This window comes from Thunnus maccoyii, chromosome 17 (genome assembly GCF_910596095.1).
Source record: "Thunnus maccoyii chromosome 17, fThuMac1.1, whole genome shotgun sequence".
In the NCBI taxonomy this organism is placed as follows: domain Eukaryota; kingdom Metazoa; phylum Chordata; class Actinopteri; order Scombriformes; family Scombridae; genus Thunnus; species Thunnus maccoyii.
In genome coordinates, this window is record NC_056549.1 from 21,015,290 (window position 1) to 21,159,468 (window position 144,179).

A 144,179-nucleotide genomic window follows, 5' to 3' on the forward strand; every position below is an offset into this window, starting at 1 on the left:
AGAGGTTAAAGTGTCAGATCACATAAATTATGACAGAACATATTTTTGCTCTTACTGTACTACTGATGGTATCTAGCCAGTCATGGACCTCACTGTTAACTGTTTTCTTAAGGTGAGTTCAGACAGGGCGTGAGTCGAATTTTACAGTGTATGCAGGGAAAATGCAGAAAAAGTCATTAAAGATGTCAGTGGAGGGGGGGGGTAGACGCAAATTCACCTGGGGCGGCACAAATTGAGGCGAAGGCGCATCTGCGCAGGTTGAAAATGTCTCATTTAGAGCGAAAAATATGCGCTTATCCCGAGGCTTTATGAATCTACCTTATAAACATGCAGGGACACGAGGAAAAAGGAGGCGAGAGGAAAACAATAGAGAGAAGAGTTCCTGTTGAGTTTTGAGATCGAGAAGAGTCTGAGCAGAGCTGCTGCAGCAAACTGATGTTTGTATGGCTCTCTGAACTTTACAAGCATCTACTGAGGACCGATATCAATTACCACAGCTGATATAACAGATTAGCACAATTTTAAAGATATGGGGGGAGTAGGCTAATACCACATGCTCGCAAAGACATCTATCAAGCACAAATCAAATGAATGGAAATGGAAGTGGCAACTTCAAAGTTGTTACAGCGGATATTTCACAACACAAACACTACATAAAGTAAAAATCAATGAAAAGGTAATTCTGCACTGCTCACTGCAGGCACTGCCATATTGCTGTGACGTCAGCTGTGTTTCTGTTGGTGAACTCGGGCTGGATGGATCTTGCCCAAATTTCCGACTTGGAATTCTAACTTTAATGACTGTTAATTGCATTTTTCCATGTCAGAGGTCATTTTTTTTCCAAGGTCCAAGTACAATGGTTTGTAGCATACTTTAAATGCACTATGTTTACCAGCTAATTGCTAACTGTGTCTGTTCAGGTCTGTTTGCAATTTAGTGCTAAGAAGGTAGTGTACAGCAAGCTTTTAGAGCTTTTTCTCTGAAACCATTGACTACTGTAGCCGAAAACAATGCTATGAGAGCGCCAAGAGTGAACCAAAACAGTTGCAGTCTGGACAGCTAACCATGAGCTGAAGCTCACTATAAAGCTCAGTAAAGCCAGGGGGAGCTGCACTGTTGGGTGATAATTCTCAGTAGGTCCATCAGTATCAATCAATCAATCAATCAATTTTTATTTCTATAGAGCCAAATCACAACAAAAGTCATCTCAGGGCACTTTTCACATAGAGCAGGTCTATGATGAATGTGAGCTTTAAGTATCCATTTCTTCATCAGAATGGGCTTGAAAGAAAACTGTGTAGTTTACGCATTATCCATAGTAATGAGGATATTATCTCTGTAGAGATACATTGATGTTGAATTTTTTACATCCAAAACAGCATCAACGGCATTAATATCCATTATGTCAGTATGGATGCAGAAATTGTACAGAAAAATCCCAAAACATGGACAACTGCCCCACCCAAAGGTGTTTGCAACATGCTGTTTGTTATACTCACACTCATTACTGATACTCCACTGTGTGCCCCTTTGGCTTGGTGACATTAGAGTTATGTCATATTGCATGGAAACTGACAGCGTTAGAATCAGCTTCTCAGTCAGTAACCTGTGATTAGCCGGGAGCTTGTATGCTTTGGGGTACTGCGGATATGTTATGGATGTTAAGTAAATTGGCAAACATCTGGGATGATATGAATAACTTGAATTTTCCACTAAACTTGGGAAATGAAACCCCCCCTCCCACTGTGCGGCTGATGAACAGCGTGCTCAGGCAGCCTAATAAATACTTGCTCATAATTTCAACCCGCTCTCATGCTGAGAGAGGCCGACAGGGGTGGCTGGCAGGGCCTCATCGCTATCAATGGGGGCATGAGAATAAAAACACCATGAACACCATGTGTGAGTGTTGGGTTAATTTAATGTCTGTGTACTCAATTCAAAACACAAACTGAAACTGCAGCTAACAAAGTAATAATGTTGAATGTTTAATTAATTGATAGAACATTTTCTTTTGAACGTTTTGATTTACGGGGAAAGACACAGCTGAAATGTGATTTGACCCCAACTGTAATGGGTGTCAATAGTGAAATTGCAGCACTTCCACCCATATTACACCACAGCGAGAAGAAAACAGAAAGTTATAAGAAGCTGTATGCCCTTTCAACTGTTTCCACAAAGGGAGCAACGGCACCCATCGATCTTGAAATCATTGTCATCAAGGCCAGTGTGAAATACGAGCCCACAATCCACAGGACTAACAATAGTCAACTTGGAAGGGATCAGGCGGGCAATTTCCAGGTCATCAAAGAAGAATAAAAACCCACAAATGTGTATGAGAGCTCAGCCATGTGTTAACATGTGCACCTGCATGCTTCCCAGCAGATGTATCTGTCCTTACACATGTATAGACCAACACACACACACACACACACACACACACATACACACACACACACACACACACACACACACTGTAGCCAGCAGCCTTCCCAAGATGACAGTGGCTAGGATCACAGTGAAGCAGGTAAGTGTGAGGTCAAGGGTAAGGCCATCATCACAGGGAGACTGGAGCTTGAGGCAGTAATCTAACAGCATGTCTAATCGAAGTTTCAGACTCCATGACCTCACCCATCTGCATCAGGGGAAAAAAATATAACTCCACTCGGAATTATAAAACCTTCACCGGGCCAATCTTCAAAAGCCAGAGCTACATGCTCATGTCATTCAGGAGAACCTTCCTTATAAACCCACTTTAGAGACATGGAGAGGCTGGAGACAAGACAGAAGATTGTGCTTAAAAAGATAACAAAACAGGTTCAGATATGTTTTTTTTTTTTTTATCTGCTAAAATCAAAGGGTTACATCCTGTAAATGAGCTAAAAGCACTCTCTTTTAATCCCCTCCAAAAAAGAGAAACAAAACTAAATGATGGAGAAAATATCCTCTGTAGAATTACTCTGATGACTAACATGGATGGGAACATTAGGGCTTATTCATAATAAGGCTTATAGGTAATACCTTTCATCCAAGGCCCCTTAAACACCTGCTTCGTCTAATATTAACTGGATAATTGGGAGGTGATGTCAGATACATGTGCCTGAATTAACATATGATTAAACTATGCATAATCAAACTGACATTGAAACCTTTTTTTGGGGGGGGGGGATTTCAGGCCAGTTAAGATTTTTGGGGTCTATTAAAAAAACCCTGGCAGTGAATTTATCATAGCTGGAGAAATTAATGAATAAGTCTTCGGCTGGTTGGGTGCCAACTGGCAAAAGTGGCTAATTTTCTATTGAAATGCCACAAGCACAGTCCATCACTTCCTTGGTGTTAATGGAAGACGTTTCTTCAGAGCACTTCAGTTATCGTGCTCCATGCTGTGCAATTAGGAATTTGCTACTCTGCATTATTCGTTTGAGACAGAGACTAATGTACAGTGGATGTGATGAGAGGCAGCCAAAATAAGCACAAGCAGGGATGGACACACTAGCCTAGGCTGCTGCAGAGACTAAAGCTGCTACCTTTTTAGCTACAGTAGCAGCCTTGCTCAGAGACAGAAATGTGGCTTTGTTGGGATATTGGTCCACCATTTTGGTCCAGACTGAAATATCTCAACAAATATTGAATGTATGCCATGAATTTTGTTTAGACGTCCATGCTCTCCAGAAGATGAATCCTCATGACTTTGATGTTCCCATGACTTTTCCTCTAGCGCCACCATGAGGTTTACATTTTTGTTTTTTGGTGAAATGTCTCAAACACTATTGGATGGAATGCCATGAAATTTAGTCAGAGGATAATACTAGCTTTGCTGATTTCCTCCTTTTCTGACTTTTCCTCCAGCTCCACCATGATGGTTGACATTTGTGGTTTTGAATTGAAACATCTAGACAACTATTTAATGGAGTGCTATGAAATTTGGTACAGACATTTATGTCTCCCACAGGATGAATTGTAATATGTGATCCCTTAACTCAAGTGAAGCCAAGATGGAAAAGTGGCTAATGATATGCCAATCTTGTTCTGAGTAATGTTGATTTGTGGTATGCCGCTGCCGTTCTACTGGCTTGTGGCATATCACTGTCATGTTCCACTGTCATATACCACTTCTCACCAGAATATACTGATTCTTGATGAGATATGACACTTGATCTCTGCACTATTGCTTAACTTTTCATCTACTGTCATTATCCAGTCAAAATTTGTCCATTACTTTGGTTTATAGCCTGCAAACCATCAGCCTCAGCTTTACTTTGTGTCAACTGCTAATTAGCAAATGTTAACATGCTAACACATTAAACTAAGATGGTGAATGTGGTAAACATTACACCTGCCAAACACCAGCATGTTAGCATTGTCATTGTTAGCCTGAAGTTGTTAGCATTTACCTCAAAGCACTGCTGTGTCTAAGTACAGCCTCAGAGCTGTTAGCATGGTTGTTAGTCTTGTTGCTACACAATGGGTTTTCTAACTACTAAGCCACCCTGGCACCAATCCAGCCTGATACAAGGGTCAAATGGACTTGAAGGAGGCCTTTCAACTCTACTGATTTAGTCCTCACAGAGATGACAGTATTTTCCTTGCCCCAGTTCTGCCAATGGCGACATGCACTCAAGACTTGGGCTATAATCTACCATCACAAGGAATTTATATATAACTTGTGCAATACAGTAAATTGCATAGACGCTTGTGCATGATCATCAGTTTTTGAGGGGACAAAGGCTAAAGGGAGGGGAGGGCAAATGGAGGACAGACAGGTAGAAGATAGGAGGGAAAGAGAAAGGAAAGAGTTGGACATAGAGAAGAAAGGCAGATGGAAAGATAGAACAAGAGCCAACTCCTCTCTGAGTGTATGTCCAGACACAAGAGAACCTTCTGTCCTTTAGTTGCTGCCGAGGCTATTCTGCTGTCACAAAATGACACCATAATTACAGAGCAGGGACCAAAGGAAGACAGTCACTGCCCACTTCCACAGTAGGAAAATCAGCAAGCATGGGACAATTATACTACTCCTGCTTGACAAGTGAATTTAACTGCTTCTGTCTTTACATCCAATCTCCTCTGGATCTTCAGCATGTTTTCCTTAAGATAACAGGCATTTTTCTCTCATGCCCTGAAGATAGCTGATATTTCCTCTCTCATATGCACATCCACGGAGGATGAAGTAATCCCTTTCCCTGCTGGAGGCTGCCCAATATGTTATAGCATAAAGATTTAATCACCAGTCTATAGACATGCCAAAGCCTCGTGAGCCAATCAGCAAAAATTATATTTCTGCCATTGTCGTTGTTCTGCTCAGAGGTAGAAAGCCCTCAACAACATATAATGCTTTTTTCTGTTGAAGAGTGATAACATCTCCAAAGCCTTTATTGGTGCACCTACTGTGATTAGTGTTTGGCACTGTGCATGAATGGTTGATGTACTGCAGCCCTAGGCGATTATTATCCCCACCACATTCATCTCACCAAGACCATTGATTTGCAATTAGTCCAGGGGTGATATTACACACTCAGGTCTCTCTTTTACAACCAGGTACAGTATCTTTTGTGTGCTGCGCTCAGCTATTGTTGTTCAGTCCCACTGTGTCGCCCCGGGCTCTAAGTCAGCGTGGATAAAGTATTCAGCCAGCGTGGTGTTGTCGACTTCCACCGTGCCGCCCTGATCCTCTGAATTGCTGTGTATAAGTATGCAGGCGGAGTGGCGGTGTGTGTCTCCTCAGTCTCCCACTCCTCCCCCTTCGTGAGGTACGCAGGCGGTTTTATCAAACCCTGACTGGGAAGACAGATGGCTTTGAATAGGGGAGCCTAATGTAAAAGTGTGTGGAGTATGGCGGAGGGGGAGATAAGCAGCAGCCGGCCATTTCTCTCTGGCAGTGTTGGGGTACAGGGCCTTAAATCACCTGTTATCTCCTGCAGCCTCAGCCAGACGCTAATGGTCATCACAGCGGGCTGAACCCCGCAGGCAGCAGCAGGGGTAGGCAGGGTGGGGGCTGAAGCTGTGGACTCTCTGCCACTGCTGCAGCAGGCTTCACACGGACACGCTGAGTGATAGTAGATGTTTCAATGGGAACATTAATCTTTGTGCTGTACAGTAGAGCGGATGTGCCATTGACACACAGACCATTAGGTTACTGTAAAGTGTGACATCACTATCCATGCAGAATAATTTTTAAAAAAGGCTATATTTAAAAGGGATATTCTGATTTATTACAACATGGGTCTTATTTTTGTTGTTTTTGGCTGTTATTTCAATTGGTTATGATAACATTGTAGTCACTAAAGGAACTGCTGATATCAGGGAAGACAGCTACATCACAAAAGCAAAATCCAATGGGGCAAGAAACACAAGACCATCATAAAGTTGTAAACATTCCCAGAGTTAAGCCACATTATCTAATCCGGGGGGTGGCGTCGGCAAATCTTGGAACCCATCGGCTATCTGCCTGAAGATGATTTAGCCTTTGGGGGGAATGGCCAATATTTCAGGGGTTCAGGTGTAGCCAGCGGATATCCGGATAAAGGTTTAAGGATATCTGGGCCCAGTGTGATTAGCAACTTTTTTGTTGGTGTTTTAGGTCCAGACGAATTTTCAGCTAATTTCTATGAACAGATATCTGCATATGAATGCAGATGAATTTTAAAAAAGCTAATAACAAGCTAAATCATCATCAGAAAATAGCCGATGGTTTCCAAGATTGCATTTCTGCTGTTGCGTTCCACCTCTTTTGTTCTCCACACAGACTGTTTACTTGCATGCAACCAAAGCCCGTTCAGACATGATTGGTCAGTACAACTTGGACTACAAACGGAAATCAGAACGCTTTCAATACCAAAATCTTGTCCTGTTGTCTACAGATTTTGCATTCATATGCAGATATCTGTATATAGAGATTAGGCAGCAGCTAATTGTGGAGTATAATTGTTCACTAGAGGATAAAGTTTAAAAAGGGGGTTTCTCATTTGTCTGTTTGAGGGGTCTGGGTTTGCATGTATGTTCACAAATCATGTAAATTTTGGTTCAGGTTCAAACCAAAAACCAAATGTTGCTAACAAGTCCTCATTTCACCAGAAAGCTGTGCACATACAACTGGTAAGTACAGTACATCAAAGTTGAACCATAAGCCCCTCTGTAAACTGTGATGGATGTTTAAATGGACTGTTTGGGTCATAATTTCACAGTTTGCCTTTATTCTCTCCTCCCAGTGAAGCTTTCAGTGCAAGTTCAGGCAGGAAGACTGTCAGCTTATTCGTCATCACACAGAACTCTGCCTCTCAACTATTATCCAATTATTTCACTGGGCTCTGCACACAGGCTTTTCTATCATCCAATGTTCATCTTAGCCAAAGAATATTTAAACCACCTTACCTGTTGTGTCTCTCTCTGCTGTCATTGCAGTCTATGCTGCATTGCCGCTTCACCCCTCCACCACCACCAGTATCAAGGCCCTGTCTATGGCTCCCCTGGGTGGATCTCCGATTGGTTGCTATTTATAGGGCTCCATCCCTATATATCCATTTAATCGACAGGGTCACTGCCAAAGACTATCAAATAAAGCCTTTGAATTTAACTTGTGTCTTCCCTGATTGAAATAACTTTGGCTAACTAGGAGGTTTCATCCATGTGTCCCCTTTCAGCAGATGAATGTGAAAACAGCCTTCTAGTGTCAAACTCTGCACAGTGGAGCTCAAACATCCAAGTTATGTTGGAAAAATACATTTTTGAGTGGTAGGGGGCTTTAACTTGATGACTGATAACGTACTTGGTCTTCATCAGGTTGATAATACAAAGCGCTTAGTCTGTTGCACAACAAAGGAAGCTACAGAGAGCTGAATGACTGCAGCTCCATTATCAGTGTGACATCACAGACCTCCCAGATCAGCTGTGTTCTTCATAAAACTGTCAACAAGTGCACTGTGGGTACAAATCATGAAACTCTTATCATTAGTGCATAGTGGGTGTTTTTGAAAATAGTCAGCCCACTACTCTCAACATTAATTCATTATTTACATGTGACTTTTAGGTGCTTTAAATATGTTTAAAACCTGCAGTATAAACCATGTAAGAAAATATACTGTACATTCCTCATTTCATTTTTGATGATAGGTATGTTGGTGGCAGAATGTTTTTACAGAGTTTGTAGAGGCATCTGCATTCAAATAATATAGTCCTCCTGTGTGTCAGCACTCTATTAAAGACACTGATTTACTGTCTTCCCAGCAGGAACCACTGTGCCAAACCCAATGCCTTAGTTCCTCTGAGTGACGATGTACTTCTCACCAGCTTAAGTTGGCCCTACTCTGAGCCAAGAATCAGGTTTATAGAATCAGGTTTACAGTCAAGAGCGATAACAGGTGGGATTAAAAATACTGAGCTAATAAAAGCCAAGCTGTGGCCCGATCTCTGAGTTGATTGCCTTGTGAAAACCTGACAGTTTCTCGTCAAGAGTTCCTCCTCTAAGCTTTGATATGGGCCAGGTACCGTAGGGCAGACTTCACTTGTTACTGCTGCGCTAACAGAGTAGTGATTGGAGATGGCCAGAACTACAATAATCATTTCCATTTTCTCTCCTTTTTTCATGAGTCAGTCAGAATTAATTCAGTTGCCCTTTACAAGATTAGAATTCCACAAGGCGATGGTGTACCCATTTATCTCTATATAATATGAATTCTATCAGAGTTATATGGCCACATTGAAGTCTTGGTCTGTGTTCTTGGAGCATTTAAGGATAAGTTCACACTTTTCGTCAGTCTGTCTTAAAACAATACTCTTACCTATATGTGTACTGAAAGAGTTATTGCTCAGTAATCATTCCTCCTCTCCATACTGGCCAGGAGAGATACATTCCTAATGCACTTTCAAAGTTACAGTGTTTTTGGTATTAATTCTGTTTGTGTTACTATACCTCCACTGATGTTATGTAGAGGGATAGTAACACAATAGCAGTTTCATCTTATTATGAAAAAAAGAAAGACTTTTGTAGAGCTCTAACAACTAATCAATTAGTCAAAAAATTAGTCATATACAAATCTGATTATTGATTGACCTTTCATGTCTCTATGAAGAAAAAAAAATCCACATTCACTGGTTCCAGCGTCTGAAATGTGAGGATTTGCTGCTTGGATCTATTTGTCTTTGGATTTCAAACTTTTGTTTGCAAAAAAAAAAAAAGCAAAAAAAAAAAAAGCAATACAACACTTTAAGCTTTAGGAATTCATGATGGCTTAGCAAAAGGCTAATTGGCAGATTAATGGATTAAAATATTGTTAGTTATAGCCCTTGAATTTTGTATGAAAAACTATAACTTTGGAAGATACCCACCCCATTTCAGAACAAGGATGGTAGGATTGTAGTGACCTTAGAAGGGATCTCTTCAGGGCCAGTAGGAAGGATGATTACAGCAACCAATAATTCTTTCAATGTATACTATTTTTTCAAGTCCGTCTTAAAGAAAATACTCATGTGCCCATACATGAGTATTTTGTCCTTTAAAAGCAAGGCTGTGGGAAAGAAAAGCATTAGTTTGGAACAAAATTTAACCTGTTGACACCTGTGTTTGGAAATGGATCAGGCACTCAGATGGGACAGTTTTTCTTTCAAGTCACAAATTTAAATGTGCGACCTGCAGTTGGCCCCTCTTTGTTCTGCACACAACCGCTGCAACAATTAGACCACAAATGCAAAAAAAAGAATCCGCCTTCTAAAAATCTGACTGCACTCTATCAGGAGCAGTGGCCAATTAACAGAATAATTAACCCAACTAATGTCTCTCTTAAACGACTGTTACAGGACACTGTGACAGCAACAAGTGTATTTTAATTAAAGTGTCCTCCAGTTAGTGTGTGCATTTATAAAGCCCACAAAGGACTCTTTCCCAGAGAAAAGAGATGTTCAATGAACTGCTGTATGCTGCATGTGCATTGTGAACACTTTGTCAACGTGGGCTAAATTGGATGTGGATTGTTGTCAGGCAGGGAAGCAATAAAACTATTATTCTCCCTTGCACACACCAAAAAAGCTCATCTCCGCATCCAGTGCTGTGGCTTTCCTTATGGGTGTCCAATGAAGCATGCAGATCAGCGTTGAAATTAAAGAGCGATCTGTAATGAAACTCCCAGAGCCCCCTGAGTAAGAAAGTAACAAGACAGCCCATAAATAAGACACAGAGAAACAAGATCATAAACGATTTAGACATGCAGGAAGTAGGGCACTAGACACGAGCAGGAAGTATACTGATGCTTTGCTGCCATACCTGCGTTTTGGCTCCATGTGGAGCAAATGTTTGGTATTTAGGGCAGATATGTCATGTAGCTGTCACACAGCATATTTAAATGGCGGATGGTAACATCTCTGTTAAAGCTACTGATCTTGGTCCTCAGTTTGAAATGTAAATCAAAAGAAAGATTGAGTTTTTTGCTCCGAAATGATGAAAATTGATTCACAGCCTGACTGAATGATGTATAAAACAAACTACTGGTGCTTTTTTGAAGGCAGGAGGTAGCTCCAATCACGGAATGCCAAAATGATATCAATTTTAGAAACAGGGTCCTCCTTTTTATGGAGATATCAAAAGATGAACTTGAGGTAATGACTTTTACGCTTCAAAAATAAATAAGATACCCTTTAGGAAATGAACTCTTCAAAAAAAAAAAAAAGCAAAAAAAAAAAGCCTTGATTCTCAGTTTGTGATGTGTGTGATGCAGTTGAAGCATGTTCAGCCTGATTGAACGAGCAGGTGTCGCCAGGTAAAAGACGAGGAGCAGATGGTGAAACAGAATCAGACTGCAGGGAAAAATGCTGTGTTGGTTTCTCAAGTTTATTCGATCTGTGGTTATCAAAGACAATGCCCAAGAACATAAGTTATGAAAAAAAGCCTTCATGATGGGGACTCTGAGTCTGATATAGCATTATCATTTTTAAACATAGGCATATTTTTCCTCATTTATTTTAAAACAGCAATGTTAAAAGTAAAAAAAAAAAAAAAAAAAGAAAAAAAAAAAAAGAACAAACAAACAAACAGATGGACTTAAGAGACAGCAGAGATGCCGAAAGAGGACATTATCTCAGTGGAGTGCTTCTTTTGGTGAGCCTCGGGACGGCTCCTGTGTGTGTGTGTGTGTGTGTGTGTGTGTATGTGTGTGTGTGTGTGTGTGTGTTTGTGTGTGTGTGTGCACCATGAGTTCACCATACTCCACATAATCTTACCATTGTTCACTAGAGGTCACCAGCGGAGTGACTAGGGTTCACCATTGTTCCAAGTGCTGGGGGTACGAGGACAGTCCCCACTGTCACCGCCAGTCTCCCGCTGGGCACACAAACACTATTCAGTCGGGAGGAAAGCCAGAAAAAAAAAAAAAAAAAAGAAAAAAAAAAAAAAAACACACACTGCTCACCAATAACAGGCACCAGGTCATGACATGGCCCCTTAGACTTTAAACAGCACACACAGGCACACTTGATCAGTCACGCATCCGTCTTTGCACTCGCACACACACACTGTACAGTATACAATGCACAAGCCCCATACGCACAAAATTAAGACCGTTAAAAACACTTGATAAAAGCACAATATGGTATTATAAAATTAATTGCACATGTAGAGACAAGATGGAGGAAGCACAGTGAGTGGAACTGGAGGAGGAAAGGGGGGCGGGGGTGGGGGCGGTGATGAGCATGGCAAGAAGAGGATACAGTACATTCAGTAAACAAACAAAAAAAAAAAAAGAACAGGGGAAAAAGAAAAAAAAGGCAAGATTAGAATCAAAACCACTGAAAAGAATTAAATAAAAATCAAAACACTTTTTTCCAGTTTGTCTTTTTTTTTTTTTTTTCAGTCATTGATTCAAAGCTCACTCTAGGGTGCGCCAGTCTTACAGTAGTCCAAGTCTTGTCTCGGGAGAGCGAGCTCGGTCATTTTCTGTAGATTTTAATTGTTTTCTTGCTTTATTTAAAATCAATGTTCACGTCTACATCTCTACAGACCCGACTTGAGAGCATCGGGCGGGGGAGTAGTGGTAGGGTGCAAGTCTTCCATGACCTGACATATGCACAGGCATTTACACAAGTGCACACACGTTCACACATACATACACACACGCGCACACACACACACACCCGCTCTCTCACATAAACACACAGAGTGCATTCTCATTCCTATCACCCCTGGGTTCAGGCGTTTTCTCTTTTCTTCTCAGCTTAGCGCACTCTGTACGCCTCTTTCTTCTGTACAAAAAAAAGCAGCCTCCTTCCCTGGAATCGGAGTCTGCGTATTTCTCCTCACTCCTTCTCTTCCTTTATTTTTTTCATTTCTTCTTTTACTTCTTTTGAGAGTTGAGCAGTTTGTCTGCCTCGGGGTACATGGGATACTTCACGGTCTCAATTTTCTCTTTGACCTTGTAGGAAGGGTAGAGGCCGGTGCGGCCCAGTTTGCGGTTGATGCCTTTTGAGTATCCGTCCCAGTGGTTGCCGGCTACGCCGATCACGTCGCCGGGCTCCAGGGGAATGTCCTCGCTGTTGCGCGGCTGGTGGGGGTAGATGGCGATCTGGTTGTGGGCGTTTTGACCTCCAAAGTAATAGATGTCATCCAAGGAGTAGAAGAAGGAGGAGGCGTCTGGATGTAGCGTCTGCATAATCTCATAGGCCACACGGCAGACCTGAGACAGAAACAGAAGCAGGGATTAATTCCATACTTAGATCTATAAATGTGGAGGAATTTGTCTTGATGACAAAGCCGTAGAGGCATGTGAACACTGGTACAGAGACAGAATGATGTCTGACTGTAAGACATACGTTTCATTTAAGTCCTGGTAAAAGAGGGATGAACTACGCTAAGCAACAGATCCTTGAAGTGGACTAATAAGCCAACAGTGAACAGGAATTATGTGGCTCACACATTATTTTTAGGTTTGGCAGGAAGCTCTTTCACTCCACGTTACAACTCATAAAACTGCACTTTAGAAGCTGTGAATCATCAGAATAATGGATGACAGGGGCCTTTTTAACGTCAAAGTCCCAGTAAATGTGGTTACCGTTGTCATGCTTTGCAACATGTGAGTGAAAATGGGACGTTGAGGTTGTTGACAATCACATGATTGTCATTATATAAAGAAGTAGTTCTGGTTTGCCTTGTGACAAACATCAACTGACAGTTGTCTTCCCCACAGATTTCATTAACTCTCTCACACAAAAAGTTTTATCAGTTTGACCTGGTTTTGTTCTTGTTTCGTTTTTTCACGGCCCTGTTCATGATTTATATGACAGCTTTTTGATCACATCTTAAAGATTTTTACTTGTAAATGTTTACTTGTTGATCTCTGTTACTTATTCTTTGTTTATTTTTTTACTGCAATTTAATTCTTTGACTTAAAATAAAATTAAAAAACAATAATGTGAAGCTTGGCAGTCCATTATTTACCTTGGATCCAGTAGTTGGACAAAAATTCTAAGCAGGTCTACTTACTGGAAATTTTTTAAGCCCAACTTTTGGCCTTCATCAGTGGAGTTTGCTCAGTTGTCATGGAAATGGATAAACTGCTTTCACATGACCGAGGTGTGGAATTTTGGTCACATGACAACAGGTGGTCACATTTAGATCACTTGACAACAACTGAGCCATTTCAATGACAAGTTGGCAAACTCTATCCACTGAGGAAGGCCATGAGATGTGGCTGAAAGCTCCAGATTATTTTACAATAAGCTATGGTTTAAACATTTTTTTTGTTAAATTAATAATTTATTTCTAACTGTAATGTATGTGTATTCAGCAGCATGTTAAGGGAGTCATGAGAATCATTACATACTAATGTAAATCTGCTTAACGACATACTATAAGCCCTGATGTTACAAGAAATGTGTTTTGCTGTATGGATATAAAAATCATATTCATTTTATGCCACTTCTTTGCTTACTGACTATTAGAAAGCACACATCAATATTCCTGTCAACTCTTGATATTAGTTTGGACTGCTTTCACACCGACATCAGTAAACTTCAATTTCAAGTAAAGACACATGAAATTAAAGTCCTTCCTAAAATAACATTTTATGTTTGATATAAAATGTGAACTGGGGAGAGCGGACTGACCTGTGAGGAGAAGGTGCAGACCAGGAAGTCGGTCTGGGACAGGAAGTGGATGTCCAGGATGACGCCCCTCAGTGAGTTCTCAGTGTAGCGGTTGTGAAGTCCTGCCGACCACGAGATGGAGTTATCACTGATGAACTCATAGTCTGGATACCTGATGAGGACAACAAGGCAGGCAGGGAAAAGTAAAACAAAAAAGTCACACTAGACGTAAAAAGTTGAAAATAAACATGGACACAAACATACTCTTGCATACAGACTGACAGCTGACATCAACACACACACTCTCACACACAGCACATACACACTCCAGGACACTGACTTAGTCTTGGCTTCCTGCAGCAGGGAGGGGTCGTCGGTGGCAAGGTAAACTCGTTTCTTGTCGATGTGGACACGTCTGGCCAGATGTTGGAACTGCTCCTCCACATGTAGCATGTACTCCTCTATGGGGTGGAAGGCCGCCTCCGTCCCCACTTTGTCTGTCCTCCTCACATGGACTCTGCAGACAAACAGGGACACAGACAGTGTTACGAACTAGTGTTGTATCTTACAACATCTGTAAACGAGAAGCTTTTCACTGTATTTTTACTGCTTTTTTTGTTCGCTTTCTTATCAGTTTTGAGTTTTGGGCATTTACACTCCAAGCTAGTGGGTGGCAATAGCATGGTTATGGTGGTGGCCCCACAATATGATGTAATATAATGCAGCTGTGCTGGGATAGCAGGAGCAACAAAGGTTCTTACAAACTCAAACAAGATTTCAAGACAAACTAAATTCACAAACTGCAGGAGTTTGCTACACGTCAAACTTCTAGACGTCTGTGCTAGTTGGCTAGCTGAGCTGAGACTTTTGGAATTTGTTGGCAATTTAGCATAAAAAAAAAACATAATCCTCATAAGGAAACCTTGGTAAAATTACCACAAACAAATTGAACCGCTGCTGGTAGCTTCTGACTCACACATAGGGTACTATTACTGCCAGCTTTTCTAAAGTTAAGAGATAATTTCCTTTAAACATTTTTCCATCCCGATGGACTTCGGCTGTACATTTGTTCCACTTTCTGCCTGCCATTCATGCTGCCTGAGCTTCTTGTTTTGCACCACACAACAATGTTTATGTGTGCAAACAATAGTGCGTAAGCTGCCCTTCTGCTATGGCATACACATTTTTTTTTACAGAAACACATAAAGACCAAGCATAAAGTATGATATCAAGTAGAAAACAGCATCTTCTATACATTCAAGAAAGAGTGCTGGCCAAGCACTAAGTAAATGCTTGCACTGTACTATTGTAATGTGTGCAACAGGAATATGAAAAAGAAGTAGTGTAGGTCTGAAGTAATGTATCAAGGATGACTTACAAATGACGAATAATTGAGGGAAACAAGGTGAGGGAACATCACTGAATGGTGGTAAATCAATAACAACACTACGGGCCATGCTTCTAAAAAAAAACCTTAAAGTGCATGAAAAAGAGTTGCATTGATTCATGTTTTGTATGTGCTGTATTTGGTAAGTTTGTGTTATTGAAAGAACAGTTTGAAGTCCGCATGTATTGTAGCGCAGTGATATTTTAAATTAGAATTTTTTTATGTGTTCAATACTAATTCATTTCCTGACAAAGGCACTTCAACTTGAATGGCATATTTTGGGATGATTTTGATTGTTGGTGTGAACACAAACAAAGAAGTGCTGGGACAAAAGGTGAAAAAAAAAAAAGACAAAAGGAAAAAAAAAAAACAGCAAATAGTGACAGAGGGAGAAAGAGATGGACAGAAAGAGAAATAACCAACACAACTGTATTTCTTTTTCTTTTTTTTTTTGCAGCGTCCCTGTCACCACTTCCAGTAAGCAAGGACAAAGAGAGAGTGCTGTCACCGGCTGTATATATCAGAGGAAAAGAGCACAGCTTGAAAACAGAACAAAGGATGGTCGAGAGTAGAAACATTTCCTCTCCTGACACAGAAGCATCCCTCAAACTGATGGACGCTAAACACAATTTTTATTCCATCCAGAACTATTAAATTACAAAACTACCCAGCCACATCTGCAATGTGACTTCTGGCCTCGAGGAGCAAAGAAAATTTCTAAATCTAAGAGGAAAAAAAAAAAAAAACATACTTCAACCTTCACTTATTGAGGGAAAATTGACTGGACTTGTGCACTTTCCCCCCCCCACAGCACATTGCTCCATATTCATAAAGCTCCATCTGGGAGCTGCCCAGTACAACCAGCTGTCTACTGCTGGCCAAGGAGCAGCTCCACTGGAACATCTGGGGTCAGGAGCCTTTTTAAGGGCACCTCTGGGAAGAATATAAGTCTTCCAATTCCCCCGTTCAGGATTTCCCTGTTGCTTTAGGGATTCAAACAGCTTCTCTAACCTCAAGGCTGCCTCTGCCACTTTTGTGAGAATGAGGTAGAACTAAAAGAAGTGTTCGGAGTCAAGGGTTCACAGAAAGAGAATAAACAGGCTGTAGCTAATTTCAGCCACTGGCCAGAGATCAATCAGTTAGTATTGGGGACGCTCACTGGAGAAATAGACTCTTTATTTACGCGGCAAATAAAAGAATGGAGGCGAGAACAGGAGTGTGAGTGGGTGGCGGGGGCGTCAGTCTTTCATTTGGTCTCTGTCTCTCTGATCGGACAGAGGTCTTGACTCCAGGCTTTCCCATTCTTTGTCAGGGTCTCTCTCGCCTGCTTCTTTGCTTCTTTCATGTCTGCTGTTTTTTTGTTCCTGTGAACTCTCTTTGTCTTGCCCCTTTTTTTTTCTCTCTGTCAGAGCAGCAGAGGCCGCACTAAGGCGTTGCTTAGCTCTTAGCTTTCTCTCTCCCTCCCTCGGCACCCAGCACTCTCCCACACTACCGCCACAATAATTCAATTCATTTCTCTCTATTCATACAATACTGGCAAAGGAAAGGCAATCCTCACGGTGGGCGTAAAAGCATACATTAAAGGCATCATACACACCCACACTAGACACCAGCAAGTGCTGATTCTAGCAGTTTGTGACAATAACATATAGATCAAATAAATAATTTATCTGGATGTGACATCAGTGCTCTGCTGCCTATCAGATAGAAGAAAACAGCAACACTCAGCTACCTGTCTTTCTAGCTGCCAGGAACCTCTAGCAGACAGGTCATACCATCTTATATCTACAGTATACATGCAATCGCTGCTACGCACAAGTGTGCTTTATTGTATCACAGCACACGGTATTAAGGTTGACATATAAAACCAACATAAAGTATCTTAGTAATAGGGCCACCACAAAAACAGCTTTCTTTGCACAGATTCTCTAAGTTTGTAAAGTCTAAGCACTGTAGCATGAACGCCATTCTTCAAAAGGATATGTTTTATGTTATGTTTTAATGATAGTGGTCGAGAGTGCTGTCTAAATACACAATCACCTGTTCAACTGAGCTGAAATCTGGTGGCTGTGAAGGCCATAGCATATGATTCACATTATATCCATACTCGAACCATTCAGTGAGCCTGTATGCTCTGTACGGAAGAACCTGCATTGGTTTTATATCTATACTCTGTATAGATATAAAACCATATATCTTACTTATTGCAGGCATATATGTAAAGTAATAGATGGCATGTAAATTAAATTAAGTGTACGTAAATAATTGCGGTCAACTGTAAACTTTACAACAGCTTTTTGCAACTTTTATTACTAAGATATTGCTTTGTGTTTTGTTTTTACTCATTTGACCAAAAAATACCTGGTTCCTTTTTTTTTCTTCCCCTAAATAGCCAATCATGATCTGGTCGTTTCCTCATGCACTTAAATTTGTTACGTTTTGTGCTGCATGAAGATAACTTTACTGGAACTTCTCTTGCAACAAGCACAGCTCATAGCAAATTAAAACACAGAGAAAGCGCTAATGAGCTTCTAATTAGTCCCTGTAAGAAAAAAAACCCCCCAAACAAACAACAAATAAATCAGTTTGTGCTGAAAATTATGTTTCAAATATGATTTTTTCCCCCAGATATATATCTCTTCTATTTTAAATGTATCTTTTTCCAATTTTTAATATTCAAACTATCAAATAGTCACTGAGAGATTTGGTGATTAGCAAAAAAAAACAAAAAAAACACTGAATATAATAAGCACTAATTGAATAGAACAGCACTGGCACAAGATATTATAAAACATGTATACAGTCAGTTCACCTCTTGGCGAGCACATTGCCATGGCGATACAGCTGCTGTAGTATCAGCGGTAGATTAAGTAGCCCTACTTTCTCTTTCTCTCTGACTACACTTGCTACCATTAGGCAACATTAAATGCTGGCAGGAGGGAGCGGCACTGATAGCTGCTTTTAGTCGGTGGCTTCCAGCCTCCTTGCAGCTCACATCCTAAGGGAGCAGCAGGGAAAGAGAGTGGTGGTGGTGACTGAGGGGAGTGGAGGTCAGTTGGCGGTTGTTGGGTGCTCTGGGGACAAGCTGGCTTTCTATCCATCTCGGTACTCTCTCCATCAACCCCTGCACCTCCCACCGCTGCCGCTCTCTCGCTTTTCTCCTGCACCGACACTATGGATCTCTTTCAACCCCACTTTTACATCTCACATTCGACTCCCCTTCTGACTTCCCCATACACACACATAGCCCTCCCCCCACAGTGCTGATAGAAGCGCACAGGCATTTTGTTGCAACATCAGTGCAGAGTGGAGTGGATGTATCAAGACCTGAGGAGGGAAGGGAAAAAAAAAGTGATAAAACTTTGTTCTACCCAGCACTTCATTTCAATAACCCTTTCCCCAGTGGTAGACAGGAAGAAAAGGGTGGGATATATGTGCATAGAGGAGGGGAGGAGTGGGAAACACAAAGAACAATGATAGAGATGTGTGGAAAACTAGGAGAGCAAGAGCAACTGTGGGTAGGGATGTGCGCCTGGGGAACGTGAGGGAGAAGTGTGAAATATAAAAATTTGAAAAATCTTGAAGCGGGATGAACAAATGAAGACAGAGGAACGATCACAAATAAGAGGATGTGCGAGGACAGGGAGATTGAAAAAGTTGAGATGAGTCACAGAAAAATAAAAAAAAATAGAAAATTAAAAACGAGAAAAAGGGGGAGGAGAGTCAAAGAGGGCTGTGAGAGACGGTAGCTGCCGCGGTGATGAAAGGCAGGGAGGTAAAAACCAAAGAGAGAGAGAAAGAGAGTGAGAGCATAACAAGAGGGAGTGAGAACTATGTCGAACAAGACAGGGAAAGCGAGGAAGATCAGCAGCGATTGCTTGCAGCGAAATGTAAAGAAGGTGAGAAAAATAAAAGTTATGTAGGGTGAGTAGCTGGCACAGAGTATAAATATATGGATGTGAAAGGTATGATGCGGGTGACAGAACAAAACCAGACTGACTATTAGAAAATAACTGTTAGCATTTGTTTTAAACTACTTCCTTTCCCAGCCGGGTGGAGCCAGCCTCATGGGACGCTGCACGAACTTAAGACAATCTCAACGAAGTACCTAAAACTCATTGCATATACTACTTTCCCATGACTGACAGTTTACCAGTCATTATGTGCATTGTCCTTACATGGTAAATCTCCCATCTGGTAGACCAAGTAGGTTAAAACAACTGCTACCAATTATCTGCACAGTCCTATTTGATCCAGGGTTTGAAGTGCTGCTCAAAGATAGGTGGAATTATTTAAGAGTAAAGAAAGGCTGGTAGACAGCACGTGAATGTTTACTGACTGAACACCTGACAGGGATACAGGAAAAAATAAATAAACAGCTGTCCAACCCCTTTCTTAGAAGCTATTATTAAAAGTGGCTTACAGTATTGTTGCTGCACACATCCCCACAAGGGGTGCGTTTCAAACAGTGAGAGCAACATCTCTGGAGATGGCAAAGCACCAAACATTCAGAATCAAAGCCAAGCTGATATCAAAAAACTCAGTCAGACCTCTCTTTAGCACCATTTATTGAAAGTTTCATGAAAAATAATATCTAGGCTTACAGTAGTGATGTAGATATTAGAGCCGTTAGATGCATTGTTAATGGCACCCTTAAAGGATGGTGTTATTTGATATTTTTCTTATTGTCAACAAATACTGTGAAAAGACAAAAATAAAACATGTGTTTATCCATCTCTCAATACTTTTTGGCTTCCTTACCCTGTGTCTCAGTCACTCACCCTCTACACAATTCATTCCTACCAATAGCAAGACGTAAATCTTTAAAAACAGATCACAAATATATAGTTTCGTTTTTTACGAAAGACCAAATAATTTCCTGAAACGGATGGGCACTGTAGCTTTTTTGCCAACAGGAGTGAACATGAGTAAACAGCGTATTTCTGGTGGTCTATTTTTAGTGGTGGATTAATACACATTTAGTGCACTACTGAATATTAGAGAACCAGGACAGTTTATATGGGATTAATTCAAAATAAACTACAGTGCCCATGTTTATCATAATGAAGGAATATGTCACCCTGTATAATGATGCAGCTTAATTATGTTGTTTATAGTTTTTAGAGAACAATATAGCACTACGGCACAGAGGAATAAGCGTTATCAGGCTTTGACTACACAGACAATACTTGTTTGTAGGATCAGTTCATTGTTGTTTTTGGTCTTTTAGTGGGATTTGTTGACAGTAAGTGAAATATAGAATACCATCTGCCTTATCCTTTAATTGACAAAGACTACTGAAGATAAATGAAAAGCAGCCAGGCTATTTATTTTTAATACGGTCATTAAATGTGTTATAAGCCTCTTATTTCTAGTCTGGTTTGGTTTTACTGATTTTAAAATTAGCCAATTATGTTTTTAGCATGTAGTTATTTTACCTGCCTTATAAATAAAGACAAATACATCAGATCAGGGTTTGGTATCAAAAGATCCTCAGTATTAAGTACCTTGGACTGGAGACAAATGGGGACTACAAAAAAAAGGAACCCAATTGAATCACCCCAACATGTCTTTACTTGATTTGACACTTGTCACTAATACTGACATATTAAGGCTGGTGTTTTGTCAGACTGCTTCAGTAAACACTCAGTTATTTACTGTGTATGGAAGATTAAAATTCCAAAATCGCCATCAAAATTAATTAAAATTAGACAACATAAGAAAATGAATGTAGACCTATTTATTAATGATCTAATGTCTATTAATTGGGATAGGTACCAATTAATACCCATGTTCAAGATGCCTAATATAAATCTAATTATTATAAAGAATGTCTCTAATAATTTAAAAAATCAAAACAATTCTAAACATTTCTGGAACAGTATAAAAGTCAAAATAAACTATTCAAATAAATGTCATATTAATCAATTAAGAGATGGCAATGTAATAATTCATGACTCTCTATCGGTCAGCATTTTTCTTCTGTCTGCTCTGACTCAATACCTGGCTCTTCCTACACTGATAATTTCAGTAATATTTCATCTTGTCACCTTTTGCTTTATGAAAATAACACCCACAGAAGTTCTGAATGCTATCAAACAACTAAGTTTGAGCAGTGGTGCTGGACTTGATGGGACTGAATCCAGATATATTAAATTAGCATCTCGTATTCTCATGTACTCACTTGCTGACTTGTTCAACATGTCCTTATCTACTTGTGAGTTACCAGCTATCAGGATATATTCATGCATTACTCCACTTTACAAAGGTGGTGACATTCTTGATCTGAATAATTACAGACATGCATTGATAATCTGTTCTATTGCTTAAGTATTTGAAAAACTTAGTGCTCATCATTTATCCCAGTATCTTAAGACTAATAATATCCTATCACCATTTCAATATGGATTTAGACCTAATCATTCAACAACTACTGCCCTCTTAAAACTTACTAATGATGTGTTTTCAGTATGTGATACTGGAAATCTTACAGGGGCTATTTCTATTTAACTCTTTTGATTTGGTTGATCACTACATATTCTTAGATAAGCTTTATGCAGTTGGTCTATCTCAAAATGCATTATTATGGTTTTACTCTTATTTATATAATAGAAAACAATGTGTTGTCCTTCAGGGGAGTAAGACTGATTTATTTGTTCGACAAAGAGGTATACCCCAAGGTTCGACACTGGGTCCACTTACTTTCTCTATTTTTATTAATGATCTTCCTTTAATTCGTTCTAATTCTTCTGTTCAACTATATGCATATCATTTATTCTTCTAAACCTCATTTACTGCAAATCCAAACTGCCCTTCAATTGAATTTCAATAATTTACAAAACTGGATCTCATCTAATAAACTACTGCTCAATAAAACAAAAACCTACACTTAATGGTCTTTGGTACAAGACAGAGCCTTAAAACAAAATCTACTAATGATGTGTAATGATGGTACTTATCTGCATAGAGTTGATGAAACTAAACACTTGGGTTTATGGCTTGACTCTGAACTTACATTCAAATCTCACATTGATCATGTTCTCCGCAAAATTAATTTTGGAACCAGTGTTTTATTTTGACCTAGAAACTGTTTTACATTTAGTGTCTGAAAGATGCCTCACAACTTATTTCTCGACTATGCTGATGTTGTTTATCAAAACACATACAAAACTAACCTTCTACCCCTCAGTACAGCATACAATAATCACTGCAGATTTGCAACTGGATGTTCCATTAGTACTCATCACTGTATAATGTAACTCACTTAAGTGGCCTCCACTCAATGTAAGAAGACGCATTCATTGGCTGCAACTCATTTTTAATGTGTACATTTCAACTATCCTCATTACCTTCAAAAGTTTTTGGTAACATATTCCTCAATATATCTATTGAGGCATTCTACATAAGATCTCTTCTCCATTCCTAGAGTCAGAAAAGCTAATAGAAAAAGAGCATTTATGCTTAAGGCTCCGTCAGACTGGAATAACTTACCTTCAAACATACGATCCTTGACATCATTTCACACATTTAAAAATGGTTTGTCTTCTTATTTTGAGATAAACTGTACATATTTCAGATGATGCTATACCTATATACACAGTATATTCTGTACTAATATTTTTGCTCTAGTGGTTGTGTTCACTATCTTTCTGGTGTTTTTTGTTTTTCATTTTTGTTTGTATTGTATGTTATGACCCCCTTGAAAACGAGATGGTTCATGTCAAGGGTTTTATTCTAATGAATAAAATTATATCATCATCAAATTAAGTTACTTTTAATACTATTGTATTAACCTTGTATTAACCTCACCCAAAGCAGTGTTTGTATTCCACCACAGCCCTCAAGGCTACATCTTCTCTCTTGTTTTCTTATTCCTATGCCTTTTGTTTGCTTTAATTGTGAAGCACTTTGTAGACTTTATTGTAGAAAAATGCTATAGGAACAAATTCATTATTATTGAAGTGTTTATGACCATAGAAAAAGGAGAAGACAAAACCACATACACTGAGATGTTATAGCCAAGTGTTCTTACCCGATGATGGGGTGTTTGAAGCCCAACTTTGCAGTGGTCTGCTGGATCTCCTTCTCCAGCCACGCCTGAGGGCGCACCAGGTACTTGACAAACTGGGACACCCACCAGACGGAGGGGTCGCCATGCAGACGGTGCAGGCGTGGGGCCAGGTCCTCAGGGATAGCCAGGGGCAGGTATGGGGGCCGAGGGTGGAGGCTGTCGACTATAGGCAACTCCACAACCTGGACGTCCTTATCATGGGCCTCTCCTGCATGGGCCAGAGAGGAACATGTAGAAAAAAAGACACTCAAGAGTCAATACTTAATCAACATTTTGACAGAGCAGACCTTTCTTCAGAAGGTTAGGGCTGTAGATAATTATTCTTTTCATTATTAACTAATGAGCAGTTAATTTATTTGATGAATCGATTATTTGTTTAGTCTATATAATAATGTCACAAAATTGTCAAAAATGCTATATCACAATATCCCAGAGTATGAAGTGACATCTTCAAATGTCATGTTTGGTTTGACCACCAGTCTAAAATCCAAACATATTCAACCTACTATGATATAAAACAGAGAACATCACATTTGAGAACCTGAAACCAATAATAAATCGATTATCAAAATTGTTGATTGACTGATCGATTAATCAACTAATGGTTTCAGCACAACTCAAGTCAAAAATGTGTTTCGGGACAGCAGGGTGGCCTTTCAAACAACAACAAAAAAATCTTCTACTGGTTCAAGCATTATGTCAGCTTAAGTATTGTGTCTGGAAACATCAGCAAGTTCTCACCAAAGCTCTGACCAACTTCAGGCCAAAAATCGAGTCGAATATCAGTCAAATAACTGACATAACTGATAGCATCTGCAAGTGAATGGGGTCCCTTCAGTGTGCTGTAATATTGAAATAGCTACTAGACAATATGTTATTCTTTTAAATATAAAAATATATTATATATACCGTGATGCAGTGTGATATTTCAGAATTATTCCTAAGCCCTGTTATAGTCATTCCTCCTCCGTTTCCAGAATGAATCCATACTGAACATTCCAAACCCCTTTAAGTCCAGCTTTTGTGATTGACAGCTGCTCTTTGCATATCCTTGCTTAAAGGCCAAGGTAAGATCCTTTATATCAAGGCTGTGTAGAGCCAGGGGCTGAGGCTGAGGCTTAGGCTGGGGCTGAGGCGGGGGGCTGGTTGTCTGGCATTGGTCCCTTCAGGCTGAGTCCTGCTTGGCAGAAGCCCTGGGCAGAGGGGTTGAGCAGGGCTGATTACGAAGGTCACCTCTCTAGGCAGCAGGAAGCTCCTGTGCACAGCAAGACCTTCCAAGACATCAAGACCAACTGTCCATACTGTCCAAACTCAACCACAATCATGTAGATAGAAATACACACACATGAACATGCACACATACGGGGTCTTGTGAACAGTAGGAATGAAGGTGGTCCAACAGTGACAACTAATAAGGATCCAAATAAAATAAGAATAAAAAGAAATGTGCATTCACACACACATACACACAAAGAGCCCCAGCTAATCTCATCTCACCAGAAGGGATATGCCTGGCAGACACAACCTTCACTCTCTTTCAGTCTTAAAACCTGAGGAGAGCTTTTTTTTGTGTGCCCGTGTGTGTGTGATTTACGTAAAAACTAGTTTGAGGCCCGTGTTCTGTCTGACTGAAGTGGCTTCTGTAACCACCACAGACAGGCCCTAATACAGCAAACACAGCCTCCACAACGCACTTCCATATAAATGGCATAATGAGTCATTAAAAATGGCCTTTCACAGAAAGGGTACATAAAAAACATGTTAAAAACAAGAACAGAAACAGAGGCTTCAATTTGTGTGTGTGTATGCCGGAGCATGAACTGAATATAAATTGGTAGAAGCATTAAATATTGAACAGAAAAAATATTCCCAGGCCTGTCTTTGCTTATATAACAGCACTGGCATGATTCACATAAGGGGGAATGGGCATATTTTGAGGCCTGCACTTCTTGGCACAAATGTACAGATATGCAGTATGTCTTCCTCCCACAGCTACTTAATTAGATCACAAAGCTCTACTGAATTTCATCTCAACTCCAAAGACTCTGCATTCATTTCCTGTATGCATCATGACTTAAAGCATATGGAGTGAAACAGGATTCTTACACTGTATTTTAAACCTATGATGCATACTGAGCCTAATAAATATTCCATAAGATTAACATAGCTATGGAACCGGAGAACCGAGAGTGACACCATCCAGACACAAAATACCAAGCTTCTCTATTCATAATACATTTGAGTTTATGAACTTGGAGAACTCTTGTTCCAGTCTTTACATGGCAGGGGACATTATGTTTTTCCTGCTGCTCTCAGATTCACTCATAAGGCAGTGATATCTCTACAGAGAACCTCAAAGGAATACACTCTCTTTGGCAAATTAGCTCTTTGATCAACGAATCATTGTTCCACAAGAAGACTGGTTTCCCTTTTGTCTGTTACCATGCCTGTGAGATGGTGCAGCGCTGTTATGCTGTCCATTGAACATAAACCTTGTGGTAAAAAAGCCTTATGCACCAGTGGACTAAATAGACAGTAGTGCCGGGTATTGAACCTCAATACTTGTTTTTTTTGTAAGTGACTGAAATGTATCTGTAGCATCAAGTATCTGTCAAATACCCAAAGCTGGCAATAAATATCTGGTCAGATTGGTAATTGTGGTTTGTACTTCTGGGGATAACAGCGCACACTTTTAGACAGTTTCTTCTCAAAAGACATTGACACTGTTTGTACAGACAAGAAGTGATGGAAGTAGTTGTGTGATGAAGTGAAGAAGAGCTTGAGAGAGAAGCTCAAAAACTGCCTACTTTCTCACCCGTGCAAACCCAGGCAACCACAGTGTGATGTGGGCATGGTTGTCGAATTGTCGGTTTTGGGAGGTTAGAAAAACTGTCAGACACAGCCCTCCCCCAGTCCCTATCCCCGGGTGCACTGTATGTTATTTCTATTTTTATGTGGAAATTCTTGTAATGTTTTGTTTTTCCCCATTTCCCATTTGAAGAGGGAAAATCAGCAGGCCCCATAATGACTTCTTCGCTATCTTTGATTCCCCCCCCCCAAGCTATATGTTTTCCTGACAGAAATACCCCGTCACAAAAGCACACACAAAGCATCGTCTCTGTCTATAAATGTCTCACATCCTGAGGGAAATACTTGACAAAAAGTGGGCTAACCACATAAAGATATACGAGGAAAGGTGGGACAACAAGGAATCTGGTAGGGCTTCTCTATAAAATACTAACCAAGTCAATTTCCTACAAAAACACAAGGTTAGGCAAAAAATACATAGAATTGCTGAGTGTATAATACACTAAGGCTGAAACAGTACACACCTTTGTATGTAATGGTAACGACAAAGGACTGCTGACATTTACCACAAAATGACACAGGGAGACATCATGATAAAGGTTCAGGAGTGACAAATTTACACTGTAGGTGCAGAGTTTACCGGCACTAAATCACTATGCAAAATATCTTAAGCATTTGCATGGTAGGCAATAAACACTGGTTAACCATAAGCTAAAAGCCAAAACATAACACATGCTAATTTAATGTTGAGTACTGGCACCATTGTGAATTTTCAGAGATCAGTATTCACTACAGTCAAAAGCCGTTAATGTACTGGCATGGGCAAACATTCCACTTAATTAGTGAGATATTCAGTGTATATCTACTTATTAATCCAAGGCTTTAGCATCCCTTTGTGGCCCTGTGCCCAAAGGAATGTTCTTTCCTGCACTGTTAACAAAACAGGCATAACCGCAGACACAGCCAAGTGCCCAACAAGCTTACATTAGCTTTGTCTAGCTAGTTAGTTGGCTTGGTCAACAGAAAATACTGCTTCTACAAACTGCAAGACTTTATAAGGACAAGAATGCAGAATCCTAATAGGCGTGAGGAGAGAGGTGGCTTTTGTAGTGAATTAGCGGTTGGCTACTAGCAGCCAGATGGCATATATGGATCTATAGGAGGCTGTTTGTAAGACAGTCATCATAGAAAGACATTAGATAGTGGAAAAGGACACATGAAAGGCAGAAGAATAAGAGGGAAGGCGCTGGGACAGCAAGAGATAAGAAGGGAGAGCCCAGGAGAGCACAAGTCAAATGAAGCGATAGGAGAAAAATGAAGAGCAGAAAGGATGCAGTGATGAGAACAAGAAAGGAATGAGAGAGAAAAGTGATGAGAGGGAAGGAGAGAGGCAGGCACAGTCTGATAGTAAAACCTCCAAATCATCACTGATCTTCATTTACGAATGCTTTGGTTTTGTCGGCTTAGCAGAGGCAAACACACTTACACCGTAGGATTACCTATTAATCATATTAATATCACATTTTTGACTCATAGCTCTATGCAATCTTATTTGTAAATGATTCTGCTACATTTGCATTAGTAGGGAAATCCATTACATCCAAACAAGTGCATCGATCTTTGGTCTAAGGTATTCTGGTACCAGGTATACATACAGTATGAGCTGCCTTATGCTTAAGCATGGTGCTCATAATGGACTGTCCATGACTAGTGCTGAATTCTAATAACACACATAAATAATAATAAATACCGCTCGGGTTTAGATCAGGCAGGCCATTCCTCTAAATCATCCCCCTCCAGGTTTTTCCAGCATTACCAATGCAAGCAATGAAATCCCCTAGCAGAAACTCAGATGGCACACTAAAAAAAAGGGCTGGACACTCTAAAGTGTTTGTTGGCCCATAGGCATAGACAACAGCACTGTGAAAGTGTTTCCTCTCCACAACGCCCAGCATTGACCTGTACGACCCTATCATTCTTAAGGGAACACTCCAAAGCTGTGTTCGGATAATACATTTGATTTTGTGGTACTTCAAAGTAGATAACAGCACTGTGTGAAAAAACCTGCACAACAATACATCCCTTTGCATTTTTATACTGCACAGCAGTTTTTGTTCCAAGTTTCCAGCAGCACAGCTGTGTTCAACCAGGGGCTTGTGAGGATCCCCACATGCACCGGATGCCTCTCAGGAGAGAAGTCTAGCCCCTGTCTAGGAGTTTGGTTGTTGCAACTCCCCCTATTGCACTAGTTATCAATCATTTCCCACTAGAAAGCCAAAATTCCACATCTCCAGAGCCAGTTTCCTTGAATGCACCCTAAACCTAAACTTACTGTTGGTGGCCCCATTTTATTTCCCTCGGGCTGAGTCTAACCAGGCCTCTTGAGTCCCCTCCCAGGCCTGGCTCCATCAGGAGGGGGGAGCTGTTTTAAGGTTCAGCCTGAGCAAGTTATTAAGACTGCTTTTAGACCAACAATAAACCTCTGGGCAAATACCACAAGGCTGCTTTGGTTTGGGGTTATTTCTACAGGTACTTGTGAGAGCATGAAATATGAATCAGGAAGTCCAGTTTGAAGGCTACTCGCTTGCCAAGACTTTGCCTCCACTGACAAATTTCTTCTGGGAAAAAATAGATATACAGTATCTGAATCAAAATTGATACACAGCAATACTAGAGTAGTGGACCTTTGCTAAGAGGTTTGTCAAATTCAAGTAGACTTTCACTTAGATGTGTTAAGAAAAGCACAATGTTTGCATTCAATACTAGATTAAATACTGATGTCAAATTGGACAAGCTACACAAGCTTTTAATGTGAAAATATAAGACCCAATGGCCAATCTATACCACAAGTGACTGCAACTGAGAAAAACATCTAGTCGTCCTCAGTCAAGACTTTATACATTTGCTATATTTGCTGAAACACATGTCAGTTATTGTGCATACTCCCTGATGAAATGTTCTCAATGTATAGGAAATTACAAAAACTGTGCGGGGAGCCTAGGTTCACGAATGATGCACAAACCTCTTGCAAACATGTTATTCCCAACAATCTCCATTTCTATCAACACCATCAGACGTAACTTACTGTGGGTCAGAGGAGTGGGTTGTTTACCGAAATCAAGTCACAGGATTTCTTGGCAATGAAACCTTTGAACAGTAACCTGCTGCTGTTACATTGGCTGCCAAAATGCTTTAACGGGAATTGCAAAGCCCTGCTTAGGCAGGGAACTCACACTTTGTTTTTGCTGTAGCAGCATAATAGAGAGGTCTGGCAGACTCTGTTTTTTAGCTGGGATAGTTCAACTAACAGCTAGGGTTAATTGATTATCAAGCATCTGATCACAATCGTCTTGGGCAGCCCTGAACCCACAAGTGTATGTGTAGCTCAGGATGGTTCCGGTATGTGTGTGTGTGTGGTGTGTTTGTACATACCTGACCAGTGTCCGGTGGTGGCCCCAGAGCGGTCGGTGCAGGTGTTACTGACGGGCAGGAAGACGGTTTCCCAGCCGCCAGGGGCGTAGCGCCAGTTGTGAGACTCCAGGATGAGTGTGCGCTGGGTGCCATAAGCGATCATGAAGCAGTAGACGACGTGATGGAGCTGGCAGCCATAACCACAGCCCTTATTGATGTTACACACCAGCTTCCTCGCCTTACTGCAGTCTGGGGGGTTCTAGGAGGAGGATGAGAGGAAAGAAAGTTTCAGCATTTTTATTGCTTGACCTTCGTCTTGTATCTCTCAAAGCCCTGCTCCCTGACTTGTAATAATACATGGCTGATATTGTTTTCGTTGCTCCCTGTACCTGTCTGTCTCATAATCATATATTCTCTTGTAATTTTATGAATCCGCCTCCCTCTTTTTCTTGGTTTGCCTTTCTTGTCAGTTTTTTTTCTCTCTCTGCGATACCCTCACAATTTCCCTCTTTTACCATCTTTTCTATCCACCCCTTTCCTTTTCATTGAAGGATATTCCAGAAGGATTTCATTGAAGAATAACGCTGCCAATATTCTATATTGTTCCAAATGTCAACACATCCTCTGAAAAGACCAAAACCAACATATTCTGCCTTTATCTGTGTAGCAAAAGCCTGATATAGCTTATCCTCTGATGCCATATGCCTCCATTGTATTGCAAAAACTATGAAAAAAACATCAGTGAGCCACACTGGTGCACTGTGTGACATGTTCCTTCATTATGATGAACATGGGCACTGTAGTTTTTTTTTTTTGAGTCAATCCACACACATTGTGCTGGTGCCATAAATACTAGCATCATCTGCAGCTGAAAATACTGTAGTACTCAGCAAGTGCACTACTTCTGTTTAACTAATGTTTGCTAAAAAACTACAGTGCCCAGCTACAGTGGCTCTGGAAACTACATAAACAAAGTAATTAACCTTTAATAAAAATAAAACAAAACTATATGTTTGTGACATCAATGTCTAGTAGGAATGAATGGGCTTAGAGACAGTGTAGGGATGTGAGAAAGTATAAAGAGTGGGACTAACCCTTAGTTGGTCTTTTCAGTGGATTTCTTGACAATAGAAGAATAGAAAACATTGTCATCTTTATCGTTTTCTCTTTGATCTCTTTTTCTTGCTCTTGCATTCTCTCTTTCCCGCACTTTTAACTGTCCCTTTTTTGCTTCCTGTCCTTTTCCCTACCTCTTTTCCTTTCTCATTATTTTTCCCTTTCCACACACTCTCCCTCCCTCTTATTCTCTACCACTCTCTATTTCTTCAGACCTTCTTTGTGATTCTCTCGATCCCTCTCCTTCTCCTACTCTCCCTGCAATTCCCTGTCACCCCCCACCACACTCTCGTTCTTCATTTCATAAATTAGCTTCGATATCATACAATGTCTGAAGGGAAGAATACCAAATGAGAGGCACTGGGGGGGAAGAAACAACGATTTTTCTTTTTTTGCTTAAAAAAAAAAAAAAAAAAAAATCCAGCAGAGTGACACATGCTGTGTTGTCGATGAGTCGCCGGGCGGCTTGTGATTCGCTCGGCAGCCAGTCTGAGCGACTCCGCAACACTCGTGCCAACCAGCTTCCTAAACAGCAATTACCGGCTGATGGGAGTGTTTTCCTCATTAGGCTGCTGCAGCTGTGGATGGTTCACAGTAATCAGGCCGCCCGGCACCCACCGGCTAACGCTGCCTATCACACACTAGCAGGAGAGGAAGAGGAAGAGAGGGAAGAGGAGTAGGAGGAGGAAGGAAAGGAGAGGGAAACGAAGAGGAAAGGAAAGGATAAAAAAAAAAAAAAAAAAAAAAGATGACATGAAAAAGAGGACAGGAGGCAAAAGAAAAGAAGGGCGAGGAAAGGAAATGAGAGAGAAGGAGAGGAGAGGAAGAGGAGAGGCTCCTTAAGGTACTGAAAACTGATTACCACCACTTCTGTTCAATAACATGAACAGATTACAGCAGCCATCGAGCTGACATAACAACCCACACAGGTATTTCCTCTGAGTTACAGCCTTCCTGTTCACCACTAGCCCCATAGGTGTGAGCTAACTTACTCTACAGTGGCATGCTGACAAGAGGCCTTGTGTGACACTTGTTTTCTGTCGACAGGCATCGGAATCTGAGCCACAATGTCTGCATGAGATCAATGTGTGGCATGAGCCGCGTGGCGTGGAGGCCATCCCGGGGTTGATAACGACTCCTGAATGTTGAGAGACGAGGTTCAAGGATAATGACGGCAGATGCGTGCACAAAGACGGCCTCTGAGTACGGCTCTGTACTGTAGGTTAAGTGACCGTTTAAATGGTGTCCTTTTTGAGTGTGAAACGCAGAGGCAGTTGCGGAGTGGATTCAGTTCAGAGAGACCACAGAGATAGTGTTTGTGTAGGGAATATGGCTGAGAAGAATGTGAGAAATAGTATGTCAAGCTCAGGTAATTATCCACGGTGATTCCCACATAGCTACAATACTTACTGGAAGATGAAAAGAAGCTGCGCATTAAAAGAAAGAGACCGCAACAATTTCTAAGTACTTTGAATGTCTGTTTTGCAGCTCCTTGTTGCCAGCAGATATACGGTAACAATTTTGTTGTAATAATGTTTCAAATGTAGACTGTATATCCAGCTCATTAAAGCTTTTATATTTGCCTCAGGGAGGTCTTTGGAGGACAAACAGCTGTATTGCACAGGTTGTGACACATTTAAAGTTTGCAGAAGCAGTAACAGTGCATCGTTTAGAAGAGGAACTGGGTGGTTAGCATGAGCAGCCCACACCCACGATGACTGAGCTGTTGAGGAACAACACCATGAGAAAACTCTATTTAAAATTCAGTATCAGAAAATCAAAAGGAAGGACACACAAAACTCTTGGAACCTAAATGATCAGAACACACTTGCAGTTGCCAACAACAACCACAGGTGTCTCCAAATCAACCACAGATGAAATCTTAGGAGGAACTTTAAAGTACTGGACACACGTGATCTCTGGGAAGGGCAGCAAACAAAGCACTTAAAAGACAGACACATTGTCTGTCTGTCTAAAACTAAAGTTGGGTGCCTATAAGTACTTGAAAGCAGTTTTTGATTGCAGTAATCATTCCTCCTGTTCATACTGGCCCTTAAGAGATCCCTTTCTAATATCCTTCCAATGTAACAGATGGGGGACAAAATTCAGTCCTCGTTCTGTCCAAAAATATATTCCAAAGTTTATCTGACAATAACATAAGCCTTTAGCAGTCTGTCTAGTCTGACAGTTAGTCTAATTAAGTGGGCATCTTCCAAAGTTATGGTTTTCAATTCATAATTCCAAGAGAGTCGATATTTTAATATCCAGAATGGACAGGGGAAATGATTACTACAAGAAACAACTGCTTCAGTAATAAATATGAGTGTGAGTATTGTTTTTAAATAGATGTGAAAAAATATGAGTGTATCCTTTAATACCACTGTATATCACAGTGCACAAGTAGATGAAAAGCTTGTCCAACAGAAATCCATCTGAAGGAGCCAGACATGTTCACCGCATGTTGTGAGTGGACAGATGGAGCAGACGCAGAGATGGAGTTAGTTAAACCAGGAACGAAGGGAGAGGCTGGTGCGGGTGGTAGAGACAGCAGGATAGGAGGGAGGAGTCTGTGTGTGTGTGTGTGTGTGTGTACGTATAGATGTGTGTATGTAAGTATATGTGTGTGTGTGAGCGATAGCAAGAGACACATACAGCATCTCTTCGCGTACGAGCGTGCGCATCAATCTTGTGGCTGAGCGTGTGTGTGTGTGTGTGTATGTCGCTTGCATAGGTGTGGGTGAGTCCATCTGTGCACAACTCTGTGTGTGTGTGTGTGTGTGTGATGAATTAGTGATGGCAGCTGGTGGAGCGGTGTGATCCCTCAGCGGTGGTGACAGCAGCTGTTAGTGGTGCTGTCTCCGCCCAGCCAGACTGACTGGGTCCTCTTCATCAAACACACCGGCTCATTAATGCTGCAGGGCCCAGTGCGGTGCCGCACCGCCCCACCCCAGAACCCAGCAGCACCAGAGCTGGGGAACGGGAGCCGGGTGGCTGGGGGTGAGCGAATGTGTCCTGGGTCTCAGGTTGTGTGTGTGTGTGTGTATGTGTGTGTGTGTGTTTGGAGCTGTAAGCATATGTACATCTATCTGAGCCTGAGCCAGTGTGTGTGTTTGTGTCTATCTTTGCACTGCGTCAACGTTTTTGCATTTCTGCATATGCACTCTCTGCCAATCTGTCATTTTGCGCCTCTGCATGTGTGTCTGTGTGTTTTGCTGCATGTGTGTGGGTGTGTGTGTGTGTGTGTCACTAAACCGCTGACAAGAAACAAGGATCCTGCTTGTCAAATCCGACTGCTGAAACAGTCTGCTGTCACACCCCTCACCTGCTCCTCGTGGAAACCGATGCTGACAGTTATGGATGGTGCAAATGAGACAAGCAAGTGTGAAAGATGTCCTCAAAAACGCACATGTACGTGTGAGGGAAACATTCGCATGAATGCTCACAATGTAATTGCGTCTATATGTTGGTGTGTATGTGACTCTGTGTGTTTATGTGTGTGTGTGTGTGTGAGAGAGAGAGAATACAAGACCAGCTGTGTAAGCAGCAGGTGCGTCTGTAGTTACCTGTAGGTAGGTGATTCTGTTCTGGACCAGATCCGACAGGTCTTTAGCCTCCTTCACTCTCCATTCGCCCACTCCATCCGCCTGGCTGAGGTAGTACAAGTCTGTCATGATGGATCTGCAACCACAAACACACACGTTTCAATAATTTAATCATTTATGTTCACATTTAAATAACCAGCTGATCATTGACAATTTGTTTCTTGTTTGTAACTACATTTCTAAAGGGGCAGGAATAGCAGCATCCTTTCCAAATATGGACATTCCCAACACATGCAGATCATTAGTATGATCTGCAAACCTCTCCTCATCCATCAAATGTAATAACTAACAGCCTACATTCATTTACAAAAAGCAAAACTAAATCTCAGAAGGGTTGGTACTTTGGAACTTTTCTTACAGACTGTAGTTAAACATACTGCATTGGTGCTAGATGGTAATATGAATACACTCTCGAAGATGACGAAATATATGACCTTATGTCCTCAGCTATCACATCAACAACTCTATCATGTCCTTCAAGTTAATTCTAGTGGTGGTCATTCTGAATGTGAGACAAGGATTCAGTTACAAGGTCATGGTTGTGATGCAAATAAAAAGGGAATGAGATATCAGAGAGAGAGGTTTGTAGAGTATTTACAACTAGCCACAGGTTTTTGTCCATACAACTGACAAGCTCACAGACACAATCACACAACCAGAAATGTATTTCAAATGCTGCTTTTGCATCCAGTAAAGTCAATTAAAATTCATTGTAAAGTCTGGAAGAGAAAAATGTTTGCTTGACTAAAGTGTTGGGACATATGACAATATATACCGTGAGATGACAGAAGGTTCCTATTGCTCTCTGGTAGAGGTCTTCATGGATCTACTCAAAGTTCAAAGTAACTGAGACCTGATCCGGGGCCTGAGTCGGACTGAGTCCAAATTATATTCAGTCTAATCAGATGGGAGTAGGTTCTCACTGTATTGCTGTGGGTCTCAGGTTTGTGCATCAATAATGTATGTAATACCCGAGTGGACTCCGAGCGCACTCACCATCAGCTTTGATCACATGGTGCATCATAATCATCAAGAGAAAAATGTGTTTGTAGAGGTGAGATGGAGAGTGTGAACTGTAAAGTGCAGAGAAAAAAATAACATGTATTTCTACTTTTGCTACTTGATTATCCTCAAGTCCCTTTAGTATTGGGTCTCTCTTTTTTGAAAATAAATGTATCCATCAAGTTCAGGAAGGTTTTCAATGGGTCCGTTTCAGATTGGGCTGAACATTTTGGACCTGTAAAGACCTCTAAACTCTGGCTGTAGCGGGTAATTGAGACCGTTGCAAATCAGAACTGAGCAGGACTGCTTTAGGGTAATACTGAATTTACAAGAGTCTTGGATTTACCAATGTACTCCCTTGATTTTTCAGTTTAATTTACTGGATCAGCTAAAAAACAGACATTCCCACCTGGTGATTTTAATACATAAACTGTTTCTGAGTTGCATTTCTGGAAAATGTACTACAGTATATCACAGCACATCAAAGCAAAATTGCATACATCATTATAGAAGATTTTATCGCCCACCCCTACTAGAACATGCAGAGAAGTTATGTCTACATGACCTTGACTAAGTGAACTTGAATAATTTATATGCTCCAACTTGTGTATTTGCATATCTTGCATACAGAGCTGCCTTTGACCTTACTTCTGTCAAGACATCACGCCTTTCTTTTGTTGTCTATCCTCCAGAACACATAGAATAATTAAACTAAGCCTCTGCTTATCATGTGATTTCCTGGAGACAGAAATTCACAAACAAAAATTACAGCTACGTTATAGTGAACTTGTGAATCATGTGATTTGTGCGGCTAGATTGTGGAGCCAACAAAAGTTTCCCACAATACCGAGCAACGCTTTGAGCACCAGACAGCATGTTAACAGTGTACTGTGTGTTAAACATTACCGAGGCTCAACATGCTTTAAAGTTATTTATAGAAAAAAAGTGTCGTTTCTGTCACGCCGACTGACAACAACGGCGTCTTTCTGGTTATCTTGCTCTTTCTTGGATTAAGTCTGCCATCTGCAAGTCTCTGACAGCGAATTTGTGTACATGTCACACACTGCCAAATATCGTGACCATCCACTTACAAACATGCCCGAGAGCTCTGACATGTGCAGCTAAGGGCAGATGCAAACACATCTAACACATACACACACACACTTATGCAAGCTTAATTTATTACTCACTTCTTTGACCCAAATCAGTCACATCCTGTGTGACTGAGAGTTCTTATGCATATATTCAGTAGCTCATGCAAACACGCACACACACACACAAACGTACCATGTCCCATTTCAACAGTGCAGCATGGTGAAAAGTGCTGTTCTCCACAGCTAAGACAGTATCATTACTCATTGTCCCATTTTGAAGCTGGAACCACAGTGTGTGAACAGATGTCAAACTCCCTTCCAGTAGCGCGCGCAGGGGAGCCATCACCGACCCTCTGCGGGAAGGAAAAGCAAACCTCGCTGGCCGCAAAACGTAACGAGAAGGAATCAACAGACAAGCCCCTGAAGGGTTTGGCAGCAAGACGGGGAAACACCACCCAGCCATGAAGTCCTGCATATGTATTGGGGCTTTGTATGCTGTATGTAAGTATGTGTGTGTGGTCTTGCGCTCATGTGAAGCTTGTGGGCTTCCCCGGTGCTTCTGATTGGCTTAAACTGCAGACGTCGAGGCTGCAGCCGCTGGGCTTGGCGGCCAAGCAAAGCAGCTGTAAGTACCGATTTGCTGCACCAATCGGAGAGCAATTACAAGGATTCAGGTTTACATTACAGTACTTTACCAGCCCAGGTGAGACAGAGGATGGGCAGCAGGGGGGGGAAAGACAAAGGTTCTTTTTCAGTGGCTTATAGGCCTATAGTGTGCTGTTCTACGACATGGTGTGAGTCATTTGGTGGATATTAAGCAGGAACGGTGAGTTTATTCAGTTTTAAACTCAACCTCAAACTCAACTCTGACTGTTTTTGTGTCTTGTTCTACCTAGAATATTACACCTTCAGTCATGGGTCCAATCCATCCTGTTGTAGCAGTGTTTTATAGTGTATGTTGGGATTCACCTTTAGACTTCATTGTTACAGTCGACAGTTTTTCATTTTCATCAATTTTCAGTATGGGATTGGACATTTTTCCTCCTAATCTTGTTGGTTATAAATATTGCAATAAACATATATTTTAGTTTCTTTCTTTATTGTTTATTTACGCCAGGCTTTTTTAATTTAGTGAGGATGGTCATTTCTAAAGGTATAACGAGATAACATTGTATATGTTTGCAGCATGTACTGTGTAATGAGTACATGGAGTAACAGGTAGTAGTCAGACATCTTGAATGTTGTTTCCAATAGTAGTCAGTTAATAAGTAGTCAGATGTTTTACAGGTAGATTAAAGCTGCAACAATTAGTTGATACATTCATAATCTTTTGATTATTGATTAGTCTTTTAAGTACATTTTTTGTCGAAATTTTCTGGTGTTCTTACTCCTTTAAGATAGTAAACTAAAAATCTTTAACTAAAAATCTTAAACATCACTGTAGGCGTTGGGAACATTTCTCATAATTGACTGTTAAAGATTGAAAAACAAAGGATGGTCAGACTGATCGCTAATGAAAATAATTGTTTGTTGCATTCCTAAAGTAGATCAGTAGTGGGTTGAGATTATAAGTTTATTTTAGTAGATGAGGTTCCCCTCTGCCTATTATAGCTTTAATAGCTTTTTAATTATATCTTTAACAATTATGGCTGTTTAAATTCCCATTTTTTAAGCACTGAACTTTTAAATATGAAACTCAACTACATTATTTTAGCTCAGTTTCATTGTTCTCATCCAACACTTGGTATCATAATAGACAGTGATCCTGTGTTTTATTACAGTATACACTATGTTAAGTTATGATACATTCTTTTGTAGATGCAGAGGTGTTCATTGTCTTCATTTTCTGTTGCAGACATTTGAACTCTGAACGGATATAAAACTATGTACAAGAATCTCTTCATAATGTAGTGATCATTTTCATAAGGTGAGCAGGTAAGTACTTGCACACTTTTTTAATGTGCTACATTTATATTTTACTTAGGAAATTTACAAGACAAGGACTCTTACCCCATTCCTGAGCAGAATCTAAATGAAAGAGCATTTATTTCGAGTCAAACATTTCATTGCTCTTTCCACCTCTGCCCCTATCTGTGCTGGCTCTCTCAGCCTTTGCCTGCAGCACATACAAAGAAATCTGGAGGGCTTAGAAAGTGAATGCATGTGAAAGTCTGTGAGTATTTGTGTATGTGTGTGAGTCTATGCCTGTCTGTGTGTATGGGGTGAGGAATCAGTCTTTGGAAAGCTGCTCAGGAAGCGATGAGTAAGACAATGGGCCCTGTAAGCCACTTCAGCAGGATTACAATGAAACACTTGGCTAAGTGACACCAGGCCTTTCTTCATTCAGCTGTGTGGAAGCCTGCCATCCAGAGGACAGCAAGGGTGTGTCTCTAACCTTTGCCCTTTGTCTCTTAGCAACTGCTGCAAGTACTGCCTTCAAGGCCTCTTGTAAAAAAAAAAATGTCCTAGTTTCAACTTTTGACATAATCAGTAGGCAGCAGTGCTAAACAGAAGCCTGCGAGTCTCTTATCAACACTGAATGCATTAAGAAGAAATGAGGAAAGATTAAATATACTGATACACTTATGTACAGGACTCTTAGCTGTTTCTTAGGCAGTAGAATATCCATACAAGCAGGACTACAACTAATGATTATTTTCATTAATGATTAATCTGTCTTTTTTTAAACTTTAAGATTAACTGCTTGTTTAGTCTATAAATTAAAAAATGTCTGTGTCTTCTGTTAAGGTTCACAGCCTATCCCAGCATGCATTAGATAAGAGGCGGGCTGCGACATAGACAGGCTACCAGTCTATCACAGTACTGACACACACACGCATAACACACGGTGCTGTGTCAAGATGTATCATCAGAAGGATTTGAATTATTTTGGCTGATCAAACCTCCTCTCAGGACTTTAAGGGAGTGTACAGACTGAGCTTGTTTGACATCTCACTTGAGTCTCCCTTTAGCTTTGTTGCACCTGTGAGGGTGGGACGAATTACACCTTTATTATCCTTATCAGTACATGGAGTCAAGTGATGTCACGAAATTATCAGCATAGCTCCGCCCACCTCCAACCTGGTCAGGGGTGTGATCAGCCAGAGTATGTGAGGGCCTTTCAATGTTTGAATATTGCTGATGTGAAACCAGAATTTCAGTTTTTTATACCTTACTATGAGAAATATTAACCAGAGCCAAACGTTCTAAAATATCAAATTTTGTCTAAACGCAAGCAAGAACTTAAATGAAATAGTCAACATAACAAAGGCCAAATTATGATTCAAAACAGGAAGTATCTGATCAGAGAATAAGTGAAGAAGATTATTAATCTGATGAAGCATTCAATGCATTCTCTGTGCTGCGGATACATTTAAGTCACCACCAATAAACTACTGAGGTTCAGTACCCAGTCCTATACTGTACATAACAGCTGTGCCAGCTGAATGCTCAGTAAAATGAATTAAGCCAATGATGTCACTAGCCAACATATTGGTGATTTGTGAGACAGAACATCATTTTGAACACGGAACAGAATTATACAAACAAATGAAGCTCTTCGGAGGCTTTCAGACCACTATTTATGAAGGGTTTATATCTACTAATGAAAAATATGCCCTTAAAGAGTAAAATGTCTCAATATTTGCTGGGGGGTGTTGTTTTATGACATGTTCAATATTGTCTCTAATTTCTTTATGCATGGTAAATCCAAGAAAAACACATAGACAGACATTCATTCTCACATTCACACCTGGGGGCGATTCAGCGTTTCAAAAATCACCAACGTGCATGACTTTGCACTGCGGGAGTAAACCAGGGGGAACTCTACACAGAAGGGCCCCGCCAGGTGTGCTTTGCCTAGATTTGCCACAGATTTAAAATCCTTGTGGAACGTTTTGACATTTCCACCTGTGATCTTTTCCCTCGTGTTTTTAAGCGACGATATGCCCACCTCTCCTGGTGTCCCAAGTCCTGGAGGAGCGTGTCGGCGTACTTCTGCCTCTCGCTGGGCTCAGCGTTGGCCAATTTCTTCACCTCGCTGCGAACAAAATACCAAAACTCCTTAACGCCGTTCTCCACCCTCCTCCGCAGCTCCTCCTGAGTGGGCCCGGGTCCTGCAGGGGGGTTGAGAAAGAACAGCTCACAACAAAACATACTGTAACAAAAGATACTCAGCTGGTGTGACATTTGAGGCACAGGTATGATCTAAAACTACGAATCTAAGACTAAAACTTCAAAGCACCTCCGTGGGAATACAGCTAGGAGGAACAAGGATGCCAAAAGGTCTTTAGGAATGTTTGCGCAATAGATTATGTCGGCTTCAGGCTAATGGCACAAAGCAACATTTCGGAATATAACCATTAAAATTTCCCTCTTTCATTCTGTGTCCCTGGGTGTTGCTTTGACCTCATTAAGACGCACTTGATCACTGCTTTTGTGCCTCATAACTCTCTCTCATGTGTTTTTCTCGCACAGTTCTAACAACAGGAAGGAACTCTACACCCCACCCGAGCCAAACAATGTGGAGTAACCCACATGGATAACACAGCTGCCTGCTCTGGTTTCTGCCGAGGGAAACAAAAAAAAAAAAAAAAAAATCGAGGGAAGGGAAGAACAGCCTCAAGCAGGAGGAGATGGTGGTGGAGTTTGTTTTTTTTTTTTTTTTTACCTTCCTATCTTGCACTCTCTTTTCTCTCCTCCCTCCCTCCCTTGGTGGAAAAAAGCTGGAGGGTATTTTTAGCTTTTTCTTCCCCTGCGGCAAGATGGAAAGGCTGACCCTGTGCTGCCCTCCACGCTCACATGTCCTTTATTTTCTCTCTGTCTGTCTCTTTCCTCTCTCCTCTCTCTCTCTCTCTCTCTCCTATTCTGCCATTGGGGCATTCACACTGCTTCCACTTCATTCACACATTCCCCGCTCACCTGACAGCTTTCCTGCCCCTCTGACCACTGCTTAGAGTGGCAAATACACACATAACCCTGCTCAATCCGATGGTGGGGCTCCGCCATCATCGCTTCTGAGGTACGGCAGGCTCAAAAAGGGACGCTGACTGGTTTCATATCATATATTCAACCCCAACTCCTTCAAAAATCAATCCTTTCATATCTTTCAAGCTCTGTGCCGAACCCTTCCCTGCAACTTTTTCGGTGGCCCTGCCCAGCTTACCATCTCCAGTGAGTTTCTGGAAGCTGTGGATCTTTTGTTTGGCTCTGGTTAGCTGGTCCTCAAGGGAGCGCAGTTTCCCTGCGGCCAGGGACCCAGCTTCTGCCTGACCCTCTGGTATCCTGTGAGCAAAAGACACAAGGAGAGGTTGTGATGGGTGAGCATGGACGCGTGTGTACATCGATGGCAGGAGAGGAGTTCAAAAAATTCTATTCTGCGGAAATACAATGCTGACATTGTAAAACTGACATCCAAGTAAACAAAAAATCTCCAGATTTGGGAAGTATAACTGAATTAAAATGCACTCAGTTTAGTGCTGCGAGTAATGATTGCTTTCATCATTGAAGAAGAAGCTATCAATATTTTTTGGATAATTTAATGAACTAGAAAAAATGATGCCAAGTTGACATCTTCAAATTGCTTATTTAGTCTGGATTTAAAAATAAAAAACAAACAAAAAAAAAAACATGCACAAATATTACATTTACAATCATTACATTAACTAGTCAATCATTGAAATTGCTGTCAATCCGTTTTCTGTTGACTGCTCTGTTTTCAGCACTGGCTCAATGTAAAAGTTACTTTATTACAAACTGGAGTAGAAAACAGTTCAAACTGGAGCAATCCCACAATTTTATTGCCCTTATTTTGGCCAGAACCACAAATGAATTAGTATGAGACAGACACCATTTAAAGTGAGCTGCACCACGATGGTGATGATGATGACTGACTGAACTATAGCCGACTGATTTTTTTCTTCTCGACTCAGACACCAACATCAACCATTCCTGCACCACTCGCCAGATTGTAATTAGTCTTTCCTCATGATTTCTAATCTGGAGAAACATGAAAGCTGTTCTGAAAATGTCAAATTCCTCTTAAACTATCCACCCAAATCTATGTGAGGAAGCAGCCCACAAGGTTGCAGGATCCTGCTTCATTTTTTATCTTCGACTCGTAGTTTTAATAGTTGTTAACAAGGTGCGGAAGTTTGGAGACGAGAGGCAGCGAGAACGTTTATCACCTAAACATTCATTGATTGAACTGACATGCATAGTATCTTAGTGGGGGTAACTCTTTTCTCATTTAGACGTTCCTAGACTTTAAAGCAGCAATGAAAGCTCTGCTGTGAAGGCTAGCATCTTTAACTGTTAACCATTGAAAGTTATATTTTATTTGCTCAGACACCACGGCGGAACCTCCTGAAGCCCTGTCTAGGTTTATTTATTTTGAGCTCAACATTATGTACAAAGTACTGAATTACTTTCCATGTTTGCTAGGTCCAGCGCGTCTACCTCTGAACAATACATCCAAGCATTACATCCTGTTAAATCATCCATCGAATACTCAGAATGTCAAATTATGGAGACAAGAAATTGTTGAAATAACATTTTTTGACATGATTTTGATTTTTAAAAAAAACTATACAGAACTTCAAACAAAAATAAAGTGCATGAAGGTAGCAAAGAAAAGAAAAGCCAGATTACTATTCTCCTTTGGTTCTAACAATGTCAAATTTATAACCGGCCAGTTTATTATACAGTGCTTACATCTGCTAACCTTTAAACTCTATAATGAATACAAATTGAATTTAATGTGGAAAACACAGTATACAAATCAAAACATACTTAGATAGAACTAACATCAATTTTAAAAAAAATAACTGCATCTAAATCAAAGCTATTCCACTGCAGTAAATAGATTAAACATCATTTGTTACTGTACTGTGACCATTTGTCAGTGGCCACTGTGGAAAACCCCTCTCATGTTCCACATGCTGCATTAGTGCTGCAATAACCACGGTGGTCTGTTCTGTCTTACATGTGTGAAGAACTGAAAAGGTCTATTGTCAAACACAACATGTAGGTCACACACAACTGTTCATTCCTTCCTGCTTGCCACTGAGCCACATAGATATCAATAGATCTATATATATATGTGTCTTTTTCTTGATAAAATGTGTGAATGGATGACAGATGTGTGCTCCAGGATCATATTTAGAAGGCTTAGCAAATATACTCATATTTGAAATTGCATTTGTGCAGCCTTTTAGTCCATTTACTCACATTAATGCAATGAGCTATTTTCAAGTGCATATATATATATATAAACTAATCTGTGTTGAAATGATCTATGATCAGTATTTTGTTAATTATGGCTACATGATAAATACAAAGATTTAAATCAGCTCAGTCTCAGTGAACTGAATAACGACTGCCTGCATGTAATGAAGACACAAATGAGCGCTCTGACATGCTCAGAACACAGAGTTCGAATTAGCCGAGGAGTAAAAAAAAAGAAGTGCCACTGACATTATACCGAATCAATTCCTCTACATAAAACTATTTAAAAAGGAATATGTTCGAATGCACAGGGGCATTGGTGAAGTGCTGCAAAGGCCATGTTAATGAGTCATCAAGGCATGCAAACTCAATTTGCTCCCTGAGTGAGGAACATCAGTCGCTGGCAGGCATAAAGATGAGACTTTTAAAGTTGCAACAGCTCTTCTTGCTGCACAACTCCCCCTTCATTGCTCAAGCCCCAGTAGCCGAGAAGCCCTGGCCTCCCACTTCACTGAGCACTAACTGAGCATTGTGCTTCAAAGCCGTGGAAATAACTGTGGAGAAAAGGGAGGATATTTTACCTCCTACATTATGTAAGTGATGGTCACGGATATTCATATATGACTTAAATTCATGTTTGCTTCCTTTGTGAAATCTGTGGCGTGTCAATTTCAGCTCCCTGACATAGATCATTTGAAATAAGACCCAGGTACATTTCCTTTCCGAGTACTAGCTCTACTATCTAGTATCAGAACTAAGCCTGTTCAAACAATCTTCACCACAATCTCTTAAAAGCCACACCCCAACCTGCTAGTTACACCATTGTACAGGAAGTAGGACTGTTTCCTCTGTGACTTCATTTCCCAGGGGTTTTATATACTCCTTAAAGTGTAACATAAAGCAACACGATATCTCCTTGAACAAGGCAGAAGAAGTAGGCCAGACCAGCACAGGCTAATGAATACAGACATGGTACAGAGGTTAGCTAACATCCTCCAAAGAGACATAAACTGCTGAGACACAATGCTGTTGCAGGCAAAACACAAGCATCCCCAACCTAGATACGCTGATATAAAATACATCCAAACACTCAGCGGTTTCAAAACCCACAGATACACACATACACAGGAAGGAGGCAAACGCCGTATACAAATACACAAATGATCCCTGACGGTATCTCTAGAGGACCTGAAGCAGAGACTAGACAAAGCAGCTGGATTCAACAGTGTCTTAATCAAACGATACAAGAGACGTAACAGATGAGAAAAACTCTGACTCAGGGGAGGCGGGGCAGGAAAGTGGGGAGGGGTGGGGGGGGGTGGGGGAGGGCGACACTGAGGAGTAAAAGACAAGCTATGAAAGCACAGGGTGATGAGCCCCACCGGCACTAAGCACTGAGCCAGATAGCAGGTGAGGTTCAGCATGCAACCCAGTTTCCTCTGAAATGCTGCCCCAGCTGTCGCTCCATTGGCTCCCGCCCCTACACCCGGTAACCATGGAGTTCACTGGGTGATCAGAGCCGGGCGGAGCAGTTTGAATGGTGGGGGCCTGGGTGCCACTGCAGCGCATACATATTTCCGTGGTGTGATTTAATACACTCTGGTTGACTTCAATAGAAAACCCACGTGCTGACCTGGAAATCCATACATATGGATGGAGATGTAAAGTGTTCTGGGAGGTGTAGATGAAAGAGGGCTACATGAATGCAATTTGCCTTCATGTTGAGAAGGAACTTGGATTTAATGTTTCTATATATGAATGTGTGCATGTCCTGTGATGCATCAAGGACTTGACTGACACAATCTAGCCTTTCCTGGGAAACTCACTGTGTGTCACACCAAATCACTTGACTCCAATAAGTCAAGCTAATAAACCACGGGAATGTGGCAGTGGGAAAAGGCAAGTAAACATCATCAATGGGTGGAAAAGTCTGGTATAACCATGATAACCAGCTACCACCGTGCAAAATCAGTTTGAAGGGCCTATAAGGAAAGCTAGATATGTTTGATGACAATGCTACCTCCATACATAATGTTTGAATGTGTTATATTCTATATGTACTACAGTAGACGTGTGTATCTGTTGTGTTTGTGAGAATATGTCGAATCAGTTTTTGTTGTCTCCTTCCTCTCCTGTATCCATGTTGTGACCACTGATTCAAACAGTATAATCCCGGGTAAACTGATTCTGAATGGTGCATTCTTGCTTTGCATGCTTCAGTGCCTCAACACATCCAGAGTGAGCCAGCTCTGCCTTGAGTCCTACTTGACAGAGATGTCCCGACCACAGACAGCTCCCACAATGGGACTAGTGTGTGCGGTAGTCAACCTTCCCTCGCCGAGCCTGAGCGACGGCTGGGTCGATGGGAGCTCAGGTCTGGAAGAAGCGGCGGCGGCATCTGTTTGGTGGGGCTGCAGTGGCCGCACATTACAGGATAAATTAATCCTCTCGCTGTCTCTTCACACATGGGTAGACAGGGGGCCTTATCACACCTACAACTACACGAGGCTCTCTCAACGGTTTTCATTTACATTTTATACGGTACATGAAAGATAGAGCCCCAAATGAAGCAGATATGTGCAATAAAGGACCACGTGTAGAAAAAAAAAAAAGCTAATGTAGCCGGAAGCAAACTGGCAAACACACAAGGGCACATAGACAGAGAGTAATTGAGGTCTAGTGGTCAACGGCCTGCGCCATTAAAAGACAATTCCACTGAAGCATGGCAAAAACAATTTGTCTTAATCTTGCCCCCTTCTCCATCTGTTCTAGATGTGGGTCACATGGTATATGCAAATACTTCTTTGCATTTATTTTAGGGCCTATCAGATGGGAGTGGTTTTTACCACAGGGCCAACTGAAACAGTTGCACACAAGCTATTGATCTAAGAAAGGGGGCTACACTGCCTTTTATCACCTAGTTCTGGTGGTACTGTGCAATGCGAAACATCTCATCCTGTTGGCGCCAAGGTAGGCCGAAAAAACATGTACAGGAGATTAGTGTGATGACTGTGGTCTCCGCAACTCTTCCCATCCTCATTTTCTATTTCCTCCTTGCGGCTCTTTACTTAGCGCAGTCCTCACGCCATCCATCATGCTCCCTCCCCTCCGCCCCCTCTGCATTGCCCCTGCCCTCCCTCCATCCCTCTGTTGGCATGCCTGGGGGATCGATCAGGTCCTCATCGCTCAGCCCAGCTGTCACTCTCACCCTTCGCTCCCTCCGATGTCACACCATCAGACTGGCGCGTGTCAATGCCTCTGCAGGAGCTGTGGCTTCGTGCCCGAGGTGACTGACAGCTGCGGAGAGGGCGGAGCCAGACAGACTGAGCAACTCGACCCCGTGCTCACCTCTCATTAATGCTGCTGGGTGATTGGTAGGTTGGCAAGCTGCCTGTCACACCGATCACTCAGGATTCACCCTGAATAACTGAATCACTGGACTGACTGTGTAGGCCAGCCAGGTGATACTAATTTGAATCCAAGAGCTGATTGATAGATTGATTCATTTCACATGGTAATTCCATTTGAGCAGGTTGAAAATTTTGCAAATTTGCAATTTGTGATATAGCAAATCAATATCCTGCACAAAGTGCTTCAGCATGACTGTCCTCTCCATCACAAAGCAAATGAGACAATATAAACACAATCCCTTCAGGTATGTAATGAATGCACAACACTGCTCATTAACGCACATCCCATCAATCTGGAGCTGCAGTGGTGCGATGACACTAACTAAGTTAAATCCTTCTCTGAACTATAAATCAGCCTGTATGTGGTAGGTTTCTTCTGTGTAACAACTCAACACAAGGGTGTGATTAAGATGAAATAATGTCAGTTTTATGGGTTTGTATCTCTATGAGGCCTCTCATCTAACTAACATGGAAGGAGTCTCTCTGTCTGTCTGTATGTATGTCTGTCCGTTCAACTTCACACTTGGTGGGGGGATTGCTGAGGACCCCAGGAAGTGCAGTGTCCAGTGCGAGCTCTTGAGAGCTTTTGTTCCTGGAAATAGCCTGGTCCCAAATAGCTAGCTGTTAGCAATGACAGCAGCCAGTTGATTATCTTACGTTCGCTAACAAGTTCAACTATATTTTTGCTTGAAATGCTCATCCCTAATTGTGTCCTGGGTATCACCATTCAATAGCCCTGACTCTGCTGAATCTGGGAATATAAGACACTTGTTGTAAAAAAGAGCTGAAAAAGGCTAGACTTTCAGAATTAATGCTTTTGTTCCTGGAAATAGCATGGTCTCAAATAGCTAGCTGTTAGCAATGACAAGATATAAAAGGTTGAGAATTTTTTTTTCCTAATGATGATTCATTCTTTCTTTTGAATCATTTCACTTCAGTTAAATGCTATATTTATCTATATTTATTTATTTATATATATTTATTGCCTTTATGAGATTTTTTTTACAGTCTTTTCTGCTCATATTTTACCAAGGTTGCCAATATTTGCAGAGGGCATTGTATGAAGTTGAAGCTCTGAATAATTGGTATGGCTGTCTGGTGAGTGTTAACACTTGAAATGTTCAACTTACAATTTGAAGTGTGATTTTAACCGGCAGTTTCATCTTCCATTGTGGAAAGTGGACAGCAGTGTGTGTGACATCAGAGTTTAACCACTGACTGTGACATCTAATCTTTGTTGCAGACCACCTTTGCTGATGCTGGAGGGCACTGTATGAAGTTGAAATTCTGAATAACTGGTATGGCCGTCAAACTGTTCGACTTACCGCATGTAAGCAATTTGAAATGTGAATTGTTCTTTGGATGAGCAGCTCTGGAGAAACCTGCAAGCAGCAATACTGGAGGCCAAGTAATTGGCCTGTTCCGAACGGGCACTGCACTAGTAAAAATGAATGCACTAATGCTAATATTACGTGCTTTGTAGGAAACCAGAGTCAGCAGGATGCTTGCAAAGAACTGGTTCTGCTTCATGTACAACACTGAGAGATTCATGTTCTCAGTCCAAATCTGCAGAACGTGTAAGTCGGTGAATTAGGTTAGGCATGCGTTGAGCTAGTCGATCAGTGAGCTAGTGAGTTGTTACACAGTCAGTCAGTCTGTGACAACCTGCCGGCTGGAGTCTGGCTCAGCGCCATGCCTCTGTCAGCAGTTTGGTGGTGGAGTGAGCCAGAGGAGGACGAGGAGGAGGAGGGAGGTGAAGGAGGAGCGAAACGGGGAACCGTAGGAGGCAATGAATGGAGAAGGGAGGGGCTGTGGCAGGAGATGGGCAGCTCGCTAACAGCCTCTTTGCGTCTATTAGGCCTCTAATATAAGGATAAGAGACACTATAGGATGACGCACGGGGTGGAGTTCTCTCCTAGGCCTGTATCAGACTGCTACACACACACACACACACACGCATGTACAATGGCACAGAATTGAACAGAGGACAAACCAACCCTTGTCTCTGTCAATAGCTCATAAAGCTTAACCTCAGCAAGCCAGTTGCCTGCATTTGGCTTGCTGTGCTGGATACTTAGCTGAAGCTTAGAGGGACTTGAGAAGGCACTGTAGCACTGCCCTAGTAAACAACTGTGGAGGCCTCAGTCCCAGATCAACAACCGAACTCAATAACAAGCAACAAGCGTGCAGTGTGTCGGGGACCCATCTGGACACTGGTCGACTGAAAGCTGCACTTGTTTTTTATGCCATGAATTCCACCTTTGTTTTTGAGCCAATTTTGAATAATTACAAAAGCAAGGGATTTAATCAGTGACAAGCTGTCTGAAGCAACGTGTGCGCGTGTTTTTCGTGTTTGTGTATGCTGATGAGGGCCCTGCATCAAAGTGAATCGCAATATCACAGACGAGCAGCAATGGCAACATCTAAAGCTCGAGTTCTCTGTTAATATGGCGCGCACCAGGACACACAATTGCATTCCATGCACATGCGTGCACACTTGCAGACATACACACCCATACACAGACCTGATGTTTACGTGCGAAAGAGAAACGCTGTCAGCATGCGGCGATAAGAGCAGAACCATCTGTCTCTCTGGTACATATAGCTTGAATGTGTGAAAGATGCTGTGTGGTTAATGGGCTCTTACAATGTGCTACTGCCTGCCAAAATAACACAATAAAATCCGGTGAGGTGTGCGAGTCCATCCATCTTTGTCAAACATCTTTCTGACACTACTGATCAGCTTTTGATTAAACTTTGTGACAACATTTCTTTAACTACAAGTCACACACAAGATGCTGATTTAATCAGATGCTGATTAAAATTTCACAAATAACTAAAGAAGCAATCATCTCATTGCTGCATTCTGGCATTTGTAAAATTACTCTGATTAGACTACCAGGAGGCTAGAGGGTGTTTTAAATTGCTGCACTGTATTTAATTGCTGGACTGACCAGGCAAGCAAGGGATGTGCATTTCATTAGTTTGTCCAAAAATCTCAGATCCATTTATCAATTCATGACTAAACTTTGGGAAATTATGCATTTTACCACTGCATTCCATAATTTAATGTTACATGGACTGGGCCAAGGAGGAACTGCAAATGCAGAGAAAAACTGCAAAACAACTACTACTACTAAATCTTTACTTTGCCATCCATGTAGATGTTTAGAAATGCTTCTGCTTTCTTGCCAATGCCAAGGACAAAAATATGATGTACTGTAGAATATAATGGAAAATGATGGAATTACATTTTAAGATCAGTGCTGTTGCTTTTGGGCTGGAACTAACTGGAACTATTACTTTTACTATTTATCAATCTGTCAAATATTTTTCATGATTTATTCGTTTAGTCTATGAAATGGTCTTTGACATTTTAACCCTTGATAACGAATTTAAACAATTAGATTAGCAAAACTGTTTCTGCTGTAGACTAACAGATGACTTGATTAATTGTTTCTGCACTTATTTGTTTTTTTGTACTGTACTGTTTTAACTGTAGCTTTGAGTTTATTGGGGGTGTCAAGTTTATGAATGATGGTGAGAATTCAGCTGTCACTGTTGGCAGGGTCTTACCTCTCACTGATTATGTTTATGTCAAAACTTGTATCCCAGTTTATTTATATTTGGGATATGATATTTTCATGGAACATGGAGAAACCTGGTAATATGTCATATCCCTCTATATATGATTCTATCTAACAGAACTCAGGTTCCTGACATCTGCATGCACGTATTCCTTCCTTTCTAGTTTTCCAACGGAAAACCAGAGCAACAGTAAAGTTTGTTCTCTGCATTGCTGGTGTCAGACTTTCTTTTAAGCATGTATATCATCATATTATTATTATTATTATCATATTATTTTTTGCTTGTTAAGTGAAGCCCTACTACAGAAGTTCAGTTGAAGATGCACAGGGCAGGCGTCAGACACCTGGGTAAGGTTTAAGGTTTACAATCACAGTTAACATAAGGTTTACAGAACATTTTGTCAAAACCAAGATGTAATGTAATGTAAATGCACTGGTAAGTAAAAATCTTGTTGGTGTTCAGTGTTGGCACACACAAGCAACTTTATAACAGTTTTCTGTTACCTGAGCGATTCGGCCATGCGCCGCAGGTCTTCATTCTGCTGCTTGAGCCGCTCCAGCTTTGCCAAGATCTTGGAGAGCTCCCGGCTGGACCGTTCTGGGTGCTCGCTGTCCCTCACCAAGTGACCACCAATGTAGAAGAGCAGCGTGCCCCAGGCCAACAGCACCAGGGTAATCCAACGCCATGAACCCGCCCAGGGCCGCATGGTTCAACCACACCCACCCGAAAATGCCTCTTGGTGTGCCTGTACACCCACCGACCCACCGGCGTGCCTGCCGGATGTGCGCACACACTCTGTGCCCCGTCACCACAAGTGCCACAGTGCCAACCTTGGCATCGGCATCTTTGCAGGGATATTATACAGCGAATGACAGATGAGAGGGTGATGCGCGCGTTTCCGGCTCAGGAGTGTATAAGAAAAAGCGGGGGCGTTATCCAGCGATCAACCACCTTTCTCCTGTGTGTGCTAAAGCATGGCTTAGATGTCTGTCTTCTGACGGCCTGATTGGTGTCCTCTCCTCTCCACCCAGCTCTGTGTTGGCCGGCTTATCCCAATCTGCCTCACTGATTTCTTACAGTCCCACGGGATTCTTTTACTGGAGTTGTGTCCTGCAGAAACAAAGAAAGACATGAGAGTTAGTTCAGCTTATACAAAAAAAAAAAAAAGTGTTGTCATGCAACTACTTTAAGTGCTTGTTGAGCAAACAGAGACAAATTAAAATAATTGAAGAGCAAGGCCAGTAATCCACCTTGGCAGATAAACAGACATGCCTCATACAGTGCCATACAGAGACAGAGCACAGGGCAGACAGACTGACAGATACAGCCAAGATGCTGCTGACTGGTCCCGACATAACCCTGTCTCAGCAGACTACAGGATTGATCATCATGACACTGCAATTTGCATTTACATAGTGATGTGCGGTCCCCGTGCTATGCTGCAATGCTGTTGAGGCAGGACAGGGATGCTCCACTTTCTACGTCTTGCCTGCTTGCACGTTACACAAACACACACTTCCATTGATGCACACACTAGTCGCTCCAAAGTACAGTACAAGCAACCACACGAACAAGAATATATCTTTTATTTTCTCGACATCGCACACCACATCTTCAACCAGTCTACCGCAACCCACTTCCAACGTTTCCTCCCAACATTTTTAGTTAAAGCGCCTCTAAGCCCGACATTTAATGGATTTGTTTGGAGATAGCTGTATCACACAAATGTTCTTCCCAACCATTTTTCCTCCTTCCCAAGCAACCCGCTGCCATCCTCGTAGCCTCCGTGACAGAATGCAACATTGTCAAGGTGATACGGTGAGTTCAATGGAGCAGAGGGAACGAAAAATCCCTGGATCATCACTTCCCTTCATCCCAAAGCAGCGGGGGAGAGGGAGATGGACTCGTGCCGGGTTTATAAAGCAACCTTCGCTGTCAACTCCCCAACAAAGCCCTGCCACGCAACTGAGACTAGTCGTGTGATGGGATGAAGACTGGCAGGTGTGTGCGTGCGTGTGTGTGTGCGCGCAATATTCAAGTGTGTGTGCATGCGTGCTATCATCTCTTGAGTGTGTACCACAGCGCACTGGAATAATGCCAAGCATCTGAGACTTGATGTGAGTGGTGGTGGGGTGGGGTTGATTGACACGTCGCAGTGTCTCTGGTGGTTCTGCCTGTGAGCGTTCAAGACAGAGGAAAGTGTTCCTTCTGGGGTTTGCCTGGCAGCACAGAAGTAGGTTAACAGTAGCTCATCATGTTTACCATGGCAGCATAGTTGATATGTAGGACATAAATGGTGCCATGCTGTAATACCACAGAGACTGTTCATGCTTCGCTGCTGCAAACTGCCCAGAATGCAGCAGCTGAGGTCATGGAAACAATGAGGTGCAAACTATTCTCCTTCATTTCTTATTGAAAGATGCGGGATTGCTGAAATCTGTGCAGACGGTTCTTCTTTGCTGGTGCTGTTGTGACTAACCTAGGCTGACACAGTGGTGGCTCCTCTTTATGCATGCAGGGCAAGGATGTGCTGAGCTGTGTTTTATTATGGAAAATAAGAGCTGCAAGAGGGTAGCACTCCACTAGCTAATGCACGACTGGGACTTTACTAAAAGGCAGGCTGCAAAAACCCTTGTCACTGTGTTTGAGGAGCTATAATGAGGTTTGTGTTCAGTAGACTAAAACTGATAAATATAAAACAGTTGGATGAGGCAGGCAAGCGCTGCCAATAGGATATGGAAAAATTTGAGATAACACTTTTAGCTAGAGCTGCTCTACTGTACTTATACTTGAAAGTCAATTTAACCTAGTAATGTATTACAGGTATAATAATAAAACTTGGACGTGCAAATATTGGCCAACATCTGACTGTGATATTGGTCAAGATAATAGAGCTAAAAGCTAATATTTGTTTTAACACCTGTTTAGAACAAACCCAGTAAGAGCAAATCAGTTTTATTTAAAAGGGCAAGCCACTGATTTTATACATAAAGGTCAGTTTATTTTCGTCATGGAGAGTGCTTCTTAGCCTGTGAAAACAGTTGTATAATGTCTTTTGTGGCTCTGTAGGGAGCTTTTAAAGTCTGAGAAAATAACCCTGAGGATATCATCAGGATTATCTTGAGTTAAGCTTGACACTTAAAATATTTAACAGAAAACCTGCGTCATAAACTGGGGGCATGAAATTTGAAAGACAAGATCCTTTAAACAGGGAAAGTGTAATGAAAGACTCTGTTGAATAGCATTATGGGAATTGTAGGATTTTGTTTTTTACGCTTCGCTACGCACTACAAGTCAGGATATTTCAGCCTCTCTGCTGTTTTGATTTTGACGATTTGCTTTTTAAATTTGTCTTTGTAAATTTGCAAATCCTCCCACTTTATGGAAATGCAAGATTAAATTGACAGAGTATCCCTTTAAAGGCCTTCATACGCAATGCCAGAAACATATTACAAGGTCAAAAGAAAAAAGATATCAGCATAATGAGATATAAAAGCATAATGAAAAGCACATATGTTATACTAAAGGTCATAAATGTGGAGTTTTGATCTTTGGAAATGGCAATGGACTCTAACCTGACCTTACAAGAGTGAAATTATTGCGCGGTCTAGTGTCATTAGAAGCAAAAGCAAAATTTAGCCTCATATTTGAGTCTAGATTGTAGAACAGTGTGAGCTAATCTGGTCACATTACTGGGAGCGCACAGTGTGTAGAGGTAAGAAAGCAGAACCTGGGATCAACCGCTTGCAATTAAATACTGAGAGTTCTCAATAATCATTATTACAGTATGTAATAGTATAGTATGTACTCCATCTCAGAAGATACCAAGCCTACAGGATTATTGGTTAATTCTCTCTTAAAATAAAAGCCATCTCTACTAACTCTACATTATGAAAAATATCAATCTAGTGAATGGTGTCAGATAACGAGGGAGGACGGTTTTACAGATCCTTTTCAACATGCCTTTGAGCTTAACCTTGGCTTTGATGAAGTGGCAAAGGAGAAGAGAAACACATTCATGGTGCCTCTTGGTGGTTTCAGATCACTTATAACTAAGAGAACAAGGAGACATCTACTGAATCCTGTGTCAGCAGAATGTGGCCTGATTAAAGAGAAAATGACACTCTACTACAATTTATTCCACTGATGAAGATCTGGCGGTGTAATCTTCCACCAGCGATATAGCCCAGTGCACAGCACTGAAGATTTTTGCATTTTCTCAAACCTCTCACATCTGCCCTTGAGTTGCCACCAACAGGGACTAAATAAATAATGGAAATTATAATAATGTCAGTTAAATAAATAAATAAACCCTCTGTGGTACAATTATTTCAAAGTTGGACTGTGTGACAGATATGCTGACTGTGGGATTTTAGATAAGTTGGCCTTATACAGTAGTTCCCTTTTTTTCTCCACTTTCTTTTCACCAAGCCCCTCCTCCCTCATCCTCCAAGTGAAATGATTGTGAGGTCTCAGCGTCTCTGGACAAAATGAAATGTGTCCTTTTGAATGTCCAGTCCTCCTACTGTATACAGTAAGTGGAAGGAACAAGTGGGCCTCTGCTGTTCATAAATGGAACCTCTTTTCTGCACCCCCTACACACACTCCCCAAATCTTCATCTTGATGTTGTGCTTCAAACATCATCACTCTCTCCACAATGCCCTTCACATTGCTTCATGGCAACCGAGGGGCCTGCTTGGCCGGTAAAGCCTGGCTTGGTACATGTGGAACTGCGGGGCGGCTGTCACCGCTGTCACAAAATACCCCTGCGCCGTGGCAACATGCAGGAGCCTCGGGGGTCAGCAGAGATGACCTGTTTTCAGGCCTGCTAGTGAATCTTCAACGTGACTCAGGCCACAGCAGAGGTCATCTATCAGCAGGCTCCGGTCTCCAGGCAATAAGCACTGTGATGAAGTCCACCGCTGAATTATGCATGGAGCTTGGCCAAGGGCGGCTTCTATTACACCAATACGACCACTCCGGCTTGGGGACAAGTGGAAGAGAGCGTCATCTATACCACATATATCTGTCGCTTCTCATCTGTGTTGGTGCAGGAGAGTATATTAAGCCCCGTTTCAACCAAAAGTTCCAGGTGCATTGGGACCAGAGGAACCAATTTCAGGAACTTAACTTGGAACTTTTCCACTGCATCCCAGGAACCAGGTGGATCACGCAAATTAGGCCGATAAGGAATTAAAAAATGACAGCAGCGCTTGAAAAGCTGTATTCACACATGAGGACAAAACATCACAGATTTGTCCTGTTGTTCTTTGTATTTACTGCTGCATTAGCTGGATGTAATGAATGAATGAAAAGGAGAAGTCAAGAGGAGGAAAATGAAACTGAGAGCATCTATCTCCACAGTAAATCATCTGTTGAGTGTCTGATGGTTATTTCTACTTCAGAACATAACCACCATGAAATAAACAATCAGAAAATAAGGTTTTATTTCTCTGATTCAGGGGCTTTGTTCTCGCTACCACCGCTCCCTCTCTCCATACACTCTCGAGGTCGTTTGACCACCGCTGCGCTGTCTCTCTTTTTCTGTTGCTCTTTTTTAAAATGAGTCGGGAAGTCGACAACAAAGCCTAACCTTGCTAACGTGAAGAAATACAGAGAAATGTCCTCTACTTGTCCTAAATCCATATTAGAGCACTTCCTTGTTTTGTGAATGAAGCGGTACACAAGTTGAAGCAGTCGCGCTGTGTGTGTTTGACCAATCAATGACAGTCTTCCCTGCAAACCCAGCCCTCAAAGTTCCTGTACTTTTGGAAAGTACTACCCCCCCCAGCAAGGACATTTTGGGGGATATAACAATCACCCTGGAACATCATTTAGACCCTGGTCACTCTGGTGGAAAGGCAGGTAGAGGAACAAGGTTCCTCAGAAGGTTCTTAGTCCCTGGGGAAAGTTCCTCCAGTAGGGCTGTTGCAATAACCGCATTATAGCGATACTGCACTATAGACAAGCCAACCATGGTGGAAGGCAAGCAACCACCACAACTGTGCTATGTTCATGTTTTTTCTTTTATTCATGAGGCCAGGCCCTTCTTGTTTTACACTTCAATGCGTGTGTATTGAATGTTCAGCGGCTCATCCAGTCCGGCCTGGCAGCTCCAGAGGATCCCGCCTGCTGCGCACAACGTCTCGCACATTGAGTTCTCACTTGTGGGGTTCCACAGAGCCTCACCCGAGCCTCCCACAGCCAGCATCCAGAATAACAATCTAATCTGCTGGGGATCGGTGCCAATGCTCAGTGGTTAAAAACACGTCCATATGAATATTTTGTCTCAATTATATGTTTTAAACTCTCCTGGGTCGCTGCACAGCCGACCAGGTTGCCATTTAACCTGTGAGGTAAAGTAGCTTTTCACCAATCATACAAGCTAAAGGCCCATCCAGCCAGACTCCATTCATAAATCCCAGGTTTAAGGGGACTCGGCTGTTGGCCAACTTTCCACATGGAGTGAGGTTTCCATGTCCGTCAGGTACTGCTGCTCCATTCGACAGACACATAATCAGACTAACATACCTTGATTTTCACAAAAAAACAAACAATATGGTGATAATACCACATGGACCACATACCGTGCTGTTGAGCCACCCTAAATCACCGCAGGAGAAATTCCTTCACCGCGATAGCCCTGGTTGCCAGGGGCAACCCTAAGGGTGATATGCAGCAAGATGTGCTACATGTTATGGCATGTAGTGTGGTGATGTGGTGACAGAGATATGATGTGTGTGTCTTGAAAACAGACAGGCAGGATGAGACCAAATGCACGGCAGCACTGAAAGCAAGTCGATGGGAAAATGAAAGTAGACACATCTGTAGCTGTGATGCAGAAATATCTTTCTGACAGGGGAGGCTGAATGTTGCCAACAATTGGGCAGCAGCTGCATTAAATATTTAATACATGAAATTTGGAGTATTCCATCGAACATATGACCAGTTCAATCCGAGATGTCAGATTCTCAGTATCGGCTTATGAGCACAATAAAAAGGGGAAGCTTGCAGGTGTTTGGACTACAGAAATGTAGCAAAAGAAACACTGAGTGCAACTCTCTCAGCAATTGTTGACCATTATATATCCAGGGATAGTTTGCTGAGCAAGTTGTTCTACAGAAACAACCTACTTTATAGCTATAAAGCTACACTCATTTCCACCTGATGGCCGGCCGGTGCAGCCAGTTTGCTACAAATGGCCACTGAGCAGCTTTTTTTAGTTATTTTCTCAGCTGGTCTGGAGGTTCAATCCGACGACCTTCCGGCCTCCACTTTTGTTTCCAAGGGATGAATGACTCTAGTGTCAGGAACACAGGCGGGCACATTTCAAATACAAGAACCAGAACAAAAGACACTTACTGCTGGATCCGACAAAGATGTAAAACAAAAAAAAAGAATCAGGGGAAGGCACTAAAAAATTGATCATAATGTTTTAATGCAAAAAGTAGCAGCGGCAGAGGAAAACAACACAAATGTTTCATGAACAAAAGGTTATAACTTGAAATGTTTGCTCCCCTGCTTCCTGCCATTTGCAACAAAAGCCTTTACGATTACATTTTGAATGTGACTCCCTGATTATTTCTTTCCATCAATACAGTATGAATATCAGCAAAACGTCTGACTCACTCAGCAGCAGTGAGTGCTCCCACTCCCAGAGCTGCTTTTCGCTTCTCACTTGGCGCACAGCTGAGATGCGGAGACACCCTTTGGCTTTTTGGGGCGCCCCGATGTTTTATATGCATGCGGATGCCTGTGAGTGGGTGTGTGGGAGTCACCTGGCTCGGTCGGGTATGGCTGACTGCGCACACACACACACGCTCGCACACCTACACACATATAAAGGAGTGTGGTGAATATTTCATGAGCTGCTGTTTACTTCACAACATTTTGAAGCTGAATGCGCAGGAGTCCATTAACTTAGGCTAAATTGCAGAGAGAAAGCCTGGTGTGGGGACTAGCGTGGGGAAAGAGAAGAAAACAGATAAATGGGTAGCCGGGAGAGTTAAAGGTTATGATGACTGCAGCTAACATTGAATACACTGAGGTCACGTCCTCACTGTTAGTTCTGGGAATTTGGGGGGATTTTAACAAGACTATTTTAAGTTCTACAATTACAGAAGACTTAAATAGGTGCTTTAAAGGCTGATTCTTATCCTCAAATGTGACTTTTTTTAGGGCAAACATTTATGTTGAATAAAAATAAAATGCAGAGCGCAGAGTTTCATCATTCAGACCATCATGTAGTGGGATCAACTGAACAGCTACGTTAATTACTATAGTGTGAAAATGTAGTGATCCAATCCTGAACTACACATGAAAACAAACAGTCTGGACATAATGTCTGTATAGAAGATGTTACAGCTAAACAATAATCTTTAGCATTAAAGATGACAGTATGAGTAAATGTAAGGTAACAGTACATTTTGAAATTTTGAAAATTAACATGCTTTTAAATAACGACACAAATACACAAATAACATGCGATAGCTCACGAGCACCGTGGAATTACACGAGTTCAGCAAGCGTGACATGAAAATCACTCAAACATACATAATGCATCAATAAAACATTTCATTGCTGCAGTTTACTGCTTCGCAATTTTTGTTTTGTTTACCTGCCAACATACAAAACAGAAAATCAAGGCTGAATTACCAACCGGCAAAGCAGGCAGCTGGTCTGGGGCCCCAGACACAGAGGGTCCCTGAAGCCCCGGGTTCGATGCATGTCAGTGGGTTTTTGTAATTCCATTAATTGCGGATGTGAATTTGCAGCACTAAAGTATAATATCAGCTAAAGTCGGTCCTGCGTTATTAGCTTATCTTGTGGATCCTATGTCAAAATCCAATGTTAAGGTCTATTGGATTTGAGTTATATTGTGTTCATATGATGAAAATATTCCTTAACTGTGTTCAAATGACCATAAATAACAAATGAAGTACTATCCCCCGTAGGAGTACTGGTTGCATGACTTAACAAGAGCCTGAAGGTGACAGAGCACACAGACTTAACAGAAGAGTACAGAAGGTGGGGGGTAAAAGTAGGAGAAGGAGCAACCTAACAGGTAAATTCAGCCATGCAAATAAAGTTAGAATCATGTCAATATTTGCTAGTGATGTCGGCCTGCCAGTGTACAGGTTTGGACTCAGTAGAGACATCATATGATTTAGTCAAGGTTACCAGAGAATTTTAAAAAAAATTAAATGTTTGTCAGTTCTTTTCAAAGAGCTTCCTGTATTCAAAGAGCGACACACTTTTACCATCAAACGGCAACTATCTGAGCAGCGCCTCGACTCCGGCGCTGAAGGCTGCCCACCTCATCGCAACTTTGGGATTAAGTCTCGCAGAAGTGGCTAAAGGTCTCAGAAGAAGTTCTGGGAACGCAACCGCTGAGCCCGCTGCAGCTTGGCATTCAGTATCAGAGCTAAGCACACAGCCGCTCCTTCAAGGTTATCTCTGTGGAGAATTCGCTGACAGCAGGATACACGTGCACGCGCCGTTCACACGCGGTGACACAGAGATAGGCACCCACACACACACACACACAAACTGGCACACACACACACCTCATTGGCTCAGTGTGTGTGTGTGTGTGTGGGAGGGGGGCGGAGGCGGGGGGGCATGTTTGTGTTAGTTGTTTATGCAAACAAGTTTTTAATTGAGATGGAGGGACATGTGATTAGCAGTAAAAAGCGCTGATCATTTCTCTGTTTTATTACTTTTTATGTCCAAATAAAAATGTGGACCTGGGCGGGGGCCCCACCTGCCAACCCAATCTGTCTCCTGACGAGTGAAGGTGGATCTCGGGGCTCAGACATGGTCAAGGACGGCATTGTAAATTCACCGTGTCACTGAGGGTGATGAACTGGCTCTGCAACGGTGTGTGTGTGTGTGTGTGTGTGTGTGTGTGTTTGAAAGAGAAGGGGAAAAGAGCAAGAGTCAATGCCACTCAAGCAGCTGCATGTATCATGCCTGGGACAGAGAGGACATTAAGTGTGTTTTGTGTGAGTGTGTGTGTGTGTGTGTGTGAGAGAGTTTGAGCGAGTGTTTATTTGAGGATAGGAAGGTTGCAAAAAAGAAAACACTGTAGAACTAAGCATCATTACAAATTGATCGTTTACTTTATACGCAGGAGTGTCGAGAAATACAATCTGTGAGAAACAGAAAAGGGGAAGCTCAAGGTCTGTGTTATCCATCCACCTTGAGCTATATCGCTGCTCAGCTCTTCACACACGGACGCGGACACACACACACACACATTTCTTGTCTCTTCCAGTTTCTGTTCCTTGTAATGAGTCCCAATGACGGCTGACCTTTCACGGCCTGGGGTGCCAGGGACAAGCTGCGGAGGTGGGGGCAGTAAGGGAGGATAGATGGGCCTGTGGTGACCCCATACAGAGGGTGCCAACCTTCATTCAATCCCTTTAAAGTGGCCTAATGAGTGACTGAATAGACAAGAGAAAAGAGGGAGCGAAAAGAAGGGGATAATAGAGGAAAATCAGTGGCCAGAGAAGGAGGGAGAGGAGGAGGAGGAATAAAGAGGACATTGGGAGATAGAACAGCTACTGTTACACTGTAGTAAATTGTGCGATTTTATCATCTGAATATGCAGTGATGCATAATACGATACGCCTGGATCCACTGAATATGGATTTTGTTCAGATTACAATCAGACCTTTGAAACAACTTGGAAGTGGTCAGGCTCACATTTTGATTACAATTATATGTAATTTGGCTGCGATACACAATGAGAGCTCCATAAAAAAAAAAGATGGAAAACTGGTGTTCTAAACACAGGAGTATGTCAGTTAATACACCCACAGCAGATATAATAGGCATTTCTAGGTTAAGTGGATGCGCGACCGTGTGAACCGATGAAACGTTCTTTGTGGTCAGATATCAAGAAAAAAAAAAAAAAAAAAAATCACATTGAAATGGCTTGAAGTGTAACCACAGTTCGGATGACAGGGCTGGCAGGAGAGTTAAGGGAGAAAATCAGAAATGACACCACGGTGAGAACAGACAGAGAAAAGAATGTGTCTGAGGTGGAAGCCAGCAGTTAGGGGACACCAACCACGGAGGAAGACAGCGAGAAAAAATCGTCCTATCCCAATCTCCCAATAAAAGCCAAGATTGACGAGAACAGGGGTCTAGGCAGTCTCTTGTGCAATAAGTTACATTTCCAACAGCAATAAGCAGCGCACCCCACCCCTGAACACTCCCTACCTCACTCATCTTCTGCGACAGAATTTACGGTCAGCGGTTAACTCCCATTATACAGTGGCTCAGGGCAAAAGCAGCCCCCCCGCCCCCGCCCCCCTTCTCCCCCCACAAGTCAAAGTGCCCTCTCCGAGGCCGGGGCTTGAATGATAAAGGAATGACTGTGGAAGAGAAAAGATGGAGAGGAGGGTGAGGCAGTGGAAGGGGAAGAGGAGGAGGCGGAAGAACAAGGAGTAGGGAAAAGTAAACAGCACAAAACTGCCCAGACAGCAAGAACACCAAGAAAAAAAAAAAATCATAGAGAAAGAAAAAATAAATAAAAATAACAAAAAGGATTGTGGTAGGAAAGGTGGGAACCAGGGAGGTGGTAATCAGAAGAAAGATGGCGGATGTAGACAAAAAGACAGAGGGGGAGATGAAGAGAGCTCCCCGAGGGGCCCCCCCGAGTCCTGACTAATACAGAGAAAGACTTCTATAAACAGCAGTAACACACAGCTCCCACCGATTCATCCTTCTCTGCTACATTACCTCCATTCTCTGTCTTCAACCCTTAGCTTCTTTGCTCTGTGACCTTAAATCCCTGCACTGCAAAAAAAACACATCAGCGGTAACAAGTGACATGTTTATTTATCCTCTGTCTCAGCTTTAAAATCTTACTTTTTTCCATCTAAGACGAGAAAAAAAGAAAAAAATCTAGCTAATTGCAGGACAAAGTCGAGTGCAAGATATAGGAACCTGCAAGAAACGTCTTCAAATGAGTGCCTTCCTCTTGAAATAAAGCACCACTCCGTATATTTTGAAATGTCAACCATTTTAAAAGTCATTCTTGTACGAGCCGTATCAAAACTTCTTGTCCTTGCATGGTTTTTTTTTTTTTTTTTTTTTTTAAAGAAATTGCTGCAGGTATTGAAAATGCCCTGGTGATTCAGTGATAAAAAAACCTGCCACCTCCAAGCAAGAAGACCCTGACTCTCATGTTCTGGTCTTTTCTGTGTCTGCTTCACCCTCCACGTTTGCCCTTCCCGTCTGAGTTTCCTCCAGGTGCTCCGGTTTCCTCCCACACTCCAAAAGACACGCATGTGACATGAAATGAAAACTCAAAAACTGCCCACAGGTGCGTGCGTTGGTCGGGTCTATATTCGCCCTGTGATGAACTGGCGACCGGCATGAATAAATGTAAAAGCGGACTATGAAATTAATAATTGACAAGTTGAGATGGGTGTTTCTGTGCCGTGCTCCTGCCTGACTGCATCTTTGCGGGTGTGCTGCTACTGCTGCTGCTGCTGCTGCTGCTGCTGCTGCTGCTGCTGCTGCTGCTGCTGCTGTCCTCCTCTCAACTCTCTGCTCCCCTCACTTTTGCTTTATTCTGGTCGCCGGCTTCCTTTTAACTCCGTTTTTTTGTCTTCCCTCATCTTTACAGATTTTTGTTAGAGCTTGACATTTAAACCCAAACCCATTGGGACCTGCCTAGAAAAGACTTGGGTAAGCTCGCACTGAATTTCCCATTTAATTGCTTTGCTTTAGGTCAGAATTGTTTGAAAAAGTTAAAACACTCTTACCCTCACTTAATGATGTGAAATTACCTAGCAATGTTGGAATTCAAGGGGCTTTGATATATATTTGATTATAAGTTTAGCTGCAGTTTAGACAGAAACGACTGAGGTTTGGGACGGCTTGTGCGCGATTTCCGAGGTAAGTTCCAATTTTCGCAGCTCGTCACCTACGCTTCCCACCCTCCTCTCTTTCCTTATTCCTTTGCCATGCCTTCTTTTCATGTCCCCTCCGCAACAGCAGCCCGCACGCGTCACAACACGAGCCGTATTGACAGAACTCCTCATCCCCGTCAGGTTGTGTTTTCTGCTTGGGGTCCGTACTTGTTTGCTCGCCTGACTTCTCCTACGTCTCTTCCACTCTTCGGCTTTATGTCTGGCACTGTGTGTGTGTGTGTGTGTGTGTGTCTGCTTAGCCCTTCAGCTTCCGCTCGGATGCTCCTTCCGCTCGATGTGACCTGTTTGTAAGTCTTTTGTAGTTAATGTATAGATTGTGTAACAGTTCCGCATAGGGATGGGCGATTGATCGGATTTTATTTTCGACTACAATTTTGGCTTCCAGTGATTATGACAAGATAATCGAGATAAAACGGTTATTAAGCCGCGTTCCGTTTCGCGGCGGTGCTCTTGCTTCGTCTTGTGTTATAAATCCAGCGCACCCCTTTCCTTTACAGTGGTGCACCCTTCCCTAAAAGCCTCCCACCTGTGTTCGGCGTCTCTATCCACAGAATCGGCAGTCTTTCGGCTCCTTACCAGCAGCCGGCTAACCCGCCTTCACCAGGCTGACCCACAGCAGAAATTTACTGAACTAAAATAGTTTTCATGTCGGCACCACAGGGAAGAATTCAGCAGTGTTTGTATTTATTGATTCATAGATTTTATTTCCCCGCACGCTGTAGCGAGTGAGGGGAATCTGTCCGCCTGTAGTGAAACAGGTGAGCTCACAGACAGACTGGGAGCCTTGATCAATTGATGTAGTTACCGCTAATAAGCTCAAAACACATGCAGTGGGATATTTGTGTTATTTAAACAGCTGTCAGTGCAGGTTATGCTTCACTAAATACGACGGAAATAGACTTGGAGCGTAAAAAAAAAAGACGCTCAGAGTCAGTGTGGATTGATAGATTTAATAAAACGGAAGCGTTTCTGTTCTGTGAGTCGATGTGTAATCGTGTTAAATAATGGTGATATCAACGTGATAATGTCTAGACCTTCATGTGGAAGGGATGTAGCACGGCAGCGACGGTCGGCATGATTTCTTTTAACCGGTTCAACAAGAGTTTAGTCTGTTGTTGTAGCAAAACAATCCTGTCAGCAGACTGAAGGGGTTTCTGCTTTGCTGGAGAGACTAATAACATTGACTACATTCAGCCTTGACTTGCTTGACTCAGATATACTATTGGTTGTAAGTGTAATGAAACTGACAATTACAGGCTACAGTGCAAACATTCCCTCTGTGGCTTTTCATAACCAGAGGCTTTTTTAGTGTAGTCATTGGGGCTTGGCCCTAAATGGTTCAACTCTGCATTCCTCCAGAGGGCGATAAAAAAGACACATTGAAAAATAAATCCCTGTCTCACCTCTAGGGGATGAAGTTTCCTAAATGCGATTAAAAGAGAAATAGCGGCACACTGTCTTCCCTGACCCCTATTAACAGAGCCTGAGAAAACAGCCACCGCATCTCTCCTCTGCACACACACCCTGCCACTAAGCAGGACCTGTTGCTCAAATCACATTAACTAACAGAAGATGAAAAAAAAAAAAAAAACTCAATACACACTGTGCCAAGCGGCGCTAACGCAGAGCTGATGCAATCACACCTACAAACACAATCCCTCTTTTTTTTTACTACCCCCGTCTCTCATACGCAGGCAAAAAGGGAGAAATAAAAATCTCTCTTTGCTGCAAATGGGAGTATTTCTTTCTAGTCCTTCCTCATATCTAGCGCAGGCACCGCCGAGGCCTTATTAGGTGAAGCGTAATAGCAACAGTTTACACAACGTGACTGTGTACGAGCTGAAAGTGGAGGGAGAGAACTAAATACTTGAACTGCTGGCGGAACATTGTGATCCAACTGGGAGCAGCTGCATCCACGTTTCAATAACACACACACACACACACACACACACACACACAACAACACGCTTCTCCCCCCCCCCCCCCATCCACCCCCCCTCCTCCTCCAGTTGTGAGGATCAGTCGGGAGACGACCCGCAAGGACAGAGACTCTGTCGCTCTCCTTCACCACACTCTAGGATGCTACGTGTCAGCAGCGTTGACCATCAAACAGGATCACAGTCTTACATGTGTGTAGCGCTACATGTGCGTCTTGTCAGCGGTCTGAAACCTCCGTGCTGACACTAGTCTAGACAGAACAGGGAAGTTCATCAATCGTTCTCTGGGGAAGGACTGTTGCTTATTCGCTTCCCTTGTGCAATAATTGTGCTTTCACCCCCTCACTTGCTTGCAGCTTTCATTTTCAGAGTGTGTAACCAGCCACTGCGCACAGCTGTCATGTGTCTGGTGAAAGTAGTGTGACTGACATTCATTGTTCCAAGATTGAATATGCATTTCTCCCTCCAGGACTGACGCATGCCAAATGAAGGACATTCCCCTGATTGATGGCATCTATTTATATTAGAGCTTTCTCATATACTTCCTCTATATTTCTCTCAGTCTACCGAGCTGACCTTTGACAAGCACAGAGCTGGAATCCACCGCTGGGTAAACAGAGCTGAACCGAATCCTGAGTTATTGGAAATCTCTTATAGTTCACCCAACTTTCCATTAAGGGGTGAAAAAAAAAAAATTCACTCTTTCGCTGCAGAAATTATGCATGGGTAGAGGGATTCGGGGGGGGGAGGCGGAGAGGTACTCCTGAGCACCAAGGTTAGATCACAAACATAATCAATAATGCACTGCCTATTGTGTTTCGCGCTGCAGTCAGCTCAGCTCAGTTCCATTCAAGTGAATCCACAGTGCCGGGTCCAGCTGGGGCCTGTGCTAAGTCAACAGTCTAGATGAAAGATGGGTCTTCTTGACAGCAACAACAGTAGAAACAGCGAAGAAAAGGATGATGGCCTGAGCAGATGAGAGGTAACGTGGACGGACTTGGCAGGAGAACGAGGCGCGGAGGGAATGTCTGGTTGCCACTTCTGCAGATGTTGTTTGTGAGTCTTCAGACAACTTTGCACTTGATCCATCAAAAAGAGTTCGAGACTATGATCCTGGGCCGAGGTACTAGATAGTAAAATGATGATAATAATAAAGATAAAAAAAACACTGGCATATTCTCTAGTACACTTCGTTTGATGCATTTGATTTGATGGAAACTACTAAAATTTTGTTTTGCCTGTGCTTGTCTTCGCACTCCTTCCCCAGCTCTCCTGCCCTGGCTCACAACTACTTCCCCTACCACAACCTATCAATACGAGCCAGACTGAGCAACAAAATACTTCCTCAATGGCTGATCCACCCCTCATGGAGAATTGATGGTTTCATCTTCCAACTCCGCAAACCTAAACACCGGCTAATAAAACTGCAGTTACCTGTATTTGAGTCCCCCATATTCTTTTCCTCACACTGATTATTCTTTATAGGCCCTTGGAGTGCGTTAAAATGTATATTACTATCCATACACCATCCGTATCTACACATTTATTACCACATGACATGCACGAGAGTTATTTCTGCTGCTTATCCTGGTGACCACCCTATGCCTATGGTGACAAGCGGGCCATTCCGTGTTATTGCTGCTATATTGCCTTGTAACGCAGATGGCTTGTGTGTCTCCCTGTGAATTATTGATCTGCTCATGTGTAACGCAAACACAATAAACTGACACGGTAATACCTCTCCGTCACAGCACACAGGATATGAGTGTGTGTATTGCTCACTTATCATAGATAAACACACACCATCTGGAAACTACTAAACACATGACATCACAGAAACAAACTGGATTGTCGAGTACATTTGCAAATTCGTACTAAAAACACCACCGGCAGGGTTTGTTTTTTATGTTATTTTGTATCTTGAGATAAAAGCGATGATTATGTTGGAAGATCCTCATCCAAACATCGCCTATTACAAAGTTCTCCAATTCAAACAGCCGCTTGGGCTTAGAAATTCTAATCACATCCCTGCCAATACATGATCCTGGAGAACCACATAAACCTACGAGGCACATTCTGTACAAAGTATGCATTGATCTTAGGCTAGCGCTGCTCCACTAGCATTGATCTAATGCCAGCTCTGTGAACAGGCAGGGTGCTAGCCGGATCCCGTGTGCTTGTGTGTGTGTCGATAATGGTCTAGTTTGGTCTCGGTCTGTCCGGAGGTAGAAATCTCCTCCCTCCCGCCCTCCCTTCTTGCCTCCTCAGTCTGTCGGATCTGATCCTCCCAGTGTGTCCTCTGTGGTGTCTGCTTCTGTTCCCCTTCCTGTCGGTGAACTGAAGGCCAGCAGAGGGGAACGGGCTGCCAGCGCCTTGGCCTGGTTGCCTGGCTCCCCACAGCCTAGTCATTACTGCTGGCTAACAAGCAGAGAGCGAGGGACGTTTGCGGATGCTCTTCCCCTTAACTAACAAAGAGAAAGACCTCATGGGTAACTGTGGTAGCAGCAGCAGTACAGAGGCGCAGGCTCCTGCTGGACCCATAATGGCGCTTTCTCATTATAGGCTGTCTCCTGGGGAAAAAAAAAAAAAAAAAGAGATGTACACGCTGGGCTACAGGTCCTTTTAACTAGGCATTGTTGGACGACAGGGGTATAGAAAGGAAGGAACATTATGCACATGACCTGTCACATGCCACTGCTTTGAATTATCTTTTCGTAGTGATGGTTGTAAGCGTGCGTGCATGTGCTTTCTGTTTTCCTCACAAGCAGTCAGCTGAATGTTTACACGCTTCCTTAATGTCATCCTATATTTTTGTTGGTGCCAGGAACGTCAGAGGAATTCCTTGGAGGGGGGGGTTTGATTTGATTCCAATGGCTCTTGGGAGCCAGGGGCGACATGGGGAGGGAGGACTCACAGGGTCCCTGCATACTCAAGCGCACATAGTTCAAACCAATTCACAGGCACATATGCTTGCAAAAATATATATCATCCCAAACACACACACACATAGACACATTATGCTTTCTTAAAGGCCCGCAATCTTTCCGTATATGCAGCGTTTACCAAAGGTTGGCAGTCAATTTCAGAGATGGGTGATGGAGGCGTGGGATATGTTTATTAATGACTTGTAAAATACTCTTAAATCCTCTGCCCACCACTTGTTTGACAGTTGTTTTCATCAATTTTCAGTTGTGTGTTTATATTGAAGTGGGCTGTATTTTGGCAGCATTTTTGTTTACATTTCATTTAGTCAGCTCAATATCTCATCTTTGCTCAGGCATGAAAGTCTCTCACTCTATTATAAGCTAATGAGACTAGCGTTAACCAACTTGCTCATGCAAATTTACTGGACTACTATACTGCCATATGATTACCACCAGTTTTATGACCCCAACATACAGCCAGTTATATCCATAATTGGCTGCACAGGCTATGGTTAAAACTATAGTTGTCACTGTATTGGATAAGTGACCTTAGTGGCTGCTGTCTCCATACAGGGGTTATGTCTAACCCCTGGAGACCCCTGTGCTGGCTATTAAAAGATCCCCTTCAAATACACTTCAAATGTAAGTGATGGGGGACAAAATCCACAGTTTGTCAATGCAGTCTTTTGAACAAAAATGCACTTAAAAGTTCATCTGAAGCTTATCTGAGGCTTCAGCAGTCTGAGTTAGTCATATCAAGTGGATATCTGCCACATTTGCAGTCTTTTTACCATCAAATTCCCTCATTTTGTTTCCTCGGACAGTGTTTCCCTGTTGAGCTGTGGTGGAAATATAGTAACAAAAAGAGGGACTTTAACGCTAAAAAGACTGTAATGTTGAAAGATATCTACTTGATTTGACTAATCAGGACTGAAGCTTCATATCAGCTTCAGATAAACTTTTTGTACAGAAGCAGGCTTGTGGATTTTGGCCCCCATCACTTATACTGTAAGTGCAATATGAAGGGATCTCTTAACCCTATGAGCCCCAGGCTATTTTCAGGGTAATTTCACTACCTTTACTTTCAAGCTCTTATCTCAGTCATTATAAGGGCTGGCCATACATGCTATATCTTGTTTTTTCGTCATTACAGTCTAAGCTATCCAGATCTTCCGTCATTTGATATGATAATACTTGCAGATTTTTTCATATTAGCCTTTATATCAAGAAAAAAGAGATTGTGTCTTATGAAATTGCTTTACATGTATCTCACCATAAAATGCTGGCAGTAGAGATATCTTTTCATAACTGCGTAGGGGAGATTGTCTGGAATCTGGCAATATCAGAACAATGATGGTGGGATACTCTATGACTTAGCAATTTGAGAAAATATGTGCTTAGTGCATAATGGTAATGTGTTTGCACATGTGTGCAATGCACATGAGCCTACTTGCGCACAGGTGACCTGCACAGGTCATTTGACCACAACTTTTGAATCATTGCAATGGAAAGCAAATACATAATTTTGTGTTTATTTTTTCCATATAAAGTGGGATCACAAAATGGACCTGCATCAAAAAGGCAAATCCAATTCCCTCTACTTGAGATGGATTAGATTTTGCTTGAGTGTGTTTGAATAAAATTTTGATGTTGGGATTTGGTTATCGGTGCTGAACAAGAGGTAATAAATGAAAACTTACAAACATACAAAATGTACTACAACAAAGACGCAAGCGCAGTCGGTTGAAAGCAATTTTCTTGCATCACATTATGTTAATTATAAATTCACAACATTCTGACACCTTCTTCTCCACCCCCACCAGGGCTATCAATGTGCAAAGCTGCCAATTTAAGTGTTAAATCCACGTTTAAATACCAAGGATGAATACCAGTTTACTGCATCACAGCAGCCAAATTAAATATATAACCAACATTTACTTGAGGGGTTGCTCATTTATCTAGACCAGCTGCCCAGTTCAAATCAATATGTGTAGAAATGCAGAATCTGCAAACAGCCATTGTTACCCTCCTTGTTCCTTCAGTAGCTCACATACAGATCATACACACCAGACACCAGTTACGTCCTCACAAACCAGGCATGCCCCCCATGTGTACTCAGGTCACGTGGCTGATCTTTGGCAGGTTGCACACAGCGGCCTGCGCAGTGCAGCTGCCCTGAGACCAAAGCTCTGACCCCTGGTAATGGGTCTCTGGGGGTTGGGGGGGGAGCCAAGCCTATACTGCTCTGTACAGTTGTACTGGCTGGCTCCTCCCCTGGGACTGACTCACCTTCCCTCCCTCCTCCACCCTCAACCGCAATGAAGCAAAGTGACGCTGTTGCCAAGGTTACATGGGGGTGGGAGGGGGCGGGAGGTACAGATGAGGTGGTTTGTTATCTGCCTGCGTGGCTGATGTGAGAAGGAAAATGATTGTGTCCTGGTGGTATAGGTAGTGATGAGTTGATGGAGGTGTAGGAATTTGGCGGGGGCATACAGGAAGAGTAAATATGTATGTTTCTGAGAAATTGCAAATATATCAGCATATAGTATGTGTGAGTATGTGTGTGTGTGTGTGCATGTCTAAGCAGAGCAGAGGTTGGTGAAGCTTAGCCGACTCTGTGGAATGTAAACTAGCCACTGCAGCACTCCTGCCTGGCCTCAGTCAGACGCTGCCCCACCGGGGATCCAGCGTGTTGTTCGATGCACTCCGCCCTCCCCCCACCCCCTCACACAGCCCTGCATCCGGCACACAGGGCCGACATCCCTGTTAAACTGCCTGCCTAGCACCCACCTTGCATTCCAGTTGCCACGGTGATTCGCTGGCCTTGTCTCTATTTTCAAGCATGTGCAGATAAGTTGAGTTTAAACAAAACCGAGCAGTCACTTACCATGCATTATCATTCCGCAGCTATTTGATACCTGCGCCTCGCACAGCCGCAGCCATCTCCCTAGATGATTGCCCAAGGGAAGGTTCAATGCTTTAATCTAATCTGATGACAAATGATTCGATTAACTTGGCCACTGATTAACCTCTTCCTCTGTGTTTTGTGCACCTATAGCTGAGCAAGACTCATTTCATCCTCCCTCCCTCCCTCACTGGATGTGTCTCTACAAATGTCAGCATTGGCTGCATGTGTCACTGACTTGATACATTGTGTTGTGCTGTGTGTGTAACGGTGGATCCGCTGCACCCATGGCTCACCAGCCATCTGCAGCCCACTGAGGGACACATGATGATGACGGCTGAGTCACCCATTAGCCCAAATTAGAGCCATCCTTCCACCATTCAAGACAGGGCCGCTGGCAATGCCACGCAGTCAAAGCCATTACGGAAAACACGCACTAAACTGATTTTGCTCTGCAAATACCATTAGCTGGTGCCCCAAGATTATAAATATCCGAACTCCCAATCTGAAGAAGAAAATGGGCTCGGGTGGGGAACCGTGTTAAGAAAATCCTGCATCAATGTCATGGACTTCTTCACTGGTTGCCAGAGGGCAGAGAAAGGCGGGTAATGGCTACGACAAGCCAAAGATGAAAGAACAAAGAAAAACGTTGGTGGTGAGAGAGGGTGAACATGGACAGCTACAGTTGCTACTGGGAGACTATTGTGAGGATGCTCAGTTAAAGGCACATGGTGTGAAGATAAAAAATGACAGCTTTCTGTTTAGTCCCCCTACATTACGGATGCCACAGTGAGGACATTTTCCCACCAATTAATAAACTTGTGACAACGGTTACCAATATCTATATAGTGCTTACTTTGATCTTTAGCGTTAGATTTTTAGTTTAAATCTTCCCATTACTTAAGAGTTACTGATGGCGGGCTTCAGGATGCTGCTGCTCAGGATCACCAGCAGGGGTCATCCTCTGTGTACAGCCCGGGCTGCGGCGCACACGACAGCTGCTAAGAACCAGAACCAGAGCATACCACCTGCTATCCGGAGAGAAATGCACTGAGAGCAGGCTGAGCAGACAGGGAGCGGGAGAGTCTCTGCTGAAAACAAGCACTGAGACCCGGAGAGACATGAGAGCAGCTGCTCACCAACAGCTATGTGTTTTTACAGCAGAGAGCAGGAGGGAGGACAGACGTCTCACTCCGCTACTCTGTACAGTGACTCTCACTTTCAGTTTATAATTGTAGCATCCGTCGTTCAACTAAGTATCGATAACATGCTTAATATTTTACAAATTAGGTTTTTTATTTGATGAACTTGGGCGCTGATACATGAACTAAATGGCAAAACAACGGTGGGCAAGTGGTCATCCGTTTATGTCTGAACACCGCGCAAAACCGGTAACACTGACTACAACAGCAAGCCTACCCAAGCAATCAAAATAGTTAAATGCGCAGCAGCTTTACATCACTTTAAACACTCACTGTTATCACTGTTGTAAATCTAAGAGAAAAGATTTGAAAGTTAAGAGCTTGGAATAAGTGCTCCCTAAAATGGCTGCAGTAATCCTGGGCCATGCTGTTCAAATGGCCTTGGTTTGGTAAACAACTGTCCTGCATGTGGGCCAATTTGTCAAAACAACATAGCCACTTCAGGCCTTGGGGAAATTGCTATTTTGTCAATACAACCTATTTCGATCCACTCATGTTTCCGTTTTGCCACAAACGCACCCCAACCCTCCCGCCTCTTTCACCATCTCTTTTACTTGAGGGTTCCTGTCGAATGCCAAAAATTGTTGCCTAGCAACTAAATATTCACCCTGCAGAAATCCGCCAGATTATTATTTCTTTCCAAGTTTCATATTTCTGAGAGAGAGAGAGAGAGAGAGAGAGAGAGAAAAAAAGATATCTTTGTGATTTCAAGTTTACAAATCCCAGTGGTGCACAGGCAACGGTATGCTCTTCAAATGAAATGCACAACCCTCCGTCACATCTACAGAGGGAGGCTGTTGCAGAGACACCGCAGCTATTTCAGGGCAGCTGTGTGAATTAAAAGTGTTATAACCACGGTAACCAATAAAATGAACTGGTTGCAAAACATCAAATTAATGATGATCCCCTGTACATGTGATTATGTTAAGATAATATACATTAGAGAGAGAGGATTTGAACTTGCAGAGCATTTTTATTGACCCATGAAAAGCAAGAGAGAGACTCTATCCAAGCACGGGCTGCTTTATTAAATGAACCACTCTGTGAGACCTATCTGATCCGATCTGTTATGTGCATGTCTTCATTCCTGAGCAATAGTTACTTTGTATTTAAAAAGTACACTCGCTTCATTGCTCTTGTTTTTGTGAGAGCAGGTGTCTTTAAATAGAAGAGATATCTCAGTTTCGAAACTATTTCTACCATGTTTATCAAGACGTTTTCTCGGAATCCTCCCATAACCATCTGGATTTCTGAATATTCAAACAAAAGTTAAAGCCATATTTCAACTGACTTTGGCGTTCCCACCCAAATGCTCGAGCAGTGAACATATTTTTCCCTCAAAGACTGAGCGTGTGCCTGTGGCTAGCCGGCAGTGTGGGCTGAACTCTGGACTCCCAGTAATATGTCTATTTATCCAAGACAACAAAGGCCCTCTGTGATAAATACCATTGGGTGGGGACTCACAATGCACACAGTCAACATTGTGGTGATGTATCATTTCCAGTCTGAATTAGTATCTGACCGCTGCAGAATGTGTCTCATAGCACAGGTAGAAACACTGCTACTGTATTTGTGATAATATATTTTGATGCTGATTATTAAGTCTAATCTTTTTTTCTAAGAAAAACACTAAGCCTTGGTGGCTAATTTTTACTCGTCGGAACAGCATGTTTCTTTGTCGCTGTATTGTGTGTCTGTTAATAACAGCTGCAGGAGCTTTATTTACTGTAATCATGGTTGCAACAGTAATGCGCCTTAACACAAGGCAGACACAAACTATTGTACATAATGTACTGTTGGTGTTGATGAAGCATAATCATAGTTCTCATGTGTATTTCAGCTTTGTGCAGCCACAAAAGCCTGTTTATTGAAATATTTTTCTTCCAATACACTCCTAAGGTAACAAAAGACTACAAAGGTTACACAGTAGAGGGTAGGAATCAAGGAATCAAGTATTAATCAGAGGTTATGAATTGCAAAGTTCTGCAAATTAACTATTGAAAATATGAGGTGGTACCTGCAGAGCTCTTTAAAATGATGATCGTATGGTATTGTATTTTGGTGAATCACAAGTTGTTTGACAATCCTGATGAAAGCACAGGGCCAAAACACTCCAGTTTTAGCTATTAACTTGCTGTCAATGCAACAAATTTTGCTGGAGAAAGGTGTTAAATCACTGACATTTTAGAGAATCAATCTGTCTCTCTACATGCCAGTTGGGATGTACTTGAATCCATCTTTTCAGTGAAATTGATTGGACAACCTGTGTAAAAGCATTTAATGATACATATGAGAGTTTCCGACGCTTGCACTGGATACATTTGCACATTCGCTGTAGTGACTGCACACTCAGGGAAGTTCGGGGAATAAGTGTACCAAACACAGACAACTAGAGGGGCCTGTTCTTTTTTTTTATAATTAATGATGTTCTTCTGAGACCTAAATGAGTCTGCTTAGCCTATCTGATGTAAGCTCTATGCGTGACTGCTTATTAGGATCATGCCATATTCCATCTCGTGCAAAAATATGAAAATGACACAGAATAAAAGCCTACGAGAGAGCAGGTTTTGGGGGCTAGAGAGCAGACTAGCGTGAAAGGAAAGGTGTCACAAGTTCATGTCAGGCTCTCGATGATGTTCTCACCATCAGTATGTGGACCTGGAGGCTATCAGCCTATCAGAGACATGCCTACCACTCCTCAGCTCCTGCATATATGTGGATATAAGCCAAAAAAAAAAAAAAAAAATCCAACATGGCCACACCGATCTCTGGCTGTCACCGAGGCTCACCTTGTGCATGCGCGCTTATGCAAATATTTATCTGAATTCACACTTGGCTTAATTTGACAAGAGCAACCCAGTCTTGAATGGCTTTGGATGCAAAATGGTAATTACTCCTAAACCAAGCTGGAATAATGAACTTGTTAGCATGCTCAGCCTCCTGGAATTCATTACCCGGCTCTACTCTGCACTCCTGGTGGAGCAAAACCTGATCTGTTTTCATTCCCCAACTGCTCAGAGGGACGCACACTCTGACGGCGGCTCTGAATCAAACAGCCGTGTTGCTCGTGACATGTCCAGCAGCCGCTCCAAACTACTCACACACACACACACACACACACACACACACACACATATGCAGTAGACAGACATCTATCAGCTCATCTAATGAGACTGATTGGTCCTGTCGCTGTTTCAGACTGTCTCATGTGATCCCACACAGACTCCTCAGACGAAGGCATGATCCATGGAAATCAAGAGGACTCGGACCCCTTAAAAGAATGTGCATGACAGTCTCAAACAAACAAGCGGGATGATGATGATGTCAGTGTCACCAGTTAGATAACAGAAAATGTTTTCTCTCTTTTATTAAATAGCGGGAAGGCAGCAATTTGGCTGGTATAGGAACTATGTCTGAAACAGCTAAGTGCTCTTCAGGGAACATCATAATTTGAGGGATGGCTCATATTTTACATTTTCTGTCCGTTTAAAATTATGTTTGGGATGAAGCACGCATCATGACTTCAAATCAGCTTTACCGGATCTCTACATCACCGTTTAATTCCAAATGTTGAAGAAAACAACACTAGAGGCTTTTGTAAAACTGCATCAGGCAATAAACATGCTCACCTTGAAAAACACTTCAGATTCGGTTTCATATTAATGTGCAAATCTGAGAATATTTGAGTACCGAGAGAAGACGGGAGGAAGTATCTGCCTTCCCCCCTCTTCCGCTTCTCACTTTTAAAAACAAATCTTTTATATCTGATCTTGTATAAGCCAACAGCAAAGTTGCCAACTTTGCCAACTACAGTCTATAAAGCAGTGTTTCATTTCACATAATTAAATTAAAATAGCCACCCACAGTGGAATTACAATATAATACAGAATGTAAACATACTTACTGACAGTGAAAAACATTTTAACCTAAAGGAAGCAGCAAGTATTTCATTAAATAACACAAAAAAACAAGAAAATAACATGATGTAAAAAAATACAGGAATGTAGAAATGACCAAAAACTACACTTAAAACTGGAATTGTCCTTTAAGGCTTTATGCTGTTTCTCATATTTGCATCATATGTTATCAAGCTGCTCACAGATCACCCCATGCGCTCATTTCTCTGCTTTGCACGGTCTCATTTTCTCACTGTCTTCCCTACCAGATGGGTCAAGGACAGATCAGGGGCGACACGCCTCCAGTCAGCATTTGTCCTTTTTTTTTTTTTTTTTTTTTTATCTAAGGAAAATGCTCGCAGGCACTCTGCCTGTTTGTCCAGCGTTTGAGTCAATCACACCACCAAACAGGCTTACAATCAATGCACACACTGCTGATTACATTTCAGATGGGTATTTGGGAGGTAAACATTTGAATGACAGTACAAACAGACACAGTACTGTGACAGACACTGCTCCGTACCTTGCCAAGTCTGTCACACGGCGGCGGCTGTAGATTCACAATCACATTCTGTCGCAAACGCTGCTATGCCAGTTCCTTGTAGAGACTGATATTAATGCAATATTGGTTCCCCCTAATGTTGGCAATTTACAACTATAAACTAATTCTATCATTGCCCGCGCTGTGACTCACTCTGAATACAAGCGTCGGCTAAAACCGCCTAATATCTGTAAAATGTAACACAGTTTTTTGCCACTATAATTCGGCACCTGGAAGTGTGGAAGCTTTATTAGGGTTGTAGTGTATCTGGTGACAGCTAAAGAGATTTTCAGGATTGGAGCGTTTAATGGAAACAGCTGGGCAGCATGTGGGTTAATGTAATAGCTTTGCATGTTGAGCAGAAGTGGTGCTAAGCTGGGGCTATCAGAGAGTCATCGACACAGCAGAGACCCGCCGCTCCATCTCCCTCTCTCTCTCTCACACTCGGTCTCGCTGGCCCCGCATCTCCAGCTCTCCTTTTTCACTCCCCTCTAAGCACCCATCAATTGAGGCAGTGAAGCCATCAGTGCCCACGCTTAGCCCGCCTGTCTCATTGCTTGGATAGCCGTGTGTATGTGTGTGTGCGTGTGTGTGTGTGTGTGAGAGAGAGAGCTTTAGCGTTTGAGGGTGCTTGTGTGTGGAGCCCCTTGATTGGACTCTACAGCAGAGGCTGGAGCATTAATGAACACTGCCTGTCACAGTCACAGTCCTCTTTTGCAGATCTCTCACCCATCACTCCGGCCGACGGATCAGTGTGGCCTGATCTAAATGGGCTCTCTTTTACTTTTCTCTCCCTGCGGTGCTCTACTGCCGGCTGGGGTTCGCTGAGATCAGTGGAGGCATCTAATCCTGACCTCTCACTGGCCTCTCAGCCTACCTCCCTCAAGTATTGCAACTTACAACTACCCTTGTAGTGTTCGAGTAAAAGTCAGGACCGAAGTGTATTGAGCCTAAATCTCGGATAAGTCTGTGAGATTTTGAGAAAACTTGAGGGAATCATACGTCTCAACACGGCGGGGCAGACGTTTTCAAAATTACAACGGCAGACTAAAAGTGGCTGCACGCTGCATACTTCATGATTTAATTTAATATAACCTAAATTCACAAAATCTAGGGATGCATGACACAATACACAGGATCGGTATGAGTGGAATATATGACCTTTATTGAGAATAATCCAGTCAGTTCCAAAGGGTGACACAGATTTCTATTCAGTTTTTTAAGGTCATACACTTTGTCTATCCTCTGCGTGTGACAGCTGAACAATTGGCTTTTTTGGGACGACGAGGATGTGAGCAGGACTTTTTCAAACAATTTCCTGAAAAGTATTAAATGATTCCCGTCTAGAGGCACCGGGGAAATCCCTTCAGATTGCAACTAAAATTAAGTTTGCAGTTTTTATTTCTTGAGTACACCAAACTATTGAGTGTAGTATTGTGTTCTCTATGCCCCTATACTGTATATACTGACTTCTACTATAAGTGCATTCAAAATGATAGTTGAAATTCCAAAAATGTTGTTTCTTCACTGCAATTATGTGCATGTGTTCTGACTAAATAGCATAAAGTTGTTCTTTAAACTACAAGTGTCGGTTGAGTTTAAACTGTTTCTCTTCATGCATCTTGCAAGGAGAAGTTGAGCAAATAGTTACTGTAAATAAATTTAGTTTCACAACTCGGAAAGCTTAGAGGTGTGACCAAATTCTATGCTGGAGTCCCAACAGAAAAAAAAAGCTACTAAAAAGGCAGAAATGCACATTCTGGATGGTGAAACTTCTTATCGTTGCTTCGCTTATATCGACACACCCAAATCATCTCACAGAACACACAGGGTTGCCTTTGAGAGTGAAAAAAGTCAGAAAACAGAGTCACCTCGCCCTGCACGGAGTCTGCAGAACAACAGCAAACACACCCAGGAAGCACCCAGCCACATAATGTCAACCTGCGTAACATCCCTCCACTCCACATTAGGCAAGAGTGCTCATTATGAATATGCAAGGTTACAGTAGAAGCAGGCTTTTGTCCTTACTCCCATGTTTTATTTAATGAGCCTGGGGTTGGTATGACTTGATTTGCATGTGCTTGATATAGAATCGCACAGTGCCACACTGCTCATGCCCCCCCCCCCCACCTCCCCTCTGCCCCCCCGCCAATATAGGGACATTTTGATTCCATTTTTCGCTTGGCTTGTCTGTCAGTTTACGCGAAGCAGAAGGACCATGACTCAATTTTCCACCAAGGAGGATGCTGTGGCTTTCATTTGTGCACACTTTTGCATCAAGGATGGCGGTTCTGCTGTTCGTAGTGTATGTGAGCACATGAGCATATGCACGCGTGTGATCTGAGGTGTGTAATTTGAAGCGGGGGTTGCGCGGGGAAGCGGTGGCTCCCTTGTGAGGGAAAGCTCTGAAGAAAATAGTGCTGATCTGGTCCCTCTCACCGACAACAGCGAGAGAATGCCAAGTGAGGAGACGGGCAGGGTATGAACTACATGAAAAAGCCTAAAAATGTGCAGCAAGCTAGAATATTTCTTTGATAACACAAGACAAGAAAAAAGAGACACAGATATGAAACTCTTATTTCTCCTTCCTCTTCTAATCTGGAAATGGCATGGATGTGAAAATGTGGCTCATACCATATTTGGCAATTAATAGCCCCCGGGGCAGAAATGTGTCCCACTTTGATGATGTCAGTGCTTTGAGGATTGAGGGACAGGTCAGTGCTAGCGTCATGGACATCAGAGGCCCTTAGCGTTGCGGCGAGATGTCAGCCCGGTTAGCGCCATCGCTGCGTGATGAGGCCTGGACAGACGCGCACAGGGGCCAAACGTGTCAAGGCAAGCAGAAACGGGGATGACTCAACCCTGCAGTAAGGATGGAGGCAGGCGGGAAGAGACAGAAATGCAAGGAGAGGAGGAGGCGGGAGGGGGGGGTAGAGGGTGGGGGTGGGGGGGGGGGGGGAGGAAGGATACACAGAGCACATGGTGACGGAAAAGAAAGATTGAGAGGGAGGGGAATCAAAAAAGAAGAGGAGGAGAGGGCAGCGGGAGAGATGATCATGATAGGGACAACAAATGAGGAGTTTATATATACAGTACAGAAGGAATTCACCAGGGGCGTGGAAGGAGCAATGTATTAATAGAGAACAGCACAAGACTGAATGAAGCATGTTAATGAAAAGGGGATGCTGCTGAGCGTAGAGTGAATGGGAATACAGCTTTTGAATAGCTGAACCTCGCAGCAATAATGACTGAAAGGCGTGATGACGGGGACGGGATCAGAGGACGGACAAGTGGACTGAATCAAAGATGAAAAATGAAAAATCAGCGACAAGTCAAAGAGACGATAGCGTGACCAGAAGTGGGCCCGGCTGAGGATAAATAACCCTTTTCCCTCCCTCCTCCTTTGACACCCGTATATACACTGCAAGCCATTCTGATCCATCTGCTCCACGCTATCTGCACGTTAGAAGAAGAAGAAGAAGAAGAAGAAGAAAACAAACGTGTGGTTCTCCTGCAAGAAATTCCCCCCAGTGAATTTGAGTTTGCTGTATGAATGTGAAGCAGGGCATTGCAGAACAAGAGCGCACATCCTCTGCAAACTTTCACTGAATAATTTAATGATCTGTGTTTTCAAAAATAAAAAAAATGAAAAAAAAGTCTGTTTTTCTATTTTCTGCCGCTGACTTGATCCGACGCAATTCAATCTATAGGCTGTTTGTGAAAGCTTTTTCCCATTTGTTCTTATAAAACAAATAAGTTCCTGGTAGGTCCCTCCCAGGAAGAAATCCTCCTGCACACAGAAACTGCTTGTGATACTTCCTTTTTTATGGTCTACTTAAGATGGTTTTTTGAATGCAGGGTTTTGGATTCGTGTCAAAAAGAAGTTTTGCTGAAAGCACAGACAACCTTATGTTTTGTTAAAACCCATTCTTGCTTGCCCTGCTGCCGAGCATATTTTTAAAAAAAAATGAAAATATAAATTCTAAAAGGCACAAAGGCATGAGATGAAATGGCAAATATTGTGTGTGGTTGAAATCTTTTGAGTCAACCATCTCAGTGTTTGCAAATTTGTATAATATATTTAGTTGTCTCATATGAGTTTTCTGTAGTTTCTTATGATTTGCTAGTAAGAAGTTAACACAAATGTCCATTAAACTGTCAGAAGGTGAAAGGAAGACACTGTGGTCTGTTCATTAACTTCTGCCTATAAGTCAGGCTACAAGACTATGTGTCATGTAGAAGGACAATCGCCTACAGGCATCTTCTATGCTGATTCAAGTTCAAAAACACTTCTCATTCATCAAACTGTTCACCATAAATAATAGATTTCTTTCTCTATGGTATAATTTTCATGTACAAAATGTATTTTGAGGACGCACCGGTGGCCTGAGGGTTGAGCCGCCAACCACAAACCACAACATCCACTGTTACATTCTTGCCTGGGACCTTTATTGCACGTCAAACCACATCTCTCCTCATTTCTCTCTACTGTCATCTGTCTAATAATGGCATAAAATGCCCCCTAAAAATACATTAAAAATTTATTTTCAAAGCTGCATCGCGAGATTAATGCTAATGACGGTTTCATTCAAGACATCTTTCACTTAATTTGTAATTGCGTACTTTGTAAGAGGGAGTAGGGGGTGTGTGTGGGCGGGTGGTTTGAAGGATGTAGAGAGTGTCGTGTTGGCGAAAGGTGTGGTGGTGACACTGAGGCCATCTGGAAGGCTGGTGGGAGATGAGGACCTAACAGAGAGAGCAGACTGCCACCTCATACACACACCTGAGCTCAGGCCAACGTCTGTATATGTGTGTGTGTGTGTGTGTGTGTGTGTGTGTGTGTGTGTGTGTGTGTGTGTGTGTGTGTGTGTGTGTGTGTGAGGCAGACAGAGAGGAAGTAAGTACATGGAATATTACAGATATCAAGAGGGGGGTGTTTGTATGGTCATTTAATACAGCTCTACATGTCTGTTAGTGAAAAGAAATGAAATGGAGTGAGAAAGAAGGACAGAAAGAAGAAAAAAACAGGAAGTGACAGTAACAGATGGAGAGAAGATGAGATATTATGTCAGATCATATTGACACAAGCGTCTCTATTACCACGCTTTATCTGATATTAATCATGTGACCTGAACCATTTATGTTCAAATGTCACAGGCGGCCCTTGAAAAATGACAAATATGATTAGAGTATGATATTAAAGTGTGGCAGGAAACGCAAAATTCAAAGATGTAAAAATAAAAAAAAAAGCATTTCTCAACTTATTTTTCAAGTTCACAGACATAGATTGTTGTATGAGAGGAAATAGATAAGTAGATAAATCGTCCTTCTCTGACTTCACCAACAGACCAAATAACAGAGTTCACTGGTACTGAAACCAATTGTAAAAATTTATTTCAGCAGTTTCTAGCGGACAGAAGGAGGCATTTAAGGTTAGTGGAGGAAAACAAAACCCACTGGCATTAGCCTCCGCAGAGTGGACAGGCAGCCTAGCTAGACCGGTCAAATCCTTTGTAAGCGGGTCCCTGCTGCACGCCAGAGTGCAACCGGACTGAAATGTCAGGGGTTCATCCGACAGTATCTCCAACATCAGTACCGCTGCTGATAAAGAAACCTTAATACTCACACTGTTCATTAGCAAATTCATTTTTCTGCTTCAGAAACCAGAACTGATTTTTTTCCCTGATATGTCCTTTTTCTCCCCCCCACTCACTTTATTCCACTATGATGAAAAAATAATGGCGTGAAGATTCTATACAGTCAATGTAGAGAATTAGAAAAATCAGAATACACAAAGTGAGGTTTACGTTACCTTCTATGAATTAATCTGTTTGATTCACACTTTCATTTAAATGCTTGATCCTCTTAATGAAATATTCAGATTGTTTGCGTGTTATGTATTGATGCGCCTCTATTGAATATAAAAATCGTTGCTTTGCAGAGAGCCATTCTCATTTCCTTCCCAGGTTCAGTGCTTTTCCCATTTCTATGCAAACATCCTGTAGTCAGCAGTTTCTAAATTAATCGTTTTCAGCCATTATTTGCTTAGCTCGTTAAAATGATATCTTAGATTTTATAGCCGAACCCTAACTCCTCATACAGGCGTGCCCTCCACCTCGTGTATTGCTTTTTTTTTTCCACCGGAGCTGCTATTTTTCCTGAGGTTTATTGCAATTAGTTTATTGCAGATACATCAGTATCGGCGTGTCAGCCGATAAGCAACGAGAAACTGCAGTATAGAGAAATGTCCGACTGGGTTTGAGGTGAATAATATTTGCGATACCATCCGTCAGAAATGTTGTTATCAGGTTTTTTAAACTCAAATATCAACATCAGTTTTGGCCTCAAAGCTCAGGTTGCAGTTTTCAATATCAATGTAGCTGCTAATTATTTTCTCAATCAATCAATTAATCTTCAAAATGAAATAATAAAAAAATGCCCATCATCATTCTGCCGAGCCTAAGGTTATGTTTTCAAAAAGTTTGTCAGTCTAAACAATCTAAAAGTAAGATAGAACTTACTCATATAAGACAAAGTAAAGTATACCATCACATTTTGTACTAAAGAAGTTTTGGCGTGTTTGAAAAGTGCCTGAAACGGTTAAACGGCTATCTATACTGTTGCCTTATATTCTCTGTTGACAAACTTATCAATAAATCAGCTTGTTATTTCCTCTTTACTTTCTGTGTTTCACAGCTGCATTTTTATACTTCCTGACAACACTACTTGCATGGTGTGTACATACACAAACAATGCAAAGCTGAAGCAAGTGTACACGAATTTGTACGCTGTATTGTGTTTGACTGTTTCTATTTCAGGCAACTTTGCTGTTATTACACCTTCGCCTTAAGCCTGGTTAGAGCGGGTCTGACACAGTCTGGGTCCGCTGCTTCTTGCTGTGTGGCCTATATAGTAGGTCAATGTTCACACTAACACAATCATGTACAAAAACATACAAGTATGCATACAAACATACACGGTGAGGCCCCCTCGGCTATACAACCGGTCTCCTTGCCTCCGATGTAATATATGTTGTTTGTTTGCCGGATCTGTGCTAGCCAGCAGCATTACCCTGATGCAGCCAAGCGTAACCTGCACTGGACACACACTCTGTCAACGGCAGTAAGCAAGCAGAGTACTGCACTGCCAGAGATATGGAGCAACAAATCTATACCTCTCACAGAATGGGAGGGTGTGGAGGGGAGGTATATAGCTACAGAATATGATAGAATTTGATAAACAGCTGGGGTCAGGAGGAGGCAGGTCAGCAGACCATTAAGTTATTCTGACAATTTTGATCCATTGCACACAATACTGGGACAAGGCACTGGGCTAAGAGGGGAAAAAAGGGTGGTGGTGGTGGTGATGATGGGGAAACGAAGGGGAAAAGGAAAAACTGGCAGGAAGCATAAAACAAACAGAGACAGCCTTTACTGCAGGAGATGAGAGGAGATAAGAGACATCAGAGGGAGAGTCTCCTTTATCAGAATGCAACGAGAAACCAGGAGGAGAAAGGCACTCCCTCCGAGGGGAGGGGAGGGGAGGAGAAGGGATACGCAATATATAGAGGGCGAGAGCTGATGTAAAACTGTATTGTAAATCATGTAGAGCTGCATTAAAACAAAATCAAACAATAATATCCTTCAATCCTTTTTATCCTTATTGTATAATTGTAATACTCTCAAAAAAAAAAAAAAAAACCTTTTGGATATTTATGTAGCCTACAGTATATCTTGGAAAATCCTGGGGAATGGAAACGGCTGTAGTGTTAATATTCTGCTCTTTATAATGCTCTTTAGTTCAGTAGAGGGAAGTTTGAGACTCAATAGGGGGAAACTTAGGCCTTTTGTTTTAATTAACAGTCCAATTATCAGGCAACTAATGGCTTTGTAAATATAATGGGTTAATAACTCAGCAAGCAAGATCAATCATCTGATTGTCTTTTTATGAAGCTGGAGAAAGTTCCAATTTAGTTATGTACATGCACATGTGTGTGTGTGTGTGTACAGCATGTACTGTATGTATGTGTGTGTGTGCTGTTATATCAGTGAGGAGCAAAGAGCAGCTGTCGCTCCTCAGATGGGTTTTCCATTAGATTTTTGAGTGAAATAATACAACTGACCCAGTATCAGCATTTAGCTGTATATATCAGGAGGTCACTTTCTCTAAGCGGATGATCCTGATGTTTGGCAGTCTGTCATGCTCACAAAGTAGCTGTTAGAGGCTTGTAGAGTGTAGGTCAACCATCTAAAATGAACCAAAAAGAAAGAAAAGAAAACCTCCCTCCAGTCACTGTGATAGACTAAAAACACTGTGTAGAGGGAGAATGATTTTTGTAGTCTTTATATCCTCAAGGTATGTTGAATCACTATCGTTTAACAATAACCTTATGTACTGTGGCTCCATTTAGATGAAGTATTTCAAAGTGTGTGTGCATGTGTGTGTGTGTTTCAGGGTGTGCGTGTGTGGGCATGAGCCCAATGAGGCAGAAAGGGTGCCAGTAGCCTTTGCAGAAGGAGCATGTGTCCGGCATCCACCACTGTTGTGCTGGGTCACAGATGTCACCTGCTCCAGCAGCCTGCCTCACACCACTCGCCCTACCCCACCACTTGCCCACTTGTAAACAGCCCCGAACCAGGAGAAGAAAACAAGTCGCCTACAGTGTTGCTACTTACTCGGATTCTATTGAATTGTTATGTCTGCAAAAAAAAAAATGGGATTCAAGCGCAGGTCACAGAAAGATCATAAGAGTCCACAAGAGCCCCTCTCATGAAATAAGAGAAATGTTATCCGCAGCTACTGGCTATGCTATGTTGCTACTTCTTCTTGCCAAGTACTGACATTGCAAGTTAAGAGTAAATTAAACACTGCTGGCTGGTGGATTGGTAGCATTAAACTGAGCAAAATAGCCTGGAAAAAAAAAAAGCTTGGCAAAGGAAAACCTACTTAGATAATGTCATCCACAAGAAAAAGTGTGAAACCACCATACAATACCACAAAATAAATCAGCTATGGAATAAAAAAAAGTGTATGTGTGTGTGTGTCAAGAGCATATAGACTCTGTTAATCTTTCAAAGGAGCTCCCTTGCAATGGTGTGGTCATCTTTTTGAGAGGGCCTGAAATTCCTTTTGCATGCTTGAGAAGCCGAGAATGCTTTACCACAGGAATCCTCCATGGAGATTGTTGATGTGTGTATCTTTCTCTCTCAAAACACACACACACACACACACACATACACATACACATTAAATATGCCCACCCACACATCACTGACATTTCTTTTTGGAGCGTCTTTAAATTACCACGCATATTAGTGAAGCACTGCCAAGACCCCTTTTTATTATTCCTCTTAATCTAGTGTGCTTACGGGGTCAGCAGCTGCCCCCGCTCCCCCCACCCCCCCTTCCCTACGCCTTTCCTCTCCCCTTCACTCCCCCGTCTTGGTCGTTACACCCGGTCTCCCGTGGGAGATCCTAGTGCGCTGCTCTGACAGATCAGGACAGGACAGCATGGCACGCTCCTGCTACACGCTTGCCTCCTCTCCCCGCGCCTGCCGCCAAAACCGAACCCACTTGCTACCAACTGTGACTTGCCTCTCACAAATCAGCCAAGCTGTTATTCCACTTCAGTGGTGTTAAAAGATGCTATATGTTCACGAATTTAATGAATAATCTTGAGAATTTTTCAGGTTCCAGTTGAGTGGCTGATAATTTGTTACTTCCCTTAGGGATTAAGGTGTCAGTTTGCATCAAATGAAGTGCTTGTCGGATGGTCAGACTTTCAATGTGTCTGGTGATTTTTTTTTGGTGCATATTTTTAAATTTACAATCTGACATTCCCACCCACTTCACACAGTAATTGGCAAGGTGTGCAGAGGTCAAAAAGTAGTTCTCTTTCAAGATTCTCTTTTTGATTCTTCAAACAACTACATGTATGAGCACAATCAAGTGCAGAACCATGAACGCCTCTGAGGAGAATGTCCGAATGTGTGCGCTTTTATCCCCATTTGTATGATTCACTGCATCTCAGCCATCTCTGTACAGCAGACCGTTTGCTCCACCTTCAAGTTTGACCATTTGGAACAGGTATAAAGAGCTGATGCATGTGTGTTCTCTGGGACAAAGACTTTTAAACCAGCAGTAATAGTATTTGGTACAAAACATACTGTACAAAATGCTTACAGAAATTTGGCAGATGTTTTTTGTCTTTTGTCAGCTGTAAAATGATGGTCTTGTTAACTTCAGAAGGCCACTTGTGAATAGTTAATGGTGAACTACTCATACAAGTTAAGTCCAACAGAGTGCTAAAGTTTAACATTCAGGTAAGATTCATAACACAATGCTGTGGTGATTTTTGTTTTTTTTTTGTAAGAAACATCTAAGGACACGAACAGGGTTCAGTCAAGTAAGAAGGCAGGGGCATGACCACAATGTGGGGGCCTGATGGGCGCAAGTAGCCCACGCCTCTAATCCCAGTTAAGACAAGCCCGGCAGGCGAGCCGACACAAAGGAGCTTGGTCCAGTGTTAGTGGAATTAAAGCAAAGCCTCTCCTCTGTTGTTATGCTAATCCACAAGACAATGATTATCTGCAGGGCAACGTTGCCACGGTGATAAACATGGCTCTAGAGTGCCTCAATTAGGGCGCCAATTGCCAGAGGAGAGCATAGACCGAGTGAGGCGGATGATGCCGCTATGAACGGGAAAAAGGGAGAAAGTGCGGAAGGCGTTTTGTTATTTCAACCCGAGTGGATGGGTCAACTTTCAAATAGAAGGGTAAGCTTACACATGAAGCTTGACCCTCACAGCTTGACCTTGGCTGGGCTTGACCCTCTCCGTGCTGTAAAGGCCTCCCCACGCACTGGTACGAGTACTTCAATGGCGAACATGTAATAGCTCTCAAATGAAGACAGGGTATGTTATTCTGCAATACCTATAGAGTATCATTATGACTCTCAGTAACATGTTCTCTGTGTTGTGCATGTGGAATGAGTCAGTATGCCATACAGGGTTGCGGCTTGTTTCATTCATCTTCAAATACGACAGACTAGCAGTTCAGGTGGTTGCACTGTTCTAGTTTTTGTTTAAACATCAAGAGTTGGAGGACAACCATAACACTGGATTCATCTATAATAATCCTTCATTTACTCCACAAATCAAAGTGAGGAGGCAAAGCCCTCGCCGGGTGTTTAAAGCTCCTCACTGAGTTGAGGTGCCAACTTCAATTCTTTGCTGTTGTCACAAGATCAAAGAAAAGTAAAAACCAGGCTAGGGGAGGCTGTTTTCTGTTTCTGGAGCGGCTTGTCACGCAGCTATTTTACAGATACATATTTGAAAACCTGGTAGTGTGGCTGACATCACACGGGTGTCTCCTCGATCCTCGTCAAAACTAGCTCTGGGCCACCGACATAGACAGACAGAATACATCTCGTTGGTACAGACTACCTCCATCCTGTCTATCCAGTCCTCCGGTGCGTTTTCCTGCTGTTTTCACGAGGGATGTTTCATCATTTTTCGGTATATGGTCAGTCAGTGGCTCTTGTTCTCTCCCTCTTTTCCCTCTCTCCATCTGTCCCACAGCTCCAACGGCATAATAGGCCTTGGACTGCTGTGTCATCTCATTGAGTCCTATCAGGGGCTCTTATGTCTGACTGGCATGTTGTTATTGCTCTCTCAGACCACAGCTTAAACTGAGAAATGGGTTTGCCAAGCAGGCCCTTTAAAGTCCCGTATGCATTGATGGCACTAACAATGAGGAGCAGTTGGGTGTTGGAGGGTGGTACCGCGACAACATGAAACAAGAGGAAGGGGAGGAGGTGACAAAAATGTGATGCAACACCCCTGAGGCTACAGTACATGACAGGTATGTCAGATGCAAATGGTCTCATGCTGGTTTGCCAAGGGCTTTGCCATAGGTGAATGCCACTGCTGCCACTCTCACAAATGTTGAAGGAGGACTGAGCGGCGTCAGTAAGCTTGCAGAGGTAGCAGGATGTTTAACAGAAAAGTTCCTGATATGGTAAAGCAAAGGGGGGGGTTCGGTTTGACAGGAAGCTTAGCGTAGGGGTTGGGTTTGAACAAGAGGTTCAACAAGGTTTACAACTTCGCCCCGCCAAACTAACATAGCTAGATGTTACGGGCAAAGTATTTTAACCCCATGACCTCCACTGAAAAAAAAGAAAAAGAAAGGGACAACAGAAGTAATGCAAGCACACTACCCTTCTGCCCCTGAAATTGGCCCATGCTGGTTAAATCACACTCCTCCACATATGCAAACAGCTAAGCTATAGTTACACTTTGTATGACTGATGACTCAGAGACACCGGCGAACACTTAACCCTCCACTGAATCATGCACAAGCTCTAAGCTGAGAGAGATAATGTCTTGTAGAAACAAGGTTTAAGTTGTACCACTGTAATGGGGAGGGTAGTACACTGTGGTACCGCAAACCTCCACATTGCACTCAACAGCAGATATTTGGGTAGAAGTCTGTTTCTTATACATTATTTGTGAAGCAATTGTTCTCCAAGGCATGACAGGAAAGACAGCAGAAGCCACAAAGATGAGTCAAACCTACACACAGCTGTCTGGCAAATGTACGGCTTAATTTTTAACCTCAACATTATAGAACTGTAACTGTGTACACAAGAATGCACGGTGGTTTACACTTCTGCAATTATTTATTTTAGAAGTTATGAGGAACTGAAAAAAATCTGTCAATCAATTTGCTCCTTTGTGATGGAAATACCCATGGTAGCCAATGAGATCTGTGTTGTCTTGAGAATAACATGTTGATTTTGACAAGACATGCACGTATGAACTGCCTCTACAACCTACAAACGCCTGCCGTCTGCGCTGTACAAGTGCTGAAAATTTGTATTGATATTGCAGTATCAAAGAAGGCAAAATTTTTATGCAATATGAGCATTACACATTTTATGACTCAATCAATAACTAAAATATCGGGAAAGAGACTTTTCTGGCAAACACAACTCCTTAATGCCCAGAAATACCATTAAGCAACAAGAGATTGGACATCACGGAAAGGTCTAATGGGAGATATTCCAACAATAGCCCAAAGGGGAAGCTCCTGGAAATGCTTCAAGTTACATCTATTAAGTTAATAAAACCTTAAATTGATTTTTCAAATGCATTGTAACTGCAATACATGTCAAAAATAATGCTGATGTGATGTTTTGTCCACATTTTGCAGACCTAACTCTGTGGTAGTCAGTTTGGTCTTGAGCAAATTGCACAGGTATGAATTAATGTCAACTCATTGCGAGGATCATGGTGTAATCCGCTCCTTAACACCTCCGTGATCCTCCAGTTTGTACAATGATACGTCTGGCTCTAGGTTGTGTATACTCAGGGAACAAATATTAAAAAACATCATATCTGTCCACCTAAATACTGTTGGACCAAGTGAATCCAAAACAAAGCTGATGGTGGTATTTCAAATTCTGGTGAATTTGTAACACAAAACCGAAATTATTAGGTTCAGGAATACATACATTAAGTCATGCCTGCTCATGACTGTGAACAAATTCATTTCAAAAGACATTCTATTACACATTTCACACACACCAGGTTAAGATTTTAGTCATTCTTTATAAAATACTGCCCTGGTTTTTACTGATGTCCTCGAGTAAATCCACCACAGCCCTCAAGGAGAGTTGTGAGAGAAATCCACCTGCTGATAATCTCACACTGTTGAAAATCATCAATATGTGATGAACAATGCATTCAAGTAGTTATTCTGTGATAGTTGTAATTTCTGTTTTGTTGTACCCACTTAGCTTCAGCCTTCCTAGTCTAATTCGACTTGTTAGTGATTTCCTATATTTCCCAGAGTGCTTTTCAACAACCTCAAGAGAAAGGCCTGACGAGCTCAATGGAACAAGCTGTTTTATTCAGCTGTGGGTTATAGACGTATACGTAGAAAGAAAGAGATAGTAAACATACCAGAGCTTTAATCAAGAAAGTTCTGCATTAAATTGATTCATGCATTCTGGTCTTTCAAGGCTACTGACCGGAGAAATAAGCAGCACAGCTTGGTTAACAATGGATATCTACTCGTATAATTGTAGATCATTATTCAGAGTGTTCAAAATAAAATCTTTGTTTGATTCTGAGTGGGTGTGTTACTGAAATCTGAAATTTAAATCTGGGCTTCTCAAAAGAGGGAGTGGGAAAAATACACCATCAAGCAATTACATGGTTCCAGAAATATAAGTTGAAATTGCCACAAACTATTCTTAATGTTTTAAAAGGTAGATTTTTCCACAAGGGGAATTTTCCCTACAGAGAACCCAGTCAAAGACTTGGCAAAAGTTGCCAAGGGACTTTTTTTTGGAAGTTCTTGCTTCTTGCTGCTGTGTATGAATGCAGACTTTGCTCTATATTCTCAGTGTGGCTGCTGTCTGATTGCTGCCCTACTGTCTTCCACAGCACCATGCTGGACCAGGTGACAGGACTCCTGCCACGGAAATCCAATCAGGCCAATCCTCTATGATCCCTCACAATCCTCTCACCCGCCGCCCTACAACGCTAACCATCAGTAACACACTGCACATGCAACACACACTGACAATGAACTCTTTGATAGATATGGAGATGGACACACGCACATTAACCACCTCACCTCCTGTGAACTTGGCAAAGACATCGGTGGGGCTTAGTGCTAAGAGAAATACTGAATCCCTTCCGGCCATGAAGGCAACAGTGTAGCTGACCCTACATTCTGACCTCTCAATGGAGGTCACACAGATGAATTTTCCCCTTGGGGATCAATGGTGCAAGAGCAAAAAATCCACAAACACTCTCCCCACCATTCAAACAAACCCTCCAGGTTGCCGGACTGGCACCAGTGACATAAATAGACCTCCGCCTGCGAGAAAGATAAAGTAGGCCTTTCATCGTGGTCCAGGTCCCACTTTCCTGGGGCCTAGGGCTGCACCCTCTCTGGACCTGTGTGGAGGTCACACACAGGCCACCCAACACTGGCCAGTACTGGATCAGATACCGCTGGGTAAAAGGAGGCCATTCAATAGTCCTTGTGTATGTGAGGAGAGGTGGAGTGGCTGCTGGGAATTTGGGCTTCCTGTTGAACAGTATAATATCCACAAACCCCCATGCAGAGGCGGGCCTGTCACACAACCCTTGCTACCCAAGTGTGGGAAATGCACCCATTCTGTCACATGAGCTCATAGTCTTGTTGTTTTCTGTTTCTATGTGTGCATCTTTGTGGGCTTGTGCATTCAGTATTCTGGCCAAAGACTGAATTTGGGCTATTGTCACTGTGATCCTAATGGCCAGCATCTGGCTCTCTGGCTGTCCTTTTATTTTTGGGGGTGGGGGGGGGGGATAGGGGTAAAGGGGTGAGAGTGAAGTGTAAGGCCCTATGAAATCTGTTTTAATTTTTTCCAGATTCAACTTTATTTTTTCCCAAATTCCTTGTTTTCGGTTTTAATCTTTCTGAATTCTGTTTTTTTTACGATTTAAGCGTCCATTCCATAGGGCCCTAGAGGTGGGTGATCTGACTGCTAGTGCCTCAAGCTGTGCAGCTGTCCCAATTACTACCTCTCTCTTCTCTCCTAATTTCCCCTCCATACCCATCTGCCTCTTCTGCACTCCAAATCTCTGTCCCATCCATGCATGGATGCCACTAGTGTGGATTTGTGCTTTCAGGAGGCTCCCATGCTAAAAAGAGCCCTTTAGAGACCGAAATAGGTTTACATTCTGTTTTAAGTTAGACGCTGTGAGATGCACAAGACCTAGACAGTGCAGTATCTTATCAGGCAACTGAGGTTTTTTTTAGCTGCATCTCTGAATCCCTCCAGTGCTTCCACACCTGCTCTGGTCCTGGTCTGAGATGTGGACTCAGAGGGGCTGACGAGGCTGTTTGATGGGCCATGGGCACTGAGCATCAGGGGATTCTGTAGGTAGGTGGGTGGTTGCTTGGAAGGGAGAGGTATGGGGGCTGTTAATGTCCCACAGTGTAGGTCCCTCAGCAACTTCTGATGAGCTAAAAATTCTCAGTGTGTCATACCCATGTGAATTCAGTTCCTCATGCAGAGAAGGCGCCACAAACTTCACTGCATTCTTCTTGTCCTAATGCGAAGCATTCATAATGAGAGTGAAAAACTAGAATAAATACAAACATAAACCAACACACCCACACTCAGTGATATGTATGCATATACATAGACACAAATAAATGCAAAGGCACAGGAGGCAACAAGGGACAGTTAAGTGCTTCAAACTGTAAAGGAGGAAAAAAAAGGGGAAGGAGAGAATTTAAGTGCTGCATGTAGATGGGTACATGCCTATTTCTGGACAGCTCCAACAAGCTGAGAAGAAATGTCGTAAGACCCACTTCTCAGCTCAGGCTGCAGCAGCTATAACTCCTTGAGATACAGCAAAAGTAAGCACACACAAACAAACACACATCCTCCCTGATGAAAGTACACTGCAGGCAGGAGGGCCAAACAGAGCTGGGGTTGCACACTCTTTGATGGGAAGTCCAGGTCAGGATCTCTGACAGGTCACAACAGTAACAAGGACAGGGTACCCTTAAAGCTACCTCTCAACCCAACACACATTCAAGCATCCTTCAAACCCACCCAAGACTGTTGTGGCTAAGGCGCTCTGTGATCTAGATCCAGTCCCTACACAAATCCAATCTGATGCCACATGGCTATTGGGCCAAACTCCTATTGTGCCTGTCTGACTGAATTCCTATTCAGAACTCCCCTCCTTCCATCCTGTCTTTAGAAATTCAGCTGAGTAAGACAGGTAGACAAGCAGCGAGACATTTAGACAGGCAGACAGCAGGGCAGGCCTACTGGGGGCTTTTCTTTTTCTGCTGCCGGAGAATGCTATCAGCCTGGATCAGGCTAGCCTGCTCAAGCTGAGCTTCAGCAGCCTCACAGACCAGCCCGCTTTTCTCCATGGAAACCTGCCCCACACTAGCCCTGTGATTGGCTCGATCACTAGACAGACACTCTGTCTTACAATACAGATAATAATGGCCCTCCGGGAGGATGAGAGCAGAAGAAGAGTGATGGCAGAGAGGCCTTTTTTTCCACAGATTTTGCCCTTTGGAAAGGCTGCATTCTGCAACCTTACAAGAAACTAGAGACTACAGGTATGTTGCTGCACAAGGCATGCAGTTGATTAGCTCTGCAATCCCTACCCTAATGCTTGAGACATCACAAAAATCCCCAACACATTACCACTGTAAGAGGCTGATGATGATTTTCTCATCTATTTACTGGGGTCTTCAAAAGCCTAGAGAATAGAGGAGACAGAAACAGGGCTTTTAACTAACTTTTTCCACAGCATCCTCACAGAACCGTCCCGAAATGCAATCTAAGCCGTCCCGAATTTAAAATCTTTGTTTTTCTACCTTATCATTGGTTAAAATCATTCAAAGTAACCCTCAACATAAAGAAAACATCATACAAATGTTTAGATGATAAATTATAAACCTTTTTTATTCAAATTCATCTTAAAAGATTAGATTAGAGACTAGAGGTTAATCTCACAAAGTCTCGCTTAAATTTGAGCCCTGGACAGAAATCAGACACCAAACACCAGCCTCACATAAAAAATACCAGCCAGATATCAACACTGGTCATAGAAAGATATTTCACTGAACCACATGCATGACACAGTAATTCTTTATCTTTTTTGTCTTGACAGACCAAGCCTTAAATGATAAGACTTGTGTGTGTGTGTGTATCCATATATAATAATTTCAGTCTTTCACTACCTCAAAGCAGGAACAACAAAAGCTAAAGCGTCTTTTCAACATCTTCTGCTCTATTTACAATACATTGTGTGGAATTGGGATACAGAAACCCTGCACAGAGATTAACAATACCAACAAAACAATGCTACCAGATGATCATTCTTCTTTTGGTAGTCTTGTTACTGCAACTGGCTACAAGAATCATTGTGTCCTGCATAGCCTCTTCACTTCAATGTTCTTTGTGTTTGTAGCATGAGGCCCCCAAACTGGGAACATGTCTTCAAAATGTGTTGTTTGTTTCCTCCGTAGCTCCATTCAGCCTTCTCTTCTCATGCGTCTGACGTTTTCAGGAGAAAAAAAAAAGAAAAAAAAAAAGATATATCTGGGACAACAGGGGTGCAAAAAGGGGATGTATACACAGCACACTGAAGCCAATATCAAGCATTATACACACACTGTACACTGAGCCAAAACACTGTGATGCTTGAAATTAGAATGGCTTTTCATGCAAACAGAGGCGCTTGCTGTGCAGGTGACAGGCTGGTATTGCAGAGAGAATTGAAATGAAAAACAAATCCAACTGCTGTTTTAAATAAAACTCCAGTTGGCAGTAAGGCTGGGTCTTACAAAAATCAATTTTCCTATTCAAATCGATCTTTATTTGAATGATCTGATAGCGATTCATAAAATCCCAAGATCAATCTTCTAATATGCCTTTTCCTGTGGATGCATGACGCTTTAACCCCGTTAGTCTTGGCATGACCAGCCTTTGGTTCTTTGTTCGACGAGATCTCGTGGCCAGATCTCACATACAACGAGATCTGACCACGTGAGATCTCGTCGAACCTCGGTTTTAATCAAAAGACATGTCAGGAGCTGCTCCGCTGAAAGCACCGCCAAGCCTGGTCGCATTTTGGATTTAAAAATTAGCTGGACAAAAGCAAAGCTATGTGTAAGATGTGCAAAACGGAGGTGAAATATTGTGTTAATACTCGTTGACTGTATAGGCTGTAGACTTGCACGATATTGTGTTGACTGCTGTAGTGTGTTGGTTGTGTTGAAGAAAAATGACATTAATGTAACTGCTTTGAGGTCAATTCTCAATATAAACATTCATAGTTTTAATAATGCACCAGGTTAGATGGTTCCCTGTACAATTTACAGCATTAGTTCTCTGAGAATCTCTTTCACATCCAAGCAAAATTGGTATTGTTACTTATATCCCTAACTGAATTTATAATGAATCGAATCAGAAATCAAATCGGGACCTTGTGAAACACAATCCAATCGATTCAATAAATCAGTATTGATACCCAGCCCTACATGGCAGTGACTTGCTGCACTAAACCAAACACAGGAATGGTTCTTGCCACGTGACAAATGTGCACACTGTTAAATACAGATAAAACTATGAAATGAGTCACCGCCCATTTTTGCTCACCGCACCGCATCTAACCTCTTTGGCAGAGCAACACTAATATGTTTAATGAACTCATTAGTCAAAAATGAAGACAGACAGTGGCATGAGGCATGGAGGGTGGAAGCACAAAGGGCAGAGAAAGAGGGAGGGAAAGGAAGGGGAAGGGAGAAGAGACAAAATCTACCTCTCTAGAAACCACATTCTCCTGTATTATAGATGCAGTATCATGTGTTGCACTCGCTACATGGTAACAGATACAACGTTTGTCCAATGTCATCAACCCAACAAGCAGAAACAAAACAAGGTGGGAGGTATTTTCCGAAAAAAAAACCCTCAAATTAAAGTAAATTTCAAGGGTTAGTTTGAGGGTTAGTTTGAGTGTTATCACTACTATTTGATTTAAGTGCTTCATCAAAATTTACGCAGCCTGGGATGAACTGCTCTAATGTAATTATTTGCACTTGGCTGATATAAATGGGTCCACCCATGGCTATGCCTATTAATTCCAAAAATGGCAAAGCCCAGATCAAAGCAAATGGTTGCCAAAGCATGAGTCACTTTGCTTTATGTAAAATAATTGGCCCCTGACAGTTTAAAACTGTTCAAATTCAGACAGGCGTCTATCTGAAGCAGCACAGTCACCCACCACTGGAATCCAAGACAGACTTCCCCTGCCATGGCATAGACTGCTGTCACTGCAATATATATGGCTGTTTACTTATTCATGAATGGATTAGGGCAACTAACTCAATCAATCTACTTCCAGTTACCAAGGCTGACTTTATTAGATAACATTAATGATGCATTAGTTGTCCATAGGTGTTGAGTTTCTCCCTTGTCAGCAACTACAATTCAAATGAGAACACAATGGATACTGGCTGCAAATGGATCGAAACTCTGGCATAATTGTGGCACTATACAACACTATGAACTAATCATTTATTGTCAGACAATACGCTGTCAAAGAAAGAAAAATCACAGCACGTGGTGTGGAGCTGAAATATGTCTTGTAATATTAACTCCAGACATCAAGTGATGTGATACAGTTCAGCTAAAAAGCCATACCTCATCCACATCAATTGATTTCATGAGAACGCAATAAGACATTCATTTTCCATTGAATCTGTCTTACTATACTATACTGTTCCTCTACATGCTTTGATCTCAGCGTCACTTCTGAGATCATGACAATATTACAGCCATCTGTATACACAGAGTTGGCTGTGTGAGCTGCACATTTCTCACAAGCTTTTTGGTGGCACTTTTACATCACTATGAAGGTGTTCTCATGGGTGCTCCTGCTGGGAATTGAACCTCTAGTCTCACCAGCACTGACACCAGACTCGATCAGCTTGAGCTACACTGAACACATACACACACACATACACTGCCTGTGCATGTGAGTGCTGCCATCTTATCATCTTCCTTGTCAAGTATGTGTGTGTGTGTGTGTGTATGTGTGGAAAGGATGGGAAACAGAAATCACCCTGCAGGCTCCCTCATGACTGTCCTAATGTGATGAAGATGAAGATGACGCATGGACTGAGCCGAGCCGTTTTATTTCATAATCACATATCAGAGGCCTTATTACACATTAACCACACCTCCAGAGATACTGAAAACAAACGCACGCCTGGCTCTGGCGATTATTACAATGCAATTCCTGATAACTAGCAAGCAGCAGTGCAGTGAGGCTGTTAACACAGGCGGCTGCTTTGTCTGCTCGCCACACATAAAACACAATGAAGGAAAGACACTGAAGGATGCACACACTTGTCAAACAACACCCACCCCTCTCCCTTCCTATGTCATGTGTCTTTATTTTCACGTGGAGGTCAAATGAGTTTCACTCTCATTTAACGGTGAGAACTCAAACATGCCCGCGACAAACAGAGCAAACAAACGCAGACAAGACAGCTAGCTCACAGGCTACACGCTTTTAGCACTTCTGATGCCTTTAGCTCACAATAAGGCTGCAAAATCCACCAAATGAAACCACTTTAATAACGGTTGACTCACGCTTCCCAGTCCATATAATGCCGCGGTGTTAAAAAGAGGTTTCAGACTGAACTACCCTCTGGCCGTTACGCAGATACACTGTAAATTGTTTTGAACATACCCCACTTGCCTTTCTCAACCCGAATAAGCAACAAAGGATGACGCGGGGTAGTTTATAGGGAAGTAACGTACGCAACTACCAACGGTTCATCCCTCTAAAGCAGAGAAAAAAAAACATCCGAGTAACGGCGTTCATATAACGGGACCAGAAATCCCTGCCTACCGTGACCGCTATTTGGTCACTGTGCTCTCGGCAGCGACGCAGTCAACAGGCCGAGATGTAGCGGGGGAAACTGCCTCCGTGTCTCCTACATTTTTCCGCCATGCAGTGGAGTTAATATCACCCACCTTGGCGTGATACACCGGCTTCCAGCGGCATCCGACCGACGGGGCGCTGCGGAGGCTGGTCTGACGCCGCAGCAGCCTGGGATGTGTTGCTCCAGAAAACTGAGAGGAAAGGCTGCGGCGGAAACAGAGCTGCGATCTGAGAATACGGCAGCCAAGGCTGCTCTGTGGGGATCTGCTGGTCTGGATGGCCGGTGTCAAAGTAGACAAGAGAGGGGGGAAACCTAACATCCGATCACGGCTTTTCAAAATAATATGTGGTCACTAAGCACAGTGCAGCACAGTGTGACCATGTGTTAGTTCATTGTCCTGTTTATTATATGTGTCTGTATTAACTGGCAGATAATTATTCACATGAAGCAACACTACAAATAAAGACACCTTTTTGTGAGTTTAATGTTTAACACCTGTGCTAAATATAATTTATTTGTTGATCGTCATTTAGATTTTCTGAGGTACATTTGACCACTTCAGCCTGGTGGAAATAAACTTTTCCCATTTTGTCTTTGGTGACCTGTCTAATAGCTAATAAATAATTGTAACATAATTTGGGGCAGTGATCTTCAAACTTTTTCATGTTAAGTACCCCTAAACTGACACAAATTAGACCACGGACCCCCGTTTGGTTAGATTTGCCCAAGGGTCCCCCATCTGATAAGATGTTTGCTTTTAGACGTTTTATTACAGAAAGTGTATGAAACCCATGACCAAAATAGTCATACATTCTGTCATTGTGTTACTTATGGATGGAATTGTAGTGAAAATAAATTATTCCCCTTTTTTCTGGGGACCCCCTGGAACTCCTCAAGGACACTTGAGGGTCCCTGGGCCCCATATTGAGAACCACTGATTTAGGCTATCAAAAGTAATTCATCTATACTTTTTCTCCACTTATGCCCTCCAAAACTTATTTTGTTAAATCTGTGCTGAAATTTAATTTCCTACTTGAATTTTATTTTATTTTCCTCTAAAATATCGTGATGCATTTCTATGCCACGTAAAACACTTTGAATCAACTCTGTTTTTAAAATAAACTTTAACTGCAATGATTGTATTTCCCCTGAAATTACTCACTGGGTAATTTATTTTGAAGGCAAAGAGGTCCCATCTCCTGTTTTTGTCTGGTTCTCGCTGGCTAGCTTGACTCTTGTGATTCCGACCCTGCTGGGAGTCGTTTGGAGTGGAAGCTGCAGTGCGCATACCAGTGTCAGGTTGTTGTACTGCAGTCTGGTTGATACACTGACAGACTGACCGGCGGGGGTGGGGGGGGGGGGGGGGGGGGGGTGAAGGGTAGCCTACCAACTCCCCCACTCCCCCGAAGGCTGACGCTCAGCTCGACCTTCGGGGTGCAGGGGGCAGCATCGGTGCAGGGGGCAACATCGGTGCAGGACACAGCCTCAGTGTAATGTTGTAGCCTCAAGTCCTTACTCATATCGAAAGTGATCATGTCACTCATAGTTTCCCAAGAACAGCACTCTGCTCTTGTAATCATCTGTCACAACCTCTTCTCTTTCTTCAACATAATCACCAGAATTCGATTCCCTCTCATTTAAATGATAAGAGAAAATAGTTTGATATCCAGTGTTTTTATCTAGCTTGATAAACTCGAGTGCAGTGGGAATATGTCAAGACAGATAAAGAAAACTTTTCTATAGTTTTTCCACCAGGTGGAGGAGACACATTGAGATATGTCATTATTGCTCAGTTCCTCAGTTGAGATAGATTTTCCAAAACACTGGATTATGTTAACATTTTACATTTGTCTGTCAGCCAGAAAGGACTGGTTTCAACATCGAGGGTACACAGAAAAAGACTTACTCTTACATCCGCATGTCTTGAGCTACGTGTAATCTCACTCTTAGTAAAAACCTAGCAGACTTACAGTGTTTATCCATTCATGGTACTTGCAGTAATCACACTGTGGGGACAAAAGTGTGTTCACACAGTCACAACATGGGGACTTGACTGTCAGTCAGAGACAGAAACTGGTGCCCACAAGAACCGTAGGGTTAAGTATTGGTTTTGGTCAGTGCTAAGGTGGGGCAAGGACTGTGGTTAGGCAACCAGTGATTATATGGTTTGGAATGAAAGTTTAGTCATAACAATGCCAACTGAAGTGATGAAAAAGAGAATGTGAGGGTGAAAGTGGAAGTGAGAATGTATCTTCATAACAACCCTTTCTTTGTTTGAAAGTGGTTTCAAAGACAAAGTTCATAGCAAGGTCTATGGATCATCCTGAGTTACCAGGATATTGTTTCTGGAAAGACATTGTTTTTAATACTTTGAGCACCACAAACAAAATTCCATTCACCTCTGTTGTATTGGGATGAGAACTGTCAGAGTCAGATATCTTAATACCTTGGCAAGTAAAGCCTCTCTGTAAGGTTAAATCCCACTAGTAACAAGAGAGATGTGTTTTCTTGTGAACAAACTCTTTAATAAAAATAGCAATATACACATACCATATCAAGAAAGCAGAAATTAACAGGAAAATATTGGACAGCAGCTGTTTTCAGTGATAATTTGCAGGAACAAATTAAAAAGTAAGTTGTTGTTCGCAGCGGAAAGTTAAGTCATAACATAACCTCTGAAATGAGTATAGGCCCAACAATGAACACCACCCCCCTAGTCCTTTTGCTGTATACTATTTACAGCTCTGCACGTCAGCTTTTTGAGTAGTAGATTATTTACATATTGTAAAGATTACATAATGCAGGCGCATAGCTCATCCATTTAGGTTTGTAAATAAATAGCACACCTGAGTGGACAGGGCCTCTGGACAAGTCATCAGTCACACAGCTATAAACCACTGCTGTAAAGGCTGCACATTATCACACTCAGCAGTCTTCTTGTGGAGACCTGCTTATTCATTCATTCACAGTCATGGTTCAGATTACATGGCATTCATTTTAATTTAGGCTAGTCAACTTTACAGCAGAAATGTTCATTGATTTGAAATGGACTCAACAAACAAAGACACCTTTCTTGTATGCATTTCATGTCTGCACTCCTCGTCACAACATTAGGTGATACATATTAGTGCAGTAGTTGCTGTTTAGTGTGTGTAAAGATCTATTTTATCTGTATATATCATTTACCCCAGGTGGTATGAAAAAGTAAAGCAACAAGGGAAGCCTGTGTATGTGCGTGTGTGTGGATGGGTGCTGTGAAACAGTAAACAGGCTTTCAGGTATAATTTGTTGCCCTTGAACATGTAATTTACTGTACCACTCTCTGTGAACTACCATATATGGCTGTTTTTTCTATCCTCGGCTTTTACAGTCACACTTGAGAATTAAGTGACTAAATCAAATTCATAATACCCAAGGGCTTTTCATTTGCTGTTGCTTCCCCATCTATCTTTGAAAAATATCCAGCCTGCCTCTGAGAGGTCTCACTCCTGTGGTGAGGAGCTGAATCACAATAACCACCCCCACCTACATTTGGTACACACATAATTTCCGTCTTACTTAGTGGCCCTGACTGCTAAAGCTGATGCAGTAGCACCATCATGTGGAAGTAAGGCCACAGTACACTGTCGATGGGAGGGAATAAACCAGTCAGAGGTGTTTTCTTTGAAACTGTAGACATTACTTTAAAGAGAAACTATGACTCAGAGAACCTTTCAGTTTTATTTCTTCAACCACCCTTATCTCATTCCCAGGAAATGACTCATGTTTATGGTTCAAAGGGCCACCTATAATTATTGCTGGCATACATGCGTACAAAACACCAACTGCACATACACTGTTGCAGAGAAACACCTACCCCTGGTATGTCTATTGGCAGCTCTCAATGGAGGGGAGTCGCATCTACCTGCTGTATGATGCACATTTCCTTATTTGGACATCACTCCTGTAGTTGCAGGTGTTCTCCATGCGTAAAGCATGCTCAAGGGACTCCATAGCTTTTGTTCCCCATCTCCTTTCCCCAAACATAGGTTGTAAAGAAATAGTTAATAAATGATAAGTGCAAAGAAATAATTGCCTCTGAAGCTCTTCCTGTACCTTACAAAGTGGTGCCAAAACCTGGGAATAATCCAAGAGAATATGAGAAAGATTGTGCTGGATTGTGAACTCTACTGAAGCTGCGGGGACAGACAAAAAGAAGTCATGGCAGAAAGCATTGCACGACTGAAAAAGATAAGGGGAGCCATACGTTCTTCTAAACCAATCTACTAAACAAGATTGATGGGGAACTTTTGAATGGGGATCCAAATCTTGATGTTTTGGAAGAATATATGGAGCAGTTGATATGTAAGGAACAAAGTTTAATTGAATAGGAAAGAGACATAGAAGCAGAGACTGTGGATGATTTGGATGAAGAAATAAATTCTGCATTAGAATATATGGATGGCTGAAGCTTCTCCAAAAGAAACAATGGCCAAATATAGTATATATAGTATAGTATATATAGCATATAATATAATCAGACCTCCCAAACTAGTCATATAGAAATTTTCTGGGGATTTGGAGTCGATATGAAATGGTAATGAAAGTTTGAACAAAACAGACAAATTTAGTTACTTGAAGTCATTTTTAACAGGTACAGCAGTGAGTGCATTATTTAATGATAATTATGATGCAATGAAAATACTAATTAGTTGATTTGGCTGCAAGGACCTGGTGATAAATGCACAAATGAATAAGTTACTAAATATGACTCCTGTAAGAAAGGCCACTGATGTAGTGTCATTGCGCAACTTGTATGATGACTGCAGAGTACAAGCACTTGTTGTCATGTTATTGTATCTGATACTGATGGAAGCCTGTTATGTCCTGTATTGTTAAAAATGTTTCCTGAGGAAACTGCCCTTGAGTTCACCCGACAAGAAGCTGACAATGTGCTCAAGGCAAAGGATTTGATGGACCTTTTGAAATTGGAAGTGGAAAGTAGAGAGAGAACAGCAAATCTCACTCAAAAGAGAGAAGGTTATCAGCATGAGGAAAGAAATGCTGGTCGTGATAAGGAGCGTGAAAAGGAGCGCAGAATGAGAAGGCCACACACTGGCACCACAGTGTCAGCTGCAGCCTTCCACATTTGGAGTCCAAATGATAACAGTGACTGTTTATTTTGTGGAAAGGCTGGACATAAATCATCCAAATGCACAGAAGTCACCATGGCAAGTGTTTTATGTGTCTATGCTCCAGACACATTGTGCATGACTGTAAGGCGCAAGGCATTGTATGTGAAGCATGCAGCAAAAGACATTATAAACTGTTTGTATCCACCTGTCAAAACGTGCAAAAGATGACAAAGGTAACGAGCCATCATCCACAGATACTGTAGTGTCAGTTTTTCCAAGTAATTGGGAGGGCAACACTGTATTGTTACAAACTGCTAGTAGGGCTTTAAACCTACCAGTCGTGGGAACAGAAATAATACAGCTACACATTTGTCTCTGTAACTCAAAAAAGAGTAACTTCAAGAAAGGCCAAGGCAAGCTTGAGAAAGTTAAAAACAAATGAAGCTGTTGATGTGGAATTATTGGAAACACAACTGTATGCTCTTCAAATATGCAAATAGTAGATGAAAAAATAAGACAGTTCCTTGAAGATAAAGGTCTACAGATTGCTGATACTCCGGTGAGACGCATGGAAATGGAAGACATTGGGACTTTGATTGGAGGAGACTGCTACTGGAATGCAGTGTCAGGACAGAGAGACTTGACAAGTGGCTGTAGAGAGTAAATTTGGATGGCTGATTCAAGATGTTGTGTCCATCCCTGTCCACGGAACCTGTGGATGTGGAGGTCTTTCATCTGAGTGTTGGAGAGGAGCAAATACTGACCGACAAGCTGTGCAGTTTCTGGGAGACTGAATCACTGGGGATTCACATGGAAACCAAATAGAGCCTGGAGACAGATGCAGTTTGGAAGTTGGAAGTGTCGGTAAAGTACCAACAAGGTAGATCTGAAGTTTGTTTGCCTCGGAGGGAGGATAATTCAGAATTGACTACCAATTACTGTACTGCAGCGAATCACTTGAACAGTCTAGCCAGAAGATTTCAAAATAATGACCAGCTGTATGATCAACATAGTCAAGTGTTTCAAGAGTATCTAGCAGAGGAAATTTTAGAAGAGGTAATTAATGTTGAAACAGAAAATCCAGTTTACTATCTGCCACATCATCCAGTGATCAGAGAAAGTAGAACTACTACTAAGCTATGAGTTGTGTTTGATGCCTCTTCTCATGAGAAAGTTACTCTCTGAAGGAATGCCTTTTAACTGGACCAAATCTAAATCCCAATTTACTTGCATTCTGATCGATTTCCAGCAGCACAGAGTTGCAATGATGCGGACATAAAGGAGGCTTCTTTGCAAATGACCCTAAATGAAAGAGATAGAGAAGTGCTGAAATTCTTATGGCTAAAAGAGAAACCAGTCTCCTTTGAGGATTTGAAGGTGGTGATTACGAGAATGACGCACATGATATTTGGCACATCTGCCAGCCCCATTTTGTGTGCTGCAATGATTAGGCATCATCTCAAAAAATATGAACACATATATCCAGAAGAAAGTTTTGGATGAGTGTTTGTATGTGGATGATTTTATTACTGGAGCAGAGAATGTTGATAATGCCATAAAACTATCTCGGAGAGCCAAAGAAATTATGTCAAGTGCAAGCATGAAATTATGCAAATAGAACACCAATTCCCTTGGTTTGCAAACTGTGTGGAAGCAGCAACATGAGATGGAACAAGTGGAAATCAAAGGGCAAAATCTGCTCAAGGTTCTAGGATTAACATGGAAAACTGACACTGAACTTGTGTTTGAGATGAATAAATTAATTGAATATTTGCAAGACAAAAGAGACACAAAATGAGGGGTGCTTCAGGCTGCTGCACACAAGGGCATAGATTTGGTTTTAACTTTGGTAGGGACATTTCTTTCAATCAAACGCCCAAAATAAACAGCAGTGTATGTGCACATGCTCTCTGTCTCTCTTTTCTCTTTCATATGCACACATGTGCTCACATACATACACTCATATAACTTGCTTGAAACAGGCATAATATTTAAAATTGACATAGATTTTCCACAATAACTGCTACAAGAAAATAATGTACCTGTAGGTAATGTGAACCAACTATCTGCTGTAATGTTTTCAAACCTCACCTGAGATTCTGTTGCTTTTCTTTCGATTTGTTGATTGATATCTTTAAATCATCTCAACAACTTCTGCTTGTGTTGTTTTTTCATTCAACTCCCGAATTTATGGTTTGATCTTTCATTATGACATCAGAGCTCACCAGAGAGGCTGCAGCTCACCTGTCTGTGTGTCTCTGTGCTGATCAGGCTGTTCCTGACAGGATTTTCAGAATAAATTGATTCAACACATTCACAAACAAATCAGTGAGACAAGCTGTGGCTAATTTAGCTTATAAATAATCCATGTTGTAATGATCCATATGCAATAACAACTCATCCACTATTTGAACAGGGGAGGGATGAGGTTATATAAATATTTCTCCTAATAATGTCAAAGAAGATTAACCATTAATTACAGAACATTCTTGTAGCTAAGCTCGGCTGTTACTTACACTTCGGTTCTTCTTTAAAAAGGACCTGAAGTCCTAATTTGCTTTTGGGAGCAATTTTCGCCTACAGTAATAGTTTTTTAATTAAACGACATGTTTGAGTAAGAATCATAAATCAGTTAACAACACCTAACTCCTGGAATTTAAATAAGATGTTAGTTTTGTCTAATGAAGACATTTTCAATTCTATTACGTTTAAAACATTTAAGCTATCAATAAATACTAACCGCTTCAAGTTCACCATTGTTCATCACACTACTACCAGGCCCCTGCTGGGCTGCAGCTAGTCGACAGCACGTAATACAGCTTGCAGTTAAGGGTTGCCAGATAATCAAGTCAAGTATACCCCTCTTTAACTCTTTATCATAATGACCCACTTTTTTTTGCAGAAAGCACACAAACCTGGCAACCCTGCAGAGATCTTACCGGTAACATGTGGAGTTAAAATGGCAAGGTAGTTTGGACAATTCAGCAACACGTTGACATTGGTAGGGACATGTCCCTACCAAATCTATGCCCATGGCTGTGCATATCTTTGATCCCATTGGACTCTTATCTCCATTCACCATTTGAGTAAAATGTCTTTTTCAGGAGATGTGGGACGAACCTAAAAATGAGAGATAATGAAACGTATTTTTGGACTGATTCTATGATGACGTTCCACTGGATTAGGAGACAGTTTGGGTCAGTGAAATTTAGAGCTTGACCTTACCTGGAAACTGGAATTATTGTGCTGGAAAAGAGAACCCCACTGACCACGGGACATGAGGAACAAGTGCCCAAGCTTTAAAGGACGATGATCTGTGGTGACACAGGCCAGAGTAGCTGAAAGATTTATGTTGTGAAACAGAAGTGATGATTGACATTAATGATGATGTTCAGGAATACATCGTTCAGAATACAGTGACTGAGCCAGACTGTACAGTTCAAGTCCTCTTTGATTTGAGCAGTGAACTCAGTAAAGCCTTGAGAATAACAGCCTGGATACAGCGTTTTGTATATATAGACACCAAAGAAAGACAGACGCACTGGGGAACTGTGTACAGATGAGATTCATTGAGCAGAAAAATACTGGATAAAGCTGACTCAAAGTATCAGTTTCTCAAAGGAAATGGACAACTTACTGAAAAATACCGGATTGGACAAACAATCGGAGGTCATTACTTTGAGACAATTCTTGCTTTATTCACTTGCGCTGTAACACAAGCTGTACATTTAGAACTAGTGTCAAATCTGTCCACCAATGAATTCCTGTTGGCCTTTAGAAGATTTATTTCCAGACGTGGCATTTGGTCATCTATTCTGATAATGCAAGGACCTTTGAAAGAGCTGAATAGGATCTAAAATTTATGTGGACTCTGGTGGAGGGAAAAGAAATACAGGAATGGTTTACAGAGAATAGAATTTCTTGGAAATTGGCTATGTTGTGGAGCGAGCCGCCTGGTGGGGATGTCAATTAACAACACCTAACGCGTGAAGCGGAAGCTGTGATAAATTTTTCATACAGAGAGCAGTGAACCCTCACCTCTCATATCTACAACTGGACAAAGGATTGCTACTCCTCCTTCATACCCTGTTCGCGATTCCAGTTTGGATAAAACAAACGCCAGCCAGCTCAAGAGATGGCAGTATAGTCAGAGATTGATTAACCATTTTTGGAATCGTTGGAGGAAAGATTATTTGACTGAACTTCGTACTGCACACTGTGCAAATACCTTGAACCAACCATTTAAGTCTGGAGATGCTGTATAGTTGAAGATAAATAACCAAAACTAGATGCTAGTCGCATTTTTCCCACACACAATCATAGAAAAAGGAGAGGCTGTAAAATGGTAGATACATTTTTTTTAAGTGTCACAACTACCGCAAAATGACCCATTCACTATCAGAGTTTGATCACATTTCAAATGTCTAGAAGAGCCACTTGATTGAATTGTTTCATCCACATTCAAGTTAGCCGGAGGGCTAAACCGGAAGTTAGCTATCTCAGCCAGTGGAAGTCTCTAGTGAGCATGCTCTATGTGTGCATGGGGTGCATAGAGCGTGTGCAGTATGTTTTCATCCGGGTAATTGCTTTACAGCAGGAAGTGGCTTTTTTGGCTTCATGTGCCACTGTGCAACTTTCATACGAATGAATGGGGCCTCACCTCGGACACTGTGATCTCTTTATACATCCATGGTTCAACTACTCTACCCCTTGGAAGTAGATGAACATTGACTCTGGAGGAGACAAGTTCATCACACCGGAGTATGTTATGTCTATTGGCAGCTCTAAATGGAGGGGAGTCGCATCTACCTGCTGTGTGACACACATTTCCTTATTTGGACATTGCTCCTGGAGTTGGGGGTGTTACCCAGCTGGGCTACATGCAAACCTCGTTCAGGGGACTCCATAACTTTTGTTCCCTTTCCCCTTTCCCCAAAGTTAGGATGTAAATAAATAGGCAATAAATGATAAGTGCGAAGAGTAATCGCCTCTGAGGTTATTTCCTGCACCTTACAGCCCAACACAGACCCATCCCCACAACCACACACACAACAGAATTTTATCAGTCACCTGTGATATCATCATCAGTGTTTTTTTCAGTGGGGAAGAGGAAGTTCGATCACATGTGACCTTTTTGTCTTTTCTGACCTTTTCAGATTGAGACATTGAGGTAGAGTTTCTTAAGGAGAACATGTGAACTCTATTCACCTGAAGGAAAAGCTGTAGTGGGAAGGTACAGTACTGGAGTATATGGAGCACCAAGGTGTCAAATGTCTGCACAAAATGTAGCCTGTCACTTTTAATGACACAAAGATGCATCTCATACTAGGAAATAGAAACAAATAATGAATAATGCAAATATCATTAGAGTATCATTATAATGTATTATTCTGTATCACTTCAGAAGGAATGCACTTTAATGGCACATAGAAAGCTTTTCCAAAATGTATTCTGTGCTACAACACGTTTAATGAAATGTGTGACAGTTGGAACATTTTAATGATTAAATATATTTAATGGACGCTCTGGTGTAGAGCAGATCTTAGATTCATAGCATGTAACTGCAACATCTCTTCCTCAATTCTGGCCAGGGTTGTGAGTGAAGAACAATCTGGGGAATGTGACATTCTGCACATTTAGACATAGTTAGTACTTGACAATCAAGATCTTGTCGGCATGAGCCCTTTACAGAAAACACATAGATCTGGTTTATCACAGTTTTATCTCACTTTAGTTACATTAACATATACATGGCATTCGAATTTTTAAATAAAAATGAGGATAAATACCTAGAGTGAATGGGACTTCAATGCAGATACTTGTTTGCAAGATATTTAAAACTGTTTTGTTGTTATAATGATCTTACCTGCCTTGACTATTAATGTTGAAACCTTACCAGCATAATATGTAACAGCAACAGTGGTATTTATAACTGGCCTGTCCTTAGTAAAAGCACTGTAAATTAAATTTATCTGGCAAACTGAGTTATTCTTGAATAGCTGGTAGCTGAGCTCTTTTAAAAATGTAAAAGACCCCCCAAAAAACAAAAAAACCATACACCTCAGTGGAATAAACATTTCAAATAGCTAAGCCCTTAAAATGGGTTTGCACTATACTGTATGTGCTGGAATTAAAATGGAAAGAAATGAGAATACTTTGAGGACTGATATGCTTGCAAGGAAGTTGCACATTAGAAGTTATAATGGAGTTTGGAATGAGGTCAGAACCAGTGAAACCCCTTTAACCTCTAATATTGATAGTATGAGTGGCACAGATGAAATTGTTCATCTATGGCAGAAACACTTTTATAATAACCTATTTAATTGTGTGCATGGCAAAAAGCCTAGCCCACTGATGATGTTGTCCTCTCTCAGGATATGAAAGTGAAATTTGATGAAGTGTCTGAAGCATGAGTGCCAATTGGAGTGCCAGGGGGTGACTTGCAGTAACTATAATCTGAAAACCTCCTAGACACCAGAGGTGTTCAGCACTTGAACAAACAAATTTCATTAGTGTCACTAACTGAATCAGTCGCCTTTTTCATTCACTGGGTCTCCCCTTACTGGTGACTAAAAGAACAACTGCCTGTGATATGTTACTGATGAAAAGCTTACTAAAAAAGCAAAAGCCATAGACACATGATGCAAACTGTGTTGAGAATGGAATAAATAGTAAATAAAATCCCAATTCAAGGTCTACTTACAAGCATTTTTAGGGCTTTTTATCATGTCATATGACCTTCATTAGTGGAAGGAATTTGCTCAGTCGTCATAGAGATGTCAGTAGATGTTATGATTTCTTCCATAGCACTTTTAGGATGTTTCACTGTCATATAGGTTGAATTTTTTCACAGAATTGAACAGAACAGTTTGAATCAGTAATAATTTCCACCTCTACTAGCCAACCTTGAGAAACCTTAATGAAAGTAGCATTCAGTGGAGGGTGAAGTTTATATGAATGGCAATGTTATAATTTCTAAAAACGAATATTGTCAGATGATGATGATGGTGATGATCCACAGGGTGGCACTGCTTCACACACATAGAGGAATGAGCACAGATAGAGCTCCTAGCAGTTGCTTAGCAGATTTTAGATGGTGAGCTAATCAAGCTATGGACGTACAGTATGAACCACACCCAAGTTGGTTGAATATGCTACGGAATTGACAGATTTATGGTAAAAACACAAAGACAAATAAGTACATCAGTAATTATGTGAAGACACATTTGGAGCACAAGTCATGGTTGCAAAAACAGCAAGATGGAGGGAGAAAGATAAACGTGAAAGCAATTTGGGAGTTGATGTTGATGCTAACTAATGTTAACCTTATTCGTGATAATTGTCCAGAAAAAGGAATCAACTGACCCAGCTGACAGGCCAGCTAATGTTAGCTTAACTGGTGTACCTAAAGTGTGAACTGGTTAAATCTGCTCAGTGCCCTGGCATTTCGGATGGAAGGCGAAGAACAAACACCTGCTTGAAGATAAGACAGCTCGCTTTATTATGGCCTCTTTAATGTTAATTGCTGCTTTAATGAGTAGTGCAACAGTTTGTCCTGTGTGATTCTTTGTTAATCTGTTAGGAAGCAGTGGCCTCTGTTTAGTGTCAAAGTGTGAATTGCAGAAGATAGCGTACTTCAGGTTTTATAGACATATCAGACTGATTTGAATTTAAATGGAGGGAGAGAGATAACCAGATGTGTGGTGAGTGATTCACTGGTGTGCAATGAGAAAGACATGTGTCTTCTTTGATGTTTGCCTGTGGCTGATGTCGCTAATTCTTCTGTTTCAATATTATATTGACCTACAGGTGCTGATGTGTTCCCTACATACAGTACAATGCAGCCATCTATGGGTTAGACATTGATTCAGTGTTATTATATGGGGACTTCAGTCAAAATCATGAATGATAATATCATCGTGTTTTGTTTTGCGAAGTTCTGTCGTATCTAATGATTTAATGATTCCAGGCAGATAGTGCCAATCAAGTTTTACTGACTTATTCTGATGGTCTATGTAAATGTTGTTTCAAAGCCCTCCTCACGCTGCCAGGAATAAAATTTTGGTTAAGATGACCTAAAAATATTTAAGTTTTTAAACGTAGAATCTACACTCTACCCCGGTTGCTAAAAACCCCTCAAATCACCAGATTAAAAATACAGAAGACATGAGTTCATTGTCCTCATTAGTGACTACAGGCCTGATCACAATATACATGTACTGTATATTGATATTGCAATATTCAATAACATATAGTGTGATGTATTTATATATCCAGAAGGGCTAAGTCAAGGGCAACTGAACAATAATATGCCAGTTTTGTTGTATTATTTCATTCCATTTACCCAAGGTGCCTTTTGTGCAGTTCATTTCGTGGTATAACTGCAGTGAAACGTAGCATGTCATCCTTGGGGTCCAACAGTTTAGTAGGACAGCTTGTCTGATAAAGCCAAACAAGAATTTAAGCATTTGCTAAAATCACGGATGATTATCTATAAACCCTGAAGCAGACTGAAGTTTTATGTCATTCTGCTTAAACTGGTTTCCTGTCAGCTCTTTGAATGATGTGTATGTAGACATCTCACTAGGAAGAAAAGTGATCTTATGTTAAATTTTGCGGTAGCAGTAACAGCAAATTCTGGTTCTCAGTGTTTGATTATAAAATCATTTGTGGATGTCTGAATGTTACAATATTAGTTTTTGTAAAAACTAATCTGCAAGTTGATTGAAGATTGAAGACTGGAGTGCAAAGTGCATGAAATTACAGTTATAAAAAAGGCAGATAAATAAATCAAAAAACAAAGAGAGCATAGCTAATGTTTGATCAGAAATAGAGCAGAGATAAAGGATACAAGATAAAGGATGGTGGTGTTTACAACCTTTGTTTCTTAAATGGGCATTTCCAAGCATTTTATCTTCTGGGGGTTGTTGTCATAAGATGTTGTGACACAGTCATTTCATGGCAGTCAGTTGAGAGTCATTGGAGTCACATGAATTTAGGTGTGAATTGTTGTGAAACTGCCTGTGGATCCCATGTCAGCACTGTAAGTAGCTAATAACTGGCATCACACTTTGTCTTTCTTTTCAGGCATGGTTATCCTAGATATTGACACTGATAGCCTACTGCTGTTTTCTTTTAAACATTTTGTCCTCTCTTTCTGAAATGTAATAATGCTGTCCTCAACAGAGTTTCCATTGTCCTCTTGAAAGTGGGTAGACTCTTAATCTTAACCTGAGGAGGTACTGTAGTCCTTTTTGGGTCATGAGATTATTCACCAGTTGTTTTGTTTCCTAGCTTTGGAAAAGGCTTTTAAGGTGGACGAAAGCAGATTTTGTCACCTTGTCGATGTGAGATGTGAAGGCAGGTTCTACAATGGCCCTTAAATTTGTTGTTGAAAGTAAATATTTTTAAGGCACAATAAGATTTCACATTTATCTGAAAAAATGCTGTTCACAATATTTTGTAACAGGTTGTTCCATTTGGGCCCCCAAAAACTCAGAAACACTTGGACATCTGATGCAATAAATATCTATAATCCCTGTCATGTTGCAAGGCCCCTGTCCAATACTGGGCCCCCTGAATCATGCAGTGTTTTCCTCATGTCATGGTGCCACAGCTACCTCACATGCCCAATCAAATGATATTAGGTCACAGACTCCATTTATTCTAATTACAGCTGTATAAAATAAAATAAAATAAAAACAGCTGTCACAAAAAAAACAAGACCTGAACAAAATAGGTTCTCAGTTTTTGCTTTAGTTAGGCACAGTGATGACTGTTATGTAAAACAAATTGTTGTTTACATGTAAGCAACTTCTGTGACATTCGTCTTTAACTCATTATTCTATTTGAACACTAGATGGCGGTGTAATGTTATGTTTGCACACTGTTGGTCTACTCCAATCTTGTGCAGTACTATAAATCCAACAGGCCACAGCTGCATACATACAGCTTACATACAGAGTTTATTATATTTATATTGTGTTTTGTGTTGGATTGTGTGTATGGATTATCCTTTGAGGTCCATTGTGTTATCATGTCCCTGTTCACCTTGCTTTTTATATTATGCACACTGTCTTACCAAGGCTTCCCCCCGGTCTCGTTGGTGATTAAACAGCCTGAGGAAAGAAGGTGACACATTTCTATTGGTCAAATTTAGATGAACATAATGTCATGACACAAAGCTCTCTCATGGTTGTTATGCTTCCAGCAGATGTCACTAAAGATTCCTCACAGTGAAGCAGGCTGAGCCTCAACACAACTCTCACTGCAGTCTCCACCATACCTCTCTAACCAAGCCTTTATCTTCAGTCCGGTATTCACATTCATCATCATCGTCATCATCATCATCATCATCATCATCATCATCATCATCATCATCATCATCATCATCATCATCATCATCATCCTTCAAATCATGTAGGAATTTGTCATAATAGTATATTTACAACATAGTACAAAGATGTCAAGATTGCTGAGGTATGAAGACATACAGTACATGTAGATACAGTAATAGTCAATAGAGAATGTCCCTCTAAATACACTTTCCACATTTAATGATGATATGCTATCATGCAACACTGTGTACTAACTCTGTATGCAACTCATTTTCATTATCAGTTAATCTGCTAATTATTTTCTTAATTGATTGTTTGATCATTTTGTCCATAAAATATCTATTACAGTTTCACAGAGTCCAAGTTGATGTCTCAGATTATTTGTTTTGTTGGGACCAACAGTCCAAAACCAAGAGACATTCAGTTTTTATCATATAAGAAAAAACTCTGATCAGTGATTAACACTGACTGGAATTGTGAAACTGCATTGGATATAGTGTTGAAACGACTAGACCATTAATTGATTAGTTGAAGGGCAGAAAATTAATTGGCAACAATTTTGGTTATGTATGAATCATTTTAACCGGCTATAATTTCTATCCCTTGATACATAACAGGGTATCAAATGACAGTTGAAATGTGAGAGGTTTCACTCCTTGTGATTAACCTACAGAGAATTAACACCCGACTCTGCAGCCCCCCTCAGCTTTACAAAGCTTTACAGCCAGTTTCAGCTAATTGTTTAGATGTCTGCCCCACAACTCTGTGTTCCGGTTCACACTCATAGTGACATTTACGGCTGCAGCAGGCAGCTGTTTTCACTGGAAAAGCTTTAAAAACCCACTGTGCACTACCTGTTCAGCACCAAACAGACATAGTTTGTGACTAGATGGTGAACATAGTCTAGAATTTAGCAGCTAAAGAGCCAGACTCTCCCCTCAGGAGTTGGTAGAGACCAAAACATGTACTAAAAGATATTGAATATTGGACTCACATTCACCAGCTGGCCAGAAGCACAGCAAAAACCAAATGAATAATACTCCGCGACTGTGTAAATAAGCAACTGTTGGCTAACACATTGGCCATATTGAATGGTGATGATATGTCAGTGTTGTGTTCACGACTTGTTTCCAAAAATCAGTTATTTCAGGTTTAACATTTGCTGGTTCCAACTTCTCAAATGTGAGGATCTGCTGCTTTTCTGCTTTATATCATTCTATCCTTGGCTTTTGGACTGGCAATTGAAGAATACAAGCAATCTGAAGACAAACTTTGTTGATTGCAGCCCTATTTGAAGACCATTGAAAACCTTTTATCCCTCTATATCGTGTAAGTGAAATGAAGCTGTATACACTGGCTGTCAAACATTTTCACCACCCTTTCATTTGGGTTCATTCATGTTACTGACTTATGGCAAGTTCCAAGCATTTTTTAGTGCACTTCTCAGAATTTCCAATTTCATCTCTGTTGTGTGATTCACACCTCTATTTCTCATAAAAGCTGCTGAGTCACATAGCAGTGTTTGAAGTACAGAGTGAATCACTGTGTTGCACGCTGTTCCACAATACCTTGAGGCCAAGAACCATCAGTAATTTGAACTAAGCTGAGAGATTTCAAGGTTTATGGCATGAGATTTTAAGAGGCCTCCATTGGCAGTGAAGCTGACACCTGCTCATGGATCGTTCTACCTGTACCACTTCATGGTCGATGGCAGTAGTGTAGTAGTGTTCGCTGTTGCAAGCTAGGTTAAATAACTCCAGCTCTTCCATCTGTGGCAGTGCCTGACATTTAAACTTAATGAGGATGTAAAGATGTGCAACAATGAAACTCATCAGTAGCTACATTCAGTTTGAAAATGCCACCCATTTGCCTGCGTTGTAAAACAAGCATGCAAGGTCAAGCTCTGTACATAACAGCATTTCCCAATTGGGTACTGTACTCAACATCAAGACTTCCCCTGGTGAAAAATCCTTGTCACCTCCAAAAGAAAGATTGTACTAAAGCACCATCTCATACTCAGCATGTCAAGTGGAGATTTAAATTGAATCCTGGAGGTTGAGACTGTCACAAATCTGCAGCTGTTAAAGAATGTGCTGAAGAGGAGCTGGCTGAGTGACTATTCTAATTTGTGAGATAGTGGGTTATCTGGGAGATCTCTTGCTGTAAATGGGAGGTGCAGCAGCAGTGAGTGGTTGGAGAGATACCGTTTGTATTGTGTGCATGGCGTGTGTGGCAAGTATCAGCACTTACCTGCATGCTTGTGCAGTTTGTAGCCTGTATGAACCAATTCCAAAGTATACATAAAGTAGTGAGTGCATGTTTATTTTCATGAGCTTCAAAGAGTTCTATATTTGGTAGAGACGGTGTGAAAGAATTAAGGAGAGTAAGGGATAAAGACACTTTGACTTTTAACCTTCTTTATATAAAACATTCTGCCAAAGCATAAAAAAGCAAACATCCAAATTTAAAAAAAATTCTACCCTTATACAATCAAAGTGTCCTGCAGCATAAGAAAACAAGCAGAATGGACAAAACACAGGAAATGAAGGAAATATCTTCACCATTTTGACAGCACAGATGTCGATTTTTGGAATAAATGGTGCAAATAAAATACAAGATAATAGCTCTTTTTGCTCGATTATTTCCAAGAACTATGAAGTCAGCAGACTAACACTCAAAAACTATAGGAAGTAAAAGTCAATTTTTCACTTGCTTACTGTTTGAATGATGATGCACCCAAGTTGAAGCAGAGAGAGAAGAACTTTATCTAGAACCTGCTTCCTCTGTTCAAAATGTAGGTAAGACTCCTGAGTTCCTGAAGTAGTTCCTGGATCCCTGGAAAAGTTCCTGCGTTGGCCTATAATTAAAAGACACATTCACCAATTTGACAATGTATACATGACATGCAGAAACAAATAGGAAAACACAAGCATATACAGATATGCTGCAAGTCATACAAAGGACAACAGAAATGTGTTACAACAAAACACTAAAAACTGATGAACTGACTTGTAATTAGTAAAAAGCTAAAACTAGGTGTATAGAATTCATTATCTCCAACAATATTAGAATCATGCTAACCCCTTCAGTTTCAAGCTATCCTACTCATTGACAGTTGGTGGCGGTGGCGTGCCAAGAGACGTATAACAACGTGCCAGCAAAACAAAGAAAATAATTCTTTTACACCAAATATAAACCAAAGCAGAAACCATTCTTTTAAACATGGCCGCAGCATTCGTTGTACCAAACCCTTTCATCTCGAGTAAGCAAAATGGCCAGCTGAGCCTGAACAAACAAAAATTAACTAAAACTGCAACTGATTTTCTTCTAGCAGAGTACACAGACCCGAGGATAAAACCGCTCACAAAGAAATCCTCCCCCAGCTTATCACACAGACCATTCAGCAACCTTAAAACAAACTGAACTCTATGACACTGAGGAAAAACACAACCAACAGTTTCAGACACAGAGAGAGAGAGACAGCTGCCAAATCGACGGCCGAGTGGCCATGTGTTTTGTTTCTCCTTGCTATCTGACTTCCGTTAATGATAACACACCCGCAGTGACAAGCATGGATGCAACGGTGGCCATCCCGGCTTCAGTCTGCTAACCAGCAGGATTGGAGACATGGCTCCTCTCCCACTGATAGCTATGTTAAAGAGGCTGCAAAGCAGAATAATGACAAGCCACCCACAGATATGCACCAATACAAAGATAAAGAAGTGTGTGTTTGTGTGTCTGGACTTTGATTTTGGTGCATTTGCAGGGAAAATAAACAACAGAATAGCATCAAAATTATCAAAGCAACTTCACCGTCATTTGATTGTCAGTTCAGTGCCAAAAACGAAGGAACAAATGCATAACTTCCCATGATAAATGGGCACAGTGTGAGCAAACACAAACATTTACACACATTCTTTCCCCCATGGCAAAATAAATTCCTCCTACCGATCCATTGTGACTCAGCACTATGTGAGAGTATGTGGTGTAAGCGTATGCAAAGTCACTGGAGGATGAAGCCGTAAAGATGTCGGTGGCGGCCGTCATCGCGCCAGTCTCGTTTGGCAAGGGCGTCTCCTCCCTCTGACTGAGGAGAGAGACCACTCAATAAAACTGGATGGCAATCTGGAGCCTAAATTGAGCCACAACCTGGCCTCTGACAAGATGAATTCATTTAATAATGAGAGCATTTGGGATTTATAGGTACCGGCGAGGTGAGCCCCATCTCTCAACGGGCACCGGCTCTTAATTCCGGCCAAATCCACCGACTCACGCCCTCTCTGTGGATGTTCACAGTCATACATACAGCACCTTTTCACCCTTGTCTGCACTGCTCAGTGCCGGCGATGGCAGTTCCTCTGATGAAGCCTGTCCTGCTCTATATTTGCAGATCACAGTGAGAAGGCCCTGTCGTCAAGAAGGCAAGACCGTGGAAGAAATATCTGGACTGCTCTGGCAGAGAAATAACTCTCCTATTTTCACTTGCTAGCTTTTTCACACTTCATGGGTATCAGAAAAATGGGATAGGTAAAATGCACATTTACTTCTTTGCTAAATATATTCAAACATTGATTATACCCCTAGGAGATGCTTTGGCCTGGATAATGCTGTGTTCATCTCCCAGAAATAAATAGTTTTTCCTCCTAAGGGAGTGGTTTCTCATCATGGCAAGAGCAGATACCTGACACGTTTATGGCTTAAAGCTGTGGTTCGGGAGTCGAGACCTCCCCCCACCCCTCCCCAAGAAGTGCAAGAAGTGGAAAGCTAAATCTAAGGGGCCGTGAGACAATTATCATGATAGGAAAGCAGACAAAAACTTTTATGTGACACAATATTAGATTTATTTATTTTAGACTTTCTTTTAGTCTTGCAAACTACTGTATAAATGTGTCCCTTTAAATCACTATATATATATAACCCACTGATATGCAACCAGTGACGACTGTTGAGAAGGTAGATGTTGCTCTGTTTTAAAGGAATAATTCAAGAGTTCAACAACAAGCATATTTTCTTTCTTTCTTTCCAAGACCTAGATGAGAGCTATTTCTTGACAAACACCACTTGATCCATCTGCCCAGCACTTCTGACAAGTTTTGATTTTGGTCTTTGTACAAGCATTGCATACACTAATCCTCTTTGTCGTCTGTGGGACACAAGGCAACAATGAGCTCCCTCCATCGTTCCCTTTCCCTCGCAACATGTTCAGCCTTCCCCCATGTTAAGTTCATCTTGGCGGGCTTGTTGGTCACAGTTCTGCGCCAGGCCATTTTTGATCTTCCAGATTTTCTTTTCCCTGAAGGAATCTATCCGAGCGCAACTTTTGGATAGGATTTATCTGCATTCGAAGCACATGGACTAGACATCGCTGTCACGTCTGCGTTATTTCAATGATGATGTTATTGCTTTGGGTTTTTCTGTATAATTCCAAAATACAAAATGGATTAGGCTCAATGTCCATCTACTTTTGACAACTTTTATTTAAGGCTCGGTTCAGTTGCAAAGCATTTTTTCAAGTCACTTTCGGCCTACTACCTTGTTTCTAGCTGCAACAGCACACCCACACTTTTTCTTCTCTTAAAGGGGCAGCGCTCCAACAAATGCAACCTCCTCACAAAATATGGCTCCATTATAGCCATGTGATGTCAAGCATATAAACAGAAGTTTTAATAGAATATTCCAACGTAAACATAAATCCAAAGCAATCTCTTTGTCTGTTGTAGTTTTTCTAGGGTGCAGTACCCTCCCAGACTACAAAAAGGCATAACTCTCTTTTTTTCATCTTCAAATGTCTCTTATACTACCTCTGACAATTAATGCATCAACTATACACACAAAACCAATACACTGGGTGGCATACAGTTACAGTTACAGTTATGGCAATATCTACAATACCATTCCACCTTGCTTAATACATCATTGCATTATACATGCCATGAGTTGTAGTATTACTAATCACTTGTATCAAGCTCTAAATTCTGTTACACATTCTCTGTACATCATACTTTATATCTTTTATGTACTTCATTGTGTTTGATTTTTAACAGTCTCATGTAAATAAACCTTGCCAATGATGATCATTGATCATTATAACTGTATTACTCACCAAATGTCCAATCAATACATCATGAACACCATCATGAACAAAATCTTTTCGTAGGTACTGTCTCTGTTCTTCCTACAAACTATGTTTATTGCTTCACTGATGTGTATGTAGGTTGTTCTAGGTTGTCAGAAGTGTGGATAGTGGATTGTCTTGGTCTCCTCACCACAGGATCTTCCTCTAACACCTCTGATATGTCCTCTTGAATTTCAGAATCAGAACCTTTCACTCCAAGTCCTGCTTCATCATCTCCAGCATAGTCTCCTCATCAGATTTCTTTTTCTCCTGAGCCTGACTCCTCTTTTTCTGGTCAGGTCTCTCAGTCTCAGTTTCCACTCTTGGATGCTGCTTTGCTCTGACAAACTGCTTAGCTGTAAGTTCAGAGACATGGGCTTGTGATTTAAGAATTGTGTCCTGTGTCAGTTGAGGCATCCACACAGCATACTCTTCCTCATTGAATCTTCAGAATGAGTATGAGTCCTTATTTTCTCTCTTTGTTTGTTTGTTGTTTTTCTTTGATCTGTTTTCCTCTCTTTCAGTGGTGTAGCACTCTGTCCATCAAGGAGGTAAGGGCAAGGTAGCAGAAGATTTCTGTGTAAATCCCTATCTCAACAATCTCCATCCAGAGGCTTCAAAACATATACAGGACTGTCAGTTCCATTTCTTTCTCTAACTACATGTACCTTGTTTTCCCAGTAAGCATGGATCTTTCCTGGTCCTCCCCTTTTTGACAGGTTCAAGATCAGTGCATGGTCACCAGGTTCAAGAACCGAACTCATGTCTCCATCCTCTCTCTGCTGATTTTCTCATATTCTTTTCTGCAATGGCATAATGCTTCTTGCATTGGATGTTGCCATTTCTCAGCATTTCCTGCTTGAGATGTAGTGTTTTTCTTTTCTTCATTTGGAAACATGAGATTGATGGGTAGTGTTGGCTCACTTTCAAAAAGAAGGAAAAAAGGTGAGAATCCCATTGATTCATGCACAGTGGAAATGTATGCATGGACAACTTTGTTTAGACAGTCCTTCCAATTAGACTAATGGGTTTCTTCCAGCTTGCAGAGCACAACGTTCTGTTGAGATGCTCTGCTGGGTTTGACTGCGGGTGGTATGGCGTTGTTCCTCAGTGCTGTATACCATTTTAGCTCTGCAGTTTGCGAAACAACTAATTCTCAGACTCCTTCCCTTGATCATGATGAATTTTAGATGGGAATCCGAATTGTACAATGAAGTTGTCGAAGATCTTGCATGCAGCTGTTTTCCCAAACTTATTTGGTGTAACATGAGCCTGTGCAAACTTTGTGAATTGGTCTACTATCACAAGGAGGTATTCTATACTGCCTTTGCTTTTCTCCAAATGCAGGTAATCAATTGATATCATTTTTAATGGAGCAGATGTTGCAATACTTTGCAAAGGTGTGCTTGTTGTTCTGTTTAGCTTTCTTTGTTTCAAGCAGTGACAGACTGTCATCCTGTCTGCTCCCAAGTGCCCCATCTACTCATGAAGCTGCTTTTATATCACTGGCTTGAAGCTTGCAGGTACAAGTTGATTCCTGGAGGTAGTTTTACGGCATAGGATTCCTTCTTTGTCTAGATACAAATGAGTCCATTCTCTAAGCAGGGATTTTACTGATGCAGACTCTTTCAGTTTCTCTCTATGTCGCAGGTGTTCATGTTGCTGCTTAAGTGTGACCACTCTGTTTATCACTTCATCTTCTCTCTGGGCAGCTTTAATATTTTCAGCTGGGATTTGGGTTTGACTGTAACTTCACAAGTGTTGATGAGTTCAGATGGCACATTAACATCGCATGTGATGGCAGAGATCCAGTCAGCAATCGCCGTACTCTGGGCTTCTAGTCCTTTCTATACTCTTGCTAGGAAATTTGGATGACACTCTCCAGTGCATTCTCTCATCATGTCCTCAATCTCTGGAGGTCAGCATGACAGGAAATGTGGATCACAGTTGCAGGTCTCAGGTCTGTTCTTCAGAGTGAAATGATAATCTGCTAACTCTGACACCCACCGATGCCCTACAGCATTCAGTTCAGCATATTTCCTTTCATATGTTAATGTTTATTGTCACTGTATACTGTGAAGTGAGGGGCATGAAAGAGGTAGTGGTGGAATCACTATGTCATGGCCCACTTGAGAGCCAAAAACTTCAGCTTTCTAGAATGGAGTCTGTAGTTTTTTTCTGTGGGAGTAAGTGTCCGTGATCCATATCCTATCCTGTCTTAATGCGCCTCCCTGCCGCTGATACAGGACAGCCCTGAGGCCTTCTGCAGAAGCATCGATATTCAATATAAAGGGCTTCTCAAAATCAGGGTATCCCATTAAAGGAGGATTTGACAGTGCATCAACTAATATCTCCAACATTCGCCAGTGTAATGCTGTCCATTCCAGTGGTTGAGATGGCGGTACTTGGGAGGCACAGTGTTGCTTGTGGATTTTTTTTTGTGACCAATTTCTTTTTCTCAGTCTTTGGGTGTGACATCGACTCATAGAGAAACTTGGCAAGTCTTGAGAAATCTGCAATGAGTGATCTGTCATAGCCATGAAAACTAAGTAGTGATCTCACCTCTTTCTGATTTTTCATTTTTCGGAGCTTAGATTGCCTCCACTTCCTTTGGGTTCATCTGATATGCATCCCCTGAAATGACATTACCTATGCAGCACACTTCTCTCTTGAAGAAATCACATTTTTTAGATCTAAGTTTGATTCCACACGACTTTTGCCTCTGCAGCACTTTACACACATTTTCAACATGAAGGTCAAAATTCTTACTAAACACCAAGATGTCGTCGAGATAGGTGACACATACCTCATCTCTTAGATCTCCAAGGCATCCTTCCATGTACTACTGAAAAGCAACAAGGGCATTTGTCAGTCTTAAAGGGATTCTGAGCCACTCATATAATCCCCAGGGCATGATGAAGGCTGTGCACACTGTGCTTTCTTCACTGACAAAGCCCTGGTGGTAGGCTTTGCCTTGATCAAGTACTGTGAACCACAAATTCCCTCTGAGATTTGCCAATATGTCCTGGATTTTTGGTATTGGGTGACGGTCAGCCAGTGTATTCTCGTTTAACTGCCTGTAATCCACACACGGTCTTACTGTGGAGTCTTTTTTTCTCACAATTACAATAGGAAATGAGTAAGAGGAGCTTGATTTCTGAATCCATCCTTGGTTTAATAAGTCTTGAATGCGATTTTTCACCTCTTAATCAGATGACGTGGAAAGACATTGTATATCTTCTTCACTGCATCCTTAAAGTGTATCACCATCTGTAGATCGGGAATACACCCACTCCCAGTCATCTCTGGCAAAGACATCATACTCTTCTCTTAACATTTGTCTCACCTTCTCTTGCTGAACCACTGTTAAGTGTGAGAGGTCAACTGGTGGGTCCAAGTATGCCTTCTCAAGATTACGTCTATGTTACTCTTTCACTGTGGTTGTGGTATTTTCTTTCACTTCCACTTTGTTTGAGTTAACGGTTTCACTCTGTTGACCTGAGGCTTGAGATGTGGCTTTTTCCACACAGGGGAGAATGGCCTGCACCTCATATAACCAACCAATTGCAGTTCAGTTTTGTAGTCTACTATTAGTCTCTGTATTATTATCTGCTGTCACTGTAATCACAGCATTATCTTCAGTGGGGTGCTGCACAAGTTGCTGATTCACTATCAGTCCAGTAGGCCATGGTGTGTTCTCATTTAGTTCCAGGATTGCATAGTCACCTTGCAGCACTTTCTTATTCAGTCTGCCACAGTTAACTTTTGTCATGCTATGTTTTGGGATGATGACATCTTGCCTGCCCAGTCATGCAATGTGAGTTTCTGAGTTATTTTTTTTCTTCTTTAAGACTGTACTATATAAAGCTCTCGCCTGCTTAGGCCCTATATCCAGTGCTAAACCAAGACTATGGAAAAATCTGCTCCTTACTGTCCTGTCAGTAAGGTGTATCAGTGTGGGCTTACTCAAGTCTCTCAAGTGGGTGAGTACTTACTAACACAGATAACTCACTGTCTCTGTTTCCTGGTAAATTAAACTCCACCTGTATCCAGCCCTCATATGGATTTTTTGCTCCATTTGCAGCAAAAAGATCCAACACACCTTGATTAAAACCTTTCTTTAGCCCTTGTTCAATTTGTCTTTCAAGGCTGTTAATATTCAATTTGTCTTTTTGGCCAACTTCCCCTATTTGACCAATAATCCTGAAATCATTTTGGTACACTGGATGAGTATCCACTTGACCTCTGACTTGAGCTGGCTCTATTTCTGGCTCTATTTCTGGCTCCTGTCTGACCTGAGCTGTGAAGAAGCTGTGGTGAGTGCAGTCCAGTCTGGTACCTTAAGAGGGTGCTCGACAACTGTCTCAGGTTGCTCGACACTTTCCTCCTGATATGCTGGTTTTACTTTCATTCTGCCACTGTCTTTCACATTTCCTAAACCATCAATGCATTCATTAGTAGCCAAAAGTACAGGAAGTCCTTGATCTTCCAAAGTGATAACATCTTTGTTTTAGTAATTGGCGTGAAGATTTTGCCTCGTCACTTGGTTTAAAGGACCAGTGTGTAAGAAATAGAATATAATATTCATAAGTATGTTTTAATTAGTGTAAAATCCCATGAAACTAAGAATTGTGTTTTTGTTATCTTAGAATGAGCCCTTTATATCCATATAGGGAGCAGGTCCTCCAAACCAAACACTGGCTCTACAGAGGGCCTTTCACATTTTTTGCAGGTTTCACAGCCACCATAGGTTCTCCTACATGCTTAGAACGGGAGGGGGAGGGGTTATCAGTTGGTTGCAATCTGCAACCTCACCACTAGATGCCACTAAATCCTGCACACTGGTCCTTTAAGCCTCACTTCTTCACATAAAGTATTTAGGTCTTCAAGTGATAAAGTCACTAGTTTCCCCTCAATATCAGCCATTAATGATTCCTGCTCAGTCTCCATATTTCTTTTTTTCATTCGTGTTACTCATATCCCAAGGTGAAAAGAGTGGATCCACTTCAGATTATCATTTTTCTGTTCCGTAATGTCTTGCCATGTCACAGGCTAATGTAGCTAGCTAGCTATTCTCCTTTATGTGGTACACCTCTGTCCAAAAATCCAGTCTTCTGCTCATTCCCATTTGTAAACCCGGGCGGAAACACCAATTTATGTTGCACCCTTAAAACGGTTGGGGCTCAATGTCCATCCTCTTTTTGACAGCTTTTATTCAGGGCTCAGTTAAGTTACAAAGCATGTTTTCAAGTCACTTTCAGCCTACTACCTTGTTTCTAGCTGCAACAGTGCACCCACACTTTTTCCAGAACTTCTCTTAAAGGGGCAGCACTCAAACAAATGCAACCTCCTCTAATCACAAAATATGGCACAGTTATAGCTATGTGATGTCAAGTATATAAACAGAAGTATTAAAGCAATCTCTTAGTCAGTTGTACTTTTTTCTAGGGTGCAATACCACTCTCAGGCATCCACTGTGGAATACCACAATCCTTTTCATATCAGCTTTGGTTTCCCGCCAGCATTGTAAAAGCCTGATGCTAAACTTGGCCAGCTCACTGTTGTTGTTGTTGGCTGTTGTTAGCTTGGAAATAGTTCCAGCACACAACTTCACTGAAAACACAATTTGTTATTTAAAGATGTACCAAAAAGTGGATAAAACGTGCTAATTAGTCAGCTTTAGAGTTGTTGGTAGGTGTATTTTTATTTTTTATAATTGTGGACATAGCCGGGCTAGCTGTTTCTCCATATCCAGTCTTTATGCTAAGCAAGACTTAACATGCCCTTACTCTGGGTTCATACTGGAGTAGTAACAGTAGTAACATCTCACTCTTGCAAAGAAAGCAAATAAGCACATTTCCCAAACTAATTCTTTAAGGGGTTACAAGCAGAAAGGGTTGGATACTACTGGCTTAGAAGCTACATCTTTACCTTTTAGGTTGAACAACACAACCACAAGACACTCACAACCAGATGCATTTCCCGTCTTTGCCTGACTTTGAGGAAAGAGGCTAATATTGAAGGTGGAGAGGAGCAGGCATGGAGGCCACAGCAGGATTCTTCAGTCATTACTGCTGCACGGCCAGACAGGATTTGTGTTTACTGTGAGCCGAGCAACTTCTTAGTCATATCATTGCCCAGCAGGCTCATTTCCTCTAGCTACAACTTCATCCCATGCTGCTTTAAGTCAAAGCTTTGTTCTGTGTGTAAGTCATGCATAGAGCCAGTGGAAGGAAAAGGCACACCAAAAGCGTGCCTATAATCATGTCGTAGGGATATGATGAATAATTCTGTGTTGCGAATACCCAGTGTTTCATTACAAACACATGATGGATTGGAGTCTTGTTGAAGACTGCAGATGAAAGCTGCAGTTCTTTTTTGGCCTGGCTAAGTGCAGCTCGCCCTGCCTTAACCATTGTAAATGAGTTCTCGCTAGCAAAGGAAGGCTGCCCTGCTGCTTGGCCTCAACGGGCCCCGCCTCGCTCCACTGGCCCCTGGACTCGCCACTCAAAGCCTCCTTTTTCCATTTTCCAATGCAGCCAGGAGCCAGCTGGCTTTATTGGAGTTTTTAAAAGCTATAGCCTCAAACATTCATCCTCTGTTTCAACACATTCAAGACAGTTCCCCTATTTCTTTCTGCCTCACTTCATCTTCTTTTCTCACTTACTTCACTCTCTGTGTTCTGTAAACTCTCACTCTCTCTTTCTAAACTTCTCTCCTCTTCCCTCGTTCTCCCCTTTTCCCTTAATCCTTCAACTTATCCCCAGAGCTCACTCCAGTGGCTCAGTGTGGCCTAGCTTCTTCTAAACCCCTCTCATACAGACAATCAACACTGCAATACTAGTTTCAACCATATTAAATTCTCCACCTTCCTTCTTGCGCACAGAAACAAAGTCCTCTGAGTACAGGGGCCTGCTCTTATCTACTTAGATTTAATTTAGGTTTCACAAAGTGATACAAACGCATTCTGCTGTCTGACTCATGTCGAATGAAAGACCTAAGAATGGAGAGACTGGCCTCAATTTTCTTCCTGTGCTTTATTATTATTCTGCTGGCAGCGTGTCCCAGGGCAAGGTTGTGGTCAGCAGCTCTCTGCGGTGCTCCAACAAAATAATTACAATGGACAACTGGAGAAACCACAATCAATGGCAGATTAGGTGCATTAGACACAGTTATTCTTTCAATTTGACTCACTTCTGTGCTTTTAGGAGCATGTGTGCTCACATTTTGCACATTCATTAACGCTCTTGAGACTTTATTTTATGGATCACACAACATGGGGTAGTTTCCTTTGATTCCAAACTAATTACCACTGGAACTTGAAAGTGACATGAGGACACAGTTTGAGTCATAGAGTTGTACTGTATACATATAAACAAAATCCTTGCCAAATGAGACAGGATCCATCCCCAGTAGAATTGCTTAGCTGTGTATTTCTTTATCATTAGTGGGGAATATGTCCAAATTCTGCACAGAGGCATGTCATTTCCCCTTGCCTAGGGAAATGAGCACATCTGTGGGGGTTCAAGGCTCTCAGCTAGGCAAACAACACAGCATCTGTGTTCTTGGAGATGCATATCCGCAACGAATAGGGCCTGCTTCAAAACCCCAATGAATCCCCTAAAAAGAGAGGCAAATTGGAATGCCATTTGTAAGACAAATTGGCATGATAATTCAGTGGGAAATTAGCTAAATGCAAGTATGAATTGTAGCTTTGTTACTGAATTGGACCCTTATGTTATCAGTGATATTACACTGAGATAAATGGTTGCTATGGTTGCTTTTCAGCTTTCCATATTGTTTATTTCATCATGAGGGAGCAGTCTTTAGAACTGTTGCCCTGACATGGAAATGATCTACTGCTTACTTACAGGGATTATTTAGACACAAAATGGCCTCCATTAGTTTTAGCCTGCCAGTAGTTTGTGTTCCCTCTGATTTAGACATTTTAAGTGTTGATATCTCTAATCTTATTTGATTCATCATGTCATTTTCATCATTAGCATAATCATCATCATGTTCCCTATTACATCATTTACATCCACTGACTAACATCGTCCTCTTCATCATGAACAACCAGGTATGGAAAAATTAAGAAAATTAAGTACCACAATATTTTTGGAGAAAAACCTCAATTAATTAATTAATCCATTAATTAATAATTGTCTTTGTAATTAATCTGTAATTAATTTGGGGGACAACTGATAGTACTCTCACAAGATATTTACATGCATTTATACAACAATCCTAAGCAATGTGGTGAGTAATCTGGGTTATAGGTGGACGTGAACAAGCCGCTATTTCTGAGGTGATACCTCAACTGTAAACCTGTGCAATAACACTGTTTAAGGATTTCATTTTCTTTCTGCATGATTTTTGCCTGATAAAGGTCTGAGGATCGAAGAGGATTAGACTTTGTGTTAATAAAGTGAGTACAAATAATGGCAAGTGTACAGGATTCTTTGGTTTTCTTTTCAGGTTTCTTTTTTGATCCTACAAACCTGTCACTAAGATTTTACTTCTTTTGAACTTTTTTTGATATTATGAAATAAAGGCTATATGTCATCTAGACCTCTAACTTTTCAACAAAATGTTGCAGTTTAAATAGACACAGATATCTTCTCACCAAATCACCAAAACCAGCTCACTGGGCTGTGCTCTTATCAGCTCCTCAAGATTAAAGAGGACCTATTATGCTCATTTCCAGCTCTATATTTTTATTCTGGGACTCCACTAGCACTGCATGATTCACAGTTCACAAAACTCCTTATGTAGCTTTGCATGATTCACAGTTCACAAAACTCCTTATGTATCTGATACTGGCCCTTTATACAGCCCCTCAGTCTAGCCTTTGTCCCTAACAGGCAGTCTTAGCTCCTGTCTCTTTAAGCCCCCCTCCTGTTGAGCCCACTCTGTTCTGAATGGCCAGCTTTCCGGAAGCCTGACAAGAGGCAGCTCTATCAGTTGTGTTAAATTACTGCCGATGCAAACCCAACATTTCCTGCTTTGCTGCTTCAAATTAAAAGCTTTTAAATAACTAAATAACAGGGGACTTTTATTGTGAGGAATGTACTGGAAATGAAATGTGTTCCTCACTGAATTAGCAGACCTTCGTTGGTGGCGCCAAAAACCGGTCAACACAACAACATACAGAGATATTTGGAGCTGTTTGTTTAGCGGATCAGTCAGAAATAATGCAGGGAGGAATAGTACAAGCAGAAACAACCACAGTGATGATGATGTTTGATGAAGAGCTGTAGACGACCAGCACACCTCCAACGGGTAAACTACTTATTTTACTTTGCCCTGCTATGTAATGGAAAAACATTCAGTGTGCCAGCTCGACTCCAGTTCTGGCTCGGTGTGACTGCCCCCAAAACAATGGAAAAATGCCGTAATGTGTAGTGGAGCAGAACACTGAACAGATGATGGCTTGGGCTGAAAGTAGAAAAAACTGTTGGAAACCGAGTGTTCAGAGCTCAGAGACTACTTCTACACATGTTTATCTCATTATTTTGATGTTTTGGACATGTTTAATATGAACATCCGACATTGTAACATTATATATGTATATGACTGAAAATAAGGAGGCATAGGAATAAGCATAATAGGTCCCCTTTAAAGTCAAACCTTAAGTAAAAGCTTTCACTCCATTACATCTTCTACCATTTACAGTAATTAATCTCTATCGAATCTTAAGGCTCCATGTAAAGCCATATGCACTGCAAATAGGCCAGAATTCCTGTCCACAAAGAAGAGTTGTTTTAGATTTTCATTAAATGACATATATATTTAATGTAAGCTAGCAAATTCTAAAGAGTAATACCAGCTAAAGCTTCTTTACCTCACAGCACTTCACAGCATCCATTTGGGGATCGGACAATAGTGGTATAATGTCATTTTTTCTTCACTTCTACGTTTAGGTACACTGTCCCACCATAGTAACTGGAGGTGTTGCTAGTTAGTGCAACTTGTAAATCAGTCAGCAGATTAGTCTGTAGCCGAACAGACAGAGAAATTATTTCACTTGGACAGAACAGTCTAATAAGGTCAAACAACTGTATCACAGCGTTAGGCTGTTTTTCAGGCCAAAAAAAGACCATATTAGTCATGCAGTCATGTCGATGTTAAATCCCCCAAATACCAAACTGGTGCAGGTGAGAAAAAAAGTTGTATGAGCCAGACAAACCTGACATCTCAAAACAAGTCTTATCTGGATTTGTTATATTAAAACCATCATCAACCTCATAATGATCATAAGCACATTTACCATCATCACCACCACCGTAAATGTCATTACTCCTGGTATAACATTAGTATCATTGCAATGTCATCATACTCTTCCTCATCATCATCAACCTACTTGTCATTAATATAATTACTTCATCATATCATTCAGCCAGAAACTGAGCATTTATATCAAATGGTTATACTGTTACATTTCCCAGAAAAGGCTATGTTGTTTGAGGGAGTTCTCAAACATTTTGAGCAGCAACAAGGATTCTGCTGGTAGAACTAATCCTCCCTTAATTAACACATACATAAGTATTACTGTAAATCTAAAATCAAAACAGAAACAAAGAAAAATATAGCACATGAGGAGGAGGTAGGGGTGGTTGGAGGGAGCTGTAGCATCATCATAAGGATATCAGCAGGGTAATAGTGAGAAGTGTCAGGCTATGATAGCTGCACTGCACACCTGCATGAATATGATTGGAAGTTACCAGTCAGCTATTGGCCAATAGCTGATGGGTGAGCCAATGATCACGAAGCACGAACAAAACAACTGATGCTAACCAGCACAACCTTAGTGCTCTGATTGGATTATATTGTTAAATTGTACATTGTTAACCTCTTTGTAATAATCACCTTTATTGCTTTATCACCATCATAAAATCAAATTAGACTCAAATTTCATTTATATATTGGATTATTTATTGTAATTCAAAGTGCCAACATTATAAGGCCAGGAGAACGGAATTAACCTGTGCGACACACCTATTAGTTCACCCAAACAAACAAACAAACAAACAGCAAAACAAACAAACAAACAAAGAATAATCATTGTCACAAAGGTAGTTTTTGTTTTATTTGCTCAGATTTTGAATATATCTGTCTCTGAGATTTCTGTTGAGTTATGGTGACTAGGACTGCAACTTTTTTCATTATCGATTAATCTGTTGATTTGTTGGTCTATAAAATGTCAGAAAATGGAGAAAAATGTCGATCACATTTCCCACAGCCCAAGGTGACGTCCTCAAATGCCTTCTTGTGTCCTGACCAACAGTCCATAGCGCAAAAATATTCAATTTATTATCACAGAAGACTAAGGAAACCAGAAGCATTCACATCTAAGAAGCTGGAATGAGAGAATTTATTTCTTTTTTGAAGAAAACATGACTCAAATGTCATTTTTGAATGCCGCGAGCAACAGACAAAATTGTATTCGCTTCCATTGTTTTGAAGTGGAGGCAGAAATCTCACAGACAGATGTCAACAGAGATAAAGGGGTAAAGGAGGAGGAGTGTTTTGCTTGTTTTTGTAACTTGGGTGAAATTACCTTTAATATAAGAACAAGGTGTTAAATCACCTACATTAACATTGTAATCATAACTTATTCTTTCTATTAACTTCACAGTCATTATGTGATCCTCAAAAGCCTTTCGTACTTTATTGTCCTTGGGCTCTTCATCATCATCATCATCATTGCTATTGCCTCTGATAATCTGGAGAGGTGCAGAAAAACGAATTGATTTTCCTGCACCATGTAACAAGGATAGTGGTGGAAATGTCAGAGTAAATAGCCCGCGGGAGAAAGAGAACAAAACAAACAGGGGCGATAGTGAGTTTGATCTGCTATTTATGAGAAAGCGGAAAACAAAGCAGGACTATGAAATCGATAGCTTCCTAAATCACCTAAGAGAGGGTAAGCAGAGGATCCTGGGCAGCCCTCAAGCTCAGGGACTGGCAGTTTATGGATCCTCCGTCGCATGCACACACACAAACACACACACACACACATATATATATATATATATATATACACACACACAAGCAGACACACACGCAACCACCAAATCCTGAAAACACATGCATCTTCATGCATCTCTCAAGTAAACACACACCCACATTAAAAAAAAGAGAATGCATACCTTTCTCTCTCACACACAATCACACACACAGACAGAATAAACTTACACCCACACACACATACAGTAATCTCCATTCCTGTCACATATGCACACACACTGACATCCATGCTGACAGTCCCTTCATAAAATCCCGAAAGCACAAAATCATATCCAAATCACATCATCTCCATCGTTTCCTCTGTCACACACCCACAGACACATGCAATCATGTGCATGTGATTTACTGTCACGCACATGCGTGCTCATACTCACCCACACAAAACCATGAATGCACACCTTTTCTCTCTCTGTCACACACACACACACACACACACACACACACACACACATACAATCATAAACATCCCACAAACACCCCTTCAAACTCGCTCACAAACACAAAACCCTGTAGAGATTGTCAGTGCAGTAAAAAAAAAAAAAAACAACAACTGGAAACTATATTAAACTCATATTTTTAGATAGAAACTGTGTGTTGAAATATGACAAGGGGGAGGGGTTGTAAATACATGCAGTAAACTGCAGCGTGGAAATATACTGAGCAAATAAAAATGATGTATATGATTTTTGATTTTAACCTGCAGTCGTGCACTGTTAACCCATATCTGGGCTATAAATAGCTTAGATGCAATTTTTGTCTCGTAAATTACCTTTACTGCCATGCTTTGACACTGTTGTGGTGTTTGAGGAACTGAGTTTCAGGGCCGAATGAGCACAAAGTCAGTGAGTTTTTTCATGAGAGAGAACTATACTAATCATGTTGACCTGTTCTTTGTGTTCTGTGTTTGAAGCCTGTGCTTTTTTGTGTGTTTATATGTTTTACAACAGCTACTCTTGGACTCCGCTGAGGGTTGGCTGTTTGTTTGTTTACGCCGTCGGGTTCTCCGGTGCTGCCCACTCAGCATTTTGCAACTGGTGTCACGGAATGGTTGAGGTGAACGCCTGGTCAGCTAAGTTTAGGCTTTCCACCAAGGGGGAACACTTGATTCATATTCACAGGATCAGGCTCATCTGCATACATTATCATGATCCGGGATGACACGCAACCAGAGCGTGCTTCCGCACTCCCTCAGTGGGTGGTAATTACAGCCGCAATGCTCATTACATCCCAGAGAGACGGACGAGAATGACAGGTTAGACAAGGAGAGAGGGATGAAATGAGGCAGAGTGACAAAGAGAAAATGACAGTCGAGAGGAAGAGAAGGAGACACAGTGTCAGAAGAGAATGAGAGAGAAGGGAGGAGAGTCATATTGCCAAATAAACAAAGGCGGAGGCGAGATGTTTGTTGAGCTGAAGAGAGGCTGAGAAAAAAGGGAGAAACTGTGGCTGTATCCTGCATAATATACTGTATGCTGTCATATCTATGTGAGGGCTCGCTGGTAGAAGTGCAACTGTGAATAAGGAGAGGAGGATGATGAGGGAGAGAGAGTCGAGGCCAGAGCTGTTTTCTCCTGGGCAGGAGGCAGGATGTGAATACCTAATCAATAGCCATCAGGACTCAGGAGAATTTACTGTCTTGTGCTGCAGGACCCAGACACCCCAAGGCAAGCCGAGCTTAGACCAGAGCAATGGAGCATGAACGCTCCTGCACAAAGAGCCACTGTGATACAAACAGGGAGGAGGGTCCACGGAGAACAGAAAGGACAATCGGCCTTGGTTCTTTCTATTTCTGTCCCAAAACAGCTTATATTGTGTCGTGCTGCATACAGCGGTATGTTTTTGGATTGCAACCACTGTCTTCCTCAGTTCTTTTAATACAAACCCTTTCATATACCTAACCGTCTTGCTACCTGCCCAGCCTACTAACAACCTCAGCACTACACCTTACTGCAAAATATCACTTTTGTATGAAATAAATGCCTTTTTGTTTCACTTTATGTATAGCAAACTGTGTACTTTTACAGCAAATTACACCCTTGCCAAGATTATTATACCAAATTATTTAAACAAAACTTAAAGGCACCCTGTGGAGTATCAAAACTAGTAGTACTATTGAACAATGTCCCTGTTGTTAGTCTCTTTTGCACACACCCATTTGTGCACAGACATGCATGAAACATGATAGAGACTGGTATTTATATAATATTTTTATAATGTCTTTTCAAATGTTTTAATGTTTCTTTTTATATTTTGTTTTATCTCTCTATGTTTAGCCAGTTTTATTGCATTTTCTGTGTATGATGTTCCTTTAATTTTTGGGGGTTTCTTCTCTCTGTTTTCTTATACTTTATTCTGTTGTATTTTGTGAAGCACCTTGTAACTCTGGTTATGAAAGGCACCATAGAAATAAAGTTTGTTATAATAATAATAATGATTATTATTCCACTGATCGACAGGTGCATTGACAAGCATAGCAATGCACCCAAAAAATACATGCGGACTGCTAGCCAGCAAACATGGATGTAAACAATTCTGATTTCAAAATACTCAAACATCTAGTATGTATTTTTTAAAACATTTTTTCATGAAGGAGGAAATGCCTTTAATATGTTTGTAAGGCCTCAAGGATACACAAAATGCATTTTAAGTGAGCAACACTCAATGTAAACAGAACTTTGCTTGTTTACAAGAAATTCCACAGGGTACCTTTAACCCTTTTAGGTGATCTACATTTTAGTTCAACTTCAATTAGAACATGACCAGTATATAGTTGATATTATTGGCCGATTTTGACCTATTACAGATATGTGATTATCTGTCAATATGTTGGCCGCTGTATTTATGTTAAAAAATAGAAGGGACAGTTTGATATTTTGGAAAATACGTGGATTCACTTCTTTGCAGAGAGTTAAATGGGATGAATCAATTGATACCATTCTCATACGTGTATGTTAAATTTTAAGATATTGCTAGGCAACCAGCAAAGACACCAGGAAGTTATTATAGCTGAAATAGTGCAGCATATAAGCCCCCATAAAACCACAATGTGTTGCTCTTACACTTAGGTTTCTATTGAATAATACAATAATAATAACACTGCTGTGGCAATTTTTGCAGTTCCACTCTGACAAAGAGGAACAAGGGAAAAATCTCTTACAGTATTGTCACACTTTATTAATACTCAGAGCATGATAGTTTGTAGTATGCACAAAGATGAAACACTGTTCACACCTTTTATACCTTGGAACTCTTCCCACTTGTTAAGGCTGCTACCTCCAGTAAACATACTTATCTGGTTTGTATCTCATCTTAAGTACTGTGGCAGTCTTGCTACCCTCTGATGTACAATTTTAGCCTTGGCTTCTCTAAGCAGTTAACAGCAAATTCTTTGCTCACACTCCTAAAGACCAAGATATCTTGGTCATACACATTCCACGAACCCTTCTGTTACATTGTAAGGATAGTACCTTAGTGTGTGATCAGGAGATGTGCATTAACTACATTCAAACATGCAATTAAGATATTCAAACTTCATTATATGTGTAGTATGTATAATTTCCCTCACAACACAAAGTGTCTTTTTTGTTGTGTTTAGTAGGATGTGTACAGGCTGAGTAAATGGCAGTGTGAGTATGTAGTACTGTAGCAGGGCTGGGGGGCTATGGATTATGTGTGATCAGTTCAGTAATCTGATTGCCAAACACCGGTAGCATTAATCAGTTGGGAGGTAGGTTGTCAGACAGTGTAGTACCTGCGCCTGAAGGCATAGACTTGAGTAGCTTAAGCTGAAGGACGGCCCAGCACACAAAAATATCTTATTCCATCCAGTGAAATAAGACAATGAAGGTACAAAGTGCATTTAAATACAAATAAAGCAAAGTCTAGTTAATCTTATGTGCTTTGCATAGTGCTTAATTTAAGTCCGGTGTTGGTGAATCACGTCATTGCCCAAAAAACACTGAAAGAGTGATTTGCTGATTGAAAATGTTTGCATGGTTTTTCATCGTGACTCCAGATCATCATATAGAAAAAAGCCTCTTTCAATTTTCATGTCGGTGCTTTGCATGTAAAGAGAAGTGGCAGTTTCACTGTTAGTTAGACCGGTAGTGAGAAACTTGTTTGAAGTTTTAATCAATCAATCTATTAGTGTCTAAAGCATGCAGATGTTTGAATCAAAAACAATAATTATTTGAATGATTATGCAATCTGCATAATTATAGATACAAACAGGTATGACAAGGCATTAATAATCAGTTATCAAGCCTTTCATTTTGAAAGCAAAAAGAACAAAACCAAAAAAAAAATACATTTAAGAGGCTGACGTTAATGGTTTCAACTTTAACCTGGTAACTATTAATCGGTTTAGATTTGCAATCCAGTCAGCAATGAGGAATGATGACAAATCAAGCTCATGGGATGAAATTGGAATTCAGAGCTTGAGGAAGATTATCTATCTGGCACCAGCACTTGGATAAATTCCATTATGAAACTGCAGACATGGTTTAAAAAAAAACCCCCAAAAAACATGTGATCATCGTGGGTGGCACGGCATGGCTACCACATGGGTGATAATTACGAATAATTACTGATGATAGTGTTTGTTTTTGGGTTGTTCTGCATAATTTTGAGAACAGAAAGTGGCTGTTAATTACTTACTACAGCGTCACTATCTTGGAATTTTCAGTGGTTTTCATCTGAGCCGCTGTAGGTATATGTATATATATATAAATATGCACCGTGAAAACAAATCAAACCAAGGGTGAATGGATTGACTTAATTAAGATTTCAAGCTCGATTTATGTTAACAGTTTTACACATACAACCACACACTGACACATATGTATCACGCTACAAACACGCACATATTGACACTTTACACACCGACACCCATCTACAGGCACACACACACACACACACACACACACGCAGCTCTCCCCAGAAGACCCCTCAGGGCCACACCAGAGTGGCCTTGACGTTTATGCTGATCTAGCATGCAACAGCAGATATTGCTCTGCACTCCCTCTTCATATTGTCTGTGCTCGGCCCAGCACGGTTCACTTACTCACCGCTCCACAGCCTGGCGGCAAATAGACTGTGAACATCCAGACTGTCCATCATGGAGGGGAGTTTGACAGTCCTCTGACAGGCCCGCTGAATTGATTCTTCAGACTCGCTGTTTATTTTCGCCTGCCTTGCCAGCCCGTTGCTCAGCTGGCTCCAGTCTCTTGCTCGCTTGAATTCAAGGTCCGACCATCCACCCACCCGTCCTCCCCAACCCACCCAACCAATCCCTGTCACTGCAGCGAACAAGTGACAATGACAAAATAACAAGGGTGCATGTTTCCCTCCTCTGTTTTCCAAAGCTATTTTCAACACCATACGACATGACAATGAGTTATGAATGGCAGCAGTTGGTAAGAGGGAATGTAAGCACAGACTGGGGTCCTTAGTTCAAACACACACATATTATACAATGTGTGCATATTCCCCCAACACACACACACACACTCACACTCACACTCACACAGACCTCCCATACAAACCTTCCCACCTCCTATAGATGCACGACTACTCAATATACACGCAAACCAGCAAAACCAACCATGTCTCCTGAAAAATATGTGGCAGTAGCTTTTTTTGTAGGAAACGTAATATTATATTTTCTTGTATGCATATTTCATGTAACAGAGACATGTTTATAGTGAATACATCTGCAACCTGCCAATGCAAAATGCTCCTAATGGGGCTTTGCAGTAGTTCAGGCAGGAGCGGAAGTCATTTTGCAGTCACATCTTTCATTTTGCATCCAATCATTCATGCCCACTACCTATCTCATACAGCCAGTCAGCTCATGGGGGGCCTCATTTATTGTGCGTACATCATTGTAACTGTACCCTGTGGAGGTTCAACCACTAACGGAGCATCGAGAATCGTAGAAATCTACCAACAAACACAGTGAACATGGATGTAAATAATGCACAATTTAAAATATTAAAAAACGGGTTTGTGAAATGTTTTATGAAGAAAGAAACACATGAAAGAAATACATGTTTCTTAGACCTCCAGGATACACACAATGTGTTCTTGTCAACACTGAATGTAAACATAACTTTTATGTGTTTACAAGGAAAACTCCACGGGGCATATTAAACTCCCTCCACCTCCCCGGGCTCCTCAAATATTAACATCAGTTGGGTTTTAGAAGATTTTTCTCTGTGTGTTCATGTTCATCAATGTCGGGCGCATCAGGCTTTGCTGGAGGGGTTGGACGGGGACAGTTTATGTCAAACTTGCTCAGATTTTCTTCCCAAACATCACATGAGCATTCTGGAGAGGAAAAAAATGACTACCAGTAATTAAGGCAGCAATTATGTTTCCTCCAAAATGTATTTGTCAAGGAAAGTTAATAGTATATAAACATTTTCTGTACAAGATAGGGCTTCTAAAACAGTGATATACACAAACTAACTCAACATAACCAAATATTCCTTCATTTAGACAGAAATCATTCTGACCTGTAAACACAGAAATGCAATTCACATATTTATTCTCGCAGAAATAGTGTATTCACATAAAGTCTAGACAGTTCACTAAAACAATCTCAATCTGTCTCTGGCCTTTCCCACTGCTTCAGGAATGCATGAGCGAGGGGTGGTCATAAATATCTAAGATGGCCCATTCACATTCTCAGTCAATAGACTCTCCAGTCAGTCAGGCTGATGGTAATCAAACTAAGAAGTCAGTGCTGTGACAATATCACCCTGACCTCAAACCTGCTCTGTGCAGCCACGGGCATAACATCATATCTCTTCATTAGATGTACCACAGTTTACAGCCGTGACATCATGTCTGAAGAAAAAGGCCAAAAAACGGCTTTGTTTTTTATAATTTTACATCACTGATGTTAGGTTTACAAGAAGAAAGAGGAATGTCCAGAAGGAGTTTTAAATCTTGTTAGTTTTTATTCAACTAGTGTAACCTTTATTTATTCAGGTGGGCCCTGTGGAGGTCAAGTGTTTGTTATCCAACTAAAGCTTGTACACCTTGCAGAATGTTTAATTTCTGACAGAAATAATGAAAGAAATTCCTCATTTACTGTGGCAGACTTACTATATTATTAACAAAAATGCATGTGAAATACATGCAATACATGCGTAGATGCTAATTTATAAATTATGTAACATATGATAGATAGATAGATAGATAGATAGATAGATAGATAGATAGATAGATAGCATTGACTAACAAACTAAACAAATCAAGAAAACCTTTCCAAACTGACTGGGAAGTTAAAGTGCTGTAGACTCTGGGACATGAGGCAGTGTGTTGGCAGCTATGCCAGTTTAGTTTTTGGTTTCCCTCTGCAGGACTACAAGCTGATATTGGCAGTGTGGCTCGGTCTCTGTTTTGGTGCCATTACTATTTTTACCCTCCATCCGTTAAAGCTCCTTCTCTCTCCGGTGATTTCCTGGGAATGAGGGTTTCTATCCCTGTGCTGCAGCTGGCGGCATCTGCATTTAAATCTCTGTAGTTACATCCCACCTGTTCACCTGCCAAAATACACATATGCTTTAACTATTAGCATTTTTTTTTTTACAATGTCCTCCCTCTTCTGTGATTTAAAAAGTCGTTCTGCTGAATAAATAATTGAAACTTTCCCTACTGTTGAGATTTCTCTCCTTTCTCTGTCTCTGTCTTGCTGGTTTGATTCTTCGTTTCTGCCTAGAACAATATTCTTTGATCCAGCATAATCCTTTCTGTCAAACTCTACCTCCTCCATTGATCCTTCGTCCTCCTCCCACCTTTGTTTCTTTCCATCCCTCAAGCTGCCCCCGTCCATCCTCTGCCTCGACTCTCCTGCACCTGTTCTCCAAATGTTGTAGAAGTTAATCTGATCTCAGTTTAATGATTTTAATGGTTAGAAATCATGTAACACAACAACAGCGAACCACACATTCCTTTAAGCTCTTCTTTTAGTTCCTGGTAGAAATGATGATGAAGCACTCACTTCTTGAGGACAGTTTGAGTTTTCTGAATTTATTTTTGGTCAATGAAGATTCATGTAGACAATTTCATGTCATCTGGTCTGCCCTGAGTCCTCCGAGCTCATCCCAGAGAGCAGCGAAGGTGTCTCCACGTCACCAAAAGGCTCCTATTGATTGTGACTCATGTTTTGTCGACACAGTTGTAGTGTAGCCTGCAGCTTAGCCTGCAACAGTTTACAGGCTCCATGATCACACCTGCTGAAAGCAGGATTCTCACGCATCCTTCAGGCTAGCGAGCAGCTGAAAGCCACTAATGATGATGTTGTAAGTGTTGCTAAAACATATCAACACATCAGCATCTGCCAACATTGTAGCTAGCTGATGATTAGCCCTCATAAAAGACGCTTTGGGAATCATGAGGGAGCCAGTCTACACACCTTTACGACATTGTTTCGGGGACCTTGTGTGTCATGAGATTCCTGTGGGATTCCTGCTGGATGGGAGTCAATTTCACTATTCATCACATGACTGGGATGGGACAGGAAAAAAAGTAAACAGGCACGGGCGGGACGGGAATAATATTAACAATAGGTCAGTTTTTATATATGGGCTAAATATGAAGTTCTAATATGAATAAACACTATTTTCTTTATTTTGAACATAATGCTGGATGTTCTGTTGTTTTTTTTAAATTCTTTTTTATTCCTGACTCCTGTCTGCTCTGGTGGCTGGTTGCTGGTTGGTTGCAGCTAGAGGTTGACATTTTTTTGGGAATCCTGTGGGTCACGGGATTCCTGTGGGATTGTGGGAATGGGATATGATGGGAGTTATTCTCTAGCTCCCTTTTTTGTTTGTTACACAATTATTTCTGGGCCTTTTAGTGTGTACAGTACAACACTTAGAATACCAGAGACTATGAAAATGTTCACCATTTTCCCATTATTTAAAAATTTGTAATTGATTAAAGCTTAAAATAAATTATCACGTACATATTGTTCAGGTCAAATTTGGGCTGTTTCAACATTTTAGAGCAGTAAAAACACTTTTGTGCAGCTGAAACACATTTTTGTACATAGAAGGTGTAGTGGGTTAAATGAACCGTATGTATTCAAACATTTCCATTCAAAAATGTTGTTGTCTTCTTCACATTCAATAATATTTGTTGAAATCATTATGGCTGTTATATTCTCCTGCTTTAGGTAGCAAAGGACCACAATATGTGTGATTGTGGATGTATTTTCTCCATGAACACATAAAGAAATACAGTCTCTTTGCTCTCTGAAAGCTTAAATAAGGATCATCAGCCATATATTAATGACCAATGAGGTATTTATGTATGAAAAATAGATCTGCGGTTCATAATCTCACCTGGTGCAGTTTTAAAGACGTGCTGTTTATAATTTACATCAGTGTGATATTAATCCCTCTTTCCTTTGCTGCTTTTTTTTTTTTCCTGGACAGGGATTTATTTAGGCGTGGGGAGTATAGTAAACCCCAACCCCCACCCACCTCCAGTTCCAAGGAATACACACAAAGACAAATGCACTTGCCCACATGTTTACATTTTATATCTGTGACCTGTGACCTCAGGGTTCTGAGTCTCTGACATATCCATATGTTACGTGTCCCCACGGCAACAACCTCTTCATCTGTCTTCGGTTTTTACTGTCACACTCCCCAGAGCGAGAAATACAAACACACACACACTTCCACAACCTTCCATCCGACCACCTCCACATCCTGCCACCATCTGATACAGTAGCACCCTCCCTCCGACTCCTAGCCAGAGTAAACACGTCCCCCCCATCACCACCCCCATACCAACGATGTTCTCATGAATATTCATCAAAGCCGAAGCTGGCGCCCAGAGAGGAGACTCATTTTGTGGACTGCAGGGATTGGCCACTTCATCTTCAGGAGCAACACTCGGTGTTTATTTAGGTCCGGCTGTGGTTGTTTTTTTCCCTCTCTGTCCTCTACCTCAGTCTGACTCTGGTGTGATGAGCTTACTATTATAAGAGACGTTCACTGCATTGTTTGTGTGGGTGCACATGTTCGTTGTCAATTATGGTGTATTTGTTTATATGTGTCAAACATGTGCACATGGACTAAATATGTATGTATACACGTGTCTGTGCAGTGTGCTTTTGCAGGTTGAATTCTAAAATAAAAGCCAGTGGCATCAAGGTGGTGAGTGTGGTTGTACTGCTCAGGGCTACAATTAATGATTTTTTCTATTATGGATTAAATCTGCAGATTATTTTATCAATTAATCAGTTAATCATGTGGTTTACCAGATGTCAGAAAACAGTGAAAAATGTTCATTACCATTTCCCAAACCCTAAGCTGACATATTTAAATAGCATGTTTTGTCCAACCAATAGTCCAAAACCTAAAAATATTCAGTTTATTATCCTATAAGACTAAGAAAACCAGCAAATATTCACATTTGACAGGTTAGAAACAGTGAATTTTTGAAATTTTTGCTTGGTGTGCTGTAGAGATGTACATTACAGATGGAAAAGATTTACAATAAAACGGCATCAACAGCAAATTGAAAGGGGAGCACATTAAATTCTAACTAAAACAATAAAATATACTAGAATTAATGGTTTCTATTGGTGAACAATATGCTACTTTGCACTGAATGTGTGCAGGTGTTTGAGTATATGTATTGCTCGTATGTGGGTAGGTACCATATCTAAATGATTAGGGGAATAGAAACCCCCCAAATAATAATAATGGGCTACAGGATCATATACAGAATCATATATATGAATAATCCCACAGATGCATCGGCATCACTCAGGTTTTTGTTGCTGCTCTTTCACTGTTGCTGTTGGCAGCCTGTCTTTGTGCCTGTTAGCATTGCAAAGTTATCAAGATTGTTGATGTCAGAGGAAAGCAAAATCAGTAAAACTTGGCTTTGACAGGCAAAGAATAAAAGGACCAAACAACAAAGGAGGTATTTTGATTTGTTTCACCAGGTATCTGGGAAATAATGCAGGTTCAGTGGGAGCCATCTGTAAAAGCAGGAAATAAGTATCTACGCAGCAGCCTCCTTATTTTTATTTTTTACTTTTCCCCTCACTTTGTCCTGGATCTTCTTGTGCATCTGTGGGATTGCATCTCCTGGGTGGATTGGTCTGTGAGTTCAGCACTGGCTAGTGATCACTGTTGGTGTTTATTTATCTTTTTCCTCACACTACAGCATCAGCACAAAGGTCTCCCTCTCTCTCTCTCTCTCTCTCTCCCTTTCTTTGTATCCCTCTCTCTGGCCTGTGGTATTTTAAACCTTGTTGTTAGAGTTACCTGCAGATGAGATACAAGACCTGACAGTCAAACACCGCTGCAGACTACAGATAGATGGTTGTCTAATTCTATTGCATAGCATTATCTGTAGGTGTTACAGAAGCAAAAAAAAAAACTGCCCTGAACACACTTTTTCATAAAACAACATAGCTCAATGGAGTGTTAATGACAGCACTTATACCAATTATAGTGTAGCAGAAAGTCTGTGTTAACAATGGCAGCTTCTTCGCAATCCTCCCACTTAGAATCATTACCTCAGAACCCTCATTCCACTTAAGTCACTAATATTAATGAGAGCTGCACTAATTGCAGGTCCATCCTGGGATTCTCTCCTGTGTGTGGAGGAAATCCAATAACTGTGCTTCACTGTGGACCCACAGCTCTTCTTTTCAGTGCTTAGCAACCACATCTTTTTGGGTTAGGTTCTCCACCTCCCCTGCCCTCTTTACTCCCTTTGTCATCTCTCTTTGCTTTTTTTTTTTTTGCTGAGAATTCCATCGCCTCCCCAATCTCACTCTAAATTGGATGGCAGGCAATTAAGTGAGTTGTCGGAGGGCTTGCTGACAGCAATTACAAGGTGTGTAGGAATTCATGTGGAGACGCGACGCCCTGCACTTTTGATTTCCAGACAGATGTCTCTCTCTCTCTCCCTATCTCTTTCTCATCCGCCG

At 41.5% G+C, this 144,179-nt stretch overlaps 1 protein-coding gene across 2 annotated transcripts; it reads right to left on the reverse strand.

Moving 5' to 3' along the window:
* Window positions 1-10,802: 10,802 nt before the first annotated feature.
* On the reverse strand, window positions 10,803-98,905 carry fut8b (fucosyltransferase 8b (alpha (1,6) fucosyltransferase)). Of its 2 annotated transcripts, XM_042390952.1 has the most exons (11): window positions 98,707-98,905; window positions 79,762-79,989; window positions 51,278-51,884; window positions 41,717-41,835; window positions 40,505-40,667; window positions 34,418-34,532; window positions 29,760-29,997; window positions 23,481-23,727; window positions 14,402-14,578; window positions 14,083-14,233; window positions 10,803-12,653 (listed from the first exon to the last, which is right to left on the reverse strand). In XM_042390952.1, the coding sequence occupies exons 3-11, from the start codon at window positions 51,478-51,480 to the stop codon at window positions 12,315-12,317; spliced, it is 1,752 nt and encodes a 583-aa protein (XP_042246886.1). In that variant the 5' UTR covers window positions 51,481-51,884; window positions 79,762-79,989; window positions 98,707-98,905; the 3' UTR covers window positions 10,803-12,314. The 2 variants fall into 2 exon arrangements, with proteins under 2 accessions (XP_042246886.1, XP_042246885.1); XM_042390951.1 differs by lacking the exon at window positions 79,762-79,989.
* Between the last annotated feature and the right edge of the window lie 45,274 nt (window positions 98,906-144,179).

Bases quoted from the DNA above. Each gene is read 5' to 3' on its own strand.
- fut8b (XM_042390951.1), bottom strand. From the start codon at position 51,480: ATGCGGCCCTGGGCGGGTTCATGGCGTTGGATTACCCTGGTGCTGTTG. The intron at 14,579-23,480 runs GTAAGAACACTT...GTTTGTCTGCAG, and splicing joins TTCAAACACCCCATCATCGG to AGTCCATGTGAGGAGGACAG. The intron at 14,234-14,401 runs GTCAGTGTCCTG...TGTCCTCATCAG, and splicing joins CTGCAGGAAGCCAAGACTAA to GTATCCAGACTATGAGTTCA.